Genomic DNA, 144,179 nt, shown 5'->3' on the forward strand with positions numbered 1-144,179 from the left:
GAGGTGTAAGGGTGCTATTCATTTTTAATGGTGCCTAACGTATCAGAAAACACAGTGCATTTTAGGGGTGCGTGAAACTGCATGGTGCAAAAGCACCGTGCACTTTATTGCGGCTGTGATTTATAAAAGGTCAGGGACTTTTTCCCTGCGGGCAATTCAGAAACAGCAACCGATTCAAGTGAATAGGCTACCGTGCCCCTGTAAAAACAAAACACACCAACCGCAAAGATGTGAACCTAGAGGGAACATGGAAGAAACAAGGAGGGTCTAGCCAAGACTGAACTAATTAGCACTGAAGAGGAGGCAAGGACAGAAAGAAATACCAATATACATATTAACCAAGTTAGGGTGGCCCAAAACCACCACTAGATTTTAGGATACTAAAGAACAATAGTAACCTAATGCAATTCAGAAAAAAATACATAAAAGTAAGGCAGAACAATGCCTTAATCTTCTATTAAAAAAAAAAAAAACTTTGCTGCATTTTTGTAAATGTTACAATTTTTGTCCAACTCATGTCACTGTTAATTTTGCTGGACAACTTGATTTGCATTCAAATTTGAAGAAATAAAGGTGAGACCTCATTCACAAGAGCGATGGTGCCGGTATAGCTTGAACAGCCTAACCAACCTAATAACTTCCAAGTGCTGTGTGCAGGCAGCCCAGTAAAGTCTATTAGGGTGCAGTGCAGGGGAGGACTGGGCCAGGGGGCAGGGGGGCAATTGCCCCCTGGGCTGCTCTGATGCCCCATAACAACGTTGCCCCACTTCTGCCACAGACATGCATAAAGGATTCCTGAGTGTGGGTTGAAGGCAAGGACAAAGCGCAGGCCTCCCCCTCCCTCCCAGCATGGATAGTGTAAACTGTGTCTGAGCAGAGGCCGGTTCCATGCCCCACTGGAGACTCTTCTGCCCAGTCCCAGCTCTCCCCAACCTCCCCCTACTGGCCAGGTCGGAATCCCGTATTCAACCGATAAGTAGAGAGTATCTGGAGCAAGGCTTCAGCTTGGAAAGGGGGGTCAGGAGGAGGATTCAGAGAGTGGGAGGGGGGTGAGGGAGAGTGGGAGGGGGGTCGAGTTGCTGCACCATGGGCCTCTGGTTTGTACTTGCCCCCTGGGCTGAAAGTTGCCAGTCTGCCCCTGGTGCAGTGCTTGAATGGACACAGCCGCTGGTCCTAATGTGTCAGTCAGCAGTGCTCATTCCCTCCCTCTCCCATTACAGCCACTGAGTTCATCTGAGCCCATAGAAGACAGGGAGCGTGCACTGCGCATGTGTGGGCATTGCTCCCTCCTGTACCTCTAGAGGGCACTCATCATAATAGCTACTCCGTCCTAGTAAGAAGAGAGGGAAGACTTATGAAAGAATTTGGAGTTTTTCTGGCAGGCTTCAGTCAATGCACAAATGGCCAACATGTATGTTAGCAGAAGAGAGGCGTAGTTTTAAAATCTGATTAGCTTATGGGGATGCTATTGTGTACAGTATAGTGACTGCACCAGAGGGTTTTTTAAAGGGGAACCAAGAAGGTTTGTATTAAAGTGTTTGAATTCCTAACACTTCGTATTACAGATATGTGCCTGCTGTACCATATACTCGTATGAGAAAGTATCCTGTTCTCTTTGTATTGCTTCCTTCATGTGAAATCCCTGGTGTTCCCTGCCAGTCCCCTTGCTTTCCGATTAAAAACTGACTACACTAAGCCGGAAAGTACATTGTGGTCAGTTTTTTTAGCTATGCTGGGAACTCAGTAAGCTCTACTCCAATGATCAGACTTGTCCTGACACGCTGCCCGCTGCACAGCCATTCACTGGGAAGATCAATGTGCTACTACTTCTCCTCCCCCAGCTCTTTTGCAGCTGAGAACAGAGGGAATGTGATCATTTATAAAAAAAAGAGGGGGAAAAAAAGGTATTTATAATGTTTTTTTATATCTATACAAAAATGTTTTGCCTTTCATTTCTATTTTAAACTGAATGTGTTGTTTTACAAGGTGAGGATTTACCACTTTTAGGTTTATAGAGTTATTATGCATAGGAGCACTAACAATTATGTAATAATATGAAATTAAAATAATATAACTTTTTTATTTTATTTGCAGACTAATAAACTACAAAGCTAGGGTAGTAAAATGAGTTAGTAGGCTCCCCGTCCTTGATTTAGATATACTTTATCAATTGGTATAAATTGCACTGTTGTCCCAACTGACATTGTCAGAAGAGAGGTCCATGGGGGTATTATCAACATTTTTCTATGGGGCCCCATTATTGTAGTTACCCCCCTGGATGTGACATCTAAGCAGTAAATGTTATATACTGAGATGTGACCTAGGACAGTATGGAGGTTCTGCTGTGTGACAGTTTTATTGCGCATTATAAACGGAGATATGATATCTGGCAGAAGAAAGGAGCTGAAGATTCTCCCAGCCATCTGACGTCACCTTCTCTCTCACCTGTCTAGAAAGTAAAAGTGGTATCAAAGTTCCCAGTGGATTGTTCCCGCTGCGCTGTCACTTGTATTCGGAACGATAGACAAGCCATCTGAACATCATGAAAACGAAGGGCTTCTCTACAACTGTGCCATATAAAAGAAGAAGTATGGCGAGACTTCCATTTAAACTGAGACCACCTCTGGAGACTGACAGAGAAAAGGAACAGGTAAGTGATCCTCTATAGCAGGGATCCTCAAACTATGGCCCTCCAGCTGTTGCAGAACTACACATCCCAAAACTCTGACATTCACAGACATGACTGGGCATGATGGGAATTGTAGTTCCTGAACAACTGGAGGGCCGTAGTTTGAAGACCCCTGCTCTATAGCTCTATGACTCCCAACCTCAGTCCTCAGATACCTCCAACAGTTAATGTTTTTTGGGTTTCCTTCGCTTTGCACAGGTGCTTTAAAGGCTAATGCCACATTTTGACCCAGAGGTGTCCAACCTGTGGCCCACGGGCTGCATGTGGCCCTAGATAGCTATAAATGTGGACCAACACAAAATTGTAAACTTAGTTAAAAATTTTGATTTTTTTTTTTGGGGGGGGGGGGGTTATTTGTAAATACATTTACACTAAGGCCCCTTTCACACTAGTGCGACTTGTCCTGCGATTTTGGACCGCAAAATTGCATGACAAGTCGTTTTCCATTATTTTCAATGAGCCCCATTCATATCAGTGCGTTTTGAAGTCGCACCGACTTCAAAGTAGTTCCTGCACTACTTTGGCATGATTTTAATGCATTTTGAGGTATATAGCCATTGCTTTCAAAATCGCGGCAAAGTCGCATCAAAATCGCATTGTAAAATCGCGTCGCATATGTGGGAAAGGGGCGTTAGCGAACACATGCAGCCGCAGAAAAATTTCTACAGAGTCCCTTTACTGGACTTTAAAAAGTTTTATCTTCCCAAAGAAAAATATCCACTCTTGATCATGTCATCAGTTTTTGACAGCACCTGTATTTGTTAGCAACTTTTTTTTTAAGAACGAAACACACGAAGGGCAAAATTAGAATCCAAATATCTGATGAGCACCTTGAGAATTCATTGAGAATTGCTACCACATTCATCGAACCAGATATTGATGCGTTAGTCAAATATCACACTAAATTTATGTTCCCTTTTTTTACTTTTATAATAACAAAATATTACAAAAAAATGAAGTTATTTTACTTCAATTATCTATATCAATGATCGGTAACTTGTGATCTGCCAACTTTTCCATTCATCAGCTATCCTTATTGTTAGTGTAATTTATGTGTGGCTCAAGACAATTCCTCGTCTTCCAATGTGGCCCAGGAAGGTCAAAAGGTTGGACACCCTTGTTTTTGACTCTGTTACCCTTGTATTTAGGGTGTAATATGTAGCTTGTTGCAAATTGGAACTTTTTTTTTTAAAGCATGCATGAGTTCGGCCTCTTTCACACGGGCGCTCCGTTTTTGTCGTCCGTTCAGTCACTTGTTTTTTTTTGTTTTTTTACGGACACGGATGACACTTGTGTCATCCTGTCTGTATGTCCGCATATCATCCCATCCGTTTGCGGATGATATACGGACATAATGTATGTCTATGGGATTGTGGACGTCAGAGGATGACACCGCTGACATCCGATTTTGCGTCCTTTCCGTTTTTTAAACGGAAGAAAAATAGGGTTCTGTTCCGTTCCAAAAGACGAAACGGAACTCAAAGGACACAAATCGGATGTCAGTGGATGGTCATCCGCTGACATCCGCAATCCCATTGACATGCATTATGTCCGTATATCACCCGCAAATGGATGGGGTGATATACGGACATACGGAACGCTCGTGTAAAAGAGGCCTTCTTCTCCCCACTTTTGAAAAGTGTGCTCTGTGCGGAGATCTGTGAATTAAATAACTACGAGTCCCGTCTGCCACCACCAACCACAGACAGACTTGTAGTCCTCAATGGAACACAAGTGCAGAGATCATCACACTCATAGTCCATTGACATTTCGTTCAGCTCTCCAACTGAAAGTTCATACCTCAAGACAAATATATAGAGCTGGAGGAAGAGTCTGCAGGAGCCTGGTATTGCACCCACGACCCACTGTTTGCGGTTGCAGTCCCTTGCAGACTCATTTGCAAAAAAATTATAAATGCAATTTTTTTCATGCAAATATAAGTGCATTTGTAATTTTTTTGTAAAAGGTGGACTTAGCCTTTAAATTAATGATAATGGCTTAGTATATATGACAGCTGTTTTATCTAAAGGAACTTCCCAAAATATGGCCTGTTGGGGGTACTTAAGGACTGGGGTTTGTAACCATTGCTTTCTATGAAAGGATGTGTTCCATTATGGTTTTGGAGTATGTGCAGCTGAAAATGTTATTAACTGTATCATTTACTGTGAAGATTTTTCTGAGAACAACTATCTGTATAACAAAAAATACTCAGGTGTATTCAGTAAGGCTGAGCCTTTGAAAAGATTGATGATGGGTAGTAACTCCTAATAACAACAGGGAGACTTCTTTCAATTTTCTGACTCTATTGAATGGATCCGTTGCTATAAGTTATTGCCTTTTGCATTGCACATTGACATTATTCATTTTCAGTCTTTTGAACAAGAATGGGTTGACATAATATCTGTATAATGTAATCATAAATACCAGATGAGGTTGAATGGTTGGATGAGAAAAAAATCAATTTGATACAGCTGGATTCAAATTTTTGTGTAATTTTATTTTTTAGACAGTCCTAGAAGAGGAAAGGGCTATTATGTGAAAAGAGAAAGGGGGCTATGATGGAGAAATGACATTTATGGGGTAGTCAGATTTTCTAGTAAGTTTAAGGGCACATTGCTACTGAAGAAAAAAATGATTTATGGAAACATGAGCAAGCATTTAAAATATTTGATTTTTATTCGCTTTCACCTGCATTCTGGTGACAGGGTCACTTTAATGAATGAAACACAGAACTTGGATCTGAATATTACAACTTAGCAATCTCATGCATTTATTTTGCATATGAAATGTTATGTGGTGGAATGGAGAATCATCTATATAACATGCCACTGTATAAAGAATTTAGGGTGTTCCTGATGTTAACATTAAGAATTACCATTTGTTACAAAAACTGACTTGAAAAGAAATTGATCCCATATATGACCACTAACTCAATTCATATGTACAGGTTCTTGAATACAAACCAAAAATACAGAATTTAGCCCAACACTACCAATATGGACATCAGACTGTTGGCCTTGATCATTCTAATTGCAGTGGTGAGTGGACGTCCCCATGGGAAGCCGTGTCCGCTGTCCCGCTACTTATCCGTGTCTTCTGCTGATATGACAGTTCTCAGACAGCTACAACATGGCCATGTAAGTATTTAGACCAGAACAAAAAGGAGCTTACTTCAAACTATTGTTCCAGAATATCAATCATTTCAGGCTAAAGAGACACATGAACAATCTCACTGCCACATTCAGCCTAATTTGATAAAGCATGGCAGAGCGAAGCAAGCAAGAACCAACGACATATCACCCTACTGCATTCAAATCTTTGACAGTAGACATATTGGTTTGGTAATGCATTTATGGATACTGCGCTTACATTTACTAAACTTCAACTATTATTTCCAGTCATCAGCTTACTCCATTTATTGTTTTGGGAATAGTAATTGTATTTGTCAGAAACCAATGTAAATTCAATATTCACATTTTGACAGGTTTAAACCCTACTCCACATGCTTCTTCCAGCCGCTTACGCATTTGGAACTAACCAAACCCATTTTCCCATCAAAATCAGATAACATTATAGATACAGAATTATGGGGCATTAAAATTCAAAAAGTTTTTGGTAATTTGGTAATCTGTAAATAAAATAGGAACCATAATCAAATGTGTAGGAAGACTGGAAGCATCTATGTTTTTCCCTTCTCATTGGAAATGTGGAAAGTCCCATCTCCATAAGTAAGGGCAGACATATAATTTTTTTAGACCTGGCAGCTGCACAATTGCCTTCAAAAACTATAACCATTTTTACTAAATTTGGGTCAGATGTATGCTGGGACCCCTCCCACTGTCTTATAGACCTGGATTTAGCTCATTCAGTAAAGCTGTACATGAATAGACAGTGAAGTTTTTACTTGACCAGTAGTTGAATGAAGGAAGAGATCCCAAAATTGGTATTGGGCAGTTATGTTATTCCCCCCCATTGGTCTGCTAGTGTGTTAGCATGTGGGTTAGCACCCCCTTTCTGACCATTAGGTAATTTTAACTAACCGAGACCCCACAAACAGAAGGAAATGCCCACCTTACATTTCCTACCAGTGACTCAGAGACCATTTGGGAGTGACAGTGCTAAGCACCATCTCTCCCATCAGCTCTTAACTTCACTCACTTTCATGGTGGATCCTGCCCTCAGGCTAGAAAGGGAGCCACATCATTAAACGTCCAAGGCCTTGCTGTACTGTGGTTCCAGGCCAGGTCGCTAGGAACAGCCCTGTGCCACGGCTGAGGACCATTATAATAGAAACTCTGCTGCCCAGTGGCGTGCATCCTACCACCCAGACCATCCCACTATTGGAACTGTCTCTCTCCTAGCCCCCACCACTCCCATCCCAAGTCGGTTGCTCTTCCTCTCCTTCTCTCATCCTCTTCACATTACTCTGTTATACCCAAGTACCAGTATGTAGTACTCACACTCTTTTCAGAAGATACTGACCAGGCCAAATGTTGCAATTGAACAGCTTCTTTTGAATCCCAGTGACAGAACATCAGTCCAGATAATGGCATAACATTGCATAACATTATATCAATGCCCTTCCATATGGTAGCTTCGGTCCACATCCAAGTTCATAATCTCTTTGAAGGGTCCTGCTTGGGGGGTACATTGAATATCAATCCTCCGACGACTACATCCTCTCATGGGTAGCTCCTTACTGAGACTGGATGGCTCAAACCTTCTTTCTCCTGTATTTTATAATCCCCATCCAGACCAGACAGAAAGTCAGACAGACAGAAAGAAAAATACACCACAGCAAAATTATTCAACTGTTTCACCGCCTACAAGTGTCTCTAGGTTTCAGCTAAAGTCAATAGAGATGTATGGTATTATGATGACATTACGAGGCTCCATTTTTAATATTTCTAAGATTTTAAATGGTCATCTTCTGAATGTGGGCCCGCCCTTTTATAATGACACCTGCCCTGTGAATATGTTCATATACAGTATGGATCAGCAGAATTCCAATGAAATGTCATGTATTTTATAGGAAAATGCCATGTCCATTAAGGCAATGAGCTGTTACAGGAGAATGTTGAGACACAAACCTTCTGCATGTGACCTTACGGTGAGAACCTATTAACAATGATATATAAAATGTACTTACTGCATACGCTTTCAGGTTTGGTTTTTTTTTTGTTTGTTTGTTAGTTTGTTTTTTAATAAGCTAATTCAAAGTGCAACCCATAAAATTCTAATTGTAATATGTTCTGCCAAAATGAATGAATACATAACTGAATGCTGTATGCAACACAGGAAAGAAAGAATAGGTGAGTGAATTAGGGGGAGAGAAAGGGATAGGCACCTAGGATGAGTGGAAGAAGTTGTGCTGAAATGTATTTTGTAGCAAAATACCAATTACCCCTTTTCTGAATTTTATCAAAATTAGCCTAAATTTTCAACATGCAGACTGCTTATTGGAAATGTACTTGGAAAAAAAAATGATATGACTTTATTTTCTACCAAAGCCATGTGATTACCATGGCAGTGCTGACCACATAGTTTATGACTTTATTTTCCACCAAGCCATGCGATTACCATGGCGGTGCTGACCACATGGTTTATGACTTTATTTTCTACCAAAGCCATGTGATTACCATGGCGGTGCTGACCACATGGTTTATGACTTTATTTTCCACCAAAGCCATGTGATTACCATGGCAGTGCTGACCACATGGTTTTGTTGATAAACAGTTGTTGCTTTTATTCTGTTTAGGTGCATTTGGTGTACACCTTAAAAGAAATACTCCTCTCAAAAAGCATAAATAATGCAAATACTAAAAGTTAAAAAATTAAAAAAATTAAAAAATAAACAGAGGAGATTCTGTAACTCTCAGGAGCCATTTAAAGCTTGTTGAACACCTAAAAACCACCTTGGTTTTACCTTTCTCATTGTCTCCAATGCATTTTACCAAAATGGTGAAATTAGACAAAATACCTAATTTTTTTCCCAAAATTTTGGTGAGATAAGATGCCTTTTTACTTTTTGCAAAGAAAAGTGAGATGCTTTTTGTTCTGTAGCAGGGCTAATGGTGATTCTAGGTGTATTGGTGCACTTGCAACTACAGTACTGCAGGAAATACTGTTTTTATGTGCACAAACAGTTGATTTTTAAGTACAGACTTTTGGAAGTCTGTTCTTTTTTCCTAAAATATTAGGACCTGCAAAGAGAATGATCTCTGAAAAAAATCTTGATTTGTCTTAACATTCTGCTAAACTTCCTTGTTTCAGTATAGCATGGACCTAGAAAAAGGCAGTAGACCCCCAAAGCTTGCCTTGATAATAGACTAATAATGCAAATAGAAAAAGGGTTAACAGAGTATTCAGCTTTGTTGTTCTGTAGCAACATGTAAGCTTGGGGAAGTGTTCTAACCCCTGTTAAAGTGACACTAAACAATATCCTTATTCTCCAAAAATAATCAATTCACATCCATTACCTAAAGTAGAACTATAGGCAAAACTTTTTTTTTTTTAATTTTGGATAGAGTAAGTGAGGGTTAAAATCCCTGTCAGATTTATTTTTTTCCAGCTGTGTTCCATTGCAGGGATTTTCCTTCACTTCCTGTACCATAGCCAAACAGGAAGTGATAGGAAATCCCTGCAAATTAAGGGAATTCCTTAGGGAACCCCCAGGTCACCAGAACTAGTGTCCATATTGGAAGATTCCCCCTCTATTTTTCTGGGGACAACCCAAAATGTGGATTTTCTTTTACTTTCACGTTCAATGATAATGGTAAACAGGACAAATAGAGAGGGTAAACCTCCCTAACTGGACCACAGACAGCAAAAAATCCTAACAGAAGATCTAATCTCTCTCCACTCTATCCAAAACTAAAAAAAAAGTTTTGCCTTTAGTTATACTTGAAGGTCCATGTAATCCATTTTCATTAAATTGTTTCTTTTTGTGTTTTTCTGCATCCTCGTAACATCCCTGGTGAGCTCCTAACGTTTTTCTTTACTGCTCACTTCAGTTTGTTTGGAAAGAGTAGTGCACATTAGTTGCAGTCAAATGCACTGCTCTATGCACACTACAAATCCCATAGTCCATAGTTCAAAGTCCGTCTCAGTAGTGAGCAAGAGTGGTTGGCTATGGTTCTAAATACAGTGGGATCATGGAGAATGACGTAGCCACCTCGTAAGAGTAACTAAGGTCACAGTAGAAAGAAAAGGAATTTGGAGAAGGCTGGGAGCAATAGAAGGATCATTTTTGAGTTCGGAATACATAGGTGAATATAATTTTTGTTTAAAACCTTAGTTTTAATTTTTTTTGCCGTGTCTCTGCTTAGGGGAAGGTACCTTTCCAATATGGTTGAATAGATTTTTTTTCTTATATCAGAGTTTGGTATCACTTTATATGAGAACTAAAGGAAATCCTTTTTTCATTTTGGATAGAGTAAGGGGGACTTATAACACTATTTTTTTTTTTTTTTTTTGGCCTCTGGGCCTCATTAGAGAGATTTCCTTTCATTTTCTGTCGTATAGCCAATACAGGAAGTGGGAGGAAATTCATGCAAAGTGAGGGAATCCCTGGTTGTCACCAGAACTGTAGTTGCCTCTTTGGAAGATTTCCACTCCTTTACTGTTCTAATGACAACCCCAAATTTTTGGATTTTCTGTTACTTTCAATGATAATAGTAAACAGGACAAATAGAGAGGGTGAATCTCCCTAACGGAGGCACAGACCCAAGCAATAAGTTGGTTTTTTTTTGTTCATGGGTCCACTGGGTGTAACTTAACTTCTCTAATTGTTTTAGGTGATCACTGTCACTGGGGCAAAAATTAGGGGGAAATACACAATTTTATGGTTAAATAGTATTAAAGAGGTAATCTTCTATTAGGGACATCTGTTTTCAGGTATGAATATCCCTAAAGGTGAGAGGTAGCAACATTGGTAGATAGAAAGAGGAAGAGAATAAAAGGTTAGACATACAGAGGGGAGAAATAGAGATAAGGTGAGGAAGTAGAGAGGGAGATAGGGGAGAGGAGAGGCAAATAGAAAGAAGAGAGGAGGGATAGAGAGATGGAGGAAGTAAAGCTGTCCATAGACCGTTTGAACCTTGACCAGCAGGGACCAGCCAAGATTCAAACCATGTATTGACAGGCTGATTGTACCCTAGTTGATCAATTGAGCCACTTGGGTGCAGCCAGCATGTCTGATTTTCACTGTGTGTACTCCCCCCGGGAGAGCACATTTGCTCTGCGGGAGGGATTCCCCCATCAACATGAACTGTGTTGATGGGGGAATCGGGGCGATTTTCTTTCCTTCCACCCATGGTAGAAGGAAAGAAAATAATTTCATCTATGGCCAGCCTAAGACAGGATAAGAAGGAGAACAATAGATGGGGTAGAAAGATAGAAATAGAATCAGAGAGAGCAGGAGACAAAGAGAAAGAATTTAGAGACAAGTGAGCACAGTAGATTCTGTACCTTGCTGCTTTACACGCACACAGCTGCTACCTGCGGAAAGAACACAATCAATATTCAATTGACTTTCACCCCATTCAGACTAACATAGCAAAGCAACACAAAGAGCAACAATTATGTGCCAACTGCAGTAACGTACCTCAGCCAATTATATTTCACCCTCCATCATATTACAACAGTCAGAACAGTTAAAGATTATGAATAATTGCTAGCTTTGGGTTACTGCAATTTATTACTTTTGAATAAATAAACATATTTATTGATTAACACAAAGTTTCATCCATTTCAATTACCTCGGCCCATTACACAATCGCAGAATATAACAGGCATAATCTCTCACACTGTATTCTTTTGTTTTGCTGTCTTTGCAGTCAAGTGATGGTCTGCTGCTGACCCTGGAACAAGTATCATTAGCCATCGATGTACTAAATGACATGTCCACCTTTGCTGTCACTGACCCTGTAACACAGGCACTTATGGTTTTTCTTAAAATGAAGGATGATCTGATGACTTGTGTAAGTTGACTTAATTCTATTACTTTAATGTATTTGTCCATGTTACTGGATGAGAAGCCAAAAGAGATGTTCATGTGTACCATAACGGTTTTATATCTGTCCCTTACAGAGGGAGTCCATGGAATATAGTGGACCTGCCTCTCCACAGCTGAAGACCTGGCTGGACCATTTCCAGCGTTTTCAGGAAGAGGTAAGTGTCCCAGGCCGGTCATTTAAGGCAAATTTGTAGGAGTTTCTCTGAGTAGTCAGGGTGGTAGGAGAACAGTGGACTTCTTGTAGAACTTCCTGGAAGCTAAAGGGATAAGTATAAGCTTTAATTTCCCCAAAATGTTGCTGAAAATCAGAAAATGTCACTATTTTGGCAAAACGCATTAAAGTCAATGGGGAAGATGAAATCAATTTGGTCTTAGTATGGTTGTGATTCTTCCAGAGTCTTGAGCGACTCTGACATTAGCTGATAGAGGGCAACAGCCTGCTATGGCCTGTTACTGCTATTGAGGAAACATCTCAACTGTGTTATAGTCAAAACTGGCACCAATCCCTGAACAGAATGAAACATTGTATATTTAATGGTTGGGCACCCTTACTATTAATGTAATAACATAAAAAGCAATAAAATGAATATATTGGGAGTAATTAGCTCCCACTGCCCGAGTTGTTGTGCCAATTTAATTACCCTAAAAGCAAACTCTATTCAAAATTTAAATTAAAACCTTGAGATATCTGCATTAGGCACAGCTGACCCACTCAGTAGTTTAGTTTTTGAAGCAAGCATTTTTGTATTTAACTAGTCCACTAATCGGTGATCTGAGGACACCTACTCATATGTATCACGCTAGTATGGAAATGCGGGCAAAAAAATAAATTCAAGTAATAAGACTTTTTCCCAGCCATCAAGCAGACTCATACCTGCCTTAACTTTGAAAGGGGTTAGTAAAAATAAAAGTAAAGGGAGGTGAGGTTACACAGCACAGGCTTTAGAAGGTATACTTCCAGGGAGCCCATGAGGTGTTCTCTAAATTTTGGTCACAAGCGGTTTAAGGTACACTAAGCAAGAATTCTGAATTTAGTACAGCTACAGTTTCTTCTGGCTAAAATTAGAAGCTTACTTTTTAAAAATATTGCTAGTGGGCTGCAACTTCCCTCGGTCAAAGATACATAAAAAAGTATACCATGGTTGGGAGTGAAAGTTAACCTAGGAAGCAGGAAAAACTTCCTAAGCATTATGTACATGGGCATGTTTTATTTGGTTCAGTCCTAGTCAAATATGTAATGCTGATGAGAAAATGAGGGTAAACGTGGAATAAAATATCAAATGTGTGCACATTTATTTGAAAGTAACAGGTGTAAAGAGTCAGTTAGGCTACGTTCACATGTTGGCGTAGCGGTCGCGGGCAGAATCACTGCGATTCTGCCCGCGATCCGGAAATCTTTGCAAATCGCGGGACACCTGTGCGATGCCCGTGATTTGCAATGGCACCCCAGACGCTGTGCAACGTTGCCGCGATTTCCGCCTGCCGAATCGCGGTAACATTGCGCAAACAGAATCGCGGGACGCATGACGCACAAAAGAAGCTCTTGTACCTTTTTTGGGCGTTATGCTTCCCGCGATTCTGTTTGCGCGATGTTACCGCGATTCGGCAGGCGGAAATCGTGGCAACATCGCACAGTGTTTGGGGTGCCATTGCAAATCACGGGCATCGCACAGGTGTCCCGCGATTTGCAATGATTTCCGGATGACGGGCAGAATCGCGGTGATTCTGCCCGCGATCCACTATGCCCACATGTGAACGTAGCCTTAACCTTTTACCCAAAAAAACAAACAAAAGAAAAAAAACTGCCTATCCAGATAAGGAACGTCTGTAGATAAAATCAAACTGTGCAGCTTTGACTAAAGTTGAATAATGCCCTTGCTGTTGGTGTAGACCATTTACATTACTCATAAAGCCTGACTGGAAAACTCCCAGAAAGTTGCTAGGATGTTGCTAGGTTCGGCCCAGGTAATATTGTTCTACAGCATCAGGGGAGAAAAAGCGCATGTGAGGGGGTTTGAATCAGAGAAAGAGCTCACTCCTGTGATAGTGGAGGTGAACAGTAACAGCTGGGCCTCACTTAGCAACATGCTATCAACATCCTGGGAGTTTTCAGTCAGGCTTCGGGAGGTATGTAAATGGCCTGCACCTATAGCAAGGGCTCTATTCAACCTTGGTAATGCCTTGTACACACGCATCGATAGTTGGCCGTGAATTTTCGGCCAACGTCCGATCGGCCGATTTTCGGCTTGTTAGTATGATGCTTTCGACAACCGACTCCGACTTTTCAGCCGAACAAAATATGGTGTGCAGGCTATAAAATTTTTGTTGGCCGTCAACAGAACGGCCGATTTTCCGTCAGTCAGTACAGATTTCGGCAGACAAAAATCTGATGAGCAAGACTGGGCATGCTCAGAGAAGAAAAAACACACGGAAAGTAAACCAGTACATGACATCACTTCTGAAGTTGGTTTTTGTGCAGTCTAGAGCACATTTCAACCAACACAACAACACTGGACAAAAGACGGCCGATCGGTCGGCCGATAATCCTTGCGTGTGTACAAGGCATTAAAGCTGCACAGATTGTTTTTATCTAGAGATGTCCCTTATCTGCATAGGCAGTTTCTTTCATAAAGTTGAACTAACCCTGTTTAAGCATATTGTAAAACGTTATTTTTTTTTTGTGAAATGTATATTATTATATAATAATTTTTAATTCATATCAGTAATTGGCAAAATTATTAAAAAATAAGCTATTGCACAAAGCATTTATTCTCAATTAATTGTATTTTTCAATACAGGTACCGCTTGATTGTGTTCAGCATGCTGTGTTACTTAACCTCATAACTCTGAGAGTGGAAGATGTGACATGCTGGGCCTTCAACCAATAGCCACCTATACTAACATGAATGAACAGAATCAACAAAGGAAAAATTACTACATTTACATTATACTAAATTATTACTGCAACTAATCATGCTATCAATCCAAATAATCAACTCAAGGATGTGTCCTGCTGTCTCCCTGCATGTCTGCCCACAAGGTGCAAGGAACTTACTCTAATGAGTGTCGTAGAGGAATGTGTTTAGACGTATATGTTGCATTAAATGGGACTTTTCTACCCACCACTAGAAGACGGCACTAAGCATCCAGCTTCAAATGAGAATTTTCCACAAGTGGCCAGTTATGAATATATGCATGTTACCAAAGAAGACAGTCTTTTATTAATGGTCAAAGTTAAAAAGCCTTTTCATCCAACCAAAGAAAATGTTCTTCAAGTTAATGCTAAGGTGAACATTTTAACATCTTAGAAAAAGAAATGTCTTGTTTTTACCAGCCATTGATTATCACCTACACAACAAGCCAAGCCATTGACAGCTAAGACTTTCCCACTAATTTAAGCAGATTTTCCCCTATCTCTAGCCCTCTAGCCTGTGATGAACAATCCTCCACATACAACTGATGAAGATTATTTTTTATGGTATTCAACAACCAGCGTATCTATTATTCATCTACAGAAGAGGCAGGTCTAATATTCGGTTGTGGCCATATCCACTAATTCAGCAGTGAACAGGATTTTACATCTTTATCTGTTGATTTACATGACTATTCATCATCATCAAGACAAAGACAAAGGTTTTTCTGTCAGTGAAGAGCACTGAACATGCCTGCCAATTTAGATAAGAAGTATTTTGTACTACTAGCTATTAGTCAAACAGTAATGGCCAGGACAACTCATCTGACCAAAAAAGTATTTTCTTCTCATGAATTAATTATTGATATATCTTACTCATCCATTCAAAGAAGAGGATTCTCTACTTCCATTTTCCAGTCATATAACTTTATAAATAAATAGATCTATGTAGTGGAGGTACAGGCCTCAGGTATTGTCAATATACGCCATAGCCATAAATAGACTACTTTAGTCCACTTACTGTAGAAAAGAGTCTTCTAAATCTAACCACTGTTGGTCTTTCTCAATTTCTTTCCCTTCATAAACCCGGCCATGATGTGACCCAGCAGTTACCAAAAGTCACTTCATGAAAATGCTCCCCCCAAATAAGATATTTGCTTGTCAGTCCTTACTTCCAACATTTAATGTGTACTATATTCCAGTGCAAACTACTGTTTTAATGTAAAGCTCAAGTTGGGAAGCTAAAGCAAGGGAAGGGGGGGAATAGTAGACAAGTCAGCCTGGCCAATGAAAAAGAGCAGCAGTCACTGATCTTTAAATATAGTAAATTACTGCACAGAGGCAAGCTGCAGGCATTGTATCATGTTGGATTACCACAAAATGCAAAGAAGTAAGAATATACTATATATATATATATATATATATATGTTTAGCACTGAGTTCACGTAATTATTGTTATTTTTTTTTTTAATCTATTTATTCATATATTTATTTGCTATTTTTTTTTCCTTAAATATTTGAAATATATATTATATATACGGTATGAAATATTTGCATAAGATAAATGATTTAACTCCCTGGTGGTGTTAAATAATGTCAATGTATGCAAAAAAAGGATGTATAATTTATTTTTTGACATGTTGCTATATTTCTGAATTAAATATTTATCATTTATACTTGTATATTTTTATAAATATATAAATAATCTAAAATACTGTATATATTTTATTTTGAAAAGCACTGTTTCCCAGATGGGGTAATTGCATCTGTTTATTTATGTTTATAAATAAAGTATATATTTAATTTAAAAACGAATAAAAATATTTATAAAGCCAAACTGTGAATTTTGACTCTGATTTATCTATTAGTGTTGCAAGTTGCAATATACTGTATACATAGACAGTACATATTTATTACATCTCTCCCAGATAGCTCATAGTAGCCCTCAACCTCTCTATCACCGCCATATCAATAAGAGAACAGCACACTATCTAGTCCTATTATTAGCATGCCTCAGTTTTGTAACAAACAGTACTGAGAGCAAGGTCATAAACACAAAGGCAGGGCCAGATTAACGTAGGGGCTATTGGAGCTGCAGCTCCAGGCCCCTACCTTAATATAGGCCCCGGGTTGGCCATATTCACTGTTACCGCTCTTCTGTCACTTGTAAACACAGAAGTCTGGCTTCTATGCTCGCTTCCCCAGGCAGCTCCCTCAGAACCTCCCCACACAGCACGAAGGCCGGACAAGGAGGGACAGTTGCCGATGCATGGATGTGTTTATGGGCTTCAGAGACAGCATCCCATGTTGAATTAGGCATGCATGGCTGCACCCTTCCTCCTCTGGGTGCATGCCAAGGCACGGCCCTTAAGGCCCTTCAAAATCCTCAGCACCAAGCCCATGATGCTCTTAATCCGGCCCTGCACAAAGGGGTAGAACCTTTGTCCTTTAATGGACTGCAAGAAAAGGATGTAAAACATCAAAATCCATCCAATTGAGGGGTGGGCAATCCAGAAAACAAATAATAGGCCCAAGAAGACAGAACTGTGAACTGCCTGCAGCTCAGTGTGAAGGACCTTATGCTTGAGTCTGCATCAGATGGGACCTGAAAGTCCACTTGGTAGAGCTTGGAGAATGTTTGAACAGAAGATACAGCCTTTCTGTAAAAGTAGCTTGATGGCAAAAAGCCCAAGAGGCACTTACAGATACAGAGAGTACCTTGGCAGGAAAGGAATGAACCCAATCTTTGAAACTCTAAGCTGTCTGTTTGAGCCACCTATAGATGGTAAAACAAGAAGCTTGAGCACCTTTATGGGGACCAACTGGGATGAGGGAGTCAGCCTTTCAGTATTTCTGAAGGAAGCAGTCAGAACCACATCAAAAGAAATGAAGGAAAATGGCAGAGCCAAGGACTTACAGTGGAGATCCACAGCAACATGTAGGAAATGCTGGCATGCTAAAAAGACGGGGACATGTAGGTATGTGTTCTTGATGTGCAAAGAAGTCTCCTTCATGAAGGGAGGTGATGGCAGACTTGGTGGATCCCAAACAAAATTTCTGAGCTTGAATGAAGACATTCTGTACTTTGCAAAATTAGATGGGGGCTGTGTCTCAGGCTTCTTTGTCTGGGGAAGATGGGTGCTTTGGCCACCAGTAGCATTCTTGACAATGTTATTCGGTGTAGTTTCAAAAAGAGGCAGTCACTTTAGAGCCATATGGTGCCAGCAGTTCTAAGATGTGGGTTCCGCACTACAACGTGTTAACCAAAGAGTCCTCCACATGTGTACTGATAGGAGACCCATGTGGGAGATGAAAACCTCTTGCAGCCCATCATAACTATAGCTTAAAGAGTAACTTTTGTTGCAAAGAAAACATTCCCCTCTTGGTGATCTATGAACATTGCAGGGATTTTAACAAACTTTTGTTGCAGATTCCTACCTTTTGTTATTCTGCAGAAATCAGTGTTTTTTCCTCTGTGCTCAGTGAGTTTAATGGGAATGGTTTCATAATTATCAACCAGCTGCTGCAGCTGTAGGGCTCTAATGAGGAAAATTGCAGGGTCTGCATTCCTTTAGATGTGATTTCCTATTGGGAGTATCTCAATAAAAATGAAATTTTTGTTGCAGGGATGCCAAAAATCTGACTTGTATCTTAGCGTAGACCTCTGGGAAAATCAGTGAGCCAATCAAACAAGCAGGAAATGATGTTTCTGGGGGGCATTCTGTACACATTCTGTTTACAAAACACCTTCAGGTAGCTATATTGCATTGCATTTTACAGAGAATTTCAGCACTGCAAATTGAAAAGGAAGGGTAATTTTTAATAACATTTAATTAAAATATGGCTTGTGTCGTAATCGTATACGCTATATTTTTATTTTTATTTTATTTGCTATTTTTTTCCCCATGAAAATGGTGTTACCCTTTAAGTGCCGGTTCACACTAGGTCGCTCCGACTTAGGGGGCGACCTATGAAGTCGCGTGCAGCGCGACTTCGGCGTGACTTGCACAGACTTCATAAAATGAATGTCAATGCAAGTCGCCTCCAGGTCGCCCCGAAGTAGTACAGGACCCTTTTTGTGTCGCTCCTATTAGAACCGATCCTGTACTACTCAATGACCGAGACGGTGCATGACTTGTCAGGCTGACCAAGTCGTCTGACAAGTCGTATTAGTGTGAACCGGCACTCAAGCTACAATCATTTGCTCCAAATATTCTATGATCAAGGGATCAACCATAGCAGTCTCTTTTAAAAGACCACTCAGCCAGAGTTTCCCAAAAAAAAGTTATAGTTAAGACAGGGTGCAGAGCAGGACATGCCAGTAAAACAGAGCTCTAGAGAGGGCCTTTAACTGTTTATAGGTAAGGTCCTTAAAGAGACTGTGAGAGAGCATGCTTATGGCTTCTGCAGGGAATAACTGGGTGATTTGGGCCATAAAGTCATGCATGACTGTAGTAAAAATATTCTTCAATAGAGCGGAGGAGCTGGCCCCATTTGACAGAGGTAGGAAAGACTCCAAAGTTAAAATAAATTCAGGAGCAGAGGGCAACAGGATTCCAGGATGCAGATGTCAACCACGTCACTAGGCCTGCTACAAGTAGCACCAGAGAATTTGAGTTGCGGGCACCCAGAGCTTCCCTCTCTGTGCCTAGGATCAGACATGTTGTGACATCATAGAGGCAAAATAAAACTTAAGGCCAATAAACACGATCAGAAAATCTTTTGAGACCCTTTTGAAACAATCGTACGATAAGCTGTTAATACACAGCTTGCGTCTGAAGTTTTCAGAAGTGACAAACATGAAAGTATTTCTCATACGATACCAAATCGTATGATTTTTGTTTAATCAGTACCGTTTTCATCAACAAATACACTACAACACATGACATCACTTCCAAATTTTTATTCTGTTGTACGGGAATTTTCATACTGTAATAACCTCTTAATTTTTGATCTGGGGACTAGCATGCAAAAAAAAAAACAGACGAGCATTCGTTCGATAATCTTATCATATGTACAGTACTAGGCTTTGGGGTACAAGGCAAGCCCTCAGGAAACCATCTGTTGGTAACAGGTTAGGGTCAAATATTCAATTATGACCACAGTCACTGTAGGAGGGCAGAAGGAACGCAGTTGGTTGGAGTCTAATATGGCTCTTTGTAATGCAGGACCGACACCTGGCTCAGTTTCTCAGCGAGCAGCTGAGAGCCTGAGTCGGCTGCTCCCCGCCCCTTTCACAGCTTAGCGCTCCAGTGAGCGAGGGGTGGGGGGGGGGGCAGAGCAGAGAGCTGATTGACAGTCAGCAGCTCTCTTCTCGGGAAGCTGTCAGAACTGAGCGATCGGCAGTGTTCAATCGCTCAGTTCTCAATGCAGAAACCCAGGGGGACAGATGCAGCATCGGACCAATGCCTCCACCTAGTTAAGTATAAATGGGTGCCAAAAGAGAAACCCATACTCCTCTTTTAAAGGCTTCCAGTGATCTGAACAAATGGGTAGCTTGTGGTGTTCAACCTAGTTGGACTACTGACATAGTGACATAGTGAGCCATCAAAGATTGGGCATGTGAGGCAATGATAATGGCTCAGGAACGTGAAAGTTTTCTGTAGCTAACTTGTTACCAGAATGGGGCCTGGAAAGCCCCCTGGATGGAACCTAGTGCCCAAAGGTCATTTCCATGCTAGCTCTTTAACATTTAGTTGTAGCACTATCCTCAGCCCACTAGACAGTATAATCACTATGCCATGGTAACTTAGAATATAGTTCTATACCACTAGACTGGGATTAACTCATGAATCATAAAAAGTGTATATAAAGCATTACCCGCAAATTGAATAATAATGCTATAACTAGTCCAAAGTGCACTCCAGGAGAATGGCTAGGATATGGCTAGGATATGGTGCAATGGCCCCTGAGAGGTATCTCTTAGCATAATAGGTGAAGGTTTCTGTTTAGCAGCTAAAACAATATAGTATTTATTCCTAACAGCTGGCAAGCATTGGGGCCAAGTTGTACTGTTGGTGCACATTTGACTAACCCAGTCAAGCCTGTAGGCAGTAATAAGGCTACTACGTGGCTCTATGGTAATTTCTGGCTGTATGGTAATTTCCTAAAGTGCTCAGTCTCTCTAGCAGCAAATAGTAAATCCCCACAGCAGCAGCTTATCAGTCCCAGTGATATTGCATCTCACCAACCGATCACACACAGAGATTAGTCCACTCTCTGCTCTGCACCTGACTTTGGCTGTTGGCACACCTGGACCCAACACTCCAGATCCTGCTCAAGTCTAGAGATGTAAAATTTCCAGAAATTGCTAGGTACCTCCTAGAAATAGGTACCCACTCCCCCCAAAAAATAAATAAGTGCCAAAAATAAGAGAGGACGTAGTTGGCGAGGATCAGCAATTTTTTTATTTTAAGGTCAAGTTCCACTTTATTTTCACTTTTCTTTTAAATTTCCCCACTTTCAGTGACATCAAAGTGTTTTGCCAAAATAGTGAAAATCTGCCACAATCTCTGATTTTTGCCAACATTTTGAGGAAATTCAAAATCCTAATGTCACCTGTGTCTAGCCAGCAGAAAATAGTTATTCTGAACAGTGCAATGTGCTGGCTCTGTGATCTATTGTCTGCTGTGTAACAGAAGGATTAGTTGCTAATAACAGACGTACAATATGTAGCTGAATGAAGGAGTAGGCTGTGTGACAGCTGAAGAATCTCCAATTTACGTGACGTCACGTGCTTACCTGTCAGGACAAGGAAACTAAAAGCTGCAAGAAGTTCCCTGTGGTTTCTGCCAGCTATGTTCATATTTCGAACGATAGACAAGTAATCTCAACATCACGAAAATCATAACTTTCTCCAAGTGAGTGAAATATAAAAGAGGGACCATGGAGGAGCCTCCAATCACACCTCAACCAAGTCTAGAAACAGAGAGAGAAAAGGAACAGGTGAGTGGTCCTCTGCAAGGGAAGATGTATTCATGTGTGTATTTGGATTTGCTGTATATAAATATTATATATATATATATATATATATATATATATATATATATATATATATATATATATATGTATGTATGTATATATATGTATGTATGTGTATATATATATATATATATATATATATATATATATATATATATATATATATATGTATATATATATATATATATATGTGTGTGTGTGCTTATATATATATATATACATATATATATTTTTTTATTTTTTTTTATTATTATTATTTTTTTGTGTTATTATTATTATTAGTAGTAGTATTATTGTTGTTGTCATTATTATTATTGATTATTGATAATATTATTATAAAATCTTAATTGTATCATTTACTAAGAAGCTGGTATTTAAATAGCAACAACACATTAGATTCACTTTTATTGTATTTTTTTTTTTTTTTTAATACACTTTTCAGCCTTTTCCTCCTTTCTTATATCTCAGTGCTGCTGATCCCCCGCAGCCTCTTTAAATCCACTTCGTATCTACATGCACTCTAGCAATGGCTACATTCATCAGGGTAGGTTTTCCGATGGTGACAACAATGAACCAGTCCTGCACAAAGCGTGGAAAGGTCTCTTCTAGTCTCCATCAGAAGCCTGTGTGACAGGGTGACAATGCAGAAGCAGAATTAGGACACAGGGACAGAGTGTTGTTAACCTTTCCAAAAGGAAATGCCTGAACAACCTTCATGGCGTGGTCAGCAGTTATAATTTTATTGAAAGCTGCAGATTTACAAATATTGGAAATGACTAAATTGTATTAGCATGTTGAAGCTAATATGAGATTTTATTGATTGGATTTGCCTATACTTTACTTTTTGAAGTGTATCCAATAAGGCATTGCACATAGGAAAGAGGAGGTGCAGAAACCCCCCAAAACAGATGTTTCCAATGACAGTTGGTAGGATTGGACAATCTGTTTTTTTTCTTGTGTAGGGGATAATCTTGCAATCTTCTGTGAACACAATCCATTTTAATTATGATCCAGAATCAATCATCAGAACCGAACATATTATTTTAATTTCACTATCATGCCAGTATTAAAAGCAATATGAAAAAGTCATAACCAGTACAGAATCATTTTACTGGCTTAATAGGGTTCTCTGAGCACAGTCAATAAATAGCCAATATGGAGGTGCATCCTATCTTATATTATACCCCAAATCCCCCAACTAAGCTTGCAGAATGATTGTCCCTCAATCACTACATTATGCAAATACCATATATTTACAGTGCTGACTTAAAATAGTATCCTGTTGCCTTTTACCTAGTGTCCAGAATTTTACTTGACATAAGAAAAATATATCAATCTTCTCTCTTGTCTTGTCCAGAGAGACATAGACAGCCAGGATTCCACCCCAGCTACAGTCTAGGTGAAAAAGTCAAACTGACAGAAAGCACGTTTTACAAGTTTCACTCCTTAAGGACAAAGCTTCTGTTTATTTTTTAAAATGTGGTAAAAATAGAAAAATTATCTTATCTAAATCCTATCTAAAAATATTGTCACCGTTTTCACAATCATCAAACTGGATTTTGCTCAGATGCACTGAAAAAGTAATAGTCTCAGAATGAACAAGCTGCATAAAACCTGATTCAGGTTTTATGCAGCTCATCAGTTTTGACTTTGTAAATGAGAATTTCCTTCCAAAGACTTTAGAGCCTTTCTGCACTCTCATTTCTTCTCCATGGTTGTGCATCAAGGTATCATTGCCAAGCAGTGCCAGGAGAAGGTCATCCAGCGCCCAGGGCAAGGATGCAAAACTGCGCCCCCCCTCCCACCTTCCCTTAGGGTTAGGGACAAGGTGCCCCCCCATCGCTGCAATAAACCATTGCGCCCGGGGCAACCGACCCTCCTGCCCACCCCTTGTTCCGGCCCTGTTGCCAAGGATACCAGGGTGTTACATGTTAATCATGGTGAAAAGATTTTAAAAATGTATTTAGAAGAGAAAGTGATAGCGTAAAAGTAATGATTAGTAGGAATGAACATGGGGAGTCAAGTGTTAAGCTAGGACCTGATGTCCTCATCAAAGGGTGCTCTACTAAACCCCATCCGTGGCCATTTTACATGGAGGATCTCCTGAAACATCCTGCGTGTTAACTCAGAAACAATCTGTACAATACGCATACCAACAATTACAATTAACGTTATTTTCCATTATTATGGAACACTTTATCAGCATAATGGTGACGCGTAGCCTGAAATGTTCTGCTGTACAGTACTAGGAGAACAAGTCGTTCTGTAAAATCCCAAAGCAAAAGACATTCTATCAAGAGAACCTGTTATATAAAGAATTATAATATTTACATGCAGCACTTATTTGTATAGTTTGACCATTGATAAAAATATTGTATGTATACAATGGCAATAAAGGATATATCTATCTGTCTGTCTGTCTGTCTGTCTGTCTGTCTATCTATCTATCTATCTATCTATTATCATACACAACCTTTTTCTTTTTGTTTGCGGAGAGTCATTAAAATAGATCTTAAGAGCTCTTTTATATGGGAAGCAGAGCCCTCTGGAAAACAGTCCTCTGTGGATCACCTTTCAGAGGGTGGTATAGCTGCAGCTGCCAGGTGATCCTGCCACCACCTAAATGTCAGTTTTTTTACTTTTTTTTTTTAGGCCCCTTTCACACGAATGTTCCGATTGGGCCTGTTTGTCTATTTTTCAGGTGGACCCGATCGAACCACCCATAGCTCTTTATATAGCGGCGGATGTCAGCGGACATGTGTCTGCTTACACCCACCGGCAACCGATTCGGGCTGCCAAAAACAGACACATGGGGATACGTTCACCATTCGTTCGGCGGACTGGATCAGATGGCAGTCGGATAGAAACGGACAGGCGGTCCATTTCCATTCAACTGCCCCATAGAGTAGAGTGGGCTGTGTCCGTGTCTGCTCTGCATAGTGGAGCGGACACGGACCTGTCATCCGCCTACTCAGCGGGGATCAGCGGACAGATCCTTCACTGAGCAGGCAGATCTGCTTGGCGGAGTCTGTCCCATGTGAAAGAGGCCTTAATCCCTTAGGATGTCCTTCACAGTGGAGACACCTTAGGATGTGAAATGTGTGTTACTAGCAGGGTCACTAGGTGAACAAAAAAGGAAAACAAATGCATCCATCACAATTAGGAATTAGTAAACTGATGAATATATTTTTTTTATAATAATTTTTATTTATTTTTTAGTTTTAGATATTGTAATGGAATTTATAGAATTTATCATTTTTTTATAATAATATTTATTTTTTAGTTTTAAATATTGTAATGAAATTTATAGAATTTATATATTTTTTTATAATATTATTTATTTATTTTTTCGTTTTAGATATTGTAATGGAATTTATAGAATTTATAATTTTTAGAATGTATAATGGGATAATGCATACATCAAATATTGTGCTTTTGCCCAACTATGGATTACATGCATGTCTTTATGTTCACTAATGCAGGTGGTTGGAAGCAAAAAGAAAATTCAAAATACAACCCAACACAAACAATATGGGTATCAGAATGCTGGTCTTGATCGTTCTAATCACATTGGCAAGTGGCCGTCCGCACAGGAAGCCGTGTCCGGTGTCCCGCTACTTATCTGATCTGTCTTCTGCTGATATGGCAGTTCTCAGGAACCTACAACATCACCGTGTAAGTATGACAACTGGCGGAGAGAGGATTTAAAGGGTGAATCTCCTAAGTGGGGACACAAAAAGTAATAAAAACTTTACAGAGGTTCCAAACCTTTAACACGCTTTTTTATATACTTTGATGTAATTATTTGCTATCTCTTTTAAATATATTATATATAGAAATAGGGAATCAGTATGTTCTCAGTGTTTACCATATTTAGCCCAAGGGAAGAATAGAAAAAAAATTGTCCTGCACTCTTATACTAAAAGCATGTACCTTAACCACTTTTTGCATTTTATGCTATTCAGCAATTGGCGATTGCAACACATTAAGTTTATTTAATTTTTTTCACACAAATAGAGCTTTCTTTTGGTGGAATTTAATCACCATTGTTTTTTTTAATTTTTTGCAATATAAAGGAAAAAATACCAAAAATGTTGAAAAAAAAACAAACATGTTTTTCTTAGTTTGTGTTTTAAAATTTTGCAAACAAATAGTCTTGTTTTTTTTTTTTTAATATATAAAATTAAGCCAAAATGCTTCTAAGGCCTCTCTCACACGGAGCGGACCGTATTGCGATCCGCTCCGGCATTTTTTTTTTTTTTTTTTACGGACACGGATGACACTTGACACGCATGGGATGACACGCATATCATCCCATCCATTTGCGGATGATATACGGACATAATGCATGTCTATGGGAGTGCGGATGTCAGAGGATGACACCGCTGACATCCGATTTTGCATCCTTTCTGTTTTTTTAAACGGAAGAAAAATAGGGTTCTGTTCCGTTCCAAAAAACGGAACAGAACTGAAAGGACGCAAATCGAATGTCAGCGGATGGTCATCCGCTGACATCTGCAATCCCATTGACATGCATTATGTCCGTATATCACCCGCAAACGGATGGGGTGATACACGGATATATGGAACGCCCGTGTGAAAGAGGCCTAATTCTTTTTTCTGAATCTAATTAGAGTCACCTTTAGGACCCATCTGTGTACGAGAGCCGCCTGCTCCCTGCAAACACCACCCTTTCTCTACCCTACAGTACTCCATACAACTGCACCTCTTCAGTCAAGTTTATTTAACGAGTCTTCCTTTCCAATAATGTCACCCACACTATTTACAGTATAATATGTGCATTACAATTACAGTTCACTACTGTAAAGATCATCAGAATAAAATTGAAATGTCATGTCTTCTACAGGAAAATGTCATGTCCACTAATGCAATGGGCTGCTATGGAAGAATGCGGAGACACAAGCCTTCTGCATGTGACCTCACGGTGAGAACTTGCTATTTTTAGTAACAATTATATTCTTTCTAGTTTATTTAAAGCAGATCCAAACCCAATCACTTAAATGTTACAGAAGTTTTAACATTAAAGGAGTTTTAAAATTCCAAGGTTTTTCACCTTAATGCATTCTATGCAATAAGGTGAAAAACCTTCTTGTTTGCAGCTGCCCCCCATTAGTCGAACTTTCCAGCGACGAGCACGAGCCCAGCAGCTCCAGCCGCTGTTCTCAATGGATAGATAGATAACAGCAGGAGCCATTGGCTCCCGCTGCTGTCAATCAAATCCAGTGACACGAGAGCGGGGGGGTCAGGGCCGAGTCCTTTACAGCGTGCCCGCAAGGGTGCCCCCATGGAAAGCAGCGCTCCGTGGGAGGCACCTGATGAAGAGGAGGAGCCAGAAGCACCGGCGGGGCACCCCAGAAGAGGAGGATCGGGGCTGCTCTGTGCAAAACCCTTGCACAGAGCAGGTAAGTATAACATGTTTGTTAGTTAAAAAAAAAAAACCTTTACAATTACTTTAATGTAATTTTAATGTTGCCTTTAGTTTTTTTAATTAATCTTGTTATCTGGACTGCCAGGCTTTTTGTTCCTTTGCCCTTTGATCCTGCCAGCAAAATTGTTGCAGATGCAAGGGTGACAATGCTCTCCCTGTGCTGTGGAAAGCACTGCAAATTTGTCACCTATGCGCCACTGTACCCACTACGGGTACAGTGAGGCATGATGATGCAAGCAGTGGGTGGAGCTAAGCGCATTGACACTGCTGACTGACCAGCTAACAGCCACTCAATCAGCACCTTACAATTTGTAGCCCTACCCGCTGACTTTGTTATTGACAGCAAGTCAATGGGGACCTCCCTAGAGCTCATAGGAGATATCATTTCTGAAGAAGTTTGAACATTCAAGAGAAACGATGCACAAGAGCTAATGAGACCAGTTTAGTTCCCATCAAGAATCTGGCATCGGATATCCAACCCCATATAACTTACAGTATACTTTTTTAAAAAATGTCTTTATAGCTCAATCTGATTATAATTTGCCATCCTTGTTTCCTCCATTGAGCAACATTTTAATGAAATAATTAATAAAATATGTTTTAATTGCATTCCTTATTTTAGACCCAGTGACATTATCACCAGGTCTTTGTGCTTCCCTATGCAATGCAGGCAGATCATGTTTGGTGGGAGGAGCTGGAAGGGTGCTGTACATAGCTTCCTAAAAACCAAAAGCTGTGGTAATACCCATCTGTTATGCCGAACCTCCAAGAGTGACCTGAAATTCAGTAAATGAAAGGGGAGAGCCAGGGACAGTCAGGATGGGGAGAAAACAGAAACAGCTAAATGATGCTGGATGTCCTCAACCCGGGGTGGGGGGGGGGAGCCTAGCACAGCCTTTCTTTTTTTTTTCCAAAACATTTTATTGAAATAAAGTAGAATGGTAGAACAAGTGAACATCACTTTGGGTGGTACAAAGCGTATCAAGAACAAATACAGTAACAACAAGAACACAATGTAGGGGTGGAGGAACAAACCACAACATAATCATACAATGGAGCACATGGGTGTACAAGACCGGCCCAGGTCAGGTAGTATAAACCTCAAGCAGGGTGGGGACAATCCTGTTGCCCATACTCTGGTGTAGGGCTATAGGGAGAACATACAGTCAGAGATCGTGTGGCCCTCCAGGGTGGTAGGGTGTGTTACGGATAAGGCATAATTAGGGGCAGCGGTGGTGCCTCCCGTGGCCGGACACCCCCAAGGGGGAACTCACTGTATCCGGACATAGGGGGCAACCACCAAATGTGTGTGGGCCATCTTGGGGTGGGCAATTCCGAGGAAACCCACAGAGGGAAGCAATGGAGGTACTTGTAGCACAGCCTTTCTAAATCTTTTCAACATAAAGGAACCCTTGAAATAAAGTTCTAGTCTCAGGAAACCCCTGCTAAAAATTACTATATCTGCAACTCATGCTACATTAGTGTGATGGTCAGTGGGAAGAGTGATCCTTACACTTGGGGTCACTGAGAAGAATTACCCCCTTGCAGATAGCTAAAAAGTTTAATTGTGTCAGTGGGAACTTATCTGGGAAGCAGAAATTGCTCATTGCTCCACAAACCCCGAGCAAACTCTGGAGAAACCTTTGGGTTCAATGGAACCCTGGTAGAGAAACCCTAAGCCCCCGTTTACACTGGGGCGACCTGTCAGGCGACCTGGTCGCCTGACAGGTCGCCGTAGGTCGCCTTCCATAGAGAAGCTGCGGACCCGTTCTAATAGGAGCGACACAAATCGCTCCAACTTAGAAAAAGGGTCCGGAGCTTCTTTGGGGCGACCCAGAGCGACCTGCATAGACTTCAATGTTATGAAGTCCGTGCCGGCCGCTCCGAGGTTGCGGTGCGAGCAGCGCGCCGCGACCTATGAGGTCGCCCGGCAAAGTAGCGTCGCCCCAGTGTGAACGGGGCTTAAGACCTGTGTTAACCCATGATATCATTATAGCACTTTGACTGTTATGACAACGTCAATCCATTACGTACGTACAAACAATTCTTGACATAAAAATTTGATTTTTTTGTGTTTACAGCCAAGTGACAGTCTGATTCTGACCCTGGAACAAGTCTCACTGGCCGTTGATGTACTAGAAAACATGTCCTCCTTTGCTGTCTCTGACCCTGTAACTCAAGCTCTTATGATTTTCCTAAAAATGAAGGATGATCTGACAACTTGTGTAAGTTCATGTCATTCTCTTCTCTTGATGTATGTAATCTTATGAGAGGAATTCACATAAGTTACGAATTAAATTCAAAATACTAACAACAACTTACAAAGCCATCCACAACTCTGTCTCCAGCTACATCACTAACCTTGTCTCAAAATACTTACCAAATCGTTCACTTTGTTTCTCCCAAGACCTCCTGCTCTTTATCTCCCTTGTCACTTCCTCCCATGCTCACCTCCAGGACTTTTCCCAAGCCTCTCGCATCCTATGGAACTCCCTACCCCAATCTGCCAGCTATCTCCTACTCTGTCCACTTTTAAATGATCCCTTAAAACCTTCCTCTTCATAGAAGCCTATTCCGCCCCCACCTAACAACTGTACTTTCTCCATCAGCTCATCCCCCACAGCTATTACCTTTTGTATCCCCCACCTAGATTATAAGCTCTAACGAGCAGGTCCCCCTGATTCCTCCTGTATTATATTGTATTGTAACTGTACTGTCTGCTCTCATGTTGTAAAGTGCTGTGAAAACTGTTGGCGCTATATATATATCCTGTATAATAATAATAATAATTTACCATTATTGTCTCTTATCTGTTCTTTGCAGAGGGAGTCCGTGGAATATAATGAGCCTGCCTCTCCACAGCTAAAGCCCTGGCTGCACCATTTCCAGCATTTTCAGGAATCGGTAAGTGTCCCCAGCAGGTGTGTTTATAAGTAGTTCTCAGAGAACTCACAGAGATGATGGCCAAGTGTTCAGTACTCTGTGCTGTACAGATGTGGGAGCTCTATCAATAGCTTGGTAGTGATGGTGATAGGGTGAAGGGAGATGCATATATATCTGCAGCTGTTTCAAATTGCCTGCTTCAGTGGCCGAATCTTAGCAAATGATTAGAGTATAATGAAAGGCAAAACTTTTTTTTTTTAAGTTTTGAACAGAGTGAAGAGGGTTCAGAACACATGTCAGGTTTGTATTGCTGTCAGCAGAGGCGTAACTAGAACCTTCAGGGCCCCGATGCAAGAAACCATGAAGGGCCCCCCAGACCCCTGGCCTGGGCCCTTCCCTTCAAGCCTGGGGCTCTTCCCACTGATCCTGGGGCCCTTTACTCTCATTGCGGGATCTTTTCACAAGTTCTGCAGTGAGCCCCCTTCCTGCCATCTTGGGGCCTCCCAACGGTGGTGGAATGCCAAGGCCCGGTCGCAAGTGTGACCTTTGCGATCCTGGAAGTTCACCCACTGATGTCAGTAGTTTTATTTTTTGGTATTTTAATTGTATTATTTTTTATCATTTTATTTTTTTACAATGTCACTGACTATGACTCTGTCCATTCAGAAAAGGAAGGAGCTGAGAAATTACATATTTACCGACCCCTTCCTGGTTCTCTATTGTGACACATCCCCTGCAGCAGCCGGCAGGAGAGGGGAGGGGAGGAAGCACAGTGGGGGGGGGGGGGCTGCACAGTAGGGGGGGCCCAGAGACAGCAGAACACAAGTGAACTGGATAGGAGGAGTGGCGGGGGCAGCATACAGAGGAACCAGTCTCCTCCATTTTCCTCCTGCAGCTACAGGAGGAAAAAGGAGGACAGTGATTTCTCTACATGCTGCTCCAGCTCCCCTCCTATCCAGGTGTACGGGGAGCCGCATAGGCCCCCTGGAGCATGGGGCCCGGTTGCAAATGCAACCCCTGCAACCCCTGTAGTTACGCCCCTGGCTGTCAGTGTCCCCATTATTGAGAGTCCCCCTCTCTATTTGTCCTATTTACCATTATCACTGAACGAAAAAGAACATCCCTAATTGTAGGTTGTCAACAGAACAGTAATAGAAGGGAAATCTTCCAATGTGGACACTAGTTCTGGGGACAACCAGGGATTCTCTCACTTTGGATGAATTTCCTCTCACTCTAACTTTCTGTATTGGCAATGGAAAACGGAAGTGAAGGGAAATCTCCCCAATGGGATAGAGATGGCAAAAAAAAACTGTCAAGGGTTATAACTCCCCTTTCCTCTTTCCAAAATGAAAACGTGTTGCCTATAGTTCTATTAAGTGACACTAAATGCTGGTTAAAAAAAAAAAAAAAAAATTAAAATTAAAGCATGTAAAGAAGGTAAATTACCCCCAGCAGAGACATGGCAAAAAAAAAAAAAACGAATACTTTGGTTAAAAAAATAAATAAATAAATACTGTATGTATTCTTAAGGAAAGAAGTCCCTTCTATTGCTCTTAGCCTCCTCCAAATCTCAAAATCCTTTTTTTCTTACTGTTGTGATCGGACATCCTGGTAGAGGGTGACTACTTTTGTTTTCCATGGTCCTACCATATGTAGCAATGTAGCCACCTCTCTTGCTCGCTCCTGAGACTAGGGGCTATGGACTATGGTCCAAATGGATTGGGATGTTAAGTCCTGAGAGTAAATCCTGCTTAAAATCAAACACTACAATTTGGCAACCACTGTCTTTGTCGGCCAAAAAACAAAGACAAAGACTACTGTAGGAGACAATCGCATTGGGCAAGGGAAGGGAAAGGTCCTACTACATAACTGGAATTGAGTTTTTCCTTTTGTTTAGACCTAGTCATATCCTATATTTTAGTAGTGTGTAGAAATAGAAATCCAGATTTATGCATATGTGCATAGCAGCTAGAGTCACAAGCACAAAGTCTTTTTCCCCGAGAAACAGATGCAGAATATTTTTAATTATAACAGGATTAAGGCCTAGGATCAGTGATCTTAGATACATACAAAGCTAAGAATTATTTCTCGAAAGGTGCGCAAAGCAATTACTTTCAAATATTTGTTTTTTCTAACACAGGCAACTTCTGATTGCGTCCAAGATGCCGTAATGCTGAACCTCATTCCACTGAGAGAAGATGTAAAATGTTGGGCTCTTAGCCAATAATGATATACAAAGAATGAACTGAACCTGAAAGCTACTGTTACTCATATGTCGAAACATTAATAATTCAATTGATCTTAGTCACCAAGATTTGTTAATGATATCTGCCATAAATGAAATGTTAGTCCACTGAAGAAGAGCTTATCTTGTTGTCAATAACCAATGATCATCATCTATTCAACCTGACATTCAGTGGCCAGCAATGGACATTCCTACTCATCCAACCATTGAAGATGTTTCTTAGGATATTAACAAGTCAACCCATCCAGCCAATGAAGAGAAGTCTCTGCTACTAGCCAATAAGTCATATGCTTCTTCTCAAACTAAACAAGACAATTTTCTCTTGGTATTCAAAGTTGATCATGCTTACTCATCCAGGCTAGGAAGAGTATTCTCTACAATTACTGTAGCTAATAATGGTCATAAGCTACCTGGCTAAAGAAGACAAGAATTCTGTTTTATTAACCAATAATTTATATACAGTACCTACTTATCTAAAATTAAATAATTGTCTGCTATTGGAGAACATGCCTACTTATCCAGGCAAGGTAAATGATTTGCCTTCACCACCCATTGATGGTCAAGCCTATTCATCTGGACAAAAAAAAACAATTCTTAATTACCTGTCCACAGTGGACCAGTGATCAATAAAAGCCCTGGCTATTAAATCAGAAGAAGGCTATCTTTCTTGAACTAAATCTTTGAGGGATATGCCATGATCTTGTAAAGAAAAAAAATATATATCACTGAACGTAGATAGACCTGTTTGGTCCTCTCTCCAAAGCCTTCTACCTTCGATGACTGATGGGCCTACTCAACCCTATGTAGCCTAAATTTACTAAGGCACAAACAGTATGCAAAGCCAAAACTTTTTTTTTGTTTTGGAAAGAGTAGGGAATGGTTAGAACACATGTAACATTTTTATTGGTAAGAAACGAAAATGGCCATAAGTGGACTTTACCTCTTGGCATGTTATTGGCCATTTTTGTTTCTTGGATTTAACGGTATCACCACTGGCCATGCCGTCTCCTGAATGTATTTAAGGGTATGGTGCAGGATGGATCTTTTATTTTGTTTTTATTTTGCTGTCCGTGTCCCTGCTAGGAAGTTTCCCCCTCTGTATTTACAATGCTGACCCATGTTATCAGGGATTAAACTGATGGTTAATAAAAATTCTGAGCTTTTATTAGATCAGGCATGGAGGAATCTTTCAATAGGGACACATGTTTTGGTGAAGACTAACAGAGGATTTTCTTCACTTTTTAGAGATTTTCTCTTAGTTTCTCTATAGAAAGTGAAGGTAAATCTCCTCAAATGGACACAAATACCAAAGGAAAACTGAAGAGGGTTTTAACCATTCTCTACTCAATCTCAAATAAAAAAAATGTTTTGGCTTATATAGTTTTTTATTAATGCACAGAATCTTTTATCTCTTGCTTAAAGCAATTTTGAAGTATCCTAAATAAGAGAATTACGACTCACTGCTGGCAAAATTCTGTTTTGAAGCATATTCATTTTATGTGTTTTTACTATTAATTAATTTATTTATGGCATATTTATTTAAGATATTTTATGTTCTAAAGTCTTGGCTCTAACATGGAGATTTTATATTTGTTAATTTATGCGATATTACCTAGTTTGTATTATTCTATATAACTATTACTATATTTAAAGTTTTATATATATATTTTGTATTCTGATTAAAAACAATGTATTGTTTGTTGTATATCTTTATATCATGATTCCTAATTTAAGTCACTGTGTTTGTACATTTTTGTATGTTTCTAAATAGTATGCAGAAATAATTTATAGGCTAATAAATTGATTTTTACTTATAAACACAGCTTTTGACTCAGATCCATTTACTTGTACTGTATGTGTTGATTATGTCTATGGAAAAAAAAAAAAATATTGTGACAAGTTAGGGAATTTGTATCTCATTGGTAGCAGTGAGTTTACTCCATGCCAGAAGTACGTTTCAGGGTTTTTTCTGCCCACTTTATTTTAAAGTAACACAAAAGTTCACACTGATATCTTCCCACGCCGGGGGTTCTCACCATTGATAAATGAACAATATTCAGCCTTGTGGCTCTCTTTGCAGCTTTACTGCTCAGGCCCCATGCCTTGGTCCTCCCGACCATCTAACACACTGTCCAAGTGCTCGTACGCACACGCTGTACCTTAGCTCTGCGTCTTTTCTGCAGCGTACTAGCTGCTCTGTCTGTCCCAGACTGTCTATCTGTCAGGCTCGCACCTCAATCTGTCCTGTCCTGGACAATATGGTGCAATGTGCACCTCTCACAGCTCCCTTGTGATCACTAACCCCCTTTGGGACGGTGGGTACCGTGGGTCCCTTAGCTCTAACCCTGGCTCTAAGATGAATGCAGCACACACCTGCATTATTAGTGTGCCTGCTTCCAAGAAAACCTGGCCCAGACCAACACATAACCCTACCACAATATATATGTATACACACACATAGATTCAATATATGCACATTTCCTCAATGTTTTGTCTATTTGTTTTGAGTGAATTCAAAATTGCCTGTTTTAGCTGACAACTCTGTCTCTGCTTCACTGAAATCCCAAGCAGAGTTGTCAGTATATCATATGCATACAGAGTCCTTCCTTCTTCCTGCCATCTGAGCCGCCCAAGTAGCCTCTATTGCTAGTGTTGGATCCTCAGACATCCAAGCTGCTTGAAGCCAAATCCTCCCTGCCCCCAGCTTCTATGTCATCACAGTGTTTCTGCAAAAATTGCAAAAATTCCTCAAGATCGGCCTGTAAACAATCACAATGGGGTTACTATGCAGTGGATTTCACTGTTGATCTTGGGAATTTTTTATACTTACAACAGAAACACTGGAATAATGTTGAGGTCTGGGGGGAAGCGTTGGCGGGAATTTAGAAGTCTGAGGATCCGACTTTTATGGAGATTTTCTCTAGTCCTGTCCTAAGGGGAGAATGCTGCTGACGCCTCATTGCCTAAATGATTTGTTTTTCAGCACCGTCCATCATTTCACTACAGCCCAACTCATACTTTGGCTGATGGCTATATGAAAAACACCAGAGTATTGGAATTTTTTTTTTTTTAAATTCTTTATTTAAAGGTATGCCATGAACAATAAGGAATAACAATGCTTTGCATGATAGTAACAGAAATGTGGACTACGTAGTACAGGGAACAACCTCGTGTAAAACATACTATCACAAAGCATAAACATACAGTATAGTGTATAGTATAGTGTAAGCTGGGTTCGTATGTTGTCTTATCTTCCATACTTATTCATTCACGTGCAGCATTGCTGTAAACAAGAGTTCGTGTGGAGGGTAGTCCAGCGACACCCACCCAAGCGGAGGGGGATAGGAATCCCCACCAGCATCTACCACTTGGCCGGCAAGGGGGCCCACCAAAACCCCCACCCGAAGCGGGGAAGACCCCGGGACTAGCCCCCCACCCTTTGTTTGGAGCACACCTAGTGGAATTTTATGACTTAATAGAAGGGACGGGGCAAACACAATGAAGAGAAAAGTGAAGAGTGGGGGTCCGCTCCGTCCCACCCGCAGGCATGGCAAGCCGGTTAAGAGTAGGATAGATAATCGTCGGACAAGTGAAAAGGGTCCCAGTGAATCCAACGTGAAGTCTTGTTCTTAACCTTTTTTTTTTTTTTTTTTTTTTTTAATATTCACATAAATACATCTTTGTATGCAATGAATATATGAGCTTTATTTTATTGAAATTTGATTGCCTCATAAATATATAGTATGACATACACAACGTTTAAATAAACAATCTTAACAATAAACTCACTCCTTTTAATGCAAAAAGTAATGGACACTCATTGCAAAAATAATATACAATCATCTTGTGTAAATAAACAAAAAATGTAATTCTGCTAAAAACTAATACCACTACTACTAGAAAATGAGAATTAGCACTTGCTATTATGGAGTGCTACACAGTGGCGTATCATCCATGGGTGCAGGGTGGGGGCCCACTATGCTCTGACCCACCATACACACATGAATGATAAGTCCAGGGTTGTTGGGGAAGCCAGTGCAGTGACAGCTCAGCCAAGTAAACAAAAAGTTGTAGCAAAGGAAGACTTCCACCACTGTCTTCCTCTGCTTGGCTCTGCAATAGATACGTCATCAGTCAGAGCCTGGCAGAGAAGTGAGAAAAGTTTTCTTTTGATTTTGGCTCTTTGTAAGATCTTATGAGCTATTACTGCACTGGTATTCCCCGCATCCCTTCAGACTAGAAAAATCACCCGAGAAGAAAAGTGAGAGGGGGATGTTTGTTCTACACAGGATTCCATATAGATCAAGCAGCCAGGTAAAGAGCATCAGTGCCCCCCAATCTGCCCCCACTAACCATCAATACCCCTATCTCTCCCGCGCAATGAAAAGTTGATGATAAGTGAGTAAAAATGAAATGTTAGAGTATGGAAATATTCCTATTTAGGAGTCGCAACGTGAACGTGATAAACATACAAGTGAAATAAACTTATATAGTGCTATATAAAAGCCGCGCTCAACCAATCAAATACACTTAGTGTTATGTGCAAATTATAAATAGTAGCAAATAAATAAGCATAAACAAAGTGCAAGGTGCAATAAATATATAAATAATCAATCCGATATTGTTGTTAGGTGCAAATATAGACAAAGTGCAAAGTGCAATAAATTATGACAATCAGATGGTAATGAATATGATCATGTGACAAGGGGTAATAGCAGTCCAATATAATCAATTCTGAAAGGGATATGTAAAGTCTCTGATTTTAAAATGTATTTGTTGCCGCACTTCATATTATTGTCTCCAGCACCTCCACCAAAGCAGGACCACCCAGTGTGCACAAAAATGCTTACCAGATTAAACTGACCCCTTATTACAGGGGGTTAGTTAAGGCTGTAAATCACAAGTTGTTGAGACAGGGTAATTTGCAGGTAAGAACCAGTATGTTCAGTCTCCAATGGACACCTCCAAACCACTCCAACCATCCGATTATACATGTCCTCAAGCCCAGGGGATTGACCTCCCGAATGGCATGGTTAAAAAACAACAAGGAGGGCTCTCATGGTGAAGTATGTACGAAATAAATGGATACACTTACATAAAGGTTGCTTTCAACCCGACATGAAGAAATAAAAAACGTGGAATCCAGGCAGGAACACCGTTTCCGCATTCCAACTGCGTTCCACCAGGAGCCGGAAGTGGCGTGGTAGCGTGATTGCGATCCAACGTTCCGACACGTTTCGTCAGCGCGTAACTGACATCATCAGGGTAGCATTTGTAAGCATCAGGGTAGCATTATGGTAAGCATTTTGGGTGGTCCTGCTTTGGTGGAGGTGCTGGAGACAATAAGAAAGAAGTGCGGCCACAAATTAATTTTAAAATCAGAGACTTTACATATCCCTTTTAGAATTGATTATATTCGACTGCTATTACCCCTTATCCCATGATCATATTCATTACCATCTGATTGTCATAATGTATTGCACTTTGCACTTTGTCTATATTTGCACCTAACAACAATATTGGATTGATTATTTATATATTTACTGCACCTTGCACTTTGTTTATGCTTATTTATTTGCTACTATTTATAATTTGCACATAACAGAGTGTATTTGATTGGTTGAGCGAGACCTTTATATACAGTAGCACTATATAAGTTTATTTCAACATAAACAGTAATTAGACACTCCTAGAACAGTATAGTGCTTGAACATGCATGGGAGGAGGGGGCTGTGCTAAAAGATTGACTCTCTGGGGAGTAACAAGTTTAGAGGCAAGTGAATTTAAAAAAATGTATGGAAAGGAGAAACACTGTAACTTTTTAAAATGCTAGATTTTTTGTACTTACTGCAATTTTGTAGGTTGGTGACAGGGTCTCTTTAACCACTTGTCTTCCATGGTACGTTTATAAGTGTCATGGTAGAAATGTGTTTGACTCAAGCTCACAGCTGAGATCGGTATTGGCTGTAAGAGCTGGCAAAGAACTTTGCAATGAAAGTGATCAGGCCCCCCCCCCACACCCACACACACACACCCCCCCGCCGCTGCACCAGTAGTGAATTGGGAGAGCCTGGAACCACAGGAAACTGCTTTCCTGGTTAAAGCAGAAGGAAAATCCATTCTCCAATGCCTCCTGCAACTAATGACTATGGTTTCTACCCATCCGTGATTCACCTGGACAGTCTGGGTTTTGAAATATGTGTCCGGGTTTCAGACTACCTGAAACCCGGACACACTATTAAGACTGCACTGTGGTTCCCCAAGTAACCGAGTACCCATAGGCATGTGCAGGGGGTGTGCCGGGTATACTAATCACCCCATGCTGTAAAGATTCCCCCTGCTGCTGGGACCCTCCCCCCCATGATACATCATGGGTGAAAGGTGCCAATTGCCTGAGCCTTCATCCTTGGGTGACTGAGCTCACCATCCACTGTCTGTGACTGAAGTGTCGTCCCTCCCTCCATTCTCTCTCCTCCCTCCGAGCGAGTAAGTACACTTAGGTAAGGGCGACTCAGATGTAAGGCGTGCTCTGCACACACTGAAGTGAGGGGGGCATTGGGAATCCTGATTAACAGGGGGAATGCTGGGAACTGGGGGTTTTGGTGAGCAGAAACCCCCTTACAGTGTTTCTCCTTATAAACAAAAAAAAAAATTGCTGTGCGCCACTAAAGTGTTCAGATTTGGCTTGAAGAAAAGGTGGCAACCCTACTAATGACCCCGGAAGCAATGTGTACTACCTCACTTAAGGAGTCACACTTGTCTTTACTTGTCTAGTGTAGCTGAGGATGAAGCTGTTTAAACACCATCTTTGCTGGAATAGTTGCATTGGAGGGCAAGGGAGACATTGGGGGTCTAATAAAATAAATAAAAAAAAAAGAATAATGTAAAATAAATAAAAATAATTAAAAATAAATAGCATAGTGTAGGGCAAGCATGTGTATGTAACATCAATCGCGACACACATGGGAGGTATTGTTGCAAGTGGGATGGTGTGAGAGCAATAATTCTAGGGCCATAGTTCAAGGTTACTGCGGAGCTCCAGCCCCTCCCCAAAAAATAAAAAGTCAGTAGCTGCTGATTTTTACTATTAGGGCACTTACCTGTCCAGGAATCCCATGAGGTCCTCACCCAAGACAATTCTTGAATTGGTGTTTGGGTGCTGGTGCCGCCATCTTGAGAAAGGGAAACCAGCAGTGAAGACTTGTGGCTTCATGGCCAGTTTCCTACTGTGTGATTTGCGAAAATTTCCAATGGGCCAGCTGCGGCGAGGGCCAAACTTCTGACTGGGTTTGCCACGGCCAACTCAGCAGGAAGTGGGAGCGGGTACCAGTCAAAACCAGGTACTCACCTCCCCTCCCCCCCCCCCCCACAAGGGACCAAATGTGGTTAGAGGGGGGGAGGAGGCAGACAAGCTGAGCTTCCCCTTTTAAGTGGAGCTCTGCTTTAACTCAGAGAGTTGATGACCTGGAAAGGCTTTTAAAACGTTACCTATGAAGAACTTTGCATAGAAACGCAATTTGAAGCCTTGACATGTTTGGCATCTATGTACTCAACACAACCCCCTCTTTTACGTTTTCCCAAAAAACTGAATTTAATACTGTATTGTGTTTGTGGGCAGTAAAACCATTTTACTGTTTTTTTTTTCTTGAAAATATGCATTTTATAAATAACTGGGCACAGCACAAAGCACTTCCCATTTAGTCACTGCCCCGTGCAGCTGAGGCTGCAGAGAAAGGCATGTGTGTTTGAGCTTTCGGGCGCACGCCCTAATGCAATGGGCTGCGCACACCTATGATTGTGCAACAGAAGAGGTTGCAACTAGGGATCGACCAATATCGTTTATTCATTGCCGATACTGATATTTTGGTCATTGCGTATCGGTATCAGCCGATATGGCCCGATATTTTCGTACATTTAAAAAAAAATTATTTTTTATTTTTCTCACTTGACAGGTACTCTTGTGGAGGGATCTGGGGGTATAAAAGACCCAAACTCCTCCTCTGCACTTAAAAGCATTCAAAACGCCAAGGTTTGCTGTTTTGAATGCTGTCATTTTTTTAAGTCTGGCGCTGAGTACCCGGAAGTGATGTTATTTTTACATGGAGACCCGATCAGAGCCGAATGTGGCTTTGATCAGGACTTTGGCGGCCGTGCAGGCTGGTTGCCCGGGTCTGCCGGTAAGATGGGAGACCCGGGCGAGCCGCAGAAGGGGGTGGGGGGGGCATCCCCTCCCGCTCCTTGTAATGACAGCCGAGTGGCTTCTCAGCCGCATCGGTTGTCATTACAAGTCAGCCGACCGTCGGCTATGGACACCGATACCGGGGTGATGCCTCTATCTGCAGGCATTATTCCAGTACAAGCACTTTCTGAAATATCGGCAATATCGGTAACCTCAGGGGGCGATTCCGATATATCAGGGAAAGTGCATATTGGCATTGCCGATAATCAGTCCATCCCTAGCTGTAACTACCTCTATTTTATTCCCACTCCCCGGGCCTCTGCTTTCAGAACATATATATACTTATTTTGGGATGTTATCAGTAATTTCTGACAATAAAATGCAGATTTAACAGGTGTTAAAAAATGTCCCCGGTAAACAAACAAGTGGTTATCAGAATGTATTTTCTATATATCCAGGCATATGCTGCTGTCAGTTCACAGACAGGTGAAGACAATGAATGAAGGATGACAGTGGAGATTCTTCTGCTTCCTATTCATGCACCATTTACATTGGAACAGATTTCAGCTTGACAATGACATTCTTGTGAGTGGGCGGGGCCATCACCATCGGGCACCTCCCCCCACGTGTACTGACAGCCTTCTTCAGCTGCCACACAAAACATGGCCGCCAGGCGTTGACATTGAGACTGCGCCGTAAACTAACGAGCTGTGCGGCATTCAATCGGTCTCCCTATTGGCCGAAGGGTCCGCACCTTGTAATTGGTTGTGCCGCAAAGGGCTACTGATTGGGTGACGCGCTGACCGGCTTCTCTCTGATTGGCCGGTGTGTGCGGTGTGGGGAAGATGGCGGCCTCGTTGGTGCCTGCGTGCGGGAGGACGGGGCGGCTTCTGCTGTCTACCCGGGCACTGCTGGGATGTCGGCTGCTGAGCTCCGGGCCCGGGGGGAGCCTGACTGGGGCTGTACTGCAGGACAAACTGCGGAACCAACAGGAGGTGAGAGACATGTGACCCCTGACCTCCATGTGGCTGTGACCTCTGACCTCTGTGCCCCATTCTTATGTAACTGTCATCTGGCCCGGGATTGGAGGGATTCTGCCGGAAGCAGTCAGTGCTCCTGTCCTGTACACAGAGGTCAGGGGAGGTCCATTCATTGCAGTTATTACCCATGGAAGACCAGGCAGTGTTGCCAACTGTCAGTAATTTTACTGGCAGCCAGTAAAAAACAAGCACTTTTCTCCTGACAGTAAATGCCAGTGACAGGAAAAGGTTTCCAGTAAAAAATATGGCTGTGATGCTCGGCATGTAAAGTTTCGGTCCAGAGCTTATGGAGGTCATCTGAGTGCCTGATACAGTGTGTTGTCTGACATGGGCGGTGCCTGAGCCTGTCCTGTGATGTCATAGTGCAGGAAAGCGGAGCCTCGTGGGCGGGTCTGTGGGAGGGGAGTAAGGCATGCTGGGAACGGGTCTGTCAGTGCTTCTTGGGCCAGAATGGACTGAAGTGTCACCTAACATGGGGAGAGAGACTGTTACTGTGACTCAGGAGGAGACGTGTCATCATCTGTACTGCTGTCACTGTGAGCGTCCATTTCTTCTGTGTGACACCCATTATAATAAAGAGAGTCCTGGCCCTGAGCTACTTACTATAGCGAAAATAAAATAAGAAATTTTTGCCTTAAGTGCCGGTTCACACTATAGAGATGTCAGACATTGCTTGTGATTCGGAGCGCACTGCTCTGAAAATCTCATGCGATGTCTGTGCGATGCAGTGTTGCCAACCACCCGTAGATTTACAGACAGCCCGTAAAAACAGGGCACTTTTCTCCTGCCCGTAAATGCCTGTAGCAGGAGAAAAGTGCCAGTAAATCTACGGCGGCGGCAAGGTCAGAACTGCGCATGCGCAGCGCGCATTTCCGGAGATCCCCGAGTTCTTCTCTCTCTCTCAGATCGCCAGACGAGTACCACAGACTGCCTGCGCCCGCCCCTGCCGTCATTTGAGTTTTCCAGGCGCCACCGCGCCAGTGAGTGACAGTGACACAATGTGGACTCGACGTGGAGACAGTGGACTACTAGAAGATGCAGCTGGACGGATCGGATGGTGGAGTGGACAGAGCAGCAGAGGCAGCCGCAGAGCACACAGAGAGAAGAGCAGAGGACTGGTGAGTGGGGCTCCGAGCCTCCGACACTCAGCTAGCAGGCAGCGCAGCAGACTGGAGTCAGGGGGCAGAGGACATCAGTGTCCTGCTCCTGTGCCTCCTTCACCTCTCCACAGCACAGGCAGTGTCACAGCTTCACTCTGCAGTAATGTCACTGATATGGCTATGGAGAGGTGAAAGGGACTTAGGAGGAGGACTCTGATGTGGGGAGCTAACATGAAGGGGGACAGAGGAAGAAACTACTGTGAGGGGGTGAGGAGGGCACTTCCATGTCCACGCAGGCTCTGACCATCTCCTGTATTATGTACACAGTCTCTGACCACCCCCCTGTACCATGTCCGCCGCAGTCTCTGACCACCCCCCTGTACCATGTCCGCCGCAGTCTCTGACCACCCCCCTGTACCATGTCCGCCGCAGTCTCTGACCACCCCCCTGTACCATGTCCGCCGCAGTCTCTGACCACCCCCCTGTACCATGTCCGCCGCAGTCTCTGACCACCCCCCTGTACCATGTCCGCCGCAGTCTCTGACCACCCCCCTGTACCATGTCCGCCGCAGTCTCTGACCACCCCCCTGTACCATGTCCGCCGCAGTCTCTGACCACCCCCCTGTACCATGTGCGCCGCAGTCTCTGACCACCCCCCTGTACCATGTGCGCCGCAGTCTCTGACCACCCCCCTGTACCATGTGCGCCGCAGTCTCTGACCACCCCCCTGTACCATGTGCGCCGCAGTCTCTGACCACCCCCCTGTACCATGTCCGCCGCAGTCTCTGACCCACCCCCCTGTACCATGTCCGCCGCAGTCTCTGACCACCCCCCTGTACCATGTCCGCCGCAGTCTCTGACCACCCCCCCTGTACCATGTCCGCCGCAGTCTCTGACCACCCCCCCTGTACCATGTCCGCCGCAATCTCTGACCACCCCCCCCCTGTACCATGTCCGCCGCAGTCTCTGACCACCCCCCCTGTACCATGTCCGCCGCAGTCTCTGACCACCACCTGTACCAGTGGAAGGGGGAACTCTGTGGACCCTGATGTAAAAGGGAGCTCTGATGTAAAGGGCAATGCTGCAGACCCTGATGTAAGTGGGAACTCTGATGTAAAGGAGAATGCAGTGGACTCTGATGTAAGGTGGTTTCTGGTCACCAGAGCAACTCTGTACTGGCTGGGTTATATTAATCTGACCTTCATGTAAATGGAGAAATATGGTTTATGACTTTTGTTTAACTTAAACACATTGCTAATAGCACTAGCTACATGTTTATAGTTTAATTATGCATATTTGCACGGTTTAGCACTGAAAACGCCTATTTTATGTAAATTTTTGCAGTGCCAGTAAAAAATTGGTGCCGTCCGTAAATTTTGGCGTTCTGCCAGTAAATTTCAATCCGGGGGGTTGGCAACACTGGTGCGATGCAAATTCAGTCATACAGATTGTATGGCTGAATTTGTATTGTATTCGGACCAAACTCATGCAGGACCCTTTTATTTTTTTCGGTCCACATCAGAATTGGATCGCATGGGTGTTCAGACCTTTGCGATCCGATTCCTGTCAAAATGGACAGTTTGCACTGCGATATGCAACTGATCTGGGGGTGTCATTCATTTTGTATTGACACTCCCAGCAGTTTGCATATGGCAGTGTGAACCGCCTGTGAGTTGTGTGCGATGCGGGAACCCGCAGTGGATTTGCAGGGTTCCCACATTGCACCAATGTGAACCAGAACTAAATCACATTGCTAATTGCATATTGTACTTGCTTGTAACCTAAATACTGAAAGTTGCACTTAAAACTGTAACTTTTTGGAAATGTCAGTAAAAACTTGGCTGTGCCAGTACATGTTTGGTGTCCTCAGTAAATTTCAATCTGGTAGGTTGGCAACACTACCAGGTCACCTCTGGCACTTCTCACTTACAGGGTGCATCTCAAAATATTACAATATCATCAAAAAGTTAATTTTATTTCAGCAATTCAATCAGGGTGGATTTGATTTAAATCACTAGTAAAAAGGCGTGATTTAAATCATAATTTTTAAAGAACAACTGTCGTCATCTGCCCTGCAGCAGCTCCTCCTCTGACCCACTGTTGACTCACCAACATTCATTTTAATGGGACGGCTGGTGATGTGGCAGTGACACAACAAGGTGAGGGAAGCAGGTGAGTGGATGTCCGCTAACAGGCACTGCCATGATGGATCTGAACTGACAGATGCTCTTTAAATATAAGGACTTATTCTTTCTGGTAGTTAGAATCTTTAATATTTGCAAACAAAATTAAGATTTCTTATTTAGAATAATAAGCTGTCAGGTTAGTAAAACAGCGATATCGGAACTGATTCGATTCAATCGTACAGTTTGTAGTGTACATGGATTTGCAAAACCATGGGATAAAGGAATATTCCTGAACTTTGTTTTATCTCATGGTTACTGTGAAATTGTGTGAATGCATCAATGCAGTGCATGCTATCTCAGCTTGCAGAGCTTGGATTCATTGAATGAGTTTACCAAAAATGTAAATATTGCAGAATATACAGCCTCATGCTACATAACTGAGCTCCATTTCATTCTGCATAAACGAAATATTAATGTATCCCAGGGCTTGACAAATTTGCTTTGAATTTAGGAGCCAGCTAAAAAAGTTAGGAGCACTTCTTTTTTTTTTTTTTATACTATATTTAAAGCATCACAAAGTAAGTACAGAAACCATATAACAGATACATCAAAAATAAAACTGATTTTATAAAGCGACTCAGCAAGAGGATCACACTCCCAACATAAACACAGAGCAAGCCCATGTCTCACAGAAGCCAGTTTTTTGACTGGTAGGGCTTTGTCTACAGCGACAGGGATTGGCCAAACGTTGAGCTTTAAAAGGGGACTCTGATAAAATGGGAGGTCTCTAAGGGAGGCGCTAAGAAGGGCCTCTGATCTAATGGGGGGGGGGGGGGTGCAACTATAAAGTGACTCTGATCTAATGGGGGAGGGGGTCTCTATGCTGCCTGTCCTAAAATTCCAGGACACATCAGGCAGAGAACATTTATTGCTTGGACCATGTGGTCAGAGTCATATATTCCTGGCACACATTGCCCCCCGCCCCCCTCTGGTGGGGCCCCTGGGGAGTCTCCTCTCACCTGGGAAGTAGTTTGGCCGTCTCCCGGCCCCACTTCGGGCTGCCCTCCCTGCATGTCTTGGCTAGATCACTCTCGGCCATCAGACAGAGCCGAGGCTCACTGTTGGCTCCTCCATGTAATGGCTAGCCAGAGAGATGGCAAGGACAATCAGAGAAGCCACCGTCCCCAGCTCGTCTTCCCATTAGGGGATGGTCAAAAGGGGGCAGGAAGCTCAAGCCAATGTTCAGGGGAGAAGCTGCCCAATTATCACTCCCCCCCCCCCCCCCCCTCGCAAGGTAGATGTGATATGCAGCTAATGGAGGAGCTTAGTGGGCAGCTGCCCAAGGAGTTGCTTGTGCCTGGTGCCACTGATAGCAGTGGGTGTGCTGGTGGGAGCCCGGGCGCCGGGACCCGATTTCTGGTCTCCATGGCAACCTGGCGCCTGGGCTTTGTCGAGCCCTGATGTATTTAAATAATAAAATTATTTTTTAGATAGATTTTTACTCCAAAAGCATTCTTGTTAAAATAAATAAATAAAAAAAAAATCGGAGAGAGACTGGGGAGCAACGACTGTCAGTCACCAATATTCAGCTTGCCCCACCTGCGCTGGGGAAGGGGTGGCTTCAGCTCTCAGGTATCAATCGGGCAGCTGGGCAAATCCTATATTGGATTATAGTTAGGATCCCGCCAGATACTGGAGTGTTGCTGTGACATCAGATGACGACGGGCTTTAGGCTGACTTTGGCTATACTTTTTTTTTTTTTTTTTTAACTCATAGTGCACCTGCACATTTTTCAAAGTGGCTGAATTCCTGGGGTTTAGCTTTAACCAATTTACGATCTCCCGCCATAGATATACTGCGGCAGGGTGGCCACTCTGCGGCAGATCACATACCTAGTACGTGATCCGACACTTCTGGGTCTGGGGCGTGCCGCTTCCAGTGACCCGCTCCCACTGTGATCACACACACAGCAGAAGCCCAGCAGCGGGTACCAAGGACTCTGTCCGCCGACTGTTCAGCACAGTAAAATGGTGATCTGCCTATGTAAACAAGGTAGGTTGCCATCCTGTCTCTGCAAAGCAGGAACATGGATCCTTGCCTTCCAAATTGTCCCTTTTTTAAAAACCGCAGAGGTGATCAAATAACACCAAAAGAAAGCTCTATTTGTGGGGGGGGAGGACAATTTTAATTGGGTACAGCGTCGCACAACCGTGTAATTGTCAGTAAAAGCAATGCCGTGTCGTATTGCAAAAAACAGCCTGGTCATGAAGGGGGGGTAAATCTTCCGGAGCTGAAGTGGTTAAGGGGGGGGGGCAATCAACCAACTGTAAAGGTAACTAAACAGTTACTGAAAAGCTCATATTGTGTTTGTTTAAGGAACATTCTGTGATTATTCAATCTATTATGTTTAAAAATCAAGATGTCTGCTTCCCTGTACATGCAGAGCTCTTTCAATACAGTTTTTTTGTCCTGCAGACAGCTAGTACCATACATAGGTTAGTGGTTGATATTAAAGCGGAGTTACACCCAAAAGTGGAACTTCCGCTTTAGGTAGTCCTAACCCCCTGACATGTCATTTTTTTTTTTTTGGGGGGGGGGGGGGGGGGGAGGGTGCCTAGTTTTGACAGGTACCCGCTCCCACTTCCGCTCGGGAAGTTCTCCTCTCCCTCTCCCTCCCTGCAATCTTCTGGGACATGTCAGAGGTCCCAGAAGCTTGCTGGCGAATCAAGACGCGCAGCGCAACTCGCGCATGCGCAGTACGTACCCGGCTGTGAAGCCACAAGCTGTCACAGCCGGGTGCCCACACCAGTGATGCCGGCCCTGCCGAGATCAGAGGGAGAGGATCAAGGCTTCGAGCAGCTGCATCGCTGGACTGTTAAGACAAGTGAGTGTGTGTTTATTAAAAGTCAGCAGCTACACTTTTTGTAGCTGCTGACTTTTAATAAGCACAGAAAAGGCTGGAACTCCGCTTTAAAAGGCTGTTTTTCTCAAATGGCACCAGCCATTTGATGGTTTGACAGTTTGGTTGAGGGCACAAGCAAATGTGACAGTTAGCAATCTCGGCATGCCAGGATTGTAACTGTTTTTTGAAATAGTTAAATTGATGGGTTTAGTTCTGCTTTACAGAGAAACTAAACGCATTGATTTATCAGTTTCAGAAAACGGTTACATTCCCAGCATGCCCAGATTGCTAGCTGTCACATTTGCTTGTGCTCTCAACCAAACTGTCAAACCATCAAATGGTTGGTGCCATAGCTGATCACATGTGCAGCACCATGGCAGCTGCCGATCAGACAGAGGCCAAGATGGCAGCTTTCTTGGCTGAAAAAGGATTAGAGTTTAGTTCCCAGACCCTGAGAAAATATTGCTTTTTATTACTTCATAATTTTGGCAGCTAATCGTCTAATTTCAAGACAAAAAAAATCCTAATAAATATTATATCAATATGTTAACCTTACGTTTAGCATATTCAGTATAAGAAAATAGGGAAAGGTTGGGACTCCTGCCAGGTTTTTATTGCTGCTGCTGATCTCGGTGGAGAGACTTTCCATATCCATGGTATCAGTAGGACAGGAAGTGTTTGGAAATTTCTCCAAAGGGGCAGGCACGAGTAATATTCCACATCCTTCACTAGCCCTTCTTCCATTGTAATGTGTGTGTAATGATGTCCTAATAATAAAAATTTCTCTCTGGCCACAGCTTCTGTTGTTCAGTCTTCGCCCTGGGGGTTGGCATCATTTTCTTAAGACACTACTCTCCTCATATTGACCACCAGTGTTGTGTTTTCAATCTACAGGCGTCTGAGGACCCCCAGGCCAATGCCGACTCTGAGGAACAGCAGAAAAAGCAGAAAGAAAATAAAGCAAGAGCCAAAAAATTTCTCTTGAGGACAGCGGGAATTTTTGGAGTCGTGGGAAGCGGCTTTATTGTTTATACCTTCGGTGAGTTCACAGTTTTATATATAATTAGCTATCAGTAAGCTTTTACTAGTAACAAGGAATCATTACGGCTGTGCTTGTTAGGAAGCCAGCGCAGTAATCTGGGTTTTATAAAATCCCTGATGGGAAGATTTGAGGTTTTGCAGAGGGATGCTCAGTGGGACTGTAGCCTATTTTCAGGTGATTCTGTGCCGTTCAGCTTCCTTGGTTTGGTCACTGTGAGTGGGCGAGATTTCAGTCAGCGCAGACACACTGTACAGATAATCGGTAAACACTTGCCTACTTTCACAGGCTCAGACTGAGGGCTGGTTGGAAGCGGAGGATCGCAGATAGTGCTAGACGTCCTCCAGTCAGGAAATGAGGTGGGCTCTAGCTGACTTGTTGCATAAGCTCCAGTGTGCAGTGAAATCCTAGTAATTACAGTATAGAGCCTGTGCAACCATACAAGCCTGAAGGGAAGGCTGGAGTTCAGCTGTAAACTATGGCCACAAATGAGGATTCAGCTTTTATTGTTTAGTCCTCTTACTAATATATGTTCTGGTGCACTTGGCACATCTTTACTGTTGCTGTTTGTGATGTCTTCTCAATTTCCTGTGTTCTTCCTGCAGGTAGCAGTTCTGTGGATGAGCAAGGTAACAAGGTAAAGAATCTACTACACTTACCCTCTTCATCTCTATGCCACCGTGCTTACATGCAAATGCGAACGCATACGTTACTCCCACACACATGTGTAAACAGTTATCATGCCACACAGATATTGTCGCAAACATCAGAGCGAGAGTAATAATTCCAGCACCAGACCTCCTGTGCAACTCTAAACTGGTAACCTGTAAAGGCGTTTAAAGCGTCGCCTATGGAGAATTGTAAGCAGACGCAACTTTAAAGTGTGACCTGTTGGGTAGCTATTTACTCAACGTAACATCTTTCACATTCTACAGAAAAATTGGGCTAACTTTACTGTTTTTGAATTTTCCAGGTAAAAATGTTTTTGTTTTACAACAGCTTTATTGAAGCAAAAAATGGTAAAATCCCCAAAAAAACAAACCTAAGTAATTCAACTACAGTGTTAGTTTCACACGGGTATCTTCACTGACAGCTCGCAATGGTAACTTCTACATGTTTGGCCTTTCTCGGCTTCTTTAGGAGTAATATCACTGTCAAAATCAAACTGTAGCTTGTATTTTCAATACAGTTTGATTCTGACAGTAATATTCCTCTCGATGAAGCCGATCAAGGTGAAACATGTAGAGGTTACCATTGCAAGCTGTTAGTGAAGAGACCCATATGGAACTAATACTGTAGCTGAACCACTTATGTTTGTTTAGGTTTTTATGGGATTTTAACATTTTTGTTTTAGAGCTGGTTCATGCTAATCTGGCTCAAAGTCGCCCGTGCAGCGCGACTTCATCTCGGCTTGCAAACGACTTCTCATAATAGAAATCAATGCAAGTCGCTCCGACTTTGCCAAAAAATAGTGCATGAACCTTTTTCTAAGTCGGAGTGACTTGAGTCGCTCTGATTAGAATGGTTCCATTGCACAGCATTGGGAGCTACTTGTCAGGCGACCCAAGTCGCCTGACAAGTCGGATTAGTGTGAACCGGCTCTTAATAAAATTGTTGTAAAAAATTTATCAAAATGTTGTGTAGTGTATTGGCACCTGGAAAAACCAGCTGTTGTGTTCTTGTATGTAGTATTATTGGGATGCGGTGCTGGTGTCTTCCACTGCCTAGACCAATCTTTCCCTGTTCTTCATTATATAGTTTTGTGATTCTTCCCATCACTCTTGACAGGAGACTTGAGGCAATTCTTCACAGCAGCGCTATCATTTTCCCATCCCTCTTCATATCCACTCACGGAATGCAAACCCATTCACGAGCATTCTGTCAATGAACATTGGGGTTGGCAGTGCGGCTGATGTGCAGGGGATCCACGAGTCTCTTTGAAGGCTGGAAGCATAGTGAAAGCTATATTTCCCAGCAGCAATGAAAATGTAAATAATGAATATATCTCAGAAATCCAGGAGGTGGCATACAATGCCAGAGATTTTACTACTATTCCGCATCAGATTTTAGTTAAACTTTTTAGCTTGGAGTTACTCTTTAAAAGTCAAGCTGCCCAGTAAAAAAAAAAGAGGCAGTTATAGGGATTAGGTTAAAGCATATTACACTGCCGGCTTACAGAAATAAATAGTTTAAACATTTTTTCCTAAAAAAAAAAAAAAAAAAAAAAAAACTTGTTGCCGGAGCTACTTAACCCTAGGTTGATGTCATGTGACGTCCTGGAATTTAGGTGGTTAAATTTTTCTCAGCAGGCAATTCCTTTACATGTAAAAGCCATCATAGCAGCTGTTTAGCTGCTTGATTGCTTTTACAGGCAGCTGGAGGGGAAGCCCCCGCAGGCCTCTCGTGCTCCTTTGGTCTTTCCCGTGCGATCAGGGACCTGGAGAATATATCTGCTGGTGGTGGTGGTTTACCAAAGAGCTGGCCATGGACCAGAATGTCCCTGGCCATCCCTATGACCCTCGGAGGCTGAAAGCGACGTCATGACGTCGCTTCCTGCATCGGCAGATGTAAATGCTGCCGTTTTTATAGCTAGAAAGCCTGAGATCGATTGTTTGTTTTGTTGTTTTCCCTTTCCAGCAGAGAGGAGAGATGTTGAGACTTGTAGACCCCCAGGTCTCTCTGTAAAGAGGACCTGTCATGCTCTATTCCTATTAAAGGGGATGTTTAAATTCCTTGTAATGGGAATAAAAGTGATCAAAAAATTAAAGAGAAAATGTAAAAAAAAAAAAAAGGTTTTTAAATCGCCCCCATCCCCTCGTGCTCGCACGCAGAAGCGAACACATACATAGGTCACGCCCACATATGTATATGACATTCAACCCACACGTGTAAGTTATCACTGTGAATTTTAGAATTATTTCTCTCGTTCTAACACAAGACCTCTGTAACTCTAAATGGGTAACCTGTAAAAAATGTTAGTTTCGCCTATGGAAATTTTTAGGTAACAAAGTTTGGCCCCATTTCAAGAGTGCGCAATTTTTTAAGTGTAACATGTTTGGTATCTATTTACTCGGCGTAACATCTTTCACATTATAAAAAAACATTGTGGTAAATATTGTGTTTTTTCTCTTTTGTTCATTGACGGACACAGCTTTTGATATTCATAACCATTGGGTTATACTGCCCCCTACAGGAGTAGGACACTAGGCAGAAAATAGTTCTGGCTACACCCATGGGCAGTCCCAGGGGGTATACTCCCTCTCTGTGCTATAGCCACTCAGTTTTTTTTCTGCCTAGTCAAGAGTAAGGATCTAGTTCCTTGCTGTGATCTTTGGTCCTGGCAATTATTTTTCTTTTTAGATAGAATTTTTTTCTCCTGGATTGTTCCTGTGAGGTCTACAATCAACTGCCAGACTGGGCGACAGGCTGAATAATCTAAATCCAGTGGTCACCCCTGTTTGGCCAGCGAGCGTGCGCAGACCTCAGCTCTGCGCTAGGTCGGCCGGGCCACTGGATGGGGGCTGGCCTGCGAGTTAAATGCCTTGCAATGTCGCACGCGACCAGGTCTCGGCCCAAGTTGCAGTGTTCCTCCTAGCTGGCAGCCACCCATTTGAATGGCGAGGGGTTCTGTCTGGAGCGGTGCCTGCCTGTTTCCTGGTATTTTGTTGTAGCCTGTGTATTCCTATACACGGTGGCCATGTTTGTTTAGTCCGGCGTCCATTTTGCTGTTTTTTTGCTATTGAAAATAGCGGCAACCATGACAGTGGAGCCCCGTGGGCGGCAATTTCGGTGGTGGGAGCCCTTCCCCATCCCCTGGTACTGACTCCTGGATGATTTTACTTCCTGAGCGCCGCATGTGTAGTGCATTATCCTGGTGGCTGCAGGCGCTTGTTTCTGCGTGTAGTGAGCCTGATGGGGGTCCTCTCCCTCTCTGCTGAGGATCGCTTGGTGCTTGTGCTGGGCGACCGGGTGGTGCTGCCAGTGCGGTGGGGTTTGTCCCTTAGCAGTGTATAACACCTTTTGTGGGGTCTCCCTGGTGACTCATGGAGTCTTTTGGAGCACATTTCCCCACCTGATTCCCCTCTCTGAGGCTGCCCAACCATCCATCCATCCATGCACTGACGGCGGTCCTGGAGTCCTTTGTGGTTTGTGGGCGATGGGCTAGCAAAAAGTGACCCCCGCCTTCCCCAGCCTCATCTGTCTCATCAGATCCTGAAACTGATTTGGCCGCCGTGGACGTGGGTCACCCTGTTGGCTCTGCAGCCTGGAATCCTCCGATAGGATGATTGCTCCACGTCTGCAGCCACGCACGAAAAGGCGCTGGTGGATGCGTTGATTGTATTTGTATCTGTGCGGGAGACCCTAAAGATGGAGGACATAGCTGAAGCGGCGACGAAGGCGCAGGTACCCTATGGCACTCACAAGCCATCCAGAGCGGCAAAGGTGTTTCCTTTCCCTGCCTATTTTAACAGCATTGTCCCGAAAGAGTGGGGACAACCAAAGCGTCACCGTTGGGTTCCTAAGCGCTTTACTAGGCGTTACCTCTATGTGGAGTCCCTTCTTAAAAAGTGGACTGTGCCACCAGTGGTGGACCGTCAGGTTTAAAGATTAAACAAGGCAACCATGATACCGGTTGAAGAGTCCCCTGTCTTTAAGGATCTGGCTGACCGGAAGGCGGAGGCTGTGGCCCGCAATGGTAACACTCTGGCTGGTTCGGCAATGAGGCTGGTATTCACCATTGCCCTCGTGTTGCAAACTCTGACCGAGTGGGCTAAGCTCTTACGCCGTGACCTGAAGGGGGAAAAGCTCCCCCTGCCTTTGCCAAGCTGGCGGACCAGCTGGTCCAGGGGCTGCATTTTATCTGTGATGCCTCTTTGGATGGCGCTCTCCTGATGGCTCACCTCTGTTTTGTCTGTGGTCCTTAGACTTGCCTTTTGGCTCAAGTGCTGATCTGCGGAACAGATGTCAAAAAAGGTCTTAACAAATCTTCCTTTCCAAAGGAGATCGCTTGTTTGGAGCTACCCTGGATGACATTAAAGGTCTCACAGAGGGGGAAGAGTACTTTTCTTCCGCAGGCTACTAAGGGAAAGGAACCTCGTCATAGACGTGGACCTTCCTTCTCGGCTCACAAGAAGTTTTTGCGTCCCTCAGGGTTGACTAACAAGGGCTTGAAGCCTTTCAGGGCCTCTTCAGGATGATCCAAACGAACCTGGTCTGGCAAGCCAAGATCTGGCTTCTCCAGACCCATAGACAAGGCTCCTTCTGCATGAAGGTGTGCCTTCGCCCTTATCGGGGGTGGGGGAACGTCTTCGCTGGTTAGAGAGATTTCCTCCCCTCTATTGATATCAAGGATGCCTACTTTCACCTAACAGTATGTGCCAGTCACCAGAGTTTTCTCCGCTTTGCTGTGGAAGAGGAGCATTATCAGTTTGTGGCATTAACCCTTGGTCTCGCCTCTGCTCCTTGGGATTTCACAAGAGTGTTAGTCCCGGTGCTAGCTTTGCTACGCCAAAAGGGGATCGCGTTAATGGGCTACTTGGACGGTCTCCTTCTGTGAGCAAAGTCTCCCTCTGCTCTGGTGGAAAACCTGGAGATCACAATACGAACTCTGCGGGAGTTCGGCTGGATTCTGAATTTTCAGAAGTCTGCTCTGGGTCCCTCCATGAAGCTGCACTATCTGGGCCTGACTCTGGGCTCAGCCTTAGCCAGCATGCTCCTTGTAGACAAACTCTAGAAATTGCAGGCTGCAATTCGCCTCCTGCTTTCCAACAGATTCATCCCTCCGGACTTGCATGCGGGTGCTGGGCTTGATGATGTCTACCTTTTTTGAGTCGGTTTTGTTTGCACAGTTCCATACGAGGTCCCTGCAAAAGGGAGATTCTGGCCAAATGGGAGAAGACCCTGAAGTCTCTGGACAATCAGATCTGGCTGAGTCGGGGAACGAGGGAGTCCCTGATATAGTGGCTTCGTTCTCCAGTGCTTCGGCTGGGAATATCCTTCCTCCCCTTGTATTAGACAGTGGTCACCACGGATTCTAGCCTATCTGCCTGGGGAGGTGTCCTTGGCAAGCATTCTGCTCAGGGGATCTGGACACTGGAAGAGTCCAGACTACCGATCAATGTCTTGGAACTCCAAGCGATCAGACTGTGTCTGGATCATTGGACGGATCGTCTACAGTTCGTTCCAGCCCTCTGTGCCATACACATTCCAGGGGTGGAAACTGGCAGGCAGATTACCTCAGTCAGCAGGCATGGGACCACGGGAAGTGGTCCCTTCATCCGGAGCTGTTTCATCAGCTGTGTCTCGGTTGGGACACCCCCGAGATGGATCTGTTGGCGTCTCGGCTCAACAAAAGGGTGCATAGGTTTGTTGCTTGGTCAAAGGATCTTCTGGCGGAAGCCACAGACACTGGTGGCCCCATGGGGTCAGTATAGTCTGATTTACGCCTTCCCTTCTCTCAAGCTTCTGTCAAGACTTCTACGCAGGATCGAGGCAGAAGGGATTCCAGGAATTTTAGTTGCTCCGGAAGGGCCTCATCAGGCTTGGTAAGCTGATCTGGTGTGGCTGGTAGTCGACGTTCCTTGGAAGCTTCTACTCAGGGAGGATCTGCTGTCCCAAGGACAGATCCCCCATCCTGCTTTACAGTCGCTGGCTTTGACAGCTTGGCTGTTGAACGCCAGGTGCTGAAGGATAGGGGTTTATCTGAATTGGTGATTCTTACCCTGTTAAGCTAGGAAATCTACTTCTAGGAGCTGTACCTTCGTACGTGGAAGACGTACATTGTGTTGTGTGAGTCGCTTGGAGTTCATAGTCGCTCCTTCTCGGTGGCACGGATCTTAACCTTCATCGGGGGGGTTGAACAGAAGTTGGCCTTGAGTACCATCAAGGTCTAGGTGTCGGCTTTTGCGGTCTTCTTCCAACGACCTTTGGCCACACACTCCCCTGGTGCATACTTCACACTTTTCTTCAGGGTGTCCGGCATTTGGTCCCTCCAGTCCATTGCCACCTTGGGATCTCAATTTGTTGCTTTCAACTCTACAGAAGAGTAGAAAATATTTGGGCGATTCCCCTGCTTACGCTGTCCCAGAAGGTGGCTTTTATGGTAGCTATCACCTCTGTGCGCAGGGTGTCGAACTGGTCGTGTTATCCTGTCATTCACCCTGTCTGATTTACAGAGATAAGGTGGTTCTTCTCCCCTGTCTGACGTTCCTTCCAAAGGTTGTCTCTGATTTTTATTTGAATGAAGACCTTGTGTTGCCTTTCCTGTGTCCCGTGTGTAACCATCCGAAGTAAATCGCCTTGGAAGTGGTTTGGGCAATTAGGGTGTACCTGGCAGCTACGGAGTCTTTCAGGACATCAGACTCTCTCTTTTTGTTCACAGACGGACCTCGAAGGGTTGTCTGCTTCCCCTGCAACCATTTCCAGATGGATCAGACTGACGGTGGTTCAGGCCTATTCCATCAGGGGTCAGGTTCCTTCTTTCCCTGTCAAGGCACACTCTACTAAGGCGCTTAGTGCCTCCTGGGCCTTCCGTCATCAGGCGTCAGTGACGCAGGTTTGCAAGGCGGCCACCTGGTCATCAAGTTTTATAAAGGTGGATGTGTTGGCATCTGCGAATGCTTCCTTTGGCCGCAGGGTTTTGCAGGCTGCTGTTTAAGAGGACCTGATCCTCTTTAAGGGTGTATTACCGTAAAATCCATTTCTCTGATCATTTATGGACACAGCACCCACCGCTCTGTGGAGTTATTTTTCTCTTGACGTTGACACTGCTTGTTACAAAACTGAGTGGCTATAGTGGAGAAAGGGAGTTTAGCCCATGGGTGTAGCCAGAATTATTTTCTGTCTAGTGTCCTACTTCTGTCGAGGGCAGTATATCCCAATGGTTATGAACACCAGGAGCTGTATCTGTCCATGAACATCAGAGAAATGTATTTTATGGTAAGTCAAAAATCCCTTTTTTTTTTTTTTTTCCCCCCCCCCCCAAAAAAAATCTTGTTTTTAAAAATTGTTGCGCAAATACAGTGTGACATTTAAAAATGCAACGGCTGCCATTTTATTTCCTAGGGTCTCTGCTAAAAATGTTTATATAATGTTTGGGGGCTCGGTGTAATTTTCTAGCAAAAAAAAAATCAAGGTTTTTACATGTAGGAGAGAAATGCCAGAATTGGCTTGTTGTTAGGCTGTACATTAAAGGGGCTGAAATCCCAAAGCACTGCATGCGATTCCCCTTGTGAACTGGTTTCTAAAGAAAGATAAGCATATAAATATTTTTTTTATTGAACAAATGAAAGAATTGTGTAATGTGGATCCTGAATCTACTCTGAGAGCCTCCGTCTTGCAACATATACAGTATAGCATTTAATAAAATACAAGTATTAATTGTTTGTCACTTGCTCCAAATCTGTGCAGTTTCACTGCAGAGCAAAAGGCGTTGTCACTCTATTAAAGCGAGGGGAAAGAAAAGTCACTCTATTAAAGCGAGGGGAAAGAAAAATAAAGCGAGGGGAAAGAAAAATAAAGTATCAAAAACTGGTGTGTTAATATTCATTAAACACAGCACTAGGTGGGCTATTTTTTATTTTGCCTATAGTTCCACTTCAAATTTTGTAGTTTTCCACACATTTCTACCAATAAGCACACAGATATTTCAGGTGATTTAGAACATTACATTTTACCTAAAGAAATCTGATTTGCCTAGCTTGCTGACTTGAGGGTCAGTTTGCTCCCTTGTAATGTCAGTCCATTAATGTTTGCATTTTGTAAATATACCACTAGAGGTCAGTGTTCATCTTAGTGGGATATAATCAGCCTGCCAACATCTGCTCACCCTACTATGTACATCATTCAGTTTCCATATGTTACATATATTATTAATTATTCTCTAAGGGAATTTACATTTTAGTGTAGTGGAGATGCCTTAAATGAAATATCGCTTGCTGCAGGCTTACTTTGATTGCAGTTCCCATTATATTCTATTTATCTAAGCATCCGTTCCCTAAATCATAATATAACTTTTAACAACCACAATTGTCTTACCAATTTACTAAAGGATTTATTGCATGTAACATCTAAGTTTACTAGAAAAAAAAACAAGCCGGTAACCCCCTGCAGTTTGGGCACTGCCCCACTGCATGGGGAAACATTTTTTGGCTGGAGTTCAGCTTTAAGCTTTTGTAGTGGAATTAAAGTGTTTCTGTAAAGTTTGCAGATGCTTCTGTTTGCTGTTTAAAATGTATGTTACCCCGAAAAATCTATATCATTTACATGCGTTGGTGTTTTCATGTTTTTGGTAAATGTAGCCTAAATACTTTATTTGTTCAGAAATACCTGGTGATCCTGTCAGTATTCCTTAGTTCCTCTATTATTCTGACCATGCCAAACCCATGAACAAATCCACGCTGGTGTGGTCAGTTTATGCATCTCTTTTTCACACCATTGTGCCTATATTTCCATATTCAGTTTAGCTGCCATGCTAGTTACCAGGCTTTAATGCAATCATGAGTTTCTGTCCTGGAACAAGCATGCAGATAAGTACTTGTGACTAACTCCTTCCTGATATACATGCTTGATCCAGATCGGTGACTCAAATATAGGGTCAGTATGACAGCCAGTTAACTAGCATTTCCAGTTGGTTTTTAGGTTTTAAGAGCTGTGCATAAATGATTGGGGAAAAATGGGTGTGTGCAGTGTGCACGTATGTATAAAGATCTATTACATACTCCAATCACCCATAACTTTATAACTGCCCACCTAATAATATTGAGTAGGTTTCTATTTTGCCACTAAAACAGCCCTGCCCTGTTGGACATGCACACCACTAGACCTCTGAAGGCATGCTTACAATGTGGAAGAGCACATTATCCAGCTGAAAAAGACCACTGCTATCAAATACCCTTTTCCATGAAGGGGTGTACATGTCACCTACAATGTTTACGTAGGGGGTACATGCCAAGTAAGATCCAGGCATCCATGGCAGGACTCAAAGTTTCCCAGCAGAACATTTCCCAAAGCATCATACTGCCTTCGCTGGCTCCTTTTTTTGCAATCCTGGTGTCGTCTCCTCCCTGGGTTAGCAATGCACACGCACCTGGCCATCTACGTGATATGAAAGAAAATCTGATTCATCAGACCAGGCCACCCTCTTCCATTGCTCCGTGTTCCAGTTTTGATGCTCATGTGCCTATTATTATTGTAGGCACTTTTGGCTGTGGACAGGGGTCAGCATGAGCACCCTGACAGATCTGCGACTACTCAGGCCCATGCACAACAAACTACAATGCACTGTGTGTTCTGACCCCTTTCTATCAAAAATCTAAACTTTTTTAGAAATTTGAGCTGCCCATGACCCTGTCACCAGTTCGCTGGTTTTCCTTCCTTGGGTCACTTTTGGTCAGTCCTGGACACTGCAGACCAGGAACATACCACAAGAGCTGCAGTTTTAGAGTTGCTCTGACAGTCTGGCTCTTGTCAAAGTCACTCAGATCTTTACAATTACCTATTTTTCTGTTTTCAACACATCAACTTCAAGGACAAAATTTTCACTCGCTGTCTAATATGTCACCCACTTTTAGATGCCATTGTAAGGAGATAATCAATGTCAACAGCTTGTCTATTGACATAATGTTCTGGCTGATCGGTGTATGTGAGAAGCATTTATAAGCAGCTGATGGCCATACTTTAGGAGTGCAAGAGCTTTGTATGCATTTTTTTCAAGATTATTACTATTATTATACAGAGCAATATAATAATTATACAGTAGAAATAATAGTGTTCTTTTATATTTTCCTGCTTTTCAAGTTTGCCACTAGAGGTCACTCTTTAGATAAAATGCTATGTGTTCTTAGGTTGGAGTAGAGCTTGGTTCTATATAAAGCTGGCTCAGCAGTAATCCCCTTGTTTTTGATAATCTGATTTCACAACCATTTCGGGAACACTTAGTAAATTGAGTTGCGGACACTATATCCTACTGTTTACAGATCTTATCAGGCATGATTATACATTTCCCCCCAAAAAATTAGCAATACCATTTTCTGTAAGCATTATCCCATTAACTTGGAGCGGTTTAAAGCACCGAATCCCACATAAAGATTTAGGCAGCACTATCTCTGCTGAATCAAAGAAAAGTGCCTATTTTGAAAGCTTGTCTCTATTCAGCCAGTCCACTTGATGTACTCTTCCAGCCCCAATTTAAGGGAAACTCCAATATAGTAAAGATCAAGCACACCCACCAATTAATTAATGAAATGGTTTGTGCTGAAATCAAAGAGCACTTATCTACTCAAATGACAGATGGAAAATACAAAAGTGCCGTACAATATGCAACAGGCTTGGGCTCAAAACTTACAATGGCAATGTGAGAAGACGTATAAGAAATTACCAGGTAGCTAAAAAGTGAGGTCTAGAAACCCAACATTTTGGGGGGTATACAAACATCCCTTTCTCAAGGGTTTGACAGGAGTCCCTCTCAATGCCAACCACTGGGTACGTCACTAGGGCTTCCAACCCCAGCCTCGCTGGGTTCACCAGGTGACAGAATGTACACTATCAGTACACGCCTTCATAAGTTAAAGCTGGGTATACACATATCGAAATGCAGTAGGAATCAACCAATTTTTTTGGTATGTGTGTAGTCCTGTCTGTTCAACAGGAGCCGGTCTTGAGCAACGGGGGGGAGATCCCCGTATCCACATCGCTTGTGTGGACACAGAAATCTTCTTTTTTTTTTTTTGCTCCTTCAATCCCCTGGTTGAACAAAAAAAACTATGCGTGCTTACCCTGCTTAATATATGGGAGGCAGCAGTGATACTGGGAGTGGGAAGGAAAATGCCCAAAACTAAAATCTCCAAATTAATAAAAAGCACATGCATATACAAAATATTACACAAATATCGATTAATTTTAAAGCCATGTAGTACAAAAATTGACAAAGTAGCAAAAAGCTGTTATAGACTCTGTATCTATGGCAGACCATGATTAAAAAGTAAGCAGTTTAAGGTCAACTTTGATGCCTTTAGGGGACAGAGTGTCTTAATTTTTACATCCAACGCAGTTCTGCTTGTGACTGCCTTTCCGGGGATTTCCCTATAACCATTAGGTGTAATGGTTTTGCATTAGGTCTTGCAACTGGGGAAGAGAATTAATATCACTACTTTGTCTGCTGAAATGGGCTTGTATGCCCTATGTGGTTTGGCCGACACCGCCCCAGCCGCATTGGGGATTTGACTTCAGAAGTGGCACAGTTATAAAATCCTTTTAATCCTAGTTTTGTTTTTTTTTGTACCCATGCCTGGGTGGGAGAATGAATCTATCTTCATTACAAAACTGCACTGCACACAGTGTATGCAACAAAACATTCCTTTAGGGGGTAGAAGTAATGAGAGCCAATTATCTTGAGAAGTTTCATGCGAGATGAAGTCCGCATGTACCAGCTGGTTGCACGCGTTTATAAAGCCAATAATCAACCCCCTAAAAGCATATTTCTCTTACGTCCTCCGACAGTCGCCGCCTCTTCATATTCGTCACATATGGGGTATTAGACTTTGCTCCGAAGGAGTAGCTAGGCAACAGAATATGTTAACAATAAAGCTTTAACATATCCCACCCTCAAGGGGTGGTCCCCTCAGTCAATACCCTCCTACTTCCTGCAACCATATCTCAGTTTTAATGTCTAGCTTGTCAGGAGTGGCTGGCTCTCTCTGTGCTGGGACTTTTTGTCCCAGACTCTTTCTTCTTTTTAATATTTTGTTTGAGTTTTCTCTCTACCTTTACTTAGCTGTTATTTTTGTCAGCATTAGTTAGTTCTTCGGACGAAGAGGATCATGCGGACTGGGTCTCGGGCTGATCCCCCTGGTCGCAGGTCGTGGGTCAGTGGCTTCCCAGTCTGCCATCGAGCGTTCAGCCAGGTAACGCTCCTGGCACAGTGAACGACCCATCCCTGTTCGGTGCAGGGATGATTGGTGAGGTGGCTACCTCACCGGACGCTGTGCGGTTTCTTAACCTCCATTATGTGCGTCTTGAATTGCGACTCTCCCTGCCTCATGTGCAGCGGCTTGTTCGCCTGTGCGGGTTCCCCACGCCATGTGAGGTAAGTGTATTTATGTGGGGACCTGTCTGTCTGGGGGGGTCTCAGTCTGGGACTGTGTAACCTGCCTTTAATCACACTGCTTGTCTCCCTATCTCTCGGCTGCATGCTGTGGGCTGCAGGGGGGGGGGGGGGAGCTGTATGACACTGTGTGTGTCAGGCTGGGCAGTGTGAGGTGCTGTGTGCTGTGGGGCATGTTTTTTCTTGGCATGTTTGGGCATATACAGCGATCGCTGCGGCGATCTAACATGTATCCTTATATTGGGATGTAATGTGTGTGTTTTTTATGCACTATGGAGCGGCGTTTTCGGCGCCAAACGACGCCATTTTACCGGCGCCCGCTCCGGCCGCATGGTTTACATGCACGGCGGCCATTTTCTTGTAGCCTCCATAGGCTTACATAGAGCGCCCTGGCAGCATCACTTCCTCTCTCCTGGAACACCGATCGAGGCAGCAGCAGCAGCGGGGTCTCCTCAGGTTTTATCCTTCTGTTCTTGTTATCCATTGCCTGTACTCAGTTTGTTTATTCCCTGTGGGGGTCTCATTGTGCCTGAGTGTGGTGCGGTGGGCTGCACTTGCCGCGCTTGCTAAAAGGGGGCAGTTAACCCTTGGTTGTCTGGCATTACAGGGGCAATGGATTCTCAGGAGGGCAAGTTTCCTACAGTATTGGTGGAAAGCCAGGGGACCGCTGTTTCCCCCCCAGGGGGGGATTTAGCCACTATTGTGGCTGGCCTTGCTGCCCAGGTGCAAATGCTGGTGGCTGCTCAATCTACTAAACGGCCCAGAGTTGCTCTGTCCTCTGATTCTGAGGGTGAAGGTGATGGGGCTGTTCTGGCAGGGACCCCCCTATCGGGGTCCCGCTCCTCTCTTGATCTAGTGGGTTCTGAGGTAGAGGCTGAAGTTGAGGGGGTTGATAATTCTCCCCCTGGCTCGCCTGAAGAGCTTGCAATCATGGATGAGTTGATTGCTTCCATTAAGCAGACGCTACGTTTGCAGGACGAAGTGTGTCCCCCCGCTGCTTTGGCGGCTTATGGGACGCAGAGAAAACGCAGGACGCCGCAGGTTTTTCCCTGCAATGCTGATTTTCAGCGCGCTGTTAGGGATTAATGGCGCGATCTGCGCAAGCCTTTTGCGGTACCAAGTAAATTCAAGCTGCGTTATCCTTTCTCGCCTGCCACTGATGAACGGTGGTGTGTGCCTCCACCAGTGGATCATGCAATTGCGGTTTTGAACAAAGCCACTGCGATTCCTGCAGAGGGTTCCCCTGTTTTCCGTGATGCCACGGATAGGAGACTGGAGTCTCTTGCCCGTCATACTTATTCTGTTACGGGCTCTATGCTTAAGGCTCTGTTTGCTTCTCTCATGGCGGCCCAGGCGATCGCAAGTTGGACGCAGATGCTTAGGCGCGTCCTAGTGGCCGATTCGGCCTCGGCGGCGACCCTGGATATGGTGGATCAGATCCACCAGGGTGTCATGTATCTGTGTGATGCGGACCTGGACCTGATTCCGTTGGCTGCACGTGTGCACAGCGTGGCGGTGTTGTCTCGCCGCCTGGTTTGGTTGAAATGTTGGTCGGTGGACCAATCTTCACGTAAGACCTTAGCCAATCTACCTTATGATGGGTCTCGCCTTTTTGGGGAGTCCCTGGATGTGTTGATTAAGGGGATCACCGGGGGTAAGAGCACTCTCTTGCCCCATTTCCCCAAGGCTAAGGGGGCTTCTGGGAAGAAGCATGCAAATTTTCGGCCCCCTCAGGGGTCCTTTCGTGCCTTTCGGCCGCACTACAAGGGCAAACCGTTCAAAGGCCAAGGCTCTCAGAAGAAGCCCTGGTCTGGGAAACAGAAGTCCGGCCAATCCGGACCTGCTGCCCATAACAGTTCGGCCTGAAGGGGCGCCCTCACCCAGTTTTGGGGTGGGGGGATGCTTGCGCGGTTTTCTTCAGCCCTGGTTGGCCCGTGTGCGGGACAGATGGGTTCTGGAAATCGTTCGATCTGGTTACAAGATCGAGTTTCTCTCTCGGCCGGAGAGCAGATTTTTTCCCTTAAATCTTCAACTGTCTCCAGAGCGACTGCGGGATCTGCACCTGGCGGTGCGGGACCTGAGGGCTCAGGGAGTGGTGGTTCCGGTGCCTCATCGGGACAGATTTCGGGGGTTTTATTCCAATCTGTTCACCGTGCCCAGGAAGGAGGGCAAGGTTCGTCCGATTCTGGACTTGAAGGCTCTGAACCGCTCTGTGCGGGTTCGCAAGTTCCGCATGGAATCCCTGCGCTCGGTGGTGGCTGCCCTGGTTCCGGGGGAATTCATGGCCTCCATCGATTTGAAGGATGCGTACCTTCACATCCCCATATTCGAGGGTCATCAGAGATACCTTCGATTTGCCATTGCGGAGGATCACTACCAGTTCGTGGCGTTGCCCTTTGGTCTCGCCTCCGCGGGTCTTCACCAAGGTGCTTGCACCGGTTCTGGCATTATTGAGGGCCCAGGGCATTTCTGTCCTGGGGTATCTGGACGACATTCTGGTTCGGTCTGCGACCAGACAGGGTCTGGAGAAGGACCTGTCTGTCACAATGCAAACTCTGCAGGAGTTTGGTTGGACGATAAATGTTCCAAAGTCGACACTGAGTCCGTCGGTTCGTCTCCCCTATCTGGGAATGATACTGGACTCGGTGCAGGCGAAGGTCTTCCTGCTGGAAGACAAACTCAGGACTCTTCAGGAGGAAGTCAGGTCCCTCAGGGACGTTCCACACTCGTCTCTGCGGACGTGTATGAGATGTCTGGGATTGATGGTCTCGGCCTTCGAGGCGATTCCTTTCGCGCAGTTTCACACGCGGGGTCTCCAAGCGGAGATCCTGTCCAAGTGGGACGGGCGACCTCAATCTCTGGATCTTCAGATCTCGTTGAGTCATCGCACCAGGGAAAACCTTCTGTGGTGGCTCCAGTCCCCGTTGGTGTCCGGGGGCAAGTCGTTTCGTCCGATCTCGTGGACGATAATCACCACGGATGCCAGCCTGTCGGGCTGGGGTGGTGTTCTGGGCGTTCTGTCCGCCCAGGGGACCTGGTCGGAGGGGGAGTCTTCCCTCCCGATCAACATTCTGGAATTGCGTGCGATAAGGCTCTGTCTTCATCGCTGGACGGACCGGCTGCAGGGCTGCCCGGTTCGGGTGCAGACGGACAATGCCACGGCGGTGGCCTACATCAACCACCAAGGGGGCACCAGGAGTGCCCGAGCGGCTCGAGAAGTGGCCGACATTCTGTCTTGGGCCGAGACTCATGTCCCGGCGATAACGGCGGTTCACATTCCGGGAGTGGAGAACTGGCAGGCGGACTATCTGAGTCGCCAGACCCTGGATCAGGGGGAATGGTCTCTCCACCCGGCTGTCTTCCAGATGTTGTGCGCGAAGTGGGGTCTTCCAGATGTGGACCTGTTCGCGTCTCGCCTCAACTACAAGGTGAAGAGGTTCGTGGCAAGGACGCGCGACCCTCGGGCAGACGCGTCGGACGCGTTAGTGGCCCCGTGGCATCAGTACAGGCTGATGTACGCGTTTCCACCGATTCAGTTGCTGTCCAGGTTCCTTCGCAGGTTACACTCGGAACGCAGCACCGTGATTCTTGTGGCACCGGACTGGCCTCGCCGGTCCTGGTACGCAGACCTCGTGAATCTGGCGGTCGACGCCCCTTGGCGTCTGCCTCTTCGAGACGATCTACTGTCTCAAGGACCGATTTACCATCCTGCTTTACAGTCGCTGGCTTTGACGGCCTGGCTGTTGAGACCGAGGTCCTGAAGGAGAAGGGTCTCTCTCCAGAGGTCGTTCATACTTTGATCAACGCGAGGAAGTCTTCCTCGGGGAAGGTTTATTACCGTACTTGGAAGGCCTATTTTGCCTGGTGTGAGTCCAGGGGGTTTTCACCCCGCACGTACTCGGTTTCCCGTGTGCTGTCTTTCCTTCAGACGGGTGTCGATCAGCGTTTGGCGCTGGCTACGATAAAGGGTCAGGTGTCTGCGCTGGCCGTTCTGTTTCAACGTCCCGTGGCTTCCAACTCCTTGGTTGGCACTTTTATTCAGGGTGTGCGGCATCTGGTTCCTCCTAGGAGGGATCCTTTGCCCCCTTGGGACTTGAATCTCGTTCTATCTGTGTTACAATGTGCTCCTTTTGAACAGATCAGGGAGATCTCGTTGTCTATGTTGTCCAAAAAGGTCGCCTTTTTGGTGGCGATCACTTCGGCTCGCAGAGTGTCGGAACTGGCGGCTTTGTCCTGCAAGTCTCCGTACCTGGTTGTTCATTTGGATAAGGTGGTCTTGCGACCTAATCCTTCTTTTCTGCCGAAACGAGTTTCGGAATTCCATCTTAACGAGGATATTGTTTTGCCTTCGTTGTGCACGAAGCCTAAACATCCAAAGGAGGTGAGATTGCACTCTCTGGATGTTGTTCGGGCGATAAGGGTTTACCTTAAATCGACTGAGTCTTTTCGTAGGACGGACTCCTTGTTTGTTCTTCCGGAGGGTCCTCGGAAGGGCATGGCGGCTTCGGCCTCTACCATCGCCAAATGGATCAGGCAGACCATTGAACAGGCCTATGCTTTGCAGGGGAAGGTTCCCCCTGTACCTGTGAAGGTGCACTCTACTAGATCTCTGAGTACGTCTTGGGCCTGCCGTCATGGGGCTTCTGTAGCCCAGGTGTGTAAGGCGGCGACTTGGTCGACCGTGCACACTTTCACAAAATTCTACAAAGTAGATGTTCAGGCATCGGCGGATGCTTCCTTTGGCCGCAAGGTTCTTAGTGCGGCTGTTCCATAGGGTCCCTTGTTGGGGACTCCTGGCTGTTGGGATAGTTTTTTGTATCCCCTGGTTTTTTTGTCTTTTCCTGGGTTGTTGCTCCTGTTGAGCACTTATTTTTGCTGTTGCCCAGCTGGTTTCCTTCCTTTGGTAAGGTTCCTTTCTTTGATGTGGAGACTGCGTTGCCTTTCGGCGCAGATGCGTTTCCCACCCCTCATGTTTGCACTGCTTTGGGACGTCCCCATATGTGACGAATATGAAGAGGCGGCGACTGTCGGAGGACGTAAGAGAAAACGGAATTTTTGTAAAATCTTACCTGTAAAATTCCTTTCTCTGAGTCCTCCGACAGTCGCCGCCCCCGCCCCTCTTTTGGGGTTTGAATGTATACTCTACTGCTATTCCACTAAAACTGAGATATGGTTGCAGGAAGTAGGAGGGTATTGACTGAGGGGACCACCCCTTGAGGGTGGGATATGTTAAAGCTTTATTGTTAACATATTCTGTTGCCTAGCTACTCCTTCGGAGCAAAGTCTAATACCCCATATGTGACGAATATGAAGAGGCGGCGACTGTCGGAGGACTCAGAGAAAGGAATTTTACAGGTAAGATTTTACAAAAATTCCGTTTTCCTTGCAGGCACTATGCCTTGTAAAAACCTTACACATTTTGTCACCTACTGTGACTCGCGTGACTGCATCGGAACGCCATTTTGGGGTTGGCAGCCCTAGTGCCTTACCCTATTGTTGGCACCAGCCAGGATTACTAGCTTTAGAACTGGCCAACAGAAGTCTTCAGCGCCATGGGAGAGAGACTATTGCCCTATGGGTCCTCCTGGAGAAATGGGATGTTTGTTCACCCTTTAGGCTCCATGTACACGGGACGCTGGAAATGGACGTTTAGGAGCAGTTGGGCGTTTTTTTCAGAAGTCCCTGAACGCAGCTCCATGTTATCTTATCTGTCCATGTACACATGGTAGTTTACAGTCATTTGCAGGCAGTTGCGTTCAGGGACTTTTTTTAGAACGCAATTATATTGCGTTCGAACGTGTGTTTCCCGACGTTTCAAACGCAGAAACGCGGCCGAACGTGACTAAACGTGACTGAACGTGATGAACCTACGTTCAGCCACGTTATACGTTTTTTTTCTTCCATTCAAAATCAATGGTTCCCTATGGGAGCCTATTGATTTGAATGGAAGTCGCACCGCAAGTCGGATCCGACTTGCGGCGCGACCTGCACTGTGAGAATCTTGAGGGGGAACTCCACGCCAAAAATGGGAAAAAAAACTGCGTGGGGTTCCCCCCCAGGTTCCAAACCAGGCCCTTCGGGTCCGGCATGGAATTTGAGGGTAGCCCCACGCCGAAAAAACGGCGTGGGGTCCCCCCCAAAATCCATACCAGACCCTTATCCGAGCATGCAGCCCGGCAGGCCAGGAAAGGGGAGGGGACGAGCGAGCGGCCCCACCCCCCCTGGACCACACCAGGCCACATGCCCTCAACATGGGGGGTGTTGGTGCTTTGGGGCAGGGGGAGCTCTGCACCCCCCACCTCAAAGCACCCTGCCCCCATGTTGATGAGGACAAGGGCCTCATCCCCACAACCCTGGCCGGTGGTTGTGGGGGTCTGCGGGCAGGGGGCTGATCGGAATCTGGAAGCCCCCTTTAACAAGGGGGCCCCCCAGATCCCGGACCCCCTCCCTGTGTGAATGGGTATTGGGGTACACTGTACCCCTACCCATTCACCCCATAAAAGATAGTGTATGTAAATAATGACAGGAGACGTTTTGGAAAGTTTATTAAAAATCTTCATCCGGCTCTTCTCCTCTCCGGGGGTCTTCTGCTCTTTTGCTGTCCGCCCTTCTGCTATCCTCTCTTCTTATCTTCTCCTCTCCGGGGGTCTTCTGCTGTCTTCTCTCCGTGGGGTCTTCTGCTCTTTTGCTGTCCGCCCTTCTGCTGTCCTCTCCTCTCCGGGGGTCTTCTGCTGTCTTCTCTCCGTGGGGTCTCCTGCTCTTTTGCTGTCCGCCCTTCTGATGTCCTCTCTTCTTGTCTTCTCCTCTCCGGTCTTCTGCTCTTGTGCTGTCGGCTGTCGGCTCTCCTTCTTCCTCCGGTCCTCCTCCGACGACGTCTCCAGCGATTATGCCGGCCTCTGGTCTCTGCAGCTTATTATATAGCCATTAGGGGCGTGGCCGCCAGATGACGTCATCGGGAGACCACGCCCCTTGTGTCACATGTGACGTCACATGTGACACAAGGGGCGTGGTCTCCCGATGACGTCATCTGGCGGCCACGCCCCTAATGGCTATATAATAAGCTGCAGAGACCAGAGGCCGGCATAATCGCTGGAGACGTCGTCGGAGGAGGACCGGAGGAAGAAGGAGAGCCGACAGCCGACAGCACAAGAGCAGAAGACCGGAGAGGAGAAGACAAGAAGAGAGGACATCAGAAGGGCGGACAGCAAAAGAGCAGGAGACCCCACGGAGAGAAGACAGCAGAAGACCCCCGGAGAGGAGAGGACAGCAGAAGGGCGGACAGCAAAAGAGCAGAAGACCCCACGGAGAGAAGACAGCAGAAGACCCCCGGAGAGGAGAAGACAAGAAGAGAGGATAGCAGAAGGGCGGACAGCAAAAGAGCAGAAGACCCCCGGAGAGGAGAAGACCCCGAAGAGCCGGATGAAGATTTTTAATAAACTTTCCAAAACGTCTCCTGTCATTATTTACATACACTATCTTTTATGGGGTGAATGGGTAGGGGTACAGTGTACCCCAATACCCATTCACACAGGGAGGGGGTCCGGGATCTGGGGGGCCCCCTTGTTAAACGGGGCTTCCAGATTCCGATCAGCCCCCTGCCCGTAGACCCCCACAACCACCGGCCAGGGTTGTGGGGATGAGGCCCTTGTCCTCATCAACATGGGGGCAGGGTGCTTTGAGGTGGGGGGTGCAGAGCTCCCCCTGCCCCAAAGCACCAACACCCCCCATGTTGAGGGCATGTGGCCTGGTGTGGTCCAGGGGGGGTGGGGCCGCTCGCTCGTCCCCTCCCCTTTCCTGGCCTGCCGGGCTGCATGCTCGGATAAGGGTCTGGTATGGATTTTGGGGGGGACCCCACGCCGTTTTTGCGGCGTGGGGCTACCCTCAAATTCCATGCCGGACCCGAAGGGCCTGGTTTGGAACCTGGGGGGGAACCCCACGCAATTTTTTTCCCATTTTTGGGTGGAGTTCCCCCTCAAGATTCTCACAGTGCAGGTCGCGCCGCAAGTCGGATCATCCTGATCTGACTTGCGGTGCGCCTTCCATTCAAATCAATAGGCTCCCATAGGGAACCATTGATTTTGAATGGAGGCAGAAAAACGCTGCTAAAAGCAACGTGGCCAAACGTGCAATAACGCAAATGGAAAAAGCTACTGAAAGCACGTTTAACAGCTGCTTTTTCCCGGCGTCAGAAATAGCTTTGCAGGACGTTTTTTCTAACGTCCCGTGTACATGGAGCCTAACATGTAAAGGCATTTACCAATATTTTTTTTTTTTCGGTGTGAGGCAGCTTTTTGTTTTTTCATACTAACTTTTTATACATAATTGCGGCTGTAAAATGCCTGGAAAGTGATGTCACCCATAGGTACTATGGGGCTTCCCTTGTCAGATGCCTCTCCTGCACCCGCCTCCACGCTGATGCTGGGACCGGACCGGATCAGCTGCAGAATAGATAGGTATATTGATTTTTGCTTTACAGGGTTAGATAGATTAGGGTTAGAATGTGGCACAGAGCAGGTTTAGCGTTAGTTAGGATTTGCCTGGACTTATCCTTTTTAGAGTTCACAAAAAAAAACGTGTTTCAACTCAAAACTTGTAAGTCTTCTTCAGGGGGTTGGTATTATCTGTAACAAAAACACATGTGAATAAACCAAACCAAAAATACAAATTAAAAAAAAAAAGTGTATTTGTGTATGTATCGTAGCTTACACATAGGATTACTCAGCATAACATGATATAGAGTAGATGCCTTTACCAGGGGCATTTACATGACTGCTTCCAATAGAGCACAAGGATGCAATAAACTCCCCACTTTTTGAATGGGGAGTTTATTGCATCCTTGGGCTCTATTGCCACCTGTCATGTGAATGCCCCATGTAACGGCTGTCCCTATTGGAGCTAGCAGATTGAACCACAATTCACAGAAGAAATTGGAATCTGAATCTGGTATCTGAAGAATAGTAGATGCAGAAGATTCTTGGCAGAGGAAGAAAATGAAGCAGAAGCTCCTAAATCAGACCTCTGGCATATGACTCCAACATGTGTAAGACAAGCTTTTGTTAGAGGGGTTTAGTGCATGGGATGCAATGACAGACATCACAGAACTAACATCTAGGGCAGCAAGCAGCCACTTTTGGAGAGTACTTATACAGGCCCAATACCTTTTTGTAGCTGGTATACTAATTGCTTTGGAACCACAAAAGTGAAGGACACTCAGCATAACATGATCTAGAGCGGGGCTGGTGCTGTCGCATTGATTCCTGGGAGCGATGCCGTTCAGCTCCCAGGAATCATTGCAAACCGGAAGTGACATCGCGGGCCGCGGCCGCCGAGGGAGGCAGTGGAAGAAAGGTGAGTATATTTTTCTACAAGAACAAGGTAAGTAGAAAAAAAAAAATTGTAACTATCCATTTCCTTTTCAGGTGATGAAAAGCAAGCGGATGGCCACAAAATCGATTATGTCGATTTTGTGGCCGGAACTCCGCTTTAATCACAAATAAATTAAAAAGCTTGCCATGGACATATGGGGAACGTCTGGTGTGTGAATAAGATTTTGATTTCTGGAAGCTTTAATTTAAAAGCTCTTTTCATAAATGTGTTTTCTTGGGTAACCTATGCATGCATGTTGGATGAGGGAAGAGGTAGAGCACAGGACAACACTGTCTTTTTTCCAGGGGAATAGGAGTCATTCAGAAAGATATAAATGTGTTTTAAGAAACCTTGATCTAGCACTTCGCAGAACCAGGATTTCTCCAGAGGCTGCTAGGGGTTCCTTGAGTAATAAGTAATTTCACCCTCAGATAAGTTCCCAATGACACCAATGATCTTTTTTAGCTGTCTGTATGGGAGTAATCCTTCCCAATGACTACAAGTGTAAGGAACAATATTCCCACTGACCATCACACTAATGTATCATGAGTTTTAGATCCAGTCATTTTTAGCAGAGGTTGCCTTAGACTGGAAAGTTATTTCAAGGGTTCCTCTATGTTGAAAAGTTTGAGCTCTTCCATAATTTATGTCTCGTGATTATGGAAGAACAGTTTAGTGTATAGAGTTTACTAACTCTTGTGAGGCTTCTCTCATGAAACAGGGTGCCCCTTACCGGAGGACCCAGAGAACATCACATTGGTGGTCAAAGAATCCACAAAAGTTTTAATTAGGGATGCACCTACACAGTTTTTTTAAGACGGAGTATGAGTACCAATACTTTTTCTCAAGTATTCACCATTACCAATACCTATTTTTAGCCCCGGTTCACATGTATGCTTATCGGATGCATTTTGAAACGCATCAGATTCGCATGACATATGAGCCAACAGGATTTTCTATGGAGCCGGTTTACATGTGTGAGCCAGTGCAGTGTGATTTCAAGGTGTAGGTAAATGTTCAACGTGTCTTGTGGACTCCCCTTTCATCATGGCTTGGCTAGTGCATGAAATAAGTGAGAGGACATGATGGGAAAATTAGAAGAGATGGTCTAATTGAAATGATGAGGTGCAGCAGCTCAATAACTGTTTGCACAGCATCTTGAAGGACCCAGCACAGCTAATTGCCATATCCCCAAGCTGGTCAGAAATTCTGTGGCTGTCTGGTAATGCCAGCTGACACTAGGATCGTCACCCAATGATCATTTCGTGATTTTGGCGTCTGTAGTGTGAGATTTCCTTCCGGGGGAAGTCTGAGCTTTTATTCTTAATCTCTGGGAAAGTCACATGTTCCCATGAACTGGCTCCCTTTCACAGGGAAGTGCCAAGTGTGTCTAGGCCATCATTAGAGGCCTCACTCTCTCTTTTCATGAGACCTCACCCGACAGACAGACAACTTCCTCCCGCTCGGCTTTGATGGCGGTGAGGATGTAAGAATAAATGGGGAGAGCAGTATAGTCCTTTTTTATTATTAAGAGTAGTATGTGAAGAGGAAGCTTTCAGCCTAACTGTACGTCAATTGCCCATTTGATGTGCTTTGAAGCCTGCAGCCCAGAGGGCCATTAGAGAAATGAAGTGACACTGGAGTACTTGGGGTTGGCACAAAGGTTGAATTTCTACACTTGGAAGACATATGTGTAGTAAAAGTCGAATTATCATGATAGAATTTATGGGATAACTGAATAGATGAAATCCTCCTAGCTTTTACAGCATTCATTCTAAATCTGTGCAATTAGTTAAACAATGAAATTACTTTAATTCTTCCCTTCTCTATTATTAATGGATAACATGGCACTGTACTCTGGTGCTAGGACCTTTTGCGTTCTGTAAACTATATATAAATCTCCTCTGAGGCTTTTTAATGAGCTCATTGTTCATACTAATTGTTATTATCCCTTGTACATTCTGATATATTCTAAGACACAGTTGGTGTGCCAGGACAGGTAAAGCCTATGTTATACAGGCCATAACTGGTTTTAGAATTCCCATGATCATTCGCTAAGCATCAAACATTTGCAATTTTGGACAGTGCATTGTGTCTCCAGGTTATAGTGTAAGATACCGTATTTGCCGGCGTATAAGACGACTGGGCGTATAAGACGACCCCCAACTTTTCCTGTTAAAATATAGATTTTGGGATATACTCGCCGTATAAGACTACCCCTCTTCCAATGCCCATATTGTACCGTATATACAGTTGGGGAAACATCATTTTATTTATTTTCTTCCACTTAATTTACACCCCTTTATCTGGTAATAATAGATGTGACCAGATAAACCCGCCTCTTTCACCTGTCTGGCCCCTGCCCTGCTTGTACCGTAGTCTATGACACAGGACTCCCTGTCAGAGTTGGTATCCCCGCCGCCGGATCTTATCGCGCATGCGCACCTACACCGCTTCAGGCCTCAGGAGCGAGAGGCAGGGATGGACGCCGATAAGAAGGTAGGATACCAGAGCGGGCGGACGGGTCAGACGGCTGAAAGGCATGTTTTTCCCGATGCATCTGGTCACATTGCCGCTCTCTCCATACCCCGGGGCATACCACGGATGTTTTTGAGCGCCCCCTCTCCTCCACCGCATATTCTGATTCGGCGTATAAGACGATATCCGGGTATAAGACGGTATCCGGCGTATAAGACGACCCCTGACTTTAGAGAAGATTTCCAGGGGTTAAAAAGTCGTCTTATACGCCGGAAAATATGGTATATAACTTTGTCATTACTTGGGTTTACATCAAAAGTAAGTGCAATTTGTTTGCTAAAGCTCTGTATATCCTATACAAATGTAAAACTGTATTCCTATTTTTCTCCATGCTTTGTTGGTTCTCAGGGCTGCTGATTTCTTTGCAGCCACTTCCTGACTACATGCATCTTAGTGATAGCTGCATGGCATTCCTCAGGGCACGTTTACTGATGACAGCAATGGATTATGCCGTGTAATGTATGTTAAAGTGGCAAATTTTAATCTCTTCTGGATGCCCATGTGACAGGGTGACAATGCAGAAGTACTGTTGGGAGATGAGGAGAGAGTGTTATCATTCTATAATATTGTCCTTTATGGCAGGGTCATCATATATTGTTTTAATGCACTGCAGATCAATAAAATAAAAAAAAATTCAAATTTTACTTTGAAATTGTATTAACATTTAAAAGCTTTCATGAGATTCAAGATTTTAGGGATTGAGCTTGCATCTGCTTTAAGGTTCCATGTACAGTAGGCTTAGAAACACCGCTTCTACATGAGGCTTGCTTTTTTTTTTTTTTTTTTTTTTTTTCTCTCCTGCCTGTAGAAGCAGCTCAATGGTATCCTATGTGTCCATGCACATTCGAACATTTAGAGGCATATTTTAAGCTCTGTGTTTAAAAGTAGGGGGAAAAAAAAAAACCTGGATCTCGTTTTTGATTGGAGTCTTTAGGCAGAAAAAAAAAATGCTTCATGCCCCTAAACACAGCGTTTTGGGAGCATTTGCGTTTTAAAGTGTACATTAAAAAATGAGCAGAGGGGAATGTTTTGGGGGGAAAAAAACGCTTGCTCCTCTAATCTAAACATTAGAACCTAGCTTCCCCGTCTTTAAAACATTTGTTAACCTAAAAAAACAAACCGATCCTGTTCATTTAAAGCATGTTCTAAAGCACAGTGCTTTTGCTGTGGCATTTTGCCCCTTCTATCGCCTAAAAAACCTTCCCCCCTGTAAATTGACCACGGTATATCATGGCTGCTGAGCCCTGACACCGTGGTCAGTTTACATGCCTCCGTCATCCGCAGCCCTGCACTGTCTTCCTCTCCCTCCTTCCCACCTGTCTGCTCGTGTCCATGCCTGCCCCCCTCCTCTTCTGCTGCTCTCATATCTAATATAAAAACACCCCATCCCCTCAGTAATACAACAATAAGTGTGTCTGTGTCCGGTGTTATAGAAACAATATGCCGCTCAATACCTATATCAGAGTGGCTCCCGGCGATCACGTGACCGCTTGGCTCTGTCTCCTCTCTCTTCCCCCCTCTTTCCCTGGAGCTGTCAGCCGGGCAGAGGAGAAAGACGTGGAGTCAGCTGAACGCCAGGAGCCGCTCTGATATAGGTACAGATCGGCATATTTATTATATACCATAGGCACAGAGACGCTTATTGTTATATTACAGATGGGATGAGATGATTTTATATCAGTGACTTAACAACCACTTTTAAGTGGCTGTTTTTTAGTTTTCTTTTTTCAAATGGGTAAAGCTGCCATTCACACACTTCCTGGCCTAGGTGACAAACCTCTACTCTGACATAATCAGTTGAATGCAGTGAAACATCTCTGTTTATTAGATTGAAATAATGGAGGTTGGAAAGTCATTGAGAATACCATGCTAGGCTTTCTCTGAGAGCTGAAGTTTGCTGTTTTTCGGGACTTGATCTCCTTGGTGGCCAAGAAAAACCAAATGAGTCTCTGATCTCTGGGTTATTGAGAAGATTTAGCATCATGTGATTCAGTAATTTTGGTCAGGGAATTGAATTGGTCATTGTGTCGTTGGAGATAATAAAAATAAAAATAGTTCCCAGTATAATACCAATAGTGCTTTCAGATCATTTTAATGAGACTAATGCCTCGTACACACGCAACGATTATCGGCCGACCGATCGTCCGTTTTTTGTCCAGAGTGGCGTTTTGTTGGTTGGGATGTGCCTAGACTGCACACGAATTTTCTCGGCCAACAAAAATCTACTTCAGAAGTGATGTCATGTGCTGGTTTACTTTCCGTGTGTTTTTTCTTCTCTGAGCATGCCCAGTCTTGCTCATCAGATTTTTGTCTGCCGAAATCTTTACTGACTGACGGAAAATCGGCCGTTATGTTGACGGCCAACAAAAATTTTATAGCCTGCACACCAGATTTTTTTCGGCCGAAAAGTCGGAGTCGGTTGTCGGAAATATCATACTAACAAGCCGACAATCGGCCGATCGGACGTTGGCCGAAAATTCAGGGCCAATTATTGACACGTGTGTACAGGGCTTTAGGCAGGCCATAGATTATGCATTTTTTTTTCAACCAGTGGCTTGAACAAACAATATGATTAAAACAATATATCAATGCACTCGGTGTTGATTGAGGAATCTCTCTCACGGAGCTATTGCATTCTGACAGTGAGGAGAGGTCCCCGCCATCAGAATACAATGATCAGTGTTCCTGGCTATAACTGGCAGCACTGACCAAATGGAAAAAAAAAAACATGAACAGAAATTGATTGTGAGATTAACTTCTGTACAACCAGCTTACCCATTGATTGATCAAAATTCAGGCGGTCCCTGCTGAACTGGTGTTATTTTGATGCGTCTGTGGCAGGCTTTACTCGCTGTAAGGGCCTACCTAGAGTGAATTTAGTATCATGACACTTGCTGACATGAGATGAATGGGAAAGCATGGTTCTGCTCAGCATGGAGCCACCTTAGCACAACTATTCACTGTACAGTATTAGGACAAAAGGACATTGCCTCTCTGCTATTGTCCATATCATAGAAACCAAGAAAATAAAAGCAAAGTTGGGACTTTGAATGAGGTGGGACCAGACCATAATAGATATATATGTAATGAAAGGGACACAGGATAATGTAAAATCGTATGTTTATTGCAAGTCTATAGACCAGATACTAATATAGCCAAATGTTCACTGAAACCGTGTAGCCCATGGTAATGGGGTACACCTAAATGAAACAAAGGTAAGTATACAAGGTCCAAGACAGAGGTACATGGTAATACATTATTATCCTGGTACATACAAATAGGTACATAGAGCATAAACAAGGGGTCATAAATACACAGTATAACAACAATAACTTTTAAAAGCTGACATAGCCTGTGTTGAACTCAACGCGTTTCGTGAAAAAATATCACTTCGTCAGGAGTAGGCATGTTGCAAGGTCTAAAGAGAATATACATAAATAAGTAAAATGAAATAAAATAGAAATAAAAATAAGCGAGTAGAACCACATAACCCTGTTAGGGGGGTAGAGCTTACACTGGGGTGGCGTGAAGTCCAGGGGATTGGTCTCACCCGGGAACTGAGGGGGCAAAGCCTGCGTGCGCCGCACAGTCATACCAATAAGTGCTAAGTGAAGTGAGATCCTCCAGAAGGGGTCGTATTATAGCCTCCACTGATGGTAAAGTATCCATCTGTAGGATGAATAGGGGTAATATAGATGTAAGAAAGTAATACTAATAATAGGAATGGCCTGCCAACGTGGCTTTATATGCCAAGGATTGGGCATGACCCTTCTTTTGTAAAGCAATGCACTACCGTGCGTTGCAGCACATTGCAATAAAGGTGCATTGCCATAGAGCATTGTAATTCGTAATTTAATGTTTGCGATACTGCTTGTATTACTATAACATGTTAGTGCCACCATTCTCAACTAGTGTTCCACCAGAGGTTTCCAAGGGTTCCTTGAGCCTTGGCTGGTTGACCACCCAACTGATGATGCCTGCATAGTTCCAGGGCTGGCTCTACTTGGCAAAACCAACAAGACATCTTTATTATTTTAACTGCCTGTAAGGTTGGCATTCATCCTGATTACTGGGACATTTTCCCCATTTAACCCCAGATTAATTGGTTTCATTAAGGGTTCCTGCGAACCTGAAAATGTATTTTAGGGGTTCCTCTGAGGTAAAATGGCTGATTAAGGTTGTGTTCGCTTTTTTCCCTGCAAATTACAGTTTTCACCTTTTGAACTTGTGCAGGAGCACAGTTAGGGGACGGTTGTCATCCTGTAGCAGGAAGTGCCTGAATAAGGACCTTCATGGTAGGACCACCAATTATTAGTTACATTAAAGCTGCAGACTTAAAAGAAGTAAAAACAACTTTTGAAATCACAATATGATATTAAAGTTAATATATTGAAGTTGATATAAGAGTTATCTCCTTTAACTTGGGTAATTTTTGTTTTTTTTAGTAACTTGCATTCTGTAGAATGGCTGAAGTGGTAAAAGCAGGCTGGGCAGCAGAGATCAGAGGACGATTTTATATCACTGAAAGGCAGTGGAGCTGATTGAGGGGAGAAAAAAAAAAATCTTTGCTTATAGTAACCAAAAATTTCCACCATTTAGCACTGTTTTTTTACTAATTAGCTTTCCCCCACAAAATCTGTGTGATAGTTTGCGGGAACTGCAGTCACATACAAGTACCGGGACCCTTATCACTGTGCTTGTGGGAGACAGTATGAAAAGCACACATGGGTAGTCACACCTTCTTCCAGGTAGCTCGTAGAATACAGATGTATACAGCAAGGAGTCTTTAATGTCTGAGACACACTTGCATCCTGTTGACACCTCGGCTTCCTCTCCTGGCCTTTGATATGCATGGTGTATCACCTTGCTGTGACTGGCCCACTTGTCACCAAACTCTGGCACACTCCTAGGTGTGCAGATGGCAGGCGCTCTTTTGTCTTTGATGTTTATTGTGTGTTTAGCAGCACACTTATCAGATGTCCTTCCTTTTCACGCATTGTGTATAACTGCTTTTGTCCTGGAGCTGGTGTAACCCACTTCTGTTTATCTGACTGAACATGATATGATCCTATAGATGTGAAAACTGCTGCTTTCTGGCAGTTGTGATCTATAGCTGTAAAACGCTATATATAATTCAGCTCCTTGGTGTAGATTGAAACCCTTACTAAATGACACCTGGTTTGCCAAAGCACTGTATATCATAAACCATTGCACATTTTTAACTGAATATTTTTTTTTTTTTTTATATATACATCTCCATGCTGCTGATTGCCTGCAGCCACTTCCTGTCTGCATGCACACATGCCAGGGGTAGACATATGCCGGTTTTCGGTAATTCAATATATCGCGGTATTGCATAGCCACGGTATTGTTATTGTGGCATTTTTAAGATACCGAGTTTCTCTGCTCCTGGGTCTGACTTGTGAATTGATACATTTCAGTGAGCTGGATGACTCATTCACTCACACAGCTAATAGTAAAGTCATTAATAGATAAAAACACCGGTCCTCCTGCAGGTTTAACCAATTAATGACTTTACTATTGCTTTAGGCCTGGTTCACATGTATGCGGGTTGGGGGCCCACATTTGCACAGGCATAGCAGCCCATTGATGTGAATGGGCTTGAGCTGCTATGCCTGCGTTTTCAGCTGAAAAAAGGTGCATGCAGAATTTAAAAAAATGCAGTGGCCATGAAATCCATCCTTCTTTTGCACCATGCGACTTACCTGCCGTTGCTGCACACGCAAACAGTTTTTAAATGCCGTGCCCACGTATACAAAAAATGCAGAAAGCTTGCCAGAGCAGGAACTGCAGGTTAGTCGCATGGTGCAAAAGCAGGATGGATTTCAAGGCCACTGAATTTTAAAAAAATGCTGCATGCACCTTTTTTCTGCGGAAAATGAGGGCATAGCAGCCCGTTCAAATCAATGGGCTGCTATGCCTGTGCAAATGTGGGCCGCCAACCCGCATACATGTGAACCACCAACCCGCATACATGTGAACCAGGCCTAAAGCAATAGTAAAGTAATTTATAAACAACACCTCCTTCAGGTTTAACCACTTCTTGACCACAAGGATTTGCCCTCTTAATGACCAGGCCATCGGATCGGAGCCGAGCGCCAGGACCAGTTATCACCAGTTAGGCCAGACACTGCTTGATGACCTATTTTAGGCCTGGTTCACAGAGTCTGTACTGACTGACTATATAATAATGTGCATAAGTGAACCAAAGCCCCTAAATTCAGCAATGAAATTGAAGTGAGGTGGAAATTTAATAATTTAAATTTAATAATAGAATACCGTGATAATACCGTATACCGTGGCAAAACCTTAATCAATTGATCGCAGCATGAAAATCTGATACCGTCACAAGCCTAGCCAGGGGTGGCTGAAAGGGCATTCCTCAGAGTTGGTTTCCTAATCATGGCAACAGTGAATCGTGCCTGGATAATGAGCATTAAAGCAACCAAACTACCTGTATACAGTACATTTGAAGCCTGTGTGAGAGAGTGGCAATGCAGGAGATGGGGACAAAATGCTGTCACCTTGTAAGGGTCCTAACAAGGACTTTTGATGCAGAATCACCAGGTCTTATTTGAGTGAAAATAACTTTCTGAATTATATTAACGTGTGAACGATTGTAATGTCCTGCCAGAAAAGAACCTGAGGGGGGGGCACGCCTGGAAGGGGCACAAATGTGCCGCCATCAGGATTGGAAGGTCTCAGCCATGGGTTCTCTGTATTAACCTCCACTTAGAGGCCACTGGCCAATCTGATCCATTATGATTGTCAGGCATAGTAGCCACATCTAGTGCTTCTGTCTCAGCCTACGTCTTTAAGGACAATTTGGCTTCAGCTTTAGCTGGCCTTGAGAGAAAAATTGCTGGCATGAGGAGCAATTCTCGGCCTCTCAATCCCAGGGATTTTTAATTCAGTCTCTCACTGAAATGGTCCGGTTTGGATTTAAATTACCTCACTTAGAGATTTCTGAAGTCTTTTTCCTCATTAGGCTCGTTACGCCCTCAATATTCTCAGGCGTTTCCCTTACATCTGCTTTTAGAGCAAATAGTATATGCTGATTGGGATCATCCTGATAGGATTTTTATTCCTCAAAAAAGGTTTTCTTTGTTGTATCCTTTTGGAGGAAAAAATCGCAAGAAAATGGAGTATGCCTACAGTGGATGCTGCTATTTCTTCTGTAAACAGAAATTTAACCTGTCCTGTAGATAATGCAGATGTTTTTAAAGAGCCAGCTGATTAGAAATTGGAATCTTTACTAAAAGCTTCCTTTGCTATTGCTGGGTCTGCAAAACATCCGGCAGTGGCGGCTATAGGAGTTTGTCAATCTTTGAAAGACTATATTAAACGGGTGTCCAGAAATGCTCCTTCTCAGGGAGAGTCTGCTGAAGATTTTAGCAGATTTTCCTCGGCTTTGTGTTTTGCAGTAGATGCTCTTAAGGACTCAATACAGCAAATGTCACGGTTTGCTCTTCTGTCAGTTAATATGCGAAGAATCCTGTGGCTAAAAAGCTGGTCTGCGGAATTACAGTGTAAAAAAATTTCTATCTGGCTTTCCCTTTCATGCGGCGCGCCTATTTAGTGACGATCTGGACAAATATATCCAAAAGATTTCGGATGGGGAAGCATAAAAATAAGTCTTGGATATAGATACACTTTAAGCAGTTAAGAGGCAAAGTAAATGTCCTTCTTTTAAGGTGTCGATCCCTTCTAATCCCAGGCAGTTTCCATGGTCTCAGCCACCTGGATCTAGAGCCAAGCCTTCAGGTCAAGGGCAGAAGAAACCCTTGGCCCAGAGACCCTCCAAGCCTAGCTCTAAATCTACCTTGTGAAGGAATGCCCCCACTTAGTCGGGTAGGGGGAAGGCTTCTACAGTTCTCGGAGGCCTGGATGGAAATGATTTAGGACAGCTGGGTTAGTTCCACAGTCTCGCAGGGGTACAAACTAGAATGTCGGGTGTTTCCTCATCCTTGGTTTGCAAGGTCAAACGTTCCTGCAGGTCCTCTAAAAAGATGATCCTTCAGGCTCTGGACCATCTGAGGTCTCAAGCAGTGATTACAGAAGTTAGATGACGAGAAATTCAGAGGTTTTTACTCAAACCTTTTCTTAGTCCCCAAGGCAAACGGAAATGTGAGACCTATTCTGGATCTCAGAGCTCTGAACTAATTCTTAAACATTCGCACATTCCGAATTGAGTCAGTTCGCTCAGTCCTGGCCTCTTGCAAGGAGGAGAATTTCTAGCTTCCATAGACATTAAGGATGCATACCTTCACGTGCCAATTTTTCAGACCCATCAAAGGTTCCACGAGTGTTAACAAAAACCCTAGCTCAAGTATTGGCTATTCTAAGGTCTCAAGAGATAGCAGTGGTAGGATACCTGGACGATCTATTTCTTATAGACCGGTCGGCTTCTACTCTAAGCCAGAATGTTCTGGGCAGTTAACTTAGAATGTTTGGGTTGGATCCTGAATTTGGCAAAATCAGCGTTGCAGCCGGTTCAGAGTCTAGAGTATCTGGGTTTCCTTGTAGACACAGTACAGGCAAAGGTGTTTTCTGCCAAGAAAGGTCGTAGCCCTGAAGGATCTAGTTTAGATCGTAAGAGGGGGAAAAAAGTATCCTTCTGTACATCTTTGTACGAGGTTGCTAGGGAAGATGGTGTCCTCATTCGAAGCAGTTCCTTATGCCCAATTCCATGCCAGACCCTTACAGAACAACATTCTGTCAGCCTGGAGCAAAAAGGTCGCATGTCTATACTACCGAGGGTATGTCAGAGTCTAGGTTGGTAGCCAGGAATTTGGAGAGGGAGAAATCTTTCTTCCAGTAGTCTGGAAGGTGGTGACAACAGATGCCAGTCTCTCCGGCTGGGGAGCAGTTCTGGAGGAAGCCATTGTCCAAGGGAAATGTTCCTGGTTAGAAAGGAGCTTCCCCATCAATATCCTGGAAATCCGAGCGGCTTGTCCGGGCATTAAGGTACTGGACTCCCAGACTTCGGGGTTGCCCCGTCAGGTTACAATTCGACAATGCCGCGACTGTGGCCTATATCAACCATCAGGGGGGCACAAAGAGTCAGCCCAGAAGGAGGTGGGTCACATCCTATCCTGGGCGGAGAAATTTGTTCCATGCCTGACGGCAGTTTTTCATTCCAGCTATAGAGAACTGGCAGGCAGACTTTGAGTCGCCAGCAGTTGTTTCCAGGGGAATGATTCCTACATCCTGAGATCTTTTGCATTTATTTTTCAATGATTGGGGGGGGGGGGGGGGGTGTCTTGCAATTCCTAGTGTGAGGCCAGGAAGTGGCATCCCCGTAAATATATAATCGGGAGAATTCAAAGCCTTCCTGCAAGTAGGGGTAGATATGAAGCTAGCCTTAGTCTCTGATAAAGGTCAAATTTGAACCTTGTCAGCCTTTTTTTTTTTTTTTTTTTTCATAGACTGATTGCTTTGCATTTTTTTGGTCCGAGCCTTTATACAAGGGGTAGTACGTATGTTTCCGCCAGTTAGGCCACCGTTGTGTCAGGATTTAAATTTGGTCCTGGCAGTTCTACAGAAATAGCCTTTTGAGCCTATTCAGCATATCCCTCTGGTTGTTTTGACCAGGAAGTTAGTGTTTTTGGTTGCAGTAACTTCAGTTAGCAGCTTGCTCTTGTAGGGAGCCATTTTTGATCTTGCATCAAGATAGGGTGATTCTACGTCCACACCCAGGGTTTTTGCCCAAGGTGGTGTCCTCTTTTTATTTGAATCTGGACATTATACTGCCTGCCTGCCTTCCTTCCTTTCCAAATCCTCAAACGGAGGAAAATTTGTTACGTTCTCTTGATGTAGTATGTGCATTTAAGGTCTATTTGAAGATGTCAGCTCAGATTCGTGCTGCCAGAAGGGCACAGGAAAGGGCAGGCAGCATCTAGGTCTACAATTTCCCAGTGGATTTGCCAGGTCATTATCTGGGCATATGGTTTAGAGGGGAGGGTTCCACCTTTTCCGGTAAAGGCACACTCTACTAGAAGAGTAGGTGCTTCTTGGGCAGTTCGCCATCAAGCTTGCAGGGCTGCTACTTGGTCTTCAGCAGTACAAACGTTAACTAGATTCTATCAGGTGAATGTTAGGACCCGGGAGGATTCTGCATTTGGTCGCAGTGTGCTGCAGGCAGCTATATAGATTTTTTTTTTTCGGTCTGATGGCGGTTTTTTCGTATTTAGTGTCCCCCCCCCCCCCCCCCCTCAAGTGCATTGCTTTGGGACGTCCCAGATAGTAATTATTATGGCTGCTGATGTCCCGTGATGTATGATAAAGAAAATTTGGATTTTTTTCCTACAACTTACCTGTAAAATCTTTTATTTTCTTGGAGTACATTGCGGGACACAGAGGTCCCTCCCCTCTTGTCTGGGATTTTTATTGCTTGCTTCCAATCCTGACGGCGGCACACTAGTGCCCCTTCCAGGTATGCCCCCCCCCCAGGTTCTTGTCTAGGAGGACATTGCGCCAGACAAGAAAACTTGAGGTACTCTTTAGTGTATTCAAAAGCTTGTGCCAAGCTGTAACAGCTCATTGCACACAGCACAGTTATCCCAAAGAAACAAGAACCTGTCAGTGCTTGTAAACATCCACCCACAGTGACTCACGCTCCTAGCTGCATTGTGTCCCCTCCAACTTCTGACAGAAGCACACGCCGCCGGGAACACTTCTCAAATGCTGCGCCATTTCTGCCCCTTACTGGGCATGTGTGGCATGCTAAATACATGCCCCCTCCCGGCTCCACGTGCTCGTACATGTAAATAGCTGAACTTGCGCGCATGCTTTCCAGGGGATGGCTACCAGAAGTGCTCCTTGAACCTGAGCCACAGAGGACAAGTGGACGTGGGGACGGGATGTACAAAGGCCTGCTGCCCGCAGGCCACAGCTGAATACACCCACTGCCTCAGGTGGAGACATAAAACATGGCACCCCGTATCTGTTAAATTAGAAGGCAACAATGCATCAAATTTAAAGTAGGGTTCTGTCACTTGTTGACCTTCAAGGACCGGGTCCGCCTCATTTTTGGGGCACTCTATTGGACCAGTACGGCACCTTGCCAGAACTGCTTTGGAGTTGGTCTTACCAAGGGTCTGGATCCCAGGGTCCAGCGCCCAAGAGGGTCGCATTACAGACAATACCTTGTTCCCTTTTAATGAGGCTTGGGTACCATCCTTTTAGTTTACCACTTTTGGATGGATCTGATCGCCAATCCCCTTGGATCCAGATATCTTAACCAGGATTGTACCATAATCATTTTTTCCCTCCTTGAAAAATATGGAGAGCCTCTCCAACCATGACCATCACCTGTAAGACCCTGGCGAAAAAACTGAGGTACTTCCTGTATTGAGAGGGGTTATATAGAGAGGGACTTCCGGTCTTTTTGGCTGCCAGTGTTCGTTCACCTACAGGTGGCGTATAACCCAGATAGCAATTATTATTTAAGTCTGCTCTGTGTCCTGTATTACATATATATATATATATATATATATATATATATATATATATATAGTACTATATAAGTCTGCTCTGTGTCCCGTGATGTCCAAGAAAAGGATTTTACAGGTAAGCTGTAGGAAAAAATCTAATTTTTTTTTTTTTTTGTTTTTTTTGTATTTTAAATTTTTTTTTTTATTTTTTTCAGATACCTGATGAGTTTGACAATGGTGAGTTTAAAAACAAAAAACTAAAAAAGAAAAAAAAACATTCATCATGGTGTGTCTGTTTTAGTATAAGATGTCCTTTTTGGGGTGGAGGAACTTGACTGACTTGCACAGAGTCCTGTCCTCCACCTGATAGAACACCTTTGGGATGTATTAGAGTGGAGACTGCGAGTGAGGCCTTCTCGTCCACATCAGTGCCTGACCTCCCAAATGCGCTTCTGAAAGAATGGTCAAACATTCCCATAGACACACTCCTAAACCTTGAGGCTGTTCTAGCTGCAAAGGATGGGCCAACTCAATATGGAATCGTAAAAAACGGAATGACAATAAAGTTCATGTGTGTGTGTAAAGGTAGGTGTCCCAATATTTTTGGTAATATAGTTTAGATTACCAAAAGTATTGGGACGCCAGTGAACTGTTTTGGAAAACAAAGTGGATTCCTCCATCCACAAGAATGCATAGAAGATTTCTCCCCTCTGAGACATTGGGGTTGATTTACTAAAACTGGACAGTGCAAAATCTGGTGCAGCTCTGCATAGAAACCAATCAGCTTCCAGGTTTTTTGTCAAAGCTTAATTAAACAAGCTAAAGTTAGAAGCTGATTGGCTACTATGCACAGCTGCACCTGATTTTGCACTTTCAAGTTCTAGTAAATCAACCCCATTGTGTTCTGACAGTGGGACACCACTATTGTCAGAATACACTGATCAGTGGCAGTAGCCTATTAAATATAGCCGCTGATTGATAGGAGTTTTCAAACTTCTTAATTCAACACAAATTGATTGTTAGAGCAGGAGCGCCTATACATGGATTGAAATTTGTCCGGTCCCTGCTGACCCATCTAAGTTTTGATCCATCATTGGCCAACTTAACCCTTCAGTAGTAAGTGAATACACAGGGCAACATCCTCTGCAGTAAAGTGAGTTTCTGTGCAGTATACCATGAATGGCGCTGTGATTTTTGGAAGGGTTCTGTTCAATAGACTTTATAAGAACCACGCAGGGATCCTCAGCATAAAGGACATTTTCCCAGTATAATGTAATACTGCATAGTAGTTGAATGAGTCCTAAAGAAAGCAGTGGAAGTTGCTTACATTTGTCTAAATTCTAGTATATATAGTAATAGTATATTATAGAGTAAAATAATAGAACTGAAGTAACAAACATTAACTTGAGTCTTTCATGTAATAAAAATATCTTGATAGGTCATTGCCAATTTTGTCAATTTTTTTGACAAGAAAACAATAATTGTGCAAAGCCAAAATCCATACATACCAACTAAATTTCTTCTTAATGTTGGCTATAGACAGATTGAATTTGATCATGTTTCTGAAATTCCAGCTGTGGGTGGCCCTGCAAGTACCACCATTTAAAAATCGACAGCCAAACCACATCAGCAGAAAAGTGATTGCATGACACCATCCAATCAGATGCAGTCACTGTTCAGTAGTGCCATTGAGTTCAGGTAGCTGCGGGTGCTGAATACTTTGGCTGACCACAAAGGTGCCTTTATCCATGTTTAGTGTGGTTGGGGGAATTGACAATTTTTTTTTTTCTTGTTCATTCTGTGGGCTAAGAGATAATCTAGACATGTATGACTAGCATAATCTATCTACCTTATTCATAAACATATACACTTGCTTGAGAGCCATGTTTCTTCTCCCCTCTCCCTCTCTGCCTTCTCCCTCTCCTTCCCTCTCCCTCTCCTTCCCTCTCACTCTTCCTCTCCTTCCCTCTCACTCTTCCTCTCCTTCCCTCTCCCTCTGCCTCTCCTTCCTTCTCCCTCTGCCTCTCCTTCCCTCTCCCTCTGCCTCTCCTTCCCTCTCCCTCTGCCTCTCCTTCCTTCTTCCCTCTCCCTCTCCTTCCTTCTTCCCTCTCCCTCTCCTTCCTTCCTCCCTCTGCCTCTCCTTCCTTCTCCCTCTGCCTCTCCTTCCCTCTCCCTCTGCCTCTCCTTCCCTCTCCCTCTGCCTCTCCTTCCTTCTTCCCTCTCCCTCTCCTTCCTTCCTCCCTCTGCCTCTCCTTCCTTCCTCCCTCTGCCTCTCCTTCCTTCTTCCCTCTCCCTCTCCTTCCTTCTTCCCTCTCCCTCTCCTTCCTTCTTCCCTCTCCCTCTCCTTCCTTCCTCCCTCTGCCTCTCCTTCCTTCCTCCCTCTGCCTCTCCTTCCTTCCTCCCTCTGCCTCTCCTTCCTTCCTCCCTCTGCCTCTCCTTCCTTCTTCCCTCTCCCTCTCCTTCCTTCTTCCCTCTCCCTCTCCTTCCTTCTTCCCTCTCCCTCTCCTTCCTTCCTCCCTCTCCCTCTCCTTCCTTCCTCCCTCTCCCTCTCCTTCCTTCCTCCCTCTCCCTCTCCTTCCTTCCTCCCTCTCCCTCTCCTTCCTTCCTCCCTCTCCCTCTCCTTCCTTCTTCCCTCTCCCTCTCCTTCCTTCTTCCCTCTCCCTCTCCTTCCTTCTTCCCTCTCCCTCTCCTTCTCCTTCCTCCCTCTCCTTCTCCTTCCTTCCCTCTCCCTCTCCTTCCTTCCTTCCTTCCTTCCTTCCCTCTCCCTCTCCCTCTCCTTCCTTCTCTTTCTCCCCTTTTAATTCAGTATTTCGATTTTCTCATTTTGACTTTATCCTTCTGATTCCAGACCCTCCAGTCATACAGCATTTTAGAAGAGCATATCAATATTTTAAAGATTATCGGCAGGTAAGTTTTTTGCCTTTTTAGGCCTCCTCTACCTTCATCCTTGTGTCTGTGTTGCAGTGTTAATTCGGTCGACTAAATGAACACAATTTTAGTCGACTAAAACAATTCAGATGACTAAAATACGACTAAAACTAAAATGGCATTTTAGTCATAAGACTAAAACTAAATTAAAAATTGACATCAAATTTAACACTCTTCTGCTGGCCATTTCTATATCGGCAACACAATTCCACCCAGAGCATGTAATAATAGCACATTAAAGTTTAAACATGTATTGCACCACCGCATACGCATAAGTAAGGAGCATCTACTAAGCTGCTGAAAACTAAACCATTAAGAAAAAGGCTTTTCTTATATTTTTCCCTAATATTTAATGTTGGTAATAAATTCAGGTAATATGTGCAATGACATTACAGCCAATGGAGTTTACAGTTTTTTGGGTTTTTTGTATTTTAAAGTTGCACTTCGGTTTGTCAAAAAGAAATATTTCTGAAATGAAACTTGGTTTTATTTGTAAAGATGTTATATATCACAATGGCTTAGGCCCCGTTCACAGAGGGGCGACGCTACTTCGCACCGCGACCTCCGAGTCATTGAAGTCTATGGCGGTCGCCTCCTGGTCGCCCCAAAGAAGACTTGTGTCGCTCCTATTAGAACGGGTCCGTAGCTTCCAGCTTCCCTATGGGAGGCGACCTACGGCGACCTGTGAGGCGACCAGGTCACCTCACAGGTCGCCTCAGTGTGAACTGGGACTAAATCTGTGTCTGTAGTGCGTGTGTAAACCTTATAATAACATAAACACAGATGTACATCAATAGAGCAAGTCCAATCAATATACATAAGCAGCGCTGATCCTATGCCTAAAATCAAATTGATTGTCTCTAAAATCGAGATAAAATTAGATAAAATATAGTCCAATAATGGGAAAGTCCTCCAATGGAAAAGGCTCCTGTAGGGTCCCAGTGAGGAATTTGACCTAGGAATGGAACAGGAAGCAGCCACTGTATCCCTTCACCTCACCACGTGTGAATCTCCCCAGAGGAAACACACTTACCAGATCCCACTATTAAGGAGCATGTAAGATCATTCTCAATCCAATCCGGACCATCCAAAGTATACAGAGTCCCGAAGCCCTGTTTCTCAGCTGTGACAATATCTCAATCGCAGTGCATGGGAGGGAGCAAAGAAAGGCACATAGAGCAGTACCACTAGATACAAATGCACCTCTTTATTGAAAACACCCCCCTCACCCATTGCACTTACACCATACAATTACAGCGTTACAACTGTGCTGGCATTGCGAGCGTCTGTGGCCACTTACCGATCCTCCGTCCGAAGATGCCGCCCAGCGTCACGTTGCCTTGGTGACCGCGCAAATCGCCGCCCTAACGCGTATCGTCAGAGGACTTCTACGGAGAGAAGCTGTGCAGGGATGCCGCGCCTGCACCGGAAGTGACAAGCGGGGCTGGTGCAGTGCATTGTGGGACTCCAACGTCACGGAAGAGGACACGAAGAGGGACGCTGCGGCTTCAGCTGCCCACACCTGAGATGGCAGCGCTGGAGAAGAAATTTTCAAGGTAAGTATTTCTTCTTACAGGTAAGTGCGACCCAGGACAGTTCAGAGGCTATACATTATGGAATGTACTAGCGCTGACTGTCCCGGGGGTATTTTTAGCTCAACTTGACCCCCGAGGCCGGAACTCCACTTTAAGTAACAGGATTAATTCTCTTTTTAATTTTTTTTTTTTTTCTTTTCTTTATGGTAGATGATCATTGAACCCACAAGTCCGAAACTTCTTCCAGATCCATTAAAAGAACCATATTACCAGCCTCCCTACACACTAGTGCTCGAGCTTAAGAATGTGCTGCTACACCCAGAATGGTCGGTGAGTGATCCATACTGTTTATAAGTCCCTGGTTCAGATGACGTTTCCAGGAAGTAGGACGTGGAGCTTATACACATATCCCTTATGGAAATCATGACACTTAGGAGGGCAAATAGGGGGAGCTTGCAGGAAGGATCAGGAATTTGTTGCACTCTTATTGCACAGTTTTAAAATGTGGCCTGATAACTTAAATTTACCTAGAAGGGAAGCTGCACTACAACAACTCATGGCAGCAGGGCTGGGATGAGGTGGAGAGGCAAGTGGTGACATTACGTTCTTCACCTCGTCCAATCAGAAAACACGTTGGATTTATTCTGAAAAAAGTAGGGTAGCCCATACATTCTTTGATCAACGTGTGTACAACCAGCCTGCTCATACATGAATGTAATGACTGCTTTAACCTCTCCACGCTGACGTAACACAAATATATGGCCTCATGGAACTGGGCTTTTTTCTGTGGAGCTGCATATATGCGTTTCTCCCTTTTTGTGCTGGAAGTCTACCGAGAGCAGTCTCACCAAGAGCCCCGGGTCCTGTACTAACAATCAGGACTCGGATCGCCTGATTCCAGATCATCTGATCGCTGTAGTAGCCTCTGATTGGCTACCACAGTGATTAGTCACTGTTAAGCCTGCCCTACCATGTAGTTATTTATTTATTTTTTTCCCTTCTGTGAATGGAGAGATTGTATCGTTTTGTCTTTCCATGCAAAAAGAAAAAAAAAAGGTGTAAAAAAAATTAAAGCTAAAATACTTAGCTCAAGGTTTGCGTAGGTCAGTGCCAGGGTTAGTGTTTGGGTCGTGTAAGGTCAGGGTCAGTATATTTTGAGCAGGATTTTATTTTTTTATTTGTCAGTGTGATTTAGGTAGAACAAAAAAAAACGCAAAATCCGCACTATTGCTTCAACTTATGGGTACAAATCACAAATAAAGTACTCATATGTGGTATCGTTGCAATCGTCAGGAACAGAAGAATTTCTTTCGTGGTAGTAACAAAAGATATATACATACAGCCAATTAAAAAAAAAAAATAGCTATCCATAACTATTTGCTACCAAATGAAAGCCCAATTTGTCCTAAGAAAACAAGGTATAATCCACCTGGATGTATAAAGTAGTTGTGCTAATGTATACGGTTTTACGAACACTTGTCAAAATTGCAAAATTGTTCTTAGGCATTCAGAGTTGTTTTACCCTTAGGTGTGAAGTGGTTAATATTACTAATGGTTCCATTCACTGTTTTCATGTAGTAATGCTGCTTTCTGCTTTTAGTTAGAAACAGGATGGAGGTTTAAGAAGAGGGCCGGTATTGACAACTTGTTCCAGCAACTTGCCCCTCTTTATGAGATTGTTATATTTACTGCAGAAACAGGCATGGTAAGTGTAAGCTCTGTCTAATCTCAACTGACTAAAACAGATTACAGAAGGAGCCAGCAGGTGTCTGTGCAAATATTATTTTTGTGGGTGCCCTGCCTAAAGAGCCAAATGTGGGGCAACATTCAGCCCGTGTGTACAGAAGCTGGCTGTTTGCCCAGTTTCTATCGGAGGGGCATGACCAAAAAAGGTCTGCCAATGGCTGAGACCGCTGACCGGTGTGTCCTGGCGAGGGAGCGGTCCCCCTGTCGGAACACAATAGCTCAGCGAGGAAGATCACTGTGCTAACATTGAAAACATTTTCATTTTGTCTTTTTGTTCAACACGCTGGGTTGAATAAAAAAACTGTGTTGGTTTGTACCAGGATTAAGGCTGCCCATACAATGTCAGATATTTTCTTTTTTTCCCTTCAGCATACAGGCTCAAAAAAAAAACGTATATCTATCTGTTTATACTATACAAAGAATGGACAAATCTTCAGCTGTGCCTGTTGTATTCAGACAGCCTCAGCAGGTGGCTGTCCAATACTCAAACAGTGGCTGCAGCTAATTGGATGTAGCTGCTGCTTGGCTGAAAATCTTCAATCTGCCTACTTCAATTTTTCAGTTGAAGGGTATTGGGCAAGACTGAGCCAACAAGGCCACCCACATTGTGAATTCTGGTTTGTTCTTTAGGAAATAGACAAAACTCTCAGTGTAAAGCCAACTTTAGATTCTACATGGGGGTTTTTCCTAAGGGCTCTTTCCCACCCTTCAGCATTGTGCGGAGTTGCAAATAAGATTGGACAGGTTGCATTTTATCGCAGCACATTGCAAGCTTCTGTAGAGTGTTGGAAGGAAGTCGAAATGGTGAAAATTGGGAGAGGGGGGTAAATATACTGCATTTCTAATTTTAGTTTAATCTCGGGAACATGCATGTTCCTAAAATGAAGCATCGCGCTGCTGTTTAGCAGGGGCATTGGGTGTTTTGAAGGCCTAAAATCACATGTCAATTCCTGTGCATTATCCACTGTGATGTGAATGAGCCCCAATTGCGGCGAGCTTTGTTTATTATTTTAGAGACTTGTCAAGATGCCCCTAAACAATATTTCTCTTACGTCCTCCGACAGTCGCCGCCTCTTCATATTCGTCACATATGGGGTATTAGACTTTGCTCCGAAGGAGTAGCTAGGCAACAGAATATGTTAACATTAAAGCTTTTAACATATCCCACCCTCAAGGGGTGGTCCCCTCAGTCAATACCCTCCTACTTCCTGCAACCATATCTCAGTTTTAATGTCTAGCTTGTCAGGAGTGGCTGGCTCTCTCTGTGCTGGGGCTTTGTGCCCCAGACTCTTTCTTCTTTTTTGATTTTTTGTTTGAGTTTTCTCTCTACCTTTACTTAGCTGTTCTTTTTGTCAGCGTTAGTTAGTTAGTTCTTCGGACGAAGAGGATCATGCGGGCTGGGTCTCGGGCTGATCCCCCTGGTCGCAGGTCGTGGGTCAGTGGCTTCCCAGCCTGCCATCGAGCGTTCAGCCAGGTAACGCTCCTGGCACAGTGAACGACCCATCCCTGTTCGGTGCAGGGATGATTGGTGAGGTGGCTACCTCACTGGACGCTGTGCGGTTTCTTAACCCCCATTCTGTGCGTCTTGTATGCGACTCTCCCTGCCTCATGTGCAGCGGCTTGTTCGCCTGTGCGGGTCCCCCACGCCACTGTGAGGTAAGTGTATTTATGTGGGGACCTGTCTGTCTGGGGGGGTGTCAGTCTGGGACTGTGTAACCTGCCTCTATTCACACTGTTTGTCTCCCTATCTCTCGGCTGCATGCTGTGGGCTGCAAGGGGGGGGGAGCTGTGTGACACTGTGTGTGTCAGCCTTGTCAGTGTGAGAAGCTGTGTGCTGTGGGGCATGTTTTGTAGCATGTTTGGGCATTATACAGCGATCGCTGCGGCGATCTGACATGTTTTTTTATATACAGACATGTGTGCATTACTGTACTGTGGAGCGGCGGTTTCGGCGCCAAACGGCGCCATTTTGCCTACACTCGCTCCGGCCGCATGTTCTACATGCATGGCAGCCATTTTCTTGTAGCCTCCCATAGGCTTTCATAGAGCGCCCTGGCAGCATCACTTCCTCTTCTCCAGGAACACCGATCGAGGCAGCAGCAGCGGCGAGGGTCTCCTCAGGTTATATCCTTCCTATCCATTGCCTGTATCAGTTTTATTGTCCCTGTGGGGGTCTCATTGTGCTTGTGTGTGGTGCGGTGGGCTGCGCTCGCCGCGCGTGTTAAAGGGGCAGTTAACCCTTTATTATCCGGCATTTGTTATAGGGGCAATGGATTCTCAGGAGGGCAAATTTCCTACCGCCTTGGTGGAAAGCCAGGGGACCGCTGTTTCCCCCCCAAGGGGGGATTTAGCCACTATTGTGGCTGGCCTTGCTGCTCAGGTGCAGATGCTGGTGGCTGCTCAATCTACTAAAAGACCCAGAGTTGCTCTTTCCTCTGATTCTGAGGGTGAAGGTGATGGGGTTGTTATGGCGGGGGCCTCCTTATCGGGGTCCCGCTCCTCCCTGGATCTAGTGGGGTCCGAGGTGGAGGCTGAAGTTGAAGGGGTTGATAATTCTCCCCCTGGCTCGCCTGAAGAGCTTGCAATCATGGATGAATTGATTGCTTCCATAAAACAAACGCTGCGTTTGCAGGATGAAGTGTGTCCCCCCGCTGCCTTGGCGGCTTATGGGACGCAGAGAAAACGCAGGGCGCCGCAGGTTTTTCCCTGCAATGATGATTTTCAGCGCGCTGTTAAGGAACAATGGCGCAATCTGCGCAAACCTTTTGCTGTACCAAGTAGGTTCAAGCTGCGTTATCCTTTCTCGCCTTCCACTGATGAAAGGTGGTGTGTGCCACCCCCAGTGGATCACGCAATTGCGGTTTTAAACAAATCCACTGCGATTCCTGCAGAGGATTCCCCTGTGTTCCGTGATGCCACGGATAGGAGATTGGAGTCTCTTGCCCGTCATACTTATTCTGTTACGGGTTCTATGCTTAAGGCTCTGTTTGCCTCTCTCATGGCGGCCCAGGCGGTCGCAAGTTGGACGCAGATGCTTAGGCGCGTCCTAGTGGCCGATTCGGCCTCGCCGGCGACCCTGGATATGGTGGATCAAATCCACCAGGGTGTCATGTATCTGTGTGATGCGGACTTGGACCTAGTCCCGTTGGCTGCACGTGTGCACAGCGTGGCGGTGTTGTCTCGCCGCCTGGTTTGGTTGAAATGTTGGTCGGTGGACCAGTCTTCACGTAAGACCTTAGCCAATCTGCCTTATGATGGGTCTCGCCTTTTTGGGGAGTCCTTGGATGTGTTGATTAAGGGGATCACCGGAGGTAAGAGCACTCTCTTACCCCATTTCCCCAAGGCTAAGGGGGCTTCTGGGAAGAAGCATGCTAATTTTCGGCCCCCTCAGGGGTCCTTTCGTGCCTTTCGGTCGCACTACAAGGGCAAACCGTTCAAAGGTCAAGGCTCTCAGAAGAAGCCCTGGTCTGGAAAACAGAAGTCCGGTCAATCCGGATCCGCAGCCCATAACAGTGCGGCCTGAAGGGGCGCCCTCACCCAGTTTTGGGGTGGGGGGGACGCTTGCTCGGTTTTCTTCAGCCCTGGTTGGCCCACGTGCGGGACAGATGGGTTCAGGAGATTTTTCGATCTGGTTACAAGATCGAGTTTCTCTCTCGGCCGGAGAGCAGATTTTTTCCCTCAAATCTTCAACTGTCTCCAGAGCGTTTACGGGACCTGCACCTGGCGGTGCGGGACCTGAGGGCTCAGGGAGTGGTAGTTCCGGTGCCTCATCGGGACAGATTTCGGGGGTTTTATTCCAATCTGTTCACCGTGCCCAGAAAGGAGGGCAAGGTTCGTCCAATTCTGGACTTGAAGGCTCTGAACCGCTCTGTGCGGGTTCGCAAATCCCAGGGAACTTGGTCGGAGGGGGAGTCTTCCCTTCCGATCAACATTCTGGAATTGCGTGCGATGAGTCTCTGTCTTCATCGCTGGACGGACCGGCTGCAGGGCTGCCCGGTTCGGGTGCAGACGGACAATGCCACGGCGGTGGCCTACATCAACCACCAAGGGGGCACCAGGAGTGCCCGAGCGGCTCGAGAAGTGGCCGACATTCTGTCTTGGGCCGAGACTCATGTCCCGGCGATGACGGCGGTTCACATTCCGGGGGTGGAGAACTGGCAGGCGGACTATCTGAGTCGCCAGACCCTGGATCAGGGGGAATGGTCTCTCCACCCGGCTGTCTTCCAGATGTGGACCTGTTCGCGTCTCGTCTCAACAACAAGGTGAGAAGGTTCGTGGCAAGGACGCGCGACCCTCGGGCAGACGCGTCGGACGCGTTAGTGGCCCCGTGGCATCAGTACAGGCTGATGTACGCGTTTCCACCGATTCAGTTGCTGTCCAGGTTCCTTCGCAGGTTACACTCGGAACGCAGCACGGTGATTCTTGTGGCACCGGACTGGCCTCGCCGGTCCTGGTACGCAGACCTCGTGAATCTGGCGGTCTGCCTCTTCGAGACGATCTCCTGTCTCAAGGACCGATATACCATCCTGCTTTACAGTCGCTGGCTTTGACGGCCTGGCTGTTGAGACCGAGGTCCTGAAGGAGAGGGGTCTCTCCCCAGAGGTCGTTCATACTTTGATCAACGCGAGGAAGTCTTCCTCGGGGAAGGTTTATTACCGTACTTGGAAGGCCTATTTTGCCTGGTGTGAGTCCAGGGGGTTTTCACCCCGCACGTACTCGGTTTCCTGAGTGCTGTCCTTCCTTCAAACGGGTGTCGATCAGCGTTTGGCGCTGGCTACGATAAAGGGTCAGGTGTCTGCGCTGGCCGTTCTGTTTCAACGTCCCGTGGCTTCCAACTCCTTGGTTGGCACTTTTGTTCAGGGTGTGCGGCATCTGGTTCCTCCTAGGAGGGATCCTTTGCCCCCTTGGGACTTGAATCTCGTTCTGTCTGTGTTGCAACGTGCTCCTTTTGACCAGATCAGAGAGATCTCGTTGTCTATGTTGTCCAATAAGGTCGCCTTTTTGGTGGCGATCACTTCGGCTCGCAGAGTGTCGGAGCTGGCAGCTTTGTCCTGCAAGTCTCCGTATCTGGTTGTTCATTTGGATAAGGTGGTCTTGCGACCTAATCCTTCTTTTCTTCCGAAACGAGTTTCGGAATTCCATCTTAATGAGGATATTGTCTTGCCTTCGCTGTGCGCGAAGCCTAAAGGCCCGTACACACGTACCGATGGTCGGCTTACAAATGTTCCTCTTTTCTCCCCGGGATGTCGGTGTCTGCTGAAAAGTGCAAAGACAGCACAAGGACAGCACAAGAATTTTGTCCGCCGACTGCAGAAGTGATGTCATGTAATGGTTAACTTTCCCTGTGTTTTCTATTTTCTGAGCATGCCCAGTCTTGCAAATCTGCGGTCTGTCGGCCGAATTGTGTACTGACAGGCGAACAATCGTCCGTTCTGGTGTCGGCATACAAATATTTTCATGTTTGCACGAAAGACTTTTGTCCGCGGATTGTGCGCAGACATCTGTCGGAGGCACCATACTAACACGCGTACAATCGGCAGATCCTTCGTCCACCGACGTTTGTATGCCGACGATCGGTACGTGTGTACGGGCCTTAAACATCCAAAGGAGGTGAGATTACATTTCTCTATCGCTCATTGACAGACGTAGTCTTCTTGATTCTCAAGAGCTGGGTTATGTTGTCTCCGCAGGAGTAGGACTAGGCAGAAAGACAAAACGTTCTGGCTCCACCTTAGGGGCAGTCCCTGAGGGTATATCCTCCCTCTCTCTGCTACAGGGAATCAGTTTTTTTCTGTCTAGTCAGGAGTAAGGACCTAAGCTCCTTGCTGGGATCTTTTTGGTCCTGGCAAGATTTTTTCTTTAGAAGAAATATTTTTTAGGTAGTTTTTTCTCCAGTGTTTTTCCTGTGAGATCTTCAAGCAAAAAACGCCGGACTGGGCGACACTAGTGGTCACCCCAGCCGGCCTACGAGCGCGCGCAGACCATTGCATTGCGCTTGGTCGGCCGCGACACATTCAAGTAAGTATGCGGGGCCGGGCGACGGGCTGGATGTTGAGATCCAGTGGTCACCCCGGTTTCTGCCTACGAGCGCGTGCAGACCAGAGCTCCGCGCTGGGTCGGCCGCGACGGAGTCCCAGTGGAGGGACTGACCTTGCGAGTTAAAAGTCTCGCTTGGACGCCAGGAACCTGAGAGTCGAGGCGTCCGGAGTGGTCCACAAACCCCCACCCCGGTGGAGAGGGTATTGTGAAGAGAGGGTGCCTGTCGGTTCGGTATGGTGAGTAAACGTTCCCTTTTTTCTTTCCTCGTTATGAGGCAGTATGAATTATGGGCCCCTCCATACATGGTCAGTATATATCTGACACTAAAAGTCCCCCTTGTAAATACAGTATGTGTTTGTGGGAAGTGGACTTGGTTTGAGAGCTAACACTCTACCCAGCAGACTGTAGCATTACAGCAGACATAGGAGGTATAATCCTACCTTATTTGTAGTGTATCTCCTGTAGATCTATCAATCGCCACTCAGCAGAGATGCAGGTGGATGTGCTGGGAAAAACGATTTCGGCGGTCCGCCGCCATTTTGCCGTAGACCAGGTGCATGCATGTCCTCAGGTCACGCCGGCCGCCATGTTTTTGGAGTCTAATGTCTCCTATATGGGGGCGGCCATGTTTCATGAGCCCAGCTACCTCGTGGAGAGCTGGGAACGCCGGAAGGCGTACACAGGGGGCGGAGCCACGTCCTTCTACCCGGGAAAAAGCAACAGCTCCTTCCAGTCTGTAAAGACAGACGCTGACTGCAGTTGGTTGGAAACTTCACTGCATCGGTTGGTGAGCCTTGGGGGTCCCTCTCTCTCTCTGTGGGATCGAGAAGCAGGTACTCTGAGGGGCGCTATTGTGCTAGGGGGAGACACATAAAAGAAAAAAAAAAAAAAAAAATTTAAAAAAAAAAAAAAGTTTTTTTGTGTTTTCTGGCAAAGGTGTCCTGAATTATCATGGACCCTGCCACTCATGTATCTCCTCCGGATCCCCTCGAGGGGTCTGCGGGATCCTCCAGCACCCCACTGACGATTAAATCATTGTCCGCTATTATGGAAGCTTGTGTCCCGGGTGGAAGTGGCTTGTCAGGGACAGGGCGCAAGTAAGCGACCCCCGCCTAACCCCTTATTATCTGAAACCTCGGATTCAGACTCTGAGCCTATTTCTGCAGTTGCAGGTACTTCATCTGGTATTGGTGTCTCGTGTACTGTCTTTTCAGACAGTGAGGAGGATGTTTCGGCATCAGCCATAGCCAGAGAGGAAGCGTTGGTAAACGCACTCATGGTATCTGTTCAAGAGACCTTAAGATTACAGGGTATTCCGTCAGAAATAGCTGAAACTGAAATCCCTTTTGGGACTAAAAACGCATCTAGTGGCGAAGGTTTTTTCCATTGCCCAAATGTTTTGGCAATCCAATCAAAGAAGAATGGAGTCTGCCAAAACGCATTTCTACTATTTCTAAACGCATTAACAGGCGTTATCCGTTTGAGGAAACCCTCATTAAGAAATGGACAGAACCACCTGTGGTGGATTCACCAATTGCTAGATTGAATAAAGCCACGGTTATTCCTCTAGAAGACGCTCCGTCTTTTAAAGATCCAGTGGATCGCTAGATAGAAGCTATGTCTCGCACCATGTTTACCTTGATTGGATCAGCTTTCAGACCAATAATTGCTATTGGTCTGGTTTCGCAGGCTGTAACTGTATGGACCAAGTGGTTACGCCGGGACCTAGAAGAGGTCCCTCAGGCGGTATCAGATTTGTTGGAACAGATGATACAGGGGTTACAGTTTGTGTGTGATGCGGCGTTAGACGCCACTTCATTATTGGCGCGAGCATCTGTCTCAGCGGTGGTTCTCAAGCGTACACTGGGGCTAAAAGGTTGGTTAGCCGACCAAGGTTCCAAAAAAGCATTGGCTAATTTCCCCTTTTTAGGAGAGCGTCTATTTGGAGCCAACTTAGATGAGATCATTAAGGATCTCACGGGTGGAAAGAGCACCTTTTTACCGCAAAATTTTAAAGGTAAAGGAACTCGTCAAAGACGAGGGCCTTCTTTTTCTGCTCACAAGAGGTTTTTTTCGTCCCGCGGGTGAAAAAATTAAGTCCTCCAAAGCTCCTGCAGGAGGCGTCAGGGGTCGTTGGTCGGGCAAGCAAAAGCCCGCCCCCTCTAGACCTGAAGATAAACCGTCCAAAGCCTGAAGGTGCGCCCCCCCACCCATAACTGGGGTGGGGGGACGTCTTCGCCGGTTCCCGGATCCATGGCTTTCCAGAATCCCGGACAGATGGGTTTGCGAAGTCATAAGGTCAGGGTACAAGATCGAGCTTCGATCTCTCCCACCGGCGCGATTCTTCCCTTCCAATAGCCGACTATCCCCGGATCGTTTAGACGATCTGTGGAGAGCAGTCACAGTTTTACTACAACAAGGAGTGGTAGTCCACGTTCCTTGGACAGAACGCTTTCAGGGGTTTTTATTCAAACCTATTTACAATACCCAGGAAAGAGGGCAAAGTGCGTCCAATTCTGGACTTAAGGGCACTCAATTCTTTTGTCTACATAAGAAGATTCAGAATGGAGTCCATTCGCACAGTAGCAGCCTTTCTGCATCCAGGGGATGTCCTAGCGTCCATAGACATCTAGGACGCATATCTTCACATTCCCATTTTCGCAGGACATCAGCGGTTTCTACGTTTTTCCGTAGAAGAGAACCACTATCAGTTTGTGGCGTTACCTCTCGGTCTCGCCACGGCTCCGCGGGTCTTCACGAAGGTGTTGGCCCCAATGTTGGCACTTCTGCGCCAAAGAGGCATATCGATTCTAGGTTACCTAGACGATCTTCTGCTTCATGCAGAGTCTCCTCAGACCTTGCTACAAAACATAGAAATTACTATGATTTCTTTACAGGAATTCGGGTGGCTGGTGAACCAGCAAAAGTCATTTTTGGTTCCCACCCAGAGGCTCGAATATCTGGGTCTAATTCTAGACACAGTCAGGACAAGAGTTTTTTCTTCCGGTAGGGAAACTCCGAAAGATTCAATCAGCAGTCCACCAACAGCTGGTCTTCCCTTCGGACTTGCATGAGGGGTCTGGGGTTGATGGTGGCTTCCTTCGAAGCAGTCCCATTTGCCCAGTCCCATACCCGAATTCTTCAGCAAGAGATTCCTCTCAGATGGAATCGGAATCCGGAATCCCTGGACAATCAGATCCGATTGAGCAAACAGACCAGAGAGTCTCTGGTCTGGTGGCTTCGGTCTCCGATGCTCAGCCAGGGAAAGTCATTTCTGCCAATATATTGGACGACAGTGACCACGGATGCCAGTCTATCCGGATGGGGAGGAATTCTCGGTCAGTTATCTGTCCAGGGACTTTGGTCCCCGGAAGAATCCAGGTTACCGATAAATGTATTGGAACTGAGAGCGATCAGACTTTGTCTGATTCACTGGACCGAGCAGCTCCAGGGCAGCCCGGTTCGGATCCAGTCGGACAACGCCACGGCCGTGGCTTATGTCAATCACCAGGGGGGCACCAAGAGTGTCCGAGCGGCCAAAGAAGTGGCTTGCATTCTTCGCTGGGCGGAACGATTTGTTCCAGCAATCTCTGCGGTGTTCATTCCGGGGGTGGAGAATTGGCAGGCAGATTATCTCAGCCGTCAGACTCTGGATCAGGGGGAATGGTCCCTCCATCCAGACGTTTTCCACCAGTTGTGCCTACGATGGGGCACCCCGGATATGGATCTGTTGGCATCTCGATTCAACAGGAAAGTTCAGAGATTCGTGGCTCGCTCCCGCGATCCTCTAGCAGAAACCGCAGACGCACTGATCGCCCCGTGGGGGCAATACCAGCTAATGTATGCCTTCCCTCCTCTTGGGTTACTGCCAAGACTTCTTCGCAAGATAGAGGAGGAAGGAATTCCAGTAATCCTGGCAGCTCCGGACTGGCCTCGTCGAGCTTGTTACGCCGACTTGGTCAGACTGATGGCGGACGTCCCGTGGACACTTCCTCTCAGGGAGGATCTACTGTCTCAGGGACCGATCTTCCATCCTGCTTTACGATCGCTGGTTTTAAACGGCCTGGTTATTGAGACCCAGGTGCTGAAGGACAAGGGATTGTCAGCTTCAGTTATTCCTACTCTAGTTAAAACAAGGAAAGCGACTTCCAGAAAGATTATCATCGTACATGGAAGTCTTATATTGTGTGATGTGAATCCCTTGGGTTCCATCTACATCTTTATTCGGAAGTCCGAATATTGGCTTTCTGCAACAGGGAGTTGAGCAGAAGCTGGCCTTGAGTGTTATCAAGGGTCTGGTTTCAGCATTTGCTATCTTCTTTCAGAAGCTTTTGTCTACTCATTCCTTGGTGCGGAATTTCATCCAGGGGGTGCGACACCTGGCTCTGCCAGTGCACGCGCCGTTACCATCCTGGGATCTTAATTTGGTGCGGTCGGTTCTTCAGACACCTCCCTTTGAAAATATCAGGGAGATTCCCTTGCTTACTTTATCCCAGAAGGTGGTCTTCTTGGTGGCTATCACTTCTGCACGCAGGGTGTCAGAACTGGCTGCATTATCCTGTTGTTCCCCAGATCTGGTGGTTCATAGGGATAAGGTTGTTCTTCATCCGAATCCATCCTTCCTTCTAAGGTGGTTTCAAAGTTTCATTGAATAAGGACAGTGTATTGTCCTTCCTATGTCCTTAGCCCAATCATCCTCGAGAATTTGCATGGCATTCCTTGGATGTAGTTCGGGCGATCAGGATATACTTGAATACTACGGATTCAATTTGTAAGACGGATTCACTGTTTGTGATCACGGATGGCCCTAAGAAGGGGTTGCCTGTTCTGCTGCGACCATCTTTAGATGGATCAGACAGACGGTGGTATAGGCTTATTTTATCTAAGGGTCGGGATCCCCCGTTCCCTGTTAAGGCGCATTCTACTCGGGCGCTTAGAGTTTCCTGGACCTTCCGCCATCAGGCGTCAGTGGTTCAGGTTTTCAAGGCGACTGTTTAGTAGTCGGTTCATACCTTTACAATATTGTATAAGGTTTATGTGATGGCATCGTCAGATGCCTCTTCTGGCTGCAAGGTTCCTGCAGGCCACTGTTTGAGGAGACTGTTGGTCTACCTCGAGGATTTGTGGGGTAGGTCTCATCTGTTTACTCGATGAGTCCTTTGATACTTCTGGTTGGCTCCGGTTGGGCCTTCTAGATTGGATTTTGATTCTGTCAATCCCACCCCTCATTTTGTGGCACTGCTTCTGGATGTCCCAGCTCTTGAGAATCAAGAAGACTACGTCTGTCAATGAGCTTAAGAGAAAAATTGATTTTTGTAAGATCTTACCGTAAAATCCTTTTCTCTTAAGCTCATTGACAGACGTAGTACCCGCCCCTCTATCATTGAGTTGGGTTGGGTTAAATTCTCTGTACTGCTTTAAAACAGAACTGTAGCAGAGAGAGGGAGGATATACCCTCAGGGACTGCCCCTAAGGTGGAGCCAGAACGTTTTGTCTTTCTGCCTAGTCCTACTCCTGCGGAGACAACATAACCCAGCTCTTGAGAATCAAGAAGACTACGTCTGTCAATGAGCTTAAGAGAAAAGAATTTAACGGTAAGATCTTACAAAAATCCATTTTCTCTGGATGTTGTTCGGGCGGTAAGGGTTTACCTTAAATCGACGGAGTCTTTTCGAAAGACGGACTCCTTGTTTGTTCTTCCAGAGGGTCCTCGGAAGGGCATGGCGGCGTCGGCCTCTACCATCGCCAAATGGATCAGGCAGACCATTGAACAGGCCTATGCTTTGCAGGGGAAGGTTCCCCCTGTGCCTGTGAAGGCGCACTCTACTAGATCTCTGAGTACGTCTTGGGCCTGTCGTCATGGGGCTTCTGTAGCCCAGGTGTGTAAGGCGGCGACTTGGTCGACCGTGCACACTTTCACAAAATTCTACAAAGTAGATGTTCAGGCATCTGCGGATGCTTCCTTTGGCCGCAAGGTTCTTAGTGCGGCGTTGCCCTAGGGTCCCTTGTGGGGACCACTGGCTGTTGGGATAAGTTTTTTATTCCCTGGTTATTTGTCTTTTCCTGGGTTGTTGCTCCTGTTGAGCACCTGTTTTTTCCTGTTGCCCAGCTGGGTTCCTTCCTTTGGTAAGGTTCCTTTCTTTGATGCGGAGACTGCGTTGCCTTTTCGGCGAGGATGCGTTTCCCACCCCTCATGTTTGCACTGCTTTGGGACGTCCCCATATGTGACGAATATGAAGAGGCGGCGACTGTCGAGGACGTAAGAGAAAACGGAATTTTTGTAAAATCTTACCTGTAAAATTCCTTTCTCTGAGTCCTCCGACAGTCGCCGCCCCCGCCCCTCTTTTGGGGTTTGGTTGTATACTCTACTGCTATTCCACTAAAACTGAGATATGGTTGCAGGAAGTAGGAGGGTATTGACTGAGGGGACCACCCCTTGAGGGTGGGATATGTTAAAAGCTTTAATGTTAACATATTCTGTTGCCTAGCTACTCCTTCGGAGCAAAGTCTAATACCCCATATGTGACGAATATGAAGAGGCGGCGACTGTCGGAGGACTCAGAGAAAGGAATTTTACAGGTAAGATTTTACAAAAATTTTGTTTTCTCCTTTGTTATTTGACAGACAGAGCTCCTGATCTTCTTAACCATTGGGTTATACTGCCCCCTACAGGAGCAGGACACTAGGCAGAAAAGAAGTCTGGCTACGCCTATAGGCAGTCTCAGGGGGCATACTCCCCCTCTCTGCTATAATATATTCAGGTTTTTTTTTTTTCTGCCTAGTCAGGAGTAAGGACCTAGTTCCTTGCTGAGAACTCTGGTCCTGGTAATTTTTTTCTGTTTAGATTTTTTTTTTCTCCTTTTTTTTTTTTTTTCTCCTTTTTTTTTTTTTCTCCTTTTTTTTTTTTTTCTCCTGTGAGATCTACAATTCACTGCTGGACTGGGCAATGGGCTTGATAGTCTAGATCCAGTGGTCACCCCAGTCCGGCCAGCGAGCGCGCGCAGATCTCATCTCCGCGCTAGGTCAGCTGCGACATAGCCCCACACGTCTGTGTCTCAGGCCCGAGTCGTAGCATTCCTCCTGGCCGACGGCCCCCCATTTCGATGGCGAGGGGTTCTGTCTGGAGCGGTGCCCGCCTGGCTCCTATTGTGGTGATAAGTTGCTCCCCCCTGGGCGGTTTTGTGGTGGACATGGGCCCCTCCATGGGACAGTCAGACCCCTGGGTTCCCCTCCTTGCCGTCAGGCACCCCTCTCATCTGGCCCCTCCCCCCCTCAACTCATGCTGGGGCTGTGTGGGTGGCCTGGTCCTTGGGTGGGGGCAGGGCGCTATGCTGGCAATGGGGGGGGGGGAGGGGGAGCGTCGCCGGCGACCGGATGTTTGGCTGTGCAGGGGGTGGGGGTTATACCTCGTGGGGGCTCCTACCAGGGCCCCCATCCTGCCTGGACATGTCATTGAGGCCTAGGAATCCCTCCTGGGTCGCTGGGAGCCTTGTGGTGCCGAGGAGGGCCGGCATTTTGTTGTATCCTTGTGCTGCAATGCACGGCGGCCATGGTTATGTAGCTCAGTGGCCATTTTGCGGTTTGTCATAGAAAACAGTGGCGGCCATGTCTGTGGAGCCTTCTGAGTGGCGGTGGGCGCCCCTCATCCCCTGGTGCTGATTCCTGGATCCTTCATTTCCTGATCGTCATTGGTGCAGTGCAGATTCTCCTGGTGACTGCGGTGCCTGGTTTCTGCGGGGTGGTGAGTCTGGTGGGGTCCTCTCCCTCTCTGCTGAGAATCGATTGATGCTCTGTGATTGGGTAGTGCTGCCAGAGCGGTAGGGGTTGTCCCTTAGCAGTGTTTTACATTTTTTTTGTGGGGTCCCCCTGGTGACTCATGGATTCTTTGGAGCACATCTCCCTACCTGATCCCCTCCCTGAGACTGTGGGACCCTCCGGGTCCCCACCATCCATCGATACGCTTACGGCAGGCCTGGAGTCCTTTGTGTTCTGGATGGAGGTGGCTTTTGGGCGACGGGCTGGCAAAAGGCGCCCCCTGCCTCATCTGTCTCATCAGAGCCTGAATCTGATTCAGCTGCCACGGACGTGGGTCACCCTGCTGGGTCTGCGACCACGCGCCCTGAATCTTCAGATAGTGAGGAGAATTCCTCCACTTCAACTGCACACGAAAAGGCGCTGGTGGACACACTGATTGTATCTGTGCGTGAGACCTTAAAGATGAAGAATGCAGCTGCGACGGAGGCGCAGGTTCCCTTTGGCACTCACAAGCCATCCAGAGTGGCAAAGGTGTTTCTTTTACCCTCCTATTTTGACAGATTTGTAGCTAAAGAGTGGAGAAGACCAAAGCGTCCCCTTTTGGGGTGCCTAAGGATGGTGCGTTTGTCTGAATCGGTAAATCCAACGCTGTTAAAAGCTAAGAAATCTACTTCTAGGAAGATCTACCATCGTACGTGGAAGACGTACATCGCGTGGTGCGAGTCTCTTGGGGTTCATCCTTGCTCCTTCTCGGTGGCTCAGATCTTGACCTTCCTTCAGAAATTGGCCTCGAGTACCATCAAGGACCAGGTGTTGACATTGGCCAACAATGGTCTTCTTCCAACAACCCTTGGCCCCACACTCCCTGGTGCGTACCTTTCTTCAGAGTGTTTGACATTTGGTTCCTCCAGTGCGGTCTCTGTTGCCCCCTTGGGACCTCAATTTGATGCTTTCGGTCCTCTAGAAGCCTCCCTTTGAGAATGTTCGGGAGATTCCCTTGCTTACGCTGTCTCAAAGGGTGGCTTTTTTTGGTGGCTATTACCTCTGCGTGCAGGGTGTCAGAACTGGTGGCGTTATCCTGTCGTTCACCTTAATTGGTAATTCAGAGATAAGGTGGTTCTTCGCCCCTGTCTGACATTCCTTCCAAAGGTTGTCTCTGATTTCCATTTGAATGAAGACATTGTGTTGCCTTCCCTGTGTCCCTGGCCAAAACATCCTAAGGAAATTGCCTTGCATGCCTTGGATGGGGTTTGGGCAATTAGGGTGTACCTGGAAGCTATGGAGTCTTTTAAGAAGTCAGATTCACTATTTGTGCTTACGGGTGGGCCTCGGAAAGGGTTGTACGTTTCCTCTGCGACCATTTCTAGATGGATTAGACAGATGGTGATTCAGGTCTATTCCATCAGGGGTCAGGTTCCTCCTTTCCCTGTCAAGGTGCATTCTACTTGGGCGCTCAGTGCCCGATGCACACTTTCACAAAGTTCTTTAAAGTGGATGTGTTGGCATCTTCTTCTGACACTGCTTGTAACAAAACGAAATACCTATAGCCGAGAATGGGAGTATACCCCCTGGGACTGCCCATAGGCGTAGCCAGACTTTTTTTCTGCCTAGTGTCCTACTCCTGTAGGGGGCAGTATAACCCAATGGTTAAGAAGATCATGAGCTGTGTCTGTCAATGTACATCAGAGAAATGGATTATACGGTAAGTTAAAAATCCAATTTTTGCAACATATTTCTTCGTTAATGCTCTGTCTGCTTTGCTTGGATTCCTTTCCTGTAAGTAATGTAATTAAAACATATGGTGCTTCTTCTGCAGACTGCATTCCCTCTCATTGACAGTATGGACCCTCATGGTTTTATATCGTATCGACTGTTCCGCGATGCAACACGTTACACAGAAGGCCATCATGTTAAAGTAAGACATTGTAACTAGTAAAGGTGTCTATACGAAGGATCAATACTGCAGAGGTCAAGTAATTTACTTTTAGTTACTGGCCTGTATAACAGATGAAATGTACTGCCAGAGTGTAGTTGTACAATGCTACTTTTTTTTTTTTTTTTTTTTGTGAAAGGTTAGGAATTTTGGCTCCGCTATTTAGATTTTGTTAAAGATTAGCCCAACCAACCACAGGATATGTAGTGCCATTAATTCATTTTTCAAAACAAGAGTTGTCCAATCAATGGTCCTGAGGTAAGATGTTACCCATAACCATATTGTTTTAGCTGTCAAAGCTAGAAAGCTTATTTATTTTTATATATATATATCAGTTCTGATGAAGACAAAGGCTATTTAAAGTATAACTAAAGGGGAACTGCTGTTCATTTTGGAAAGGGTAAAGGTGATTTTACTGTCAGTTTTTTTTTTTTGTTCATCCTATTAGGGAGATTTCCCTAATTTCCTGTCCTCTAGACTAAATGGGAACTAAAAGAGAGTATCTTTCCAATTTGAGGGACATTTCTGCATCCATCTTGCTAGTGTGGATGGGAAAATCCATTCACATTTGGGGTTTTGGGACTCAGCTAGAATCGCGTTTCTGCTATTGATCTAAAATCGCACTTCAATGGCAAATTGTATGTTAAGGTACCATTTATGTTCAATGGCTCCCAAAACGTGGTGCGGTTTTGCTGCGACTATGGCTACAAACTGCAACGCGCAAAGCTTGTTGCCCAAAAAGGCGACAAGCTTAATGCGTTGCAGTTTGCTGCATCTGCCATGCAATGTATAACAGCAAAACCGTACCACATTTAGGTGCCATTGAAAATGAATGACCCTTGAACACTTGCAGGCATGATTCAACTACTCTTAGGTAGCAGCTTTTTCTTAAACCTGAATGGTCGTTTCAGGCTACCCTTCCCTGTTTAAGCTTATCAAGTGAAGTGTGGGAGGCACTCTCTCTGCCTTATTTTAAAGATGGGGTGAGGGGCACTTATCCCCAGATGAGCCTTGGCCAGCAGAATCTTTAGTGGCCCACCAAGGGATAAAAGGCATAGTGTATACAGCATGAAGCTATAGTAATAGTGTGTTGCTATACCTGCAGAGTATATGACTAATTCCATTTTTTTTAAATGATAATGTTATGTATTGACACAGTCTTTGACGTAGTCCTCTATAGGGCAATGTGGAGAGCAGTGATTATGATGATGCAGAAAATGTGGGAACCCACAACAGCTGGTTTGGTTAGTGTACCTTAAAGTGTTACTAAACCCAGGACCCTGTATTCACTATATCTGGTCTCCCGCAGTACACAGAACATGGAAATGCAATAGTTTTTGAAAATATAAACAGCTAAATACCTTTTCTAATCAAAAGTATATGGCAGTCTTGTGACATCTATCAGTTTCCGGATGAGCACTGGATAAAGCTTGTAGGGGGGAGTTTTCCTTATCCTCTGACTGTCCTATGAGCCTGAATCCCCTAACCCTCTGTCTGGTCAGTGTTGATTGGCCCTCTGCTGACCACCTGCACCGAAAAAAAAAAAAAAAAAAACCCTCTCTTGCAATTGCACACCAAACTGAGCATGCGCAGAGTGCCTCTTAGGGCTCTACTATCAGCAGATGGATTGGGGACAGTAAAAAAAAAAAAAGGGGGGGGGATTGGGGGTTGTCGTCCTGTCAGAACACAATAGCTCAGCGGGGGAGATTGCGGTACGAACATCGGATTGTTAGTACAGGATCACCTCCCGAGTGCCTCCATCCCCCCCCCCCCCCCCCCCCCGTTTGCCTGGTGGGTTTAATGAAAATATACTTGGTGTGTACCAGGCTTTACACTTTGCTCTTTACAGATATCTTTGTTGGTTACAGCTAAATTTTTAGTCTGTTTACATCCTGGTGTAGATAATCTGTATTTCTGTTATCTCATTTCTCTTCACTTAGATGTTCTGTGTAATGTTGTATATTTGTATCTAGGACATCTCCTGTCTGAACAGAGACCCGGCACGTGTTGTGATTGTGGACTGTAACAGAGCAGCTTTTAAACTGCAGCCCTACAATGGCCTGGCCATAAAGAAATGGGATGGCAGCTCGGAGGACCGAGGGCTCTACGATCTTACTGCTTTCCTGAAGAGTGAGTATCTCAAGGCTAAGGGGTTAAAGTAAAACTAAAGGCAAAACTTCTTTTTTTTTATTATTATTATTTTGGATAGAGTGGAGATGGATTAGAACATCAGTCATTTTTTATTGCTGTCTATGCCTCCATTAGGGAGATTCATCCTCTCAATTTGTCCTGTTTACCATTATCATAGAAAGTAAAAGAAAATCCCAAATTTTGGGTTGTCCCCAGAAAGGCAATAGAGGAAAATCTTCCAATGGGGACACTAGTTCTGGTAACCTGGGGGTCCCCAAGGAATTCCCTTAATTTGCAGGAATTTCCTCTCGGCTCCTGCTTGGCTATGGGACAGGAGGTGCAGGCAAATCTCTGCAATGGGCTACCGATGGGGAGAAAAACAAATCTGACGGGTTATAACCCTTCCTTACTCTATCCAAAATGGAAAAAAAAAAACGTTTTGCCTATAGTTCTGCTTTAGTCTGTACCAGTGAATGATAAATGTGCTGTGCCTAATATGAGGCATTTATTGGGGGGCCACAGACAGGCCGCTTTCCTGCTGATTACATTTGGTGGTGAGACTGCTGCCACTCGTTAGGTTAGTTACCGTTAGGTTGAATATAACAAGACCTTGTTTTTGAATAAAGTGGTAGAACTTCTACTGTGGGGTTTTTATAGGTCCAGTGCACAGCATTTATATGTCAATATACTGTACATGTCATTCACTGGATAGCTGCCTCAAAGTTTTATTTGGACTTTTAACAGACATTCAGGCACCATACTAGTTGTAGCGGCTGCACTTTCCCTCTTGTGAATCAATCACTCTCCTGCACTTCCAAGCCTTAAGGAGGATTCGGTTACCACTGAATTACATTGAATTTCCATGAATAGTAAAAGATCCATCATTTACACACAACAACCTTAACGATTTGTATTGGCACTCTCGTTTATTCTTCACCTCAAGTTTTTGCCCAGGGTTCCTCAGTGAGTAGAAGGAATCCCTGGTTTGGGAGCAGTCCTAAAGAATGTATAAATGCAGCATTTTATATTCCCGATATGTGCCTGCTGTACTATGTATTTGTGTGAAAAAGTCTCCTGTCTTCTTTGCATTGTTTCCTTTGTGTGAAATCTCTGGTGTTTCTGCCAGACCCTCCTGCTTTCCTAATAAAAACTGACAACACTAGATATGAGAGAACAGCATGGTCCATTTTCTGGCTGTTCTGGGAACTCCGTCTGCTCTCCTCCAATGATCGGACTTCTGCTGACACCAAACCCCCATAGCCATTTACTGGGAACATCAGTGTCCTGCTGTTTCTGCTCCCCCAGCTCTTATGCAGCTGAGAACCGAGGGACTGTGATTACGTATAAAAAAAAATATATATGTACAGCTTTTGTTTCCCTTTTTTTATATCTATACACAAATGTTTTGCCTTTCATTTCTATTTTAAACTGAGTGTGTTATTTTACAAGGTGAGGGTTTTATATTAACTCTAACAAACCTACAGCTCTTTACATCAACTGGACCTAATAGGTTCCTCAGATCCAGCACCACCCCTGACCTAACCTTTCTCTGGCTTCAGGCTTTGTTAAGGAAATTATCCTCCCAAGTGTACAGAAGAAAGCACGATTATTGTTTCCATGGCCCAGCTCCATTGTGACGCCCCCCAGCTTCAGAGCACAGTGAGGGCTTGTTATACAGCTGCTATACTGCTTCCATCAGTGTAATTACTAATGAGCAATGAGAAGTCACTTCTATAGAGCATTATGTCTTTATTAGAGAAGATAGGTAAAATTGAGTGTGCCACAAAAAGTTTTGCAATCTTTCAACTAAATTTCACCTAATCTCTACCAAGAACAGGAACATGATATACTCTGAGGATTTTTATCTGTAAGTTTTTTGTTATTTCTGTTCATACAAACCAAGCTGTGTTACTGTTAATAGCCACATAAGGTAACATTTGTATTAGATGTTCTGAATTGCAGTGTCTTTTTATGTTCCTTTCTTACAGCTGTTGCAATGAGCGGTGTCAGTGATGTCCGTAGTGTCCTAGAAAATTACTCTTTGGAGGAGGATCCTTTAGACGCTTTTAAACGCAGACAGACTCAGTTGGAGCAGGTAACTGAAAAACTATAGGTATTCAATTCCTGTTTTACAAATGCAATGCAAAGGGTTGCCTTTTTGTATAATAACCTTGGCATAAGACCTCATCCTATTTACTAAAATGTAATTGGAGCCTGTGCGCTCCTCAAAATCCCTGTCACCCACCAGCCAAAAACTAAATACAGTAAACCCCCCTCCATTGCGGGGGTTACGTTCCGGACCCAGCCGCGAAAAGTGAAAATCCGCTAAATGGAAAAACCCTATTAAAATGCATTGTAGGCATGTTTTTTTTTTACTGTCACTGTACGTGTAAAAGCATTTTAAGGTCTTTAAACACACTTTTAAAACAATAGAAACTCATTTAAACACATAAAAGATACTGACTGACATATCAAGAGCTATGGAAAACACAAAAATATTTCATTTTTAATGATTTATATGATTTATATAGTAAAATAACATTACAAAAAAACGCAATATACCGGGACCGCAAAAACTGAACCGCGATGGAGCGAGGGTTTACTGTATATCTAAAATAAACAACCTTTTATTATATTTTACACAGAACTCGGGCTCAATCTAGGCAGGAGCCTTGGATATGGTGGATTCCAGCGGGTATGGCTGCACTCTTTATGCTGCTGCAGTAAACCAGCAGGATAGAGCAATTGGTCAAAGCTATGTACCCACCTGTCACTTCATAAGAAAGGACGTTGGGGTCTACATCCAGATCAGACAGTGCAAATGGGGCGGTTTTTCTGATATGTCAATCCTTACCAATGTCAATCAGAGGGTCAGGGGAGCAAAATCTGCTACAGTGCATCCGGAAAGTATTCACAGCGCTTACTTTTTCCACATTTTTGTTATGTTGGAGCCTTATTCCAAAATAGATTAAATTAAATTTTTTTTCCTCCAAAATTCTACAGACATTACCCCATAAAGACAACGTGAAAGAATTTGTTTGAAATATCTGCAAATGTATTAAAAATAAAAAAAAATGAAAAAAAAATCCTATGTACAGAAGTATTCACAGCCTTTTCTCAATACTTTGTTGAAGCACCTTTGGCGCCAATTACAGCCTCAAGTCTTTTTGAGTATGATGCTACAAGCTTGGCACACACATTTTTGGGCAATTTCTCACATTCTTCTTTGCAGAACCTTTCAAGCTCCCTCAGGTTGGATGGGGAGCGTCAGTGCACAGCCATTTTCAGATCTCTCCAGAGATGTTCAGTCGGGTTCAATTCTGGGCTCTGGATGGGGCACTCAACAACATTCCCAGAGTTGTCCACTTGGCTGTGTGCTTAGCCTCTTTGTCCTGTTGAAAGATGTACCTTCGCCCCAGTCTGAGGTCCAGAGCGCTCTGGAGCAGATTTTTTTTTATCAAGGATGTCTCTGTACATTGCTGCATTCATCTTTCCCTTGATCCTGACTAGTCTCCCAGTTCCTGCCATCGAAAAACATCCCCACAACATGACGCTGTCACCACCGTAGGGGTGGCATTGGCCAGGTGATGAGCAGTGTATGTGAAGGGTGTGAAAAAGTGCGCTGATGAGAAATTGTTTGTGAAGCTGCAACCTTAGATCCAAAATAAGGAATAATGGGATGAAGTAAATAAAGCGGGTGCGCTAAACATATGTGAGGAGGTTCTACTAAAATAGAACAAACTGCAAAGGTTAAATCAAAAACCAATGGGCATGTGCTGTATTAAGTGAGGTATATATCTCCTAAATAGGATAATATGACCACAGTGCAAAAAAACACAACAATGTGAATAACAAAGTCTGATTAAGACAACCAATATCCATGATACATATAAACCAAAGCGTACCAAACTATAAACGGTACAGCTGTGCAAAAGGTGCAAAGTCCAAGTAAAAGTGTCCGTGACCAAAAAAACAAACAGAACATGTTCCAAGTGATAGTCCCAAGACAACTGGAAGTGCTTGATATCCCACCACCAATGTGGATTAGCTTCTTACCAGAGTTGAAAATAAAAAGGTCATATGTGTAACCAGATCCAAATTGGGAAATCGCATGCTGGGAAGAGGGAAAAGAAAATGTCTTCCCGCACCTTCCTTATCAGGGAGGGGGGGAGGGTAAGCCTCTTACCGGATAAATGAACTGTGAGGACTTAAGATATTTCCTGGCTGGAAGTGGGTTCCCTCCTATCATCCAGATATGAAGATGAACCGGTACCCCTGGCAAGTCTATGGCTGTTACTGATCCTCGTAGTGTAACATATAGGACAAAAGCAGCTAATAGTGCATTATCCTCAGACCAATTTATTAGGTAAAATAGAGTACACTTACATTAGCATCAAGTATAAGACACCATGGATGGCTTCCGACAGGTTCCTATAGTCCGCAGCCGCCTGCAGTGCAGACCGCGGCGATGTGTGGGACGATGCGGCGCCTCCTCTCTGACACGTTTCCTCCCAATACGGGCATCAACTGAGATAGGAGATGGCTCCCATCGTCACTTCCGCACTTGTGTGCAATGGTAAAAGTACTTCCGGTGTCTGCATAGGATGTCCCGACTGAGATTTCACAAACAGAGATGAGCAGTGCCTAGTTTCCTCCAGACATGATGCTTGCCATTCAGGCCAAAGAGTTGCATTTTTTATCAGACTAGAGAATTTTGTTTCTCATGGTCTGAGAGTCCTTCAGGTGGCTTTTGGCAAACTCCGGGCAGGCTGTCGTGTGCCTTTTTACTGAGGAGTGGCTTCCATCTGGCCATTTTACCATACAGGCCAGATTGTTGGAGTGCTGCAGAGATGGTTGTTGTTCTTAAGGAAGGGTCTCCTCTCTCCACAGAGAAAGGCTGGAGCTCTGTCAGTGACCATGGGGTTCTTGGTCCCCTCCCTGACTAAGGTCCTTCTCCTCCCGATAGCTTAGTTTGGCTGGGCGGCTCACTCTAGGAAGAGTCCTGGTGGTTCCAAACTTCTTCTATTTACAGATGATGGAGGCCACTGTGCTCATTGGGACCTTCAATGCTGCAGAAATATTTCTGTACCATTCCCCAGATCTGTGCCTCGACACAATACTGTGTCTGAGGTCTACAGACAATTCCTTGGACTTCATGGTTTGGTTTGTGCCCTGACATGCACTGTTGACTGTGGGACCTTTTATATAGACAGTTGTGTGGCTTTCAAAATCATGTCCAATCAACTGAATTTACCACAGGTGGACTCCAATCAAGTTGTAGAAACATCTCAAGCATGATCAGTGGATACATGATGCATCTGAGCTTAATTTTGAGTGTCATGGCAAAGGCTGTGAATACTTTTTTACATGTGATTTTTTTTCGGTTTTTTATTTTTAATACATTTTCAAAGATTTCAAACAAACTTCTTTCACGTTGTTATTATGGGGTATTGTTTGTAGAATTTTGAGGAAAATAATACATTTCCATTTTGGAATAGGGCTGTATCATAACAAAATTTGGAAAAAAAAGTGAAGCACTGTGAATACTTTACGGATGTCCTGTATGTTGTCCAGGTCCCCAGTCTGTCTTAAGTGGAGAAAATACTTGACTCAGGTGATCTGGAGTAGCACATTGAAAATACAGGCACTGCGTCAGATTTCCATCCATGCCTGCTCTGCACCTTGATTGTGCCAATGGACATTTACAAAATCACCCTTTTAAGTGTGAGAAGGTAGATATATGTGTATGTGTGTGTGTGTGTATATATATATATATATATATATATATATATATATATATATATATATATATATATAACATGTATGTGTGTGTGTATATACACATACACAGACGCTTTCTGTGTTTTACAAGGAACAGCTTTGCTTTCTGTTCCGGTTGTAACACCTCTCCAGAAACTGAGAGCCAGAATGATATCCCTACAAAGCAGTGGCTACACGGGGGTTTAACTGAGCCGAATACTTGGGTAGGAGAAATTGCCGCCTACACAGGGCGTTACTCGAGCCAGGCCAGGTAGGAGAGGGGGGATTGGGGTTGCACACTATAAATGGCATACCCCTAAACCCTACGCTGCCTGAAACGCACCCCTAAACCCTACACTCTGCCTGGAGCGCACCCCTAAACCCTACACTCTGCATGTAGCGCACCTCCAATGCAACTGGCCCTTTAAGGGCAACCAAACCGCGCAAGCATCCCGCAATGAAATGGAGTTTGACACCCCTGTTCTACATTGTAAATAACTGCATTATTCTAATGTTTTCTACTTCTTCATCTTCCATTCCCAGGAGGAGCAGCAAAGACTTGCAGAGTTGTCACAGCTCAGTAAGAGGCAGAATATTTCTTTGGGATCAATCACCAGCCGGTTTTGGCCTCGCTCCAAACAGCAATGACCTCTTTGCCATCCCCAGCATTCCCCTGCTTAGCAGCATGAAGACTGACAACTGTGACCAGCCCCACACACCTTGTATATATAGTGAGAGGGGACATAGTCAACTTCACGCTGGATATGTGTTTGTGTTAATATATTAATAAAACTTTTCTTTTTGTAGACTTATTCTGGGAATCCTTTCTACACCACATCCAGTAATAGGTGTCCTTTGCACACATTTAGGTCCATTCACACGAGCGTTTAGCCACAGTGCAAATTCCAGTGGCAAGAATATACTTGTTTCTGTGGCTAGAATTGACAGCTGCATGTTCAAAGCTGTGGCCGCTGAGCCCGTACATTGCAATGACAAGCTGTTGGCGGCTGCAGCTATTCCTGACTGTTCACAGAGCCAGCGTTTGCCTGTGGTGTTGATAGCTGGATGCACTTTTGGGATGCAGTAGATTCTTGCCGTTGGTGTTCGCAGCATGGCTAAACGCATGTGTGAATGGAGGCCTGCGCTAAGCACTTGTGCACAGAATACTCAACCATTTACCACATGCTCATACCTAAAATTTTGGAACATTTGGGATGTAGGGTTTTTGGTGGTCCAATTTTTTTTTTTTTTTTTTTTTTTTAGGCAACATATTTTCTATGATTTTTTTAGGGCTGAAACAACTATTCGATTTTGAAAATAGTTGTCAGCTATTTTCATAAACGGTTAGTTGGTCAGACATTTAGTCGGCCTGCATACGGAATGCATTATTTGTTTACATATCAGGAAATACAGTGCAGCACACATACAGCTCAGTACACCATCCATACATGTCAGAAGACACAGTGCAACACACATACAGCTCAGTACACCATTCATACATGTCAGACGACACAGTGTAACACACATACAGCTCAGTACACCATCCATACATGTCAGAAGACACAGTGCAGCACACATACAGCTCAGTACACCATCCATACATGTCAGAAAACAGTGCAGCACACATACAGCTCAGTACACCATCCATACATGGCAGACGACACAGTGTAACACACATACAGCTCAGTACACCATCCATACATGTCAGAAGTCACAGTGCAGCACACATACAGCGCAGTACACCATCCATACATGTCAGAAGACACAGTGCAACACACATACAGCTCAGTACACCGTCATACATGTCAGAAGACACAGTGCAGCACACATACAGCTCAGTACACCATTCATACATGTCAGAAGACACAGTGCAGCACACATACAGCTCAGTACACCATTCATACATGTCAGAAGACACAGTGCAGCACACATACAGCTCAGTACACCATCCATACATGTCAGAAGACACAGACCTTGGTCAGGTAAGCCAAGGGTCGGTCAGTTTGGTTTGGGCGGCCCAGTCCACCTCTTTCTGGAGGGATGCCCTCACCCGTCTTAGGGGTGGGGGGGACATCTGCATTGCTTTCAGGAACCCTGGTTGTCGAGCATTCGGGACAGGTGGGTTCACAAGCTGATTAGTTCAGGGTACAAGATCGAGTTTTGATCTCGCCCCACAGACAGGTTCTTCCTGTCCAATCTCCAGCTGACTCCCGATCCTCTTAGAGATCTCATGGGGGCGGTGCAAGATCTGCTCGCCTAAGGAGTCATTGTGCCCGTGCCTTCACGGGACGTTTTCGTGTTTTTTTTTTTTTTTATTCCAACCTGTTCAGTGCGTCCGATTCTGGACTTGACGTCTCTGAACCGCTTTGTGCGGGTGCACAAGTTCCGGATGGAATCCGTCAGGTAGGTAGTGGTGCCAGACTTCCTGGCCTCCATCGACTTGAAGGATGCCTATCTACGAGGGTCATCAGAGCTATCTCCGCTTTGCGGTGGCAGGGGAGCATTAACTGTTTGGTCTTGCTTCGGCTTCCAGGGTTTTCACCAATGTTTTGGCTCCGGTGCTGGCTTTACTGCGTTTAAAGGGGATTGCGGTCCTCAGTTATCTGGACGACCTCCGGTTAAGATCGAGCTTATGTGCCATTTTGACAAGCGATCTGGCCGTGACTCTTCAGACACTCCAGGAGTTCAGGTGGACCATCAATTTTCAGCAGTCGGCACTGACTCCTTCAGTTCGTCTTCAGTACCTGAGGATGGTCCTGGACTTGGCTCAGGCAGGAGTTTTTCCTTCCGGAGGACAAACTCCGGACCCTGCAGGACGAGATCGGGTCCCTCGAGGCCAACGATCTCTCCTCCTTGCGGACCTGTATGCGGTCTCTGGGTCTGATGGTTTCAACTTTTGAAGCCATCCCGTTTGCTCAACTTCACATAAGGACTCTGCAAGCGGAGATCCTGGCCATGTGGGACAGAACGCCTCAGTCTTTGGACAGGAGGTTTTCTCTGAGCCACCAAGTGCGGTCAGATCTTTTGTGGTGGCTCCGGTCGCCAACCCTGACACAGGGCAAGTCCTTCCAGCCTCTGCTGTGGACGCTGCTCACCACAGATGCCAGCCTGTCGGGCTGGGGAGGAGTTTCTGGGCACGCTCTGTGCCCAGGGGACTTGGTAGGCAGAGAAGGTTTCCTTGCCAATAAACGTTTTGGAGCTCCGAGCAATCAAGTTTTGTCTGTTCCGTTGGTCATCTCGACTTCAGGGGTGTCCAGTTCGGGTACAGATGGACAACGCCACGACTGTGGCTTATATCAATCCCCAAGGGGGCACCAAGCGTACCCGGGTGGCCAAGGAAGTGGCAGAGATCCTGTCTTGGGCCGAATCGCACGTTCCGGCGATTTCGGCTGTTCACATTCCGGGTGTGGAGAACTGGCAGGCGGACTATCTGAGTCGCCAGACCTTGGACCAGGAAGAATGGTCCCTGTATCCGGGGGTGTTTTCACCTCCTGTGTCCCCGGTGGGGGACTCCGGACGTGGATCTGTTTGCGTCCCGTCTCAACAAAAAGGTGGGATGGTTCATGGCCAGAACCCGCGATCCTCTGGCAGACGCCATGGATGCGTTAGTGGTGCCTTGGCACCGGCTGATGTATGCCTTCCCTCCCTCCTTCAACTGTTTTTCCGGGTTCCTTCGCAGGTTGGCGAATGGATACAGGTAATTCTGGTGGCCCCAGACTGACCGCGTTGGTCCTGGTACGCGGAAATCGTTCAGATGGTCGTCAAGCCTCCCTGGCGGCTTCCGCTGAGAGACTATCTTCTGTCTCAAGAGCCGATCTTCCATCCTGCTTTACAGTCTCTGGCTTTAATGGCGTGGCTGTTGTAAGCCAGGTCTTGAGTCATAGGGGTCTTCGCATGCGGTCATCCCTACCTTGTTGAAGGCTCGTAAAGCTTCTTCTAGAAGATTTGTCATCGCACCTGGAAAGCGTATATTGCCGGGTGCGAGTCTCATGGTTTCCTTCCTCGCTCCTTCTCGTGGCGAAGGTTTTGGCCTTCCTGCAGGAAGGGGTGGATCAGCGTTTGGCGCTGACCATGATAAAGGGTCAGTTGTTGGCCTTGGCCGTCTTTTTTTTTTTTTTTTTTTAGCGTCCCTTGGTGACTAATTCTTTGATTCACACTTTTATCCAAGGGGTGCGCCATCTGGCTTCCCCGAGGAAGGCTCCCTTGCCTCCCTCAGACCTGAATTTGGTGTTGTCTGTTTTACAACGACCTCCCTTTGAGAACATCAGAGGGATTCCTCTGCCTGTGTTCCAGAAAGTTGCTTTTCTGGTAGCTATCACGTATGCTCGCAGAGTGTCTGATCTGGCGGCTTTGTCTCGCTGTTCTCCTTATCTGGTGATTCATGGGGATATAGTGGTTCTGCGACCCAATCAGACTTTTGTTCCCAAGGTGGTCTCGTCTTTCCACCTCAATGAGGATATCGTGTTGCCTTTGCTTTGTGCGAAGCCCAAGCATCCCAAGGAGGTGGCTTTGCATTCCTTGGATGTGGTCCGGGCGATCTTCGGAAGTCTGATTCCCTTTTTGTTCTTCCTGAGGGACCTCAGAAGGGCTTGGCTGCGTCCGCAGCGACAGTTTCTAAGTGGATCAGACAGACGATTGTTCAGGCCTATACCATCAAGGGTCAGGTTCCTCCTTTCCCTGTCAAGGCCCATTCTACTAGCGCCGTCAGTGCCTCTTGGGTTTTTCGCCATCAGGCTTCTGTTGCTCATGTGTGCAATGCGGCGACCTGGTCGCCTGTGCACACTTTCACAAAATTCTGCAGAATTAATGTACTGGCATCCTCAAATGCTTCCTTTTGTCCGCATGGTTTTGAGTGCGGCGGTTGTTTGCAGAGACATATATTTTTTTCTGTCTCTTCATTGGGGTGGTTTTTTTTGTTGCCTATTAAGTTGGTTGCGTCTTCCCACCCCTCACACCTGCACTGCTTTGGGACATCCCAATAGTGAAGGCTAAATGGATGGGCGGCGACTGTCAGAGGACGTAAGAGAAAATAGAATTTTTGTAAGAACTTGCCATAAAATTCTTTTCTCTGAGTCCTCTGACAGTCGCCGCCCCCGTCCCTCTGGTTTTTTGGATCTGGGGGTTATTGCCTTCTGTTACTGCTTGCTACAAACTGAGGACCAGTGGTAACTGGATCAGGATAATGGCTGGGGTCGACCCCCTAGAGGTGTGTCCTAAGTATAGACATTTTTTTTATAACATTTCTAACTGCCTAGCTTACTCCAGCAGAGGGCGCCATTACCCATTAGTGAAGGCTAAGTGGATGGGCGGCGGTTGTCTGAGGACTCAGAGAAAATAATTTTACAGTAAGTTCTTACAAAAATTCTATTTTCTCTTTCTTTCATTGACGGACACAGCACTTCATCTTCTTGACTGTAGGGTTATACTGCCCCCCCACAGGAGTAGGACTCTAGGCAGAGAAAAAAGCTTGAGCATGCTTATTGGGCAGTCGTGGGGGGTATACTCCCACTTCCTGCTATAGGTCTCAGTTTTTTTTTTCTGCCTAGTCAGGAGTAGGGACCTAGTTCCTTGCTGGGATCTCTGGCCCAGGCAATTTTTTTCTTTTTAAATTGAATTTTTTCCTCTTTTTATTATTTTGTTTCTGTGAGAATCTACAATTAAGTTCCGGACTGGACGAATCACTGGATAATCTAGATCCTTAGGGTCCCCCAGTCTGGCCAGCGAGCGCATGCAGACCGCAGCTCCATGCTAAGTCGGCCATGACATAGCCCCACTGGACAGGGACTGGCCTGCGAGTTAACATCTCGCGAGGGCACAAACGAACTGGCTTTGGCCTGAGTGGCAGCGTTTCCTCCTTGCCAACAGCACCCACATTACGATGGAGCAATGTCCTGTCCGGAGCAGTGACCACCCTGTTCCTGGTGTGGTAAGTAGCTGTCCCCCCCCCCCCCCTCTACCCCTGGAGGGTTTTGTGGTGGATGTGGGCCCCTCTCTGGAATGGTCGGTTCCCCCCGTATAGGTGGTCTATTGCAGCCTGTGCCCCCCAGCTAACCACACATCTTTGACTGCCTTGTTGGACAACTTGGAGATTATTCTGCAAACACTGAGGGATTTCAATTGGATTCTGAATCTTCAGAAGTCTGCTCTGGTCCTGCCCACAAGCCTGGACTACCTGGGCCTGACCTCAGCCCGAGTGTTTCTTCCTTTTGGAGAAACTTCAAAAGTTGCAGGAGGCAATTTGGCTTCTGCTTTCCAGCAGATGGTCGTCTCTTCGGACTTGCATGCGGGTGCTGGGTCTGATGGTGTCTACCCTCGCGGCGGTTCTGTTTGCACAGTTCCACACAAGATCTCTGCAAAAGGGGATTCTGGTAAAATGGAACAAGGATCCTCAGTCTCTGGAAAACCTGATCCTGTTGAGCCGGAGTACAAGAGGGTCCATGGTTTAGTGGCTTAATTCTCCTGCATTTTGTCAGGGAAAATCTTTTCTTCCTCTGTACTGGAGGATTGTCACCACGGATGCCAGCCTATCCAGATGGGGAGGTGTCCTAGGCACGGAGTGTGCCGAAGGGGGTCTGGTCTCTGGAAGAGTCTAGGCTACAAATCAATGTACTGGAGCTCAGAGCGTTCAGACTTTGTCTGGATCATTGGACACGTCTCCAGGGGTGTCCTGAACGGATTCAATCAGACAATGCCACAGCTGTGGCCTATGCCAATCCTCTCTGCTGTACACTTTCAAGGGTTGGAAATTTGGCAAGCAGATTATCTGTCGACAGGCGTTCGAACAGGGAGAATGGTCACTTCATATGGAGGTGTTCCATCAGTTGTGTCTTCGGTGGGGTACTCCCGAGGTGAATCTGTTGGCCTCTCGCCTTAGAAGAAGTGTTCAGAGGTTGGTGGCACGGTCTCAGGATCTTCTAGCTGACATTACAGATGCGCTAATGGCTCCTTAGAGTCAGGATCATCTGATTTACGCCTTTCCTCTTCAGCTTCTGCTGAGACTCCTATGCAGGATCAAGGCAGAGGGATTCCGGTCATCCTAGGGGCTCCAGACTGGCCTCGCCAGTCTTGGTATGGCTGGTCGCTGATGCTCCTTGGAGACTTCCTCTCAGGGAAGATCTGCTGTCCCAAGGGTCAATCTTGACGGCTTGGCTATTGAAAGCCAGCGCTTAAGGATGGAGGTTTGTCTGACTCAGTGATTTATACGCTGGTAAAAGCTAGAAAATCTACTTCTGAGAAGATCTACTATTGTACGTGGAAGACTTGCATTGCGTGGTGTGAATCCCTTCGAGTTCATCCAAGTTCCTTTTCGGTGACTCGGATTTTGGCTTTCCTCCAATGAGGGATTGAGCAGCGCCTGGCCTTGGGTACCATCAAGGGCCAGATCTCAACCTTTGCGATTTTCTTTCAACATCTGTTGGACACACACTTCTTGGTGCGTACCTTTCTACAAGGCGTGAGATGCCTGGTTCCTCCAGTGTGGTCTCTATTACTGGCGTGGGACCTCAATTTGTTGTCAGTTCTCCAGAAGCATCCCTTTGAAAATATTAGGGAGATGCCCCTGCTTACGGTTATCCAGGGGTGTAATGGCCACCAAAAAAGCCAGAAGGTGGCTTTTTTGGTGGCCATTACTTCTGTGCGCAGGGTGTCTGAACTGGGGGCGCTGTCTTGTCCACCTTACCTGGTGGTTCACAGGGATAAGGTGGTTCTTTTCTATGTCTAGTCGTACCTTCCAAAGGTCGTCTCTGATTTTCATCTGAATGAAGACATTAGGCTTAGGACACAGGGGAGAGCAACACAAACATCCTAAGGAAGTTGCTTTGCACTGCTTAGATGTGGTTCTGGCAATAAGGGTGTATCTTGCAGCTACGGAGACTTTTCGAAAGTCAGACTCCCTATAAACCTCGCAAAGGGCTGGCTGCGTCTGCTGTGACTATTTCCAGATGGATCAGACAGACTGTGGTTCAGGCTTATTCTATGAAGATTCGGGTTCCTCCTTTCCCTGTCAGGGCGCACTTTACTCGGGTGCTTAGTGCCTCCTGGGCCTTCCCTCACCAGGCGTCAGTGATGCAGGTTTGCAAGGCGGCCACTTGGTTGTCTGTACACACATTCACAAAGTTTTATAAAGTGGATGTGTTGGTATCTGCAGATGCTTCCTTGGGCCACAAAGTTTTGCAGCCTGCTGTTTAGAGGACTTTTGAGGTCCAAGTTACCTGGTTGGCTAGGTTTAGCCTTGGAAGTTTTTGTTCCGCTGTTCTCACCCCTCATGTTTGACACTGCTTTGGACGTCCCTACGGTCAAGAAGATGAAGTGCTGTGTCTGTCAATGAATGAAAGAGCAAATGGGATTTTTGACTTACCGTAAAATCCATTTCTCGGGTGTTAATTGACAGACACAGCACCCGCCCCTCTATGAAGTTGGGTTTGTTTCTTCTGACACTGCTTGTTACAAAACTAAAGACCTATAGCAGGAGGTGGGAGTATTCCCCCAAGGACTGTCCCATAGGCGTGCTCAAGCTTTTTTCTCTGTCTAGTATCTTACTCCTGTAGGGGGCAGTATATCCCTACGGTCAAGAAGATAAGGTGCGGTGTCTGTCAATGAACATCAGAATAATGGATTTTACGGTAAGTCAAAAATCCCATTATCTCCCTTCCACCCTTCATATAGCTTCATGTCTGACTCCTAGTTAAAATGCCCATTTTTTTTTTTTTCATTTTGGATAGAGCAAGGAAGGGGTCATCATCTCTGTTGGATTTCTTTTTTCGCTATCTGTGCTCCATGGCGGAGATTTCCCTTTACTTCCTGTCCCATAGCCAGACAGGAACTGAAAGGAAATCCCTGCAAATTAAGGGAATTCCTTGGGGATCCCCAGGTCACCAGAACCCCTCTATTACTTTTCTGGGGACAACCCAAAATGTGGAATTTTCTTTTACTTTCCCCTTTAATGACAATGGTAAACAGGACAAATAGAAAGGATGAGTCTCCTTAACGGGAACACAGACAGCAATAAAACCTGACAAGCCTTCTACTCCCTCTCTGCTCTATTCATAACTAAAAAAGAAAGTTTTGCCTTTAGTTATACTTTAATAAAGTGACCTACATTCGTCTCCAAATATTGATGTAATGTGGGTGGTTCATGCTACACCCATGTTTCTGATAGATTAGGACTTGTGCATTAGCTACACATACAGTGGGAACATTATAAAGTGGTTTCTTTGCTGAAGTGACCACATTTATGCAACTTGCTGCACCCAGTGTTGATGCCTTTTATGGAGTGTAATGCAGACTATTTAAACCCAAAGCAAACATTTATTATATTGCAGCTTACCAATTCTTAGATGTGATGGCTGCATTCATTTTCTTTTAAGGCTTTCTTTCCACTATTTTCATTTAGTGATTTAGCTTGTCGGTTTGTTGATTTTCAAAAGAACAAGCTCTCCAGCAGAAAGTATCAGTTACAGAAATTAGACCATCAATTTAATACTAGCAGAGGTGCTTACAACGGTCAGCTTTTATTTATGTAAATCCTTTATCCTAAAAGGAAAAAACAGTTTGCTGTAACTGCTTATAAAGTGTAAGCTGGAGTTTGGCTTCAATTTGTTAGTGTATTTAAATCTGCTAGTACATCTCATACTCCCCTTCCCCCAGACTGACAATGCTGCTGTCCAAAGGTGCCCTCTGTGCTCCTTCATCCAGAGTGGGGGCACTCTACTACAGGTGTGTTATTGGCCAGACCACAAGGTGAAAACAGGGAAATGAGCCTAAAAATAGAAAACGAATGCAACCACTACGTCTAATGATTGGTAAGCTGCAATATATTACAGGTGTGGGTTTAAATCTCTGCACATGATTTCTTTCACCCACTCACCCTCTACCAATCAGCACGTTAGAAGCAACCAATTGATCCAAATGCTTAGTACACAAAGCAGTTAAGAAAAGTGTTTTATGTACACTTCAGTTTGTTAAAACACATGCAGAATTCAGAACACGTCCAGTCCTGAGAGCATGGGAAGGCCAGGCAGCAAGAATACCAAAAGTCATCCCCATATAAAGCCAGGCTGGTATACACATGCTGCATATGGAAGGGCATTCCGCATGTGTGGTTTCCCATGTGCAATCTGGCTAGCGGTCAATCATTTCCCCCACCCCCACTAGATACAGGTTTTCCTTCTGTGTTCATGTGCTTGGTGAGTATAAGCATGCTTGGATGTGCCTTTTGACACGTGTGAGACTGAAGAGCTACAATGCTGCTGAATATTTAGGTTCAATGTCTAAAAATAAATCGATTGCAACTTGAGCAAACTTATCATATTCATACCAGGATCTGCTGATTTGGTAAATAATATCACCTGAGCAATCTGGGTTGTTGAGAGAAAAGTTGCAGTGTCTGCATCCCCTAAGACCCCTTTTACACAGGCGGACCATTCAGATCTGCCTGTCTGTTTTTTTCTGAACGGTCCCCCCATGCATTCCTATTTGGCATCGGATGTCAGCGGAGACATGTCCGCTGACATCCGATCCGTCAAATCTGGACGGATGGAAACCCTATTTTCCATCCGTCCAGTGGATCGGATCGGATGAGAACGGACCGGCAGTCCGTTCCCATCCGATTTTCCCTCATAGAGATGCATGGGGAACTGACAGCTGTGTCTCCGCACACATCGCGGGGGCACAGCTGTCATCCTCCTGCTCAGCAGGGGATCGGCGGATCGATCCCCCGGCTGAGAAAAACGGACTCCGTCTGACAGATGGAGTGTGTGAAAGGAGCCTTCGAAGTAGATGGGCCTTACAAAGTCAGAACAATATACACTTTCTGGAGAAGATGCTTCAACTTTGACTTCTGGGAAAGAAGTGAACCCGTCGCCAAATCTACAACTGTGTGTATGTATGTACATTGTACAGTATCTCAAGTGAGTACACCCCTCACATTTTTGTAAATATTTTATTATATCTTTTCATGTGACAACACTGAAGAAATGACACTTTGCTACAATGTAAAGAAGTGAGTGTACAGCTTGTATAACAGTGTAAATTTGCTGTCCCCTCAAAATAATTCAACACACAGCCATTACAAAAGTGAGTACACCCCTAAGTGAAAATGTCCAAAGTGCCAATATTTTGTGACCACTATTATTTTCCAGCACTTCCTTAACCCTCTTGGGCATGGAGTTGGTGGATGTTAGAGATCTTGCGCTCCTCCACCTTCCATTGGTGGTTGCCCCACAGATGAGCAATAAGGTTTAGGTCTGGAGACATTTGGCCAGTCCATCACCTTTACCCTCAGCTTGTTTAGCAAGGCAGTGGTAATTTTTGAGGGGTGTTTGGGATTGTTATTATCTTGGAATACTGCCCCGTGGCCCAGTCTCCAAAGGGAGGGGATCATTCTCTGCTTCAGTATGTCACAGTACATATTGGCATTCATGGTTCCCAGCACTCAAGCCCCAGACCATGACACTCCCACCACCATGCTTGACTGTAGGCAAGACACACTTGTCTTTGTACTTCTCACCTGGTTGCTGCCACACACTCTTGACCAGAGATGTATAGTAACGAAGTAGAACTACTTAAGTACTGTACTTAAGTACCGAAATGCGGTATATGTACTTTCCTAGAGTAGAATTTTTTTCTCCTACTTCTACTCTTACTTCACTACATTTTTTCGATGATTTCGATACTTCTACTCCGATATTTTTTTTTTGTGCTGCATAGTTACTCGTTACTTTTAAAAAAATTACCACTGCCAGAACAGTAGATGGCAGGTTGCATAAAGCTCAAAAAAATGTGTATAATGTCATTTGTAAATCAGCGCATACGAAAATAAAGGCTGTGTATAATAAAAGCTGCTATACCAAATCTTTCCAATAAAAAGAAAATATGAAACAAACAAATAAATGGTGCTACAGCGCTTAAAGTGCATCAAGAAACTACTAACAAACACAGGTTAATCATTTGAATAAATCATTTGAAATAATAAAAAACAATATGATGTTCAAACTTTTGACTTCTTTCTTTAATAACTACATAACACAGTACTTGTACTTCTACTTTCAGTACTTGAGTAGAAATTTTTTTTCAAAACTACTGGTACTTTTTACTTTTAGTACTTAAGTAGCAAACTTTTTGAAAAAACTACTTGCAATACTTAAGTAAAAAAAATGTTGAATACTTTAGTACTTCTACTTAAGTAACTTTTTCTGCGAGCACTTCCACTTCTACTCAAGTCACTTTTTGATCGAGCACTTGTACTTTTACTCAAGTAGAAATTTAGAGTACTTTATACAAGTCTGCTCTTGACACCATCTGAACCAAAAGAGTTTATCTTTGTCTCATCAGACCACAGGACATGGTTCCAGTAATCCATGTCCTTAGTCTGCTTGTCTTCAGCAAGCTGTTGGTGGACTTTCTTGTGCATCATCTTTAGAAGAGGCTTCCTTCTGGGATGACAGCCATGCAGACCAATTTGATGCAGTGTGTGGTGTATGGTCTGAGGACGGACAGGCATTAACCACTTACCGCAAACTGACGTTAATTAACGTCCCACCGGGAGCCCCGAGCACCCAGCCGGCGCGTCCACTGGCTGGATGGAGTCCCGATGAATGCCGGAAACGGCATCGATCGGGTCTCCGATGACGTAACCCGGAGGCGGTGTCCATGACGTCACTTCCGGGTTACTGTGCTGCAAAAGACGGCAGTTTTGAACAACGGCTGTATGCAAAAATGCTGCTTTCGGCGTTTTGCATACATGGAAGTGTAGTGGAGGGGTCTAGGGTCTTTTAGACCCTTGATTCCTCCATAAAGTGTACCTGTCACTACATATTGGTGTCACAAGAGATGTTTACATTGCTTGTGACAGCAATAAAAGTGATCAGATTTTTTTTTTTTTTTTAAACTGTAATAAAGTTTAAAAAAAAAAAAAATTTAGCCGCCCCCGTCACCGTTAGCTTGCGCATGAAAAAAAATGTATGCGCAAGTCGAGTCGCAAATGAAATCGCTGTTCAAACCCCACATGTGAGGTATCGCCGCGATCGCCAGAGCTACACACTTACTCTAAACTGGTAACCGTTAAATAAATTTCAAGCGTTGCAGATTGAGATCTCTATTGACCGTAGTTTGTCGCCATCCCACGGGGGGGGCGCAATTTTAAACCGTAACATGTTGGGTATCTATTTACTCGGTGTGACATCATCTTTCACAATATACAAAAACAATGGGCTAACTTTACTGTTTAGTATTTTTTAAATGCAGTGAAATGTGATTTTTCTAATTTTTTCCAAAAAAATGGCGTTTTAAAGACCGCTGCGCAAATACCGCGTGACAAAAAATTTTGCAATGACCGACATTTTATTCTCCAGAGTCTTTGCTAAAAAAATATATACAATGTTTGGGGGTTCTAAGTAGTTTTCTAGGAAAAAATACTAGTTTTACCTTGTAAACAAAAAGTGTCCGAAATAGGGCTGGGGCTTAAGTGGTTAAAAGATAAAATAAAATGTTTCCAAAAATGTGAGGGGTGTACTGACTTTTGTGAGATACTGGGCAGATGGGCAGCCCGTAAACATGTTGTCCCTGAAGTTGAAAGCAAAAAGAATGGGCAATTGTAAAGATTGGAGTAACTTTGACAAGGGTCAAATTGTAATGGCTACACAACTAAATATCTGTACACACAATAAGAAAATCGGAAATAAAATTTCATCGGACGAACGATCTGCTGATTTTCAGATTGTTAGTATAGTGCTTTTGATAGCCGATTGTGAACTTTGGTACAACAAAAACTGGATGTGCAGGCTAAAAAAATTTTATTGTACGTGAACACAATGCCCGATTTTTGTTTAATTAGTACAGTTTTCATTACAAAAAAAATTGTAAGAGCAAGACTACACATGCTCAGAAACGAAAGAATGCATACAAAACAATTCAACACATGACACTTCTGAAGTTGAATTCTGTCGTATGAGAATTTTCGTATGAAAGTAACCTCTTCACTTTCCATATGATACTAGCAAGCAACAAAACATGGACAAAAATGTGTCTAATAATCAGATCGTATGTTTGAGGCTTAAGTCAGACCAGCTCCAGAACTGCAGGTCTTGTAGGAGGTTTATGGTCTGCAGTGGTCATGACCTACTAAAAGTGGTTCAAAGGAAGGAAAACCACAAACATGGTGGGCAGCCATTGATGTAAGCAGCAAGCTCAAGCTGGCCCATGTAGTCCGATCTAGAAGAGCTCTTGTGGCTCAAACTGGTGAAAAAGCGAATGTTGGTTCTGACCACACAGTGGTTCGCAGTTTGTTGTGTATGGGGCTGTGTAGATGCAGACTGGTCAGGGTGCCCATACTGACCTGTGTCCACAGCCAAAATTGCCTACAATAGAGTTGTGAGCATCAGAACTGGACCACAGAACAGTGGATCAAGGTGTATTTTAGGTCTTGACTTGGTATCCAAAATCTTTAGATCCAATCGAGCATCTGTAGGATGTGCTGGAAAAGCAACTGATCCTTGAAGGTCCCTCCTTGCAATATACAGGACTTAAATGATCTGCTACTGATGACTTTGTGCCAGATACCACACCATACCTTCAGAGGTCTAGTGGCATCTGTACCTCGATGGGTCAGGGCTGTTTTGGAGGCAAAAAGGAGACCTACTCAATATTAGGTGGGTAGTCCTACTATGGCTGATCAATGTAAATTGTAGGATAGGCAGCAGAAGTATGTAAAACGGTTACTTATCCAAGTGTGTCCCAACCAAACAGAAATCACCAAAATAATAAAAATATACTACAAGGTGGTTACAGCACAGTGGGCATAACGTATTGCTCCATCAAAATATAATACAACTTCTTCTGGCATCCTTGCCCTTTTTAATTACTGACATGCACTATACAGTAGAAATGGGGATATGAGTGTTCAGGTCCTAAATAGCTTACATATATACAATACATGAGAGATGTAACCATGTATTAACCCTTACATATTCATAGCAAACTCTTGCTTATAAAAAAAAGCGGGATTCTTAGCGAGTTAGAGTAGGGACTGGCCAGAGAGGGATCACTTTGATGCATTTGGCTGGCTTGAACATGTAATGTAACATATGCAAATTAAGAGTCCCCCTTTTTTAAAGGCAAGACTTTGCTATATGTGAGGGTTAATAATAAGTTACAACTCTTTAAGATCTCATATGTTGTATATTTAGGTGCGTATACAGTGTGTATATATATATATATATATATATATATATGTATAGAGAAATAAAATGCTGACCATAAACACAAAGATTTTAGTAGATTCCCTCATCCATGCTAAACAGGAGGAGCAATCTGCAGTGCTGGGTACTGTATTTTGTCAGACAGCACCTACGGCTGTCAGAATACCCAAGAACTTATTGCCTCCCATTGGATGAAAGTGCTATTCGACCGCCACTTTTCTATTCAGATAACCTCTGAATTAATTTGGGACGCCTCAGCAGGGTCAAAATTCTATTAGTGTATCACCAACCTCTAGCCCAGGCCAATTCTGGCATGTCTCTCCGACATGTAAAACTCATCATTTTTTTTTTTGCTAGAAAATTACTCAAAAATCCCAAACAATATATATATATATATTTAGGAGAGACCAGAGAGAATAAAATGGCGGTTGTTGCAACTTTTTATGTCACGGTATTCGCACAGCATTTTTTCAAACAATTTTTTATTTTTAAATACACTTCAATGAATTTTAATGCCAAAAACCCAATATATAACTACATTTTTTGGTAAGATATAAAAGATGATGTTACACCAATAGTTACCAAACATATCACGCTTTAAAATTACGCACACTTATAGAATGGCACCAAACTACGGTACTTAAAAATCTTGATAGCTGACAATTAAAATTTTTTTCTTTACATGTGACTAGCGATCGCAGTGATACCTCAGGTATGTGGTTTGAACGCTGCTTACATATGCGGGCACGACCTACATATGCATTCCCTTCTGTGTGCGAGCACAAGGGGACGGGGGCGCTTTAAAAAAAAAAAAAATGTATTATTATTGTTTATTTTATTTTACACTTTCCCCTAAATAGTTTATTTTTTGGTCACTTTTATTCCTTTTACAAGGAATCTAAACATCTTCTGTAATAGGAATAGGACAGGACAGGTCCTCTTGATAGAGAGATTGGGGGTCAAAAAAACCCCACATCTCTCCTCTATGCTAGAAAGCATAGGATTTAAAAAAAAAAAAACGTCATGATGTCGTTTCTGGCTTCCCTGAGTCATAGAGATGGCCGAGGACCAAGTTGTCCACGGACAGCTCTATGGTAAACCGCCACTGGATCGGATCTCCTGCTCCCTGATCGCATGGGAGAGGCACCGGAAGGTGGCGGGAGGGAGGAACGTCCCTTCCTATTGCCTGTAAAAGCATTACAGAGGGAATCGACTGCTGAAAAAAAAAAAAAAAGATATCGGGATGATGCCTGTAGCTGCAGGCATCATCCAGATATCTTGACTTAAAGTTAAGGACATCATATGACATCCGCTAAGGGGAAAGTGGTTAAAGCAATATTAGGTTCGATTCACACCTATGCATGTTGTTTTTGAGCGTTTCTATAGTGCTTTTTGCTGTGCTTTCCACGTTTTTTTTTTACCACGATTTGCATTTTTAGTGCTTTTTTTGGGGGGGGGGGGGGAGAGAATTTGTTGCTGGGCAGGTTTAAAAACGTAAAACAAGGCACAATAGCGGTAAAAATGCTCTACATGCTTTTCTGCAGCTTCTTGAAATCTATTGAACCAAAAAAGCACAGTTTAAAAAAGTCCCTGACACTTTCCACATACGCAGAGGCACAAAAATGCATTAATGTGAACGTGTTCCATAGGAGCCCATGTTAAAAAAAAAATGTCCTTTTATTTCTGCAAAAAGCATGAAAAAACGCATTGGTGTGAATGGAGCCTAAAATCGAAAAACAAAAATGTATTATATTACAGCTTGCCAATCATGTGGCGGCTGCATCAGTTTTGGCTTTCTTTGTTCTGTTTTCTCCTGGTGATCTGGCCAGTAACACAACTGGAGGAATGCACACAGGAGCCACAGCAGACCCCCCCACTGTCAGTGTGGGGGGGGGGTGTAAAATGTATTAGCAGATTTAGATACACTAAACAAATTGAAGCAAACTCCGGCTCACACTTTATAATCAGTTACAGCACAGGTGGCAAACACAAGGCCCACGGGCTGAATCCGGCCCACCAGGCCTTGTCATGTGGCCTGCGCAGCGGCCGCCACCTCCTGTTCTCACCAGCTGCTTTCCGCTATCACAGAACAGGTCTCCTTGGCAACTGGATTAAACACTTCCTGCACTCTCCCCAGCGGCGCCAGCTGTGTGTGTAGCTGAGCGCATTCTCTGTTTTTGCGGCATAGCCTGTCAGCCCCGGAGCCGTCAAGTACCTCTGCCATCATGTGTTATAATCGACATCCAGTGGCTGCATCTTGAGGACGGGCTTTTGAGGACTTGTAGTAGTAGTGCCCATGAAATCATTCTTGTAAATGCCATCTTACATCAGGTAGGAAAGAGTACAGATGTGAGGTTTGTTTTGGAAGGTGGAGGAGCAATCTGGAGGTGTGTAGGAAGATATATTTAAGATATATTGGGGAGGATGGATGCTGGGTGCTGAGGTCAGAACCCAGGAGAAGGGGTAGAAATAAGAGGTTGCACATTGGGCACAGTGCTCCCCTGAATCCTTGCACTCTGTACATAGTGTGCCCTTGAATCCCTGCCCTCTGTATCTAGTGCACCCCTGAATCCCTGCCCTCTGTACCTAGCGCACGCCTAAATCTCTGCCCTCTGTACCTAGTGCACCCCTGAATCCCTGCCCTCTGTACCTAGAGCACGCCTAAATCTCTGCCCTCTGTACCTAGTGCACCCCTGAATCCCTACCCTCTGTACCTAGCGCACGCCTAAATCTCTGCCCTCTGTACGTAGCACACCCTTGACTCCCTGCTGCACTCTGTATGTAGCGCACCCCTGACTCCCTGCACTCTGTACGTAGCGCACCCCTGACTCCCTGCACTCTGTACGTAGCGCACCCCTGACTCCCTGCACTCTGTACGTAGCGCACTCCTGACTCCCTGCACTCTGTACGTAGCGCACTCCTGACTCCCTGCACTCTGTACATAGCGCACCCCTGACTCCCTGCACTCTGTACGTAGCGCACCCCTGACTCCCTGCACTCTGTACGTAGCACACTCCTGACTCCCTGCACTCTGTACGTAGCGCACTCCTGACTCCCTGCACTCTGTATGTAGCGCACCCCTGACTCCCTTCACTCTGTACAAAGCACACCCCTGAATCTCTCCCCTCTGAATGTAGCACACCCCTGACTCCCTGTACTCTGTACGTAGCACACCCCTGACTCCCTGCACTCTGTACGTAGCGCACTCCTGACTCCCTGCACTCTGTACGTAGCGCACTCCTGACTCCCTGCACTCTGTACATAGCGCACCCCTGACTCCCTGCACTCTGTACGTAGCGCACCCCTGACTCCCTGCACTCTGTACGTAGCACACTCCTGACTCCCTGCACTCTGTACGTAGCGCACTCCTGACTCCCTGCACTCTGGATGTAGCGCACCCCTGACTCCCTTCACTCTGTACAAAGCACACCCCTGAATCTCTCCCCTCTGAATGTAGCACACCCCTGACTCCCTGTACTCTGTACGTAGCACACCCCTGACTCCCTGCACTCTGTACGTAGCGCACTCCTGACTCCCTGCACTCTGTACGTAGCGCACTCCTGACTCCCTGCACTCTGTACATAGCGCACCCCTGACTCCCTGCACTCTGTACGTAGCGCACCCCTGACTCCCTGCACTCTGTACGTAGCACACTCCTGACTCCCTGCACTCTGTACGTAGCGCACTCCTGACTCCCTGCACTCTGTATGTAGCGCACCCCTGACTCCCTTCACTCTGTACAAAGCACACCCCTGAATCTCTCCCCTCTGAATGTAGCACACCCCTGACTCCCTGTACTCTGTACGTAGCACACCCCTGACTCCCTGCATTCTGTACGTAGCATACCCCTGACTCCCTGCACTCACTACGTAGCGCACCTAACTTCCTGCACTCTGTACATAGCACACCCCTGAATCCCTGAACTCTGTACATAGCGCACATCTAAACCCTGCTCTCTGTATGTAGTGCACTCCTGAACCCTGCACTTTATACGTAGCATGCCCCTGAATTCCTGGACTACGTACGTAGCACACCCCTGAATCCCTGCACTCCATATTCAGCGCACCCCTGAACCCTGCTCTCTGTACATAGCGCACCCCTGAACCCTGCTCTCTGTACGTAGCCCACCCCTGAACCCTGCACTCTGTACGTAGGGCACTTCTAAACCCTGCACTCTGTATGTAGCACACCCCTAAACCCTGCTCTCTGTACGTAGCCCACCCCTAAACCCTGCTCTCTGTACGTAGCCCACCCCTGAACCCTGCTCTCTGTACGTAGCCCACCCCTAAACCCTGCTCTCTGTACGTAGCCCACCCCTAAACCCTGCTCTCTGTACGTAGCCCACCCCTAAATCCTGCTCTCTGTACGTAGCCCACCCCTGAACCCTGCTCTCTGTACGTAGCCCACCCCTAAACCCTGCTCTCTGTACGTAGCCCACCCCTAAATCCTGCTCTCTGTACGTAGCCCACCCCTGAACCCTGCTCTCTGTACGTAGCCCACCCCTGAACCCTGCTCTCTGTACGTAGCCCACCCCTGAACCCTGCTCTCTGTACGTAGCGCACCCCTGAACCCTGCTCTCTGTACGTAGGGCACTTCTAAACCCTGCACTCTGTAAGTAGCACACCCCCTGAACCCTGCTCTCTGTACGTAGCGCACCCCTGAACCCTGTACTCTGTATGTAGTGCACTGCACATTTACAGCAACAGTTTTTTTTTCCTTTTGAGATGAAGGTATTGTATGAATAAATAAAAGCTGATCTTTTTAACCACCCTTGCCAGTGTTAAGTGGTTAATTTCATCTGATGCATTCTGCTGGAGAGCTTGTGCTTTTGAAAAACAACAGACTTTCTGGCTGGATCACCAAATGATAATGGAAGAAATAAAGCCTAAAAAAGAAAACTAATGCAGCCCTCTAAATTTAAGACTTGGTAAACTGCAATACAATAAATGTTTGCTTTTGGGTTTTAATTATACCTTAACAGCCATTGCTATCCCCCCATTCCAAACAAATATATGCTAGTCAACCGGCTTCTCGTCCTCCCAAGTCACTGAACGGACAAGTGTACAGATTGGAGAAACTAACTATGATTTTGAGAGAAAGAGGTCAGCAATAGCACCCCCATCCCCCCCATTTCATTTAGCATTCGTTACACTTTAACAATAAGTAGGACCTCCGCCTTCCTCCCCCAGCTTTCCTATTTGTATTATTGTATGTAGGAGAGATAAAGACATTTTAATTTAATAAAACTAAATCACTTTTTGTATAAAATGGAACCTCTCCTCTTATTGTTGGATGATGCTGAACATACTTACAGATTTTACAGAAAAAAAACGGAACCTTTAGTTAAAAGAAATGTCAAAATCTTTCCCCCCCTGACATGAAACGGTTGGTGTGCGGATCCTTATAGCTCCTTCTGCTCCGGCTAATTTATTTAATTAGTCAGAAGAAATAAGGAGAGGTGAAAAGAAAAGATCCTGAATAGAAGTGGTGAGAAAGCGCTACGTTTATAGGTCTGTGGCCGGAATAAATTTGGGAGTCATTGGTAACAGCTGTCGCCTCTATTGATAAAGGGCTGAGGGTCAGTGTGTGCTGACAGCTGGACCTGGCTGCCTCCTTCTCAGGAGTGACACAGAGGAGGAGGCCAGGTCCCCGGGGACAGGCAATATGTGGCCAGTTATGAGCTGAGGATGGAGGGAAGGGGACTTGTTTGGAGGAAGAAAGTTTGAGCACAAAGGTTTGCCTACCTATAATAATCATATAGACACTGATTCATAGTGGGGGGGGGGGTTACTAAAACTGGAGAGTGCAAAATCTGGTGCAGCTGTGCAGGGTAGCCAATCCGTTTCTAACTTCAGCTTGTTCAATTAAGCCTTGACAAACATCTGGAAGCTGATTGGGAGCTGCACCAGATTTTGCACTCTCCAGTTTTAGTAAATTAGCCCCAGTATGTGCAAACCCAACATAAATAAAATATAAAATATTTCCTAAGATATAAAAAAAAAGAATGGTAATGACATTTCAAAAGTCACATTTTATCATTTTAAATCTGCAGATTTTATGAAAATAATACTTGGTGATCCTGCCATGAAGGTGCTTCTTCAGAAATTCTGTTAGGCCCCGATGGACTCTGTTTTGCTCAGCGGGGATCGATCCCCACTGAGCAGGCAGGTGACAGCTCCGTCACTGCTTACTTTGCAGAAATGGAACTGTCAGATCCCTGTTCTTCTCTATGGGGGGATCGGATGAAAACGTTCCGCCTGTCCATTTTCATCCAATCCCATTTGATCCCATCCGATCCTCCAGATGGATGGAAAATAGGGTTTCCATCCGTCCGAACTTCACAGACAGGATCGGAGAGCAGCGGGTGTCAGCGGACATGTCTCCGTTGACATCCGCTACTCCATAGAAGTGCATGGGGCATCTGATCGGGTCTGCCTGAAAAACTGACAGGTGGACCGGATCGGAAAGGCCATGTGAAAGGGGCCTTATAAGGTAATAACACTCTGTCCCTGACTCCCAGCGTTGTCACTCCACACACCTGCTTCTGATAAGGAACAAAGAGGCAAGGTCCATTGTTGTCACCATCAGAAAACCCACCCTGAGAAATGCTATGTAGCCATTCATAGAGTGAAAGTGGTTGAAAAAAGGCTGCAGGAGATCAGCAGTAGTGAAATGCAAGAGAGGATAAAAACTCTCACTTACCTTTTCCCCGGTTAGTGCGCATGCGCTGCCGCCGCTCTGAAAAGCCCATACAAGTTTGGCTATTCCTGGGCAGACGGCACATGTGCAGTGACATGTTGGTGCCGGGCGGCGCCATTTTTAAATGCTAGGCGGAAAGGTAAGTGAGACTCCTCCGCAGCCCCTGCATCTCCTCAAGAGATGCAGTGCTGCAGGCATGATACAGGAGATTCTCCTGTACCATGCCCGCAGCACTGCATCTCCTGTACCATGCTTGTACCATCTGTGCCATGTCTGTACCATCTCCTGTACCATGCCTGTACCATCTGTGTCATGCCTGTACCATCTCCTGTGCCATGCTTGTACCATCTGTGCCATGCCTGTACCATCTCCTGTACCATGCCTGTACCATCTGTGTCATGCCTGTACCATCTCCTGTGCCATGCCCACAGCCCTGCATCTCCTGTACCATGTCCCAAGCCCCTGTTTTGGGTCTCGTGGTGGTCCAGTTGGATCCAGTAGCTGCTACATTTCCTACCCTAGGCTTATACTCGTGTCAATACGTTTTCCCAGTTTTTTGTGGTAAAATTAGGTGCCTCCGCTTATATTCGGGTCGGCTTATACTCGAGGATATGCAGTATTTCATTTCTCAAATTAAAAAAAGAAATTAAACATATTTATTATTAGGGATGATCGAACGGTTCGGGTCGACCATCGGTTCGACCCGAACATTGACTGTTCGAAATTCGGCCGAATTCTGAACTTTTTGCTGAAAAAGTTTGGAATTCGGGAACCAGAACCAACCAAAACCTCCAAAGACGTCCAAAAAATTCCCAAAAAAACGCCTGCAACAACACACCTGGGAGTTTTTGTTGCAGGCGTTTTTCTGGGCGTCTTTGGAGGCAGGCATAACATCTGAACTTCTGTGTAGGGGTATATATATACACACACACACACACACATATATGTATTTATACACATACACACATATAGGTGTGATAGGAGCGGAGCCCTATGCCTGCAAATAATTTCATTAGCGCAGGCATAGGGTTCCGCTACTTTCACACCTATATGTGTGTATGTGTATATATACATATATGTGTGTGTGTATATATACCCCTACACAGAAGTTCAGATGTTATGCCTGCCTCCAAAGACGTCCACAAAAAAGCCCAATAAACGCCTGCAAGAAAAACGGCCGGGTGTGAAAATAGCGGAGCCATATGCCTGCTCTACTGCAATTCTAATACAAACAATCTTTTTTTTTCTGGTTCTGGACATGCTACAGAGCTGAAACTTCACATGTACACTTTTTAGACCCCCCAGACACTAAATCCAAAGAAATCTCATTTTTTTTTCCAATATTTTTTTTCAATAATTGGCTATCAAAAACGACAATTTTTTTTAACTTTTTTTTGTGTGATTAACCGCTTCCATACAGAGCAGTTAGACACCCTTCCTGCCCAGACCAATTTTCAGCTTTCAGCACTCTCACACTTTGAATGACAATTGCTCAGTCATGCTACACTGTAACCAAACAAAATTTTTATCATTTTTTTCACACAAATAGAGCTTTCTTTTGGTGGTATTTGATCACAACTGGGGGTTTTTTTTTCGTGATATATGCAAAAAAAGAGCAAAAATTTTGAAAAAAAAACTTTTTTTTAGTTTCAATTATGAAATTTTGCAAAAAATAAATTTTTCTTCATACATTTGGGCCAAAATGTATACTGCTACATGTCTCTGGTAAAATTAACCCAAATTAGTGTATATTATTTAGTCTGTGTGAAAGTTATTGAGTCTAGAAGCTATGGTACCAATTACTGAAAATTGATCACACCAGATGTACTGACTGCCTATCTCCTTTCTTGAGGCCCTGAAATGTCAGGACAGTACAAATACAGACCAAATGACCCCTTTTTGTAAAGTAGACAGTCCAAGGTATTTAGTAAGAGGCATGGTGAGTTTTTTGAAGTTGTAATTTTTTCCCACAATTCTTGGGAAAATGAAGAAAAAAATTTTTTTTTCTTTTTTTTCCCACAAAGTTGTCAATTTATAAGCTATTTCTAACACATAGCATGTACACAGCAAAAATTACACCCAAAAATACATTCTGCTACTCCTTCCGAGTATGGCGATACCACATGTGTGAGACTTTTACACAGCCTGGCCACAAAAAGAGACTCCACGTCCAAGAAGCACATTCAGGCGTTCTAGGAGCATAAATACACATAAAACTTTCTTACTACCTATCACACTTTTCAATGGAAAAGTCCACAAAATGACCCCATTTTGGAAAGCAAACACTCCAACGTATATTCTATGAGGCATTATGGGTCGTTTGAACATATCATTTTTTTCCACAGGTTTTTGGAAAATGTGGGAAAAAAATGAAAACTTTTTTTTTTTTACACAAAGTTGTCAATTTATAGGATATTCCTAACACATAGCATGTACACAGCAAAAATGACACCCCAAAATACATTCTGCCACTCCTCCTGAGTATGGCAATACCACATGTGTGAGACTTTTTCACAGCCTAGCCATATAGAGGGGCCGAACATCCAAGGAGCATCATCATGCATCCTAGCCACTTGCCTAGGCCTATTTTTGACATTTGGTGTTTACAAGCTAAAATCAGTTGTTTTGCTAGAAAACTGCTTAGAACCCCCAAACATTATATATTTTTTTTTAGCAGAGACCCTAGAGAATAAAATGGAGATTATTGCAATATTTTTTATCACACCGTATTTGCGTAGCGGTCTTCCAAACGCAATTTTTTTGGAAAAAATTCACTTTTTTTAATTAAAAAATAAGAAACCAGTAAAGTTAGCCCAATTTTTTTCCATAATGTGAAAGATAATGTTACGCCGAGTAAATAGATACCCAACATGTCATGTTTCAAAATTGCGCACGCTCACGGAATGGTGACAAACTTTGGTACTTAAAAATCCCCATAGGCGACAATTTAAAAATTTCTACAGGTTGCCATCTTTGAGTTACAGAAGAGGTCTAGGGCTCAAATTATTCCCCTTGCTCTAACGATCGCGGCGATACCTCACATGTGTGGTTTGAACACCGTTTACATATGTGGGCGGGGTTTCTGTATGCATTCGCTTCTGCGCGCGAGCTAACGGGGACAGGGCGCTTTAAATTTTTTTTTTTTTTTTTTTTTACTATTTATTTTATTTATTATTTTTTATTTTTACACCGTTTAAAAAAAAAAAAAAAATTGATCATTTTTATTTCTATTAAAAGAAATGTAAATATTCCTCGTAATAGAAATAGGCACGACAGGACCTCTTTTTTGTGAGATCTGGGGTCAAAAAGTCCTCAGATCTCACAAGTACACTAAAAGATAGAAAAAAAAAAATAAATAAATAATTATAATATAAAATGAAAAAAAAAAAAAAAAGGACCTTTAAACCGGTTGCTAGGCAACAACATTTTCCGTAGCTCCGGTCCTCCAAGACCATAGAGTCAAGTGAGGGCAAGCTTGCCCTCACTCGACATCCTGTCTGTGAGGATTCGGGACCGGATCGTTTTCCCCGCTGCCGGCGGGTCCGGTAAACGGGGAAAAGGACCGGAACGCGTCGGGAGGGGGGGGGGCGCCTCTTCCGCCATCCCGGAAGGGTGATCCCACGGCGAATCCGCCGCTGGGACCACCCTTATCGGAAAGCCAACCGTCCACCGTTTAAAAAAATACCAGGGTTATGGCAGCTATCTGCTGCCATAACACCGGTATTTAGGTTTAAACGGACAACGTATATAAACCTTTTTGGACTTGGGCATGGTGGCTGTATGAAGGGTGACAGGTACTCGGGTACTTTGTTGGGCAGGTGACAGGTACTCTGGTACTGATGAGCAGGTGGCAGGTACTCGGGTACTCCGATAGGCAGGTGACAGGTACTCGGGTACTCTGATGGGCAGGTGACAGGCAGGTGATAGGTACTGATAAGTAGTACTCACTGACTGATAGGTGATACTGTACTGATGGGTACTGATGATCAGTACTGATACGTGATAGGTACTGATGAGTACTGATGAGTAGTGATGGGTACTGATGAGCAGGCGGCAAGTACTTGGGTACTTCAGGCGTCAGGTACTCTGATGAGCAGGTGGAAGGTACTCGGGTACTCTGATGGGTAGGTGACAGGTACTCAGGTACTCTGATGACGGGTACTCCGTTGACAGGTACTCAAAGTACCCGAGTACCTGTCATCAGAGTACCCGAGTACCTGTCATCAGAGTACCCGAGTACCCGTCATCAGAGTACCCGAGTACCTGTCATCAGAGTACCCGAGTACCTGTCAGAGTACCCGAGTACCCGTCATCAGAGTACCCGAGTACCCGTCATCAGAGTACTCGAGTACCTGTCATCAGAGTACCCGAGTACCTGTCATCAGAGTACCCGAGTACCCGTCATCAGAGTACCCGAGTACCCGTCATCAGAGTACCCGAGTACCTGTCATCAGAGTACCCGAGTACCTGTCATCAGAGTACCCGAGTACCCGTCATCAGAGTACCCGAGTACCTGTCATCAGAGTACCCAAGTACCCGTCATCAGAGTACCTGAGTACCCGTCAGAGTACCCGAGTACCTGTCATCAGAGTATCCGTCATCAGAGTACCCGAGTACCTGTCATCAGAGTACCCGAATACCTGTCACCAGCCCATCAGAGTACCCGAGTACCTGTCATCTGAGTACCTGATGACAGGTACTCGGGTACTTTGATGGGCTAGTGACAGGTGCTCTTTATTGGGGGGGGGGGGGCAATCAGTGTGTTTGGGGTGCACTGTACTTGGTAACTAGCTGTTACCACAATCTCCTCCTCACACAGGATCAGTGTGTGAGGAGGAGAACACGGTGACAGCTAGTTACCGTGTTCTCTGTTGACATTTGTGACTGGCTGTGATTGGACACAGCCGGTCGCGTGGTAAAGAGCCAATTTCATTGGCTCTTTACCTAGATCGGGGATCGACTCTGTCCGAGGGACGAGCCTCGTCCCCGATCGCTGCTCTGCGCGCCCCCGGGGGCGCGCATTGCAGAGAGAACGAGCGGCTCGTGCTGGAGCCGCTCATGTGATCGGCTGTGATTGACACAGCCGATCACGTGGTAAACAGCCAATTTCTATTGGCTGTTTACCTTGATCAGTGATGGGCTATGTCCGAGGGACGAGCCTCATCCCTGATCGCGCCGCTGCGCGCCGCCGGGGGCGCGCAGTAGCAGCTAGAACGGGCCGACGTCATATGACGGCGGCCCGGATCTAGACAACCACTTTGCCGACGTCATTTTACATGACTCGGTAAGGAAGTGGTTAATAGTCCCTGGGGCGTGACCCAGAAGCCTAGGCACTTTTTAGGGGCATTTATTGGGTTATTAGGGCTTCAAAGTTGTGTTTTTTGATTACCGAAGTTCGGGTCCCATTGATTTCAATGGGGTTCTGGAATCCGGACCCGAACTTTCGGGAAGTTCGGGTGTTCTGGTCGAACCAAACTTTTCAAAAGTTCGATCATCCCTATTTATTATCTGAGAAATTCTATCCAACAATGTGATGCTATAGGACCTAAATGGATGTAATACATGTTTTCTCCTCTTTTTTTTTTTTTAGGTCCCTATAAAATATATTATCTGTGTATTTATTAATTTGTAATTTATTTTTTGCTCTGTTTTAAGTATTGTGTATTACTACCAAAAATGACCAGTTTGTTTGCACTTGTTTTTCTGCCCTACATGGTGATTTGTTTTAGTGGTGTTAGGCCCCTTTTACACAGACGTTCGGATCAGGTCCATCTGTCATTTTTTCAGGCAGACCCCATCAGAACCTCCATTTTTCTCGATGGAGCAGCGGGTGTAAATGGCCATGTGTCCGTTTACACCCACTGACATCCAATCAGATCCACCAAAAAGAGACAGATGGGGATTTCTTCCTTTTTCATCCAGCAGATCGGATGGCAGACAAGTGTAAAGGGACAGGGGGTCCGTTTACATCCAACTGCCCATAGAAAGGAGTGGGCTGTGTCCGTGTCCACTATGCATAAATGGAGCAGACATGGACCTGTCATCCGCCTTCTCAGATGAGCAAGCGGATCGCAGCCGCAGTCCGCCCTGTGTGAAAGGGGCCTTAAAGTATTAACATTTTTAAAAAAAATAAAATCTAATATAAAAAATGTTAAAGCTGAACCCCAGAAATAAGAAAAAGCTACCCTTGCAATGATTAGGTTAGGGGGAAATGTAAAGGTAAATAAATGTTTTTGCCTAGAGTACGAGAAGAAAGTACATTTACTTACCTTATCCCTCGCTTTCAAAGGCTCCTCCTTCTCTTACTTCTCTTCAGCACTCTGGCTGGTGGTCGCACCAGTGATGTCATCTCTTACAATGCAGGTCCAGCAGTCCTGTTTTGTAATGCTGGGTAAACACAATCAGTTTTTTTTTTTCATTCAACCCAGCTGGCTGAACGAAAAAAAAAAAAAAAACGGGAGTTCGGGAGGAGCCACTGAACTAACTATCCAATGTTAGTACAGCGATCTCACTGCTGAGCTATTGTTTCCTGACAGGGGGACGCCCCGCTCCGCCAGAACACCCCAGTGCTGATCAGATAACGATCGGCAGATTTTTTCGGTTATGCTCCTTCGACTGAAGCCGGACCTTCAGCGACTTCTGTCGAACAGGCAGCCATACACACAGGCCGAATGTTGGCCGGTTTCTTTTGAAGCAGCCGATACTGACTGATATTCAGCCCATGTGTACGGGGATAAAGTGCGGATGCCAAGGGCCCGGCAACATCCTGAAAAAAAGTGAGCGCTGGCTGCCGGGGGAGTAAGAGATAAAGTGAGTAAAAGTGCTTTTTGCTGGTACCCTGAACAAAAACATGCATTTAACCCTTGCATCCCAAGAGGAGCCCCACTGCAAAGGTCGTTTTTTCATATACCTGGAGTTCAGCTATAAGGACGCACAGCTATAGCATACTAAATGTCATTCAGTTCGGGTTTTCTTTTAAATTCTTTCCAAATACATTTTATTTATTTTTTTTATGAAACGCATACAACATACAATTGCCATTTCAGGTCTGTTACCCCTGGGTATAGAGGATACAATGCTGAATATTGTGACTGCATTAACCACTTTACCACCGGAGGATTTTCCTGCTTAACATCCAGGCCACTTTTTGCAACTTGGCACTGCACGACTTTAACTGACAATTGCGCGGTCATGCAACCCTGTACCCAAGTGAAATTTACGTCCTTTTTTTCCCACAAACAGAGCTTTCGTTTGGTGGTATTTGATCACCTCCACGCTTTTCATTTTTTTGCGATATTAATAAAAAAAGAGTGAACATTTTGCAAAAAAATCGACATTTTCTACTTTGACAGTTAAAAAATATCCAATATATTCAATTTTTGTCATATATTTAGGCCAAAATGTATTTAGCTACATGTCTTTGACAAAAAAAATTCTC

General features: G+C 44.8%; 2 protein-coding genes across 2 annotated transcripts; both read left to right on the forward strand.

Moving 5' to 3' along the window:
* Positions 1–2,590: 2,590 nt before the first annotated feature.
* LOC309559782 (interferon lambda-3-like) lies at positions 2,591–14,593 on the forward strand (the record flags this gene model as incomplete). Its single annotated transcript, XM_082263216.1, has 5 exons — positions 2,591–2,650; positions 7,722–7,799; positions 11,527–11,670; positions 11,780–11,860; positions 14,504–14,593. The coding sequence occupies 5 exons, from the start codon at positions 2,591–2,593 to the stop codon at positions 14,591–14,593; spliced, it is 453 nt and encodes a 150-aa protein (XP_082119342.1).
* A 26,412-nt stretch (positions 14,594–41,005) lies between these two features.
* Positions 41,006–115,660, forward strand: TIMM50 (translocase of inner mitochondrial membrane 50). The gene is made up of 11 exons (XM_082262505.1): positions 41,006–41,348; positions 48,416–48,560; positions 49,166–49,197; positions 85,238–85,259; positions 87,871–87,929; positions 89,696–89,815; positions 91,086–91,190; positions 106,842–106,940; positions 108,932–109,088; positions 111,077–111,183; positions 115,392–115,660. Exons 1-11 carry the CDS (start codon positions 41,199–41,201, stop codon positions 115,494–115,496), a joined length of 1,101 nt encoding a protein of 366 aa, XP_082118631.1. The 5' UTR covers positions 41,006–41,198; the 3' UTR covers positions 115,497–115,660.
* Positions 115,661–144,179: the final 28,519 nt, after the last annotated feature.

This window comes from Pelophylax lessonae (genome assembly GCF_965119305.1).
Source record: "Pelophylax lessonae genome assembly, chromosome: 7".
Classification (NCBI taxonomy): domain Eukaryota; kingdom Metazoa; phylum Chordata; class Amphibia; order Anura; family Ranidae; genus Pelophylax; species Pelophylax lessonae.

Coding starts and splice junctions, on each gene's coding strand:
- TIMM50 (XM_082262505.1), top strand. CDS start 41,199: ATGGCGGCCTCGTTGGTGCCTGCGTGCGGGAGGACGGGGCGGCTTCTG. Junction 48,561..49,165: donor CTTTATTGTTTATACCTTCG/GTGAGTTCACAG, acceptor TTCTTCCTGCAG/GTAGCAGTTCTGTGGATGAG. Junction 106,941..108,931: donor CAGAAGGCCATCATGTTAAA/GTAAGACATTGT, acceptor ATTTGTATCTAG/GACATCTCCTGTCTGAACAG.